This window comes from Cervus canadensis, chromosome 4 (assembly GCF_019320065.1).
Source record: "Cervus canadensis isolate Bull #8, Minnesota chromosome 4, ASM1932006v1, whole genome shotgun sequence".
NCBI classification, from domain to species: domain Eukaryota; kingdom Metazoa; phylum Chordata; class Mammalia; order Artiodactyla; family Cervidae; genus Cervus; species Cervus canadensis.
This window is the reverse complement of record NC_057389.1, coordinates 64,517,275-64,639,170: the sequence shown is the minus strand read 5'-3', so window position 1 is coordinate 64,639,170 and position 121,896 is coordinate 64,517,275. Positions and strand designations below refer to the sequence as shown.

General features: G+C 55.6%; 4 protein-coding genes, 1 non-coding gene and 1 pseudogene across 14 annotated transcripts; 2 read left to right on the top strand and 4 right to left on the bottom strand.

Moving 5' to 3' along the window:
• Window positions 1–3,306: 3,306 nt before the first annotated feature.
• Window positions 3,307–11,972, bottom strand: MEX3D (mex-3 RNA binding family member D). The gene is made up of 2 exons (XM_043465573.1): window positions 11,128–11,972; window positions 3,307–5,573 (listed from the first exon to the last, which is right to left on the bottom strand). Exons 1-2 carry the CDS (start codon window positions 11,726–11,728, stop codon window positions 4,048–4,050), a joined length of 2,127 nt encoding a protein of 708 aa, XP_043321508.1. The 5' UTR covers window positions 11,729–11,972; the 3' UTR covers window positions 3,307–4,047.
• Window positions 11,973–15,076: 3,104 nt separating this feature from the next.
• LOC122441050 lies at window positions 15,077–15,183 on the top strand. The gene has a single exon (XR_006269195.1). It is a non-coding gene; the product is annotated as a U6 spliceosomal RNA (small nuclear RNA).
• Window positions 15,184–17,024: 1,841 nt separating this feature from the next.
• MBD3 (methyl-CpG binding domain protein 3) lies at window positions 17,025–25,836 on the bottom strand. 3 transcript variants are annotated; one of them, XM_043465571.1, is made up of 7 exons: window positions 25,496–25,835; window positions 21,180–21,339; window positions 20,509–20,646; window positions 19,580–19,670; window positions 19,137–19,314; window positions 18,316–18,513; window positions 17,025–18,230 (listed from the first exon to the last, which is right to left on the bottom strand). In XM_043465571.1, the coding sequence occupies exons 1-6, from the start codon at window positions 25,603–25,605 to the stop codon at window positions 18,321–18,323; spliced, it is 870 nt and encodes a 289-aa protein (XP_043321506.1). In that variant the 5' UTR covers window positions 25,606–25,835; the 3' UTR covers window positions 17,025–18,230; window positions 18,316–18,320. The 3 variants fall into 3 exon arrangements, with proteins under 3 accessions (XP_043321506.1, XP_043321507.1, XP_043321505.1); XM_043465572.1 differs by having other exon boundaries at window positions 25,592–25,834; XM_043465570.1 differs by having other exon boundaries at window positions 17,025–18,513; window positions 25,496–25,836.
• A 6,991-nt stretch (window positions 25,837–32,827) lies between these two features.
• Window positions 32,828–35,981, bottom strand: LOC122439947 (cytochrome b-c1 complex subunit 10). The gene is made up of 3 exons (XM_043465569.1): window positions 35,825–35,981; window positions 33,417–33,560; window positions 32,828–32,983 (listed from the first exon to the last, which is right to left on the bottom strand). Exons 1-2 carry the CDS (start codon window positions 35,872–35,874, stop codon window positions 33,440–33,442), a joined length of 171 nt encoding a protein of 56 aa, XP_043321504.1. The 5' UTR covers window positions 35,875–35,981; the 3' UTR covers window positions 32,828–32,983; window positions 33,417–33,439.
• Window positions 35,982–38,644: 2,663 nt separating this feature from the next.
• TCF3 (transcription factor 3) lies at window positions 38,645–71,287 on the bottom strand. 8 transcript variants are annotated; one of them, XM_043465561.1, is made up of 19 exons: window positions 71,156–71,287; window positions 69,185–69,308; window positions 66,004–66,076; window positions 53,927–54,000; window positions 53,631–53,709; window positions 51,239–51,306; window positions 49,989–50,118; window positions 49,682–49,731; window positions 48,365–48,467; window positions 48,122–48,285; window positions 47,911–48,040; window positions 47,520–47,578; window positions 47,343–47,421; window positions 46,651–46,724; window positions 46,134–46,295; window positions 45,939–46,041; window positions 43,570–43,699; window positions 43,179–43,414; window positions 38,645–40,923 (listed from the first exon to the last, which is right to left on the bottom strand). In XM_043465561.1, exons 2-19 carry the CDS (start codon window positions 69,254–69,256, stop codon window positions 40,781–40,783), a joined length of 1,929 nt encoding a protein of 642 aa, XP_043321496.1. In that variant the 5' UTR covers window positions 69,257–69,308; window positions 71,156–71,287; the 3' UTR covers window positions 38,645–40,780. The 8 variants fall into 8 exon arrangements, with proteins under 8 accessions (XP_043321496.1, XP_043321502.1, XP_043321498.1 ...); XM_043465567.1 differs by having other exon boundaries at window positions 43,186–43,414; XM_043465563.1 differs by lacking the exon at window positions 43,179–43,414 and adding an exon at window positions 41,130–41,356.
• A 38,005-nt stretch (window positions 71,288–109,292) lies between these two features.
• LOC122440841 lies at window positions 109,293–109,817 on the top strand (annotated as a pseudogene).
• The last annotated feature ends 12,079 nt before the right edge of the window (window positions 109,818–121,896 follow it).

The window sequence follows — 121,896 nt, the reverse complement described above, 5'->3', positions numbered from 1 at the left end:
GTCCACATCCTGTTAGGCTGCTCTGCATCTTTAAAGTCAGGGTGGAATTCAGGAATCACAGGAGGGAACTCTCCAGCATATATGTATCTCCCTGCAAATCAGTGGGTTCTCATTCCCCTCCATACCTCATAGAGTTACCACATGAAGCAAATAAAAACATAGTACATTCTGTCAAATCTGAATTTCAGGTAAATAACTGAATGATCATCAGGTCAAGGGGTGTCCCAGGCAATATTAGAGACAGATTTTGACTAAAAGCATGATCCACTGTGTATTAGAAATTCAAGTTCACTAGGCGTCCTCCATCTTCTAGGATGCATTATTTCAGCTCTGGCATCTGGCTTCGGTGTCCCTTGGATGTGCCCTCATTCTCATGGGGTGTTTTGAGGATGTCCTTACTTTCTGGCACTGCAAGATGTCTAGGCTCATTTCGTAGTTTCCCTGCACAGAGCATAGAATCAGCCATTTCTCCAAGGTGCTGGGGCAGCTTTTAACACAGCTGTGTGAGTTTCCTATATTGAAACAAAGCACCACACATGTGGAGGCTTAAAGCAACACAAATTTATTCTCCCTAACAGTCTTGGAGGGCAAAAGTCCTCAGATTCACACGTGGGCAGGGCTGTCCCCTCCGGAGGCTCCCGGGGAGCACTGGTTCCCCCCTTTTCCAGCTTCTAGAGGCGCTGCATCCCTGGTTTGTGGCCCCTCCCTCCATCCTCACAGCCAACAGTGCAAATCTTCCGTATCTCTGCCTCAGACCCTCCCCCTCCCTCTTATAAGGACCCTGTGATGACACTGGGCTCCCCCTGGGGAATCCAGGGTTGTCCGCATCTCAGGGGCCTTAATCCCACCTGCAGAGTCCCCTCTGCTGCATGAGGTGACACGTCCACAGGCCCTGGGATCAGGATGTGATGTCTTTGGGATTATTATGCTGCCGACCGCATCAGCCCACAGGTTTTCCCTCCCCTGTGGCTTTGTCACCTTGGGGCCACTCTGATCAGGACCTCCACTCCCTGTTACTCTCACCACAATCTCTGGGCACACTGGCCGTCCTGTTTCTCTGCTTTAAAAGAGTCTATATAGTAAACAGCTTCCCTTGATGCTATCTCAATTTAAATTAAAGCCAAACAACATTTAAGATTCAATCTCTTGGTTGCACAAGTCACATTTCAGATGCTGGATCACCCATGTGGCTGATGGGTTCTGTACTGGTCGGTATAGGTCTACAACAGTGCCATCATAACAAGATGCCCTATGGGACAATCCTGGACTGGAACGTTCCAGAGAGATGTGGCCCACAGAGGAACCTCTGGCCACCTGGGGCTATTTACATTTGAATTCTCTTGGCCAAAGTCCAGTATGGGATGGTGTGTCTTTCTCCTTGTAAAGGGGAAGGTCCAAGGGTGAGGAAGACTGTGGCAAAAAGGGGGACCCAATAAAAGTCCTGACACAGGTGGGAGAGATTAAAGGAGGAATTCCAAGGCCTGGCTCCAATTCACCTTTTCAACTCGTCTCCCATTATTCTCACCTGTCCCTCTGATCAACCACTCTATGTCCCCTGGATGTGTCCTGGGATCTCATCACCTCTAAATCTTTGCCATGCTATCTGCACCTGACTGTGCCATCCAGTCAAGCCCTCAATCTAGCCTACCTACCATATCAGTTTCCCAGGGTGGCTTTAAAAAATTACCTTAAAGTGGGCGGGTTAAGACAATAGGTATATGTTCTTCCTGTTCTGGGAGGCCAGAAGTCAGGGATCAAGGTGTGGCAGGACCGTGATTCCTCTGAAGACTCCAGGGCGGGTGGTGGGCAGTCCTTCCTGCCTCTTCCAGCTTCTGGGGACTCCAGGCGTCCTGGGCTTGTGATTGCATCAACCCCCGTCTCACCTCCAGTGTCACACAGTTTCTCTCCCCATGTCTGTGATCCTGCTGTGTCTCTTACAAAGACATTAGATTTAGGGCCCCCCTAATGCAGGATGAAGGTTTTTCTGATAGCTCAGAGAGTAAAGAATCGATCTGTGATACAGGAGACACGGGTTTGATCCCTGGGTTGGGAAGATCCCCTGGAGGAGGAAATGGCAACCCACTCCAGTATTCTTGTCTGGAGAATCCCATGGACAGAGAAGCCTCCAGAGTCACACAGCTTCTCCGCCTGTCTGTGACTCCTGCTCTCTTATAAGGACACTCTCTTACAGGGCCACCCTGATGCAGTATGATCTCAAGATTCTTGACTATAGCTGCAAAGACCAGTCTGTAAGCTCTTACACATAGGTTCCAGGGCTGTATCTTTTGGGGGCCATGTACCAATGCACTCCAAGACTGGAGCCTCACCAGTGCCAGGAGTGTGGACCTAGGTGTTTCCTTATTTACAGATGGGGACATTCCAGCAGGACTGGACTGGAACCCTGGGTGCACAGGGTCTGTCCTGAGACCCACCTGGGTTCCACAGCCTGGGGTGACTAATCCCAACCAGAGGGTCTGAGGTGGCCACCACTTGCTCTTGGGGGTGCCCTGTCCATCTCTGGCTGTTTCCTCTCTGTCCCTGTTGCCCCTTCAGATGCTCCTGTCATCCCAAACTCTCGGCCTTCTCCTGAAAGCCCTCCAGGCTGCTCTGTTCTCCAGGTTCCTCAGCGCCTGTTCCCCGAGCCAGCAGCCTGTGGTCGCCTGGCCTCTGGGCTTGTCCCTGGAGCAGTCCTGGGCCCCTCCCTGTCAGCACATCCCATCCTCAACTCACTCCACAGCTTCCTCCCACCTCTGGAGCTCTGGTGGCCCCTGCCAGCTGCCTGTGGTCCCTCAGTCCTCGCCTCTGGGCCAGTCCCAGTCCTCAGGAACCATGTCTGGCAGCCCTACACCCCATAGTCCTCTGCTCCCAACTAGATGCCTGGGGGACAACACCTGAGGCTTATTACTCAGATGTTCCTTGGGCCCAGGAGACCTCAGGACCCCTCCTGGGAGGAAGACCTGCCCCTCCTTTTTACAATGTCATCCTGCTGGGCATGGGAGTGCCACGGCAGCAGGTAGGTACCCCAGGAAGCAACCAATATCACCACTCCCCCACATGGCTCACAGCTGTCCCCATGGTTGGTTGTCCCCTAGGATGTGGGGTCCTGAGGATAAGAGGACCTGGCTGGACCACCTCTCTGTAGAGCCCCGATAAGATGCCAACAGCACCTGGATTGTGGAAAAGCCTAGACGTGGAATACCCTGAGCCCTAACGCTTTGACCTGGAAAACTAGGTGGGTGGGGCTGGATCTGAGCCCCCACCCCCATCCCTCCCCCATGCCCACCCACTCCACACCAGGCCAAGGTCTCACGTGTAGTAAAAAGACTTTATTAAGAAGGCTTTGAAGTCAAAAAATAAAACTCTTGATACAATTTTCTGAACCCTTAGGTCAGCTCAGCAAATATATAATCAGTAATTTAGCTGTGTAAGATTAAAGGTCCGTTACTTTATTTAAAATAAAATATATTTTAGTCTTAAAATTTATTCCATAAAGTACATATTTCCCTATAAATTCCCTACATATACACAAGAGGTAAAAAGTAAAAGTTTTTCTTTTTTAAAAACAACAAAAATTAAAAACTGTGAACAGAAACCACAGCAGAAAGGGATTAATAATTAAAAAAAAGTTAGAAAGTTCCGGACGCCCCTCGCCCCTCCCCCCCCACCCCCCTCCGGCCTGCGCGCGGCATACATACTACAGGGTAACCATATGATCCCCCCAAAGGGAGCCATCCTCCTCCTGGAAGTTTCTGCAGAGGTTGAGACCGTGGGAAAACAAACACTGTCAAATTGATATCCGCTACATACAAAAGAAGTACACCCCAGAGTTGTAAAAATCGTGTTTTGTTTTTTCTTCTTAAAAAGATCACCTTGGGCTGGGGGCGGGGGGTGGGGGTAGGGGGTAGGGAGTGTCTTAAATAAAAAGTGCAAGCAGGCAAGCAGGCCTTTTCTCTCTGGTTTATTTTAACCTGTCGACTCAATACTGTCATTTGTTAAGAACTGAGGTGCCGCTTGGCCGCGTCGTCTCCACGCCTGGGACCGGAAGAGTTAAAGCTCATCTGTAAACACTGGCCGCGCAGCCCGCTGCCCCGCCCCCTTCCTCCCCTCCAGGCCCTGCGCACCCACCCTGCGCCCACTGAAGGCCCCGGGGGGGGGGGGGGGCGGGGGGAACGGACCGCGGCGCGCGCGAGGGGCCCAGCTAGGAAAGATATGAGGCCTGGGTGGCGGGTGTGCCGGGCCGGACACTCCGGCTCGCTCTTTGGCCGCAAATACGGACGGCGCAGTCCATGGCAGAAGAGGTTGTGGCGCAGGCACCAGCGCGCCATCACTCACCTCGGCGCACCACCACGCACTTTCCCGCGCCAGGGCCGCAGCGCTGGGGCGCTGGGGGCTTAAACGGCGCTTCTCTGGGGCGCTGGAATCCAGCGCCGAAGCAGGAGGAGGCCGACGACCTTGCTGGCAGCGAGGTGGGCTTGTGGAGAAGCTGGCGCGCTTGAGAGGACGTCCAGGGAGCCCTGTGGGGGCCGCCCAAGGCAGGAGCGCCCACAGGAACTGGGGGTGGGTCGGTGTAGGCCGGCGGGCCATCAGCGGGAGCTCCAGGCCCAGGCCACCGGGCTCTGGCAGCGTGGGCGAGTGGCGTGGTGTGCCGGTCCCGCTGCTGCGTCGGGCACCTGGGGCTGGTGGCGCGGGGGCCCCATTGACCGCCGAGCAGCCGCCGAAGGCCGGCAGCGGGGTGGCCCGCTCGAAAGGCGCCCAGATGGTGGTCGCGGTGGGCACAGTCAGGTCCAGCGCCAGGAAGTCGAAGCCAAAGTCGCAGTCCTCGGGGGCGGGGGGCCCCGTGGGGGCCCCGGGACCGTCCCCGCCGAAGGTGAAGCCCCCGTTGCCAGAAGCGCTGTAGGGGCTGGCCGGGCCAGCGTCTGGCACCGGCACAGGCACCGGAGGTCCCCCGCGGCTGCCCGCGTAGAAGGACTCAGGGCCTCCCGGGGCACCTAGCGCAGTGTCCCCACGGAGGCTGGCTGGGGGCCGTCGGCCTGGGTTGGGGGCTTTGGCCCAGAGGCCCGCGGCCGCCCCGAGCAGGTCCAAGCAGACATCTGTGCCGTTGGAGTGGAAGTCGCTGTCGGGGCTAGCGTCGGTGAAGGCCCCCGTGCGCAGTGTGATATGGGCCTCGATCTCCTCGCGCGCCCGGTCCACGTTCTCGGGCATGCCCGTCACGGCAAACACCGGCTCCTTGTCGCGCCCGGGCGTCACGATGTATGTATGCGTCCGTTGCTGGATGCGCTTGATGGTGGCGCCCTTAGGCCCCACCACCAGCCCCACCACGCGGTAGGGTACGCGCACCTGGATCGTGGTCTGTCCGGGCAGGTTGGGTGGGCCCTGCGCGGTACCCGGCAAACCGCCCGCCTTGCTCCGCGTGGCCCGGATCACGGAGAAGTGCTCGGCGGCCGACAGGATCTCACGCTTGGCCATCTCCACGTCCTCCTTGCGGCCAGTCACGATAAAGACTGGCTCCTCCCCTCGCACTGGAGTCTTGATGTAGGTATTCGTCTTGGCTCGCAGAGCCTTGATCTTGCACCCTGGGGGTGGAGGAGGGGGAGACATGGTAAGGGCGTGGACCCCTCCCCTGGACAGCCCCTTCAGGGCTGCAGCTGCATGAGACAGCCGGTGACCTGGGTGGGAGCCCCCACCTTCCAGCTGTAACATCAGACTGCCACTCTACATGTCCTTCGTCCTCTATAGAGACACTGGTCACTGGATTCAGGGCCACCCCAACCCATCATGACCGCACTCTTAACTACATCTGCCAAGACTCTTGCCCAGTAAGGTCACATTCTGACATTCCAGGTGGACATGGATTTGGGGGGACACCTTTCAACCTACAACAGGGCCTCTCTTTGCCTTTTTGACAATCCCCCTGCTATGGGGCAGGGATTTGTAGGACCAGAGGGGACACTGAGGCCCAAGGATGGAGGGAGGGACACAGAGTGTCCCTGAGATTACAGCCATGTAAAGACAGAGCCCAGGGCTGGAGGGAGGTGGCCACAAGCCCCAGGACGCCAAAGCTCATGAATACCACTAGATGTCAGGAGGCCAGAGAAGACCCTCTCCTGGAACCTCTGGAAGGAGCATGCCCCCCGCCGACACCCCGATTTCAGATTCCCACCCTGCAGAACTGTGAGCATTCTAGTTTTAAGCCATTTGGTCACTGTACTGGACAGAGGATACTAACACAGACTCTCTGACACCAAATCCCAGACTGCCTGGAGGGGAACCCGAGGCCTGGGTGGTGGGAACTTCTGATCACATGACCCTCCCCCAACAGCAGATCCTGTGCCTCAGGTCAAAACACCTCCACAGGCCTCCAGTGGTCCCAGCCACTGAGGGGAAGCTGGGGACATGCCCTGGGGGTTCATCACTGCTGCCCAGGTGGGCTGAGGGTTGACCCTGCAAAAAAGGGCCGGGATATCTGTTGAGGAGGGTCAGTCATGCAGGGTCCTTGACTTGGCACCTCACCCAGCATCTAAGCAGCCCTCCCAGGGCTAAGGGGAAGCCACCCACGAGAAATCTAAATGCCAGGTGTGGTTTCACCAGGCCCCTGACACCCCACCCCGACTCCAGGGCCTTCTGAGACATTTTGAACTGGGGCCCAGGAGACTGGGAGACCCCCCACCCTCTAAGCACTGGGAAGCCAGAAGGATACAGGAATATTGTTTCCATGCACACAGAGGGTAGCTCTGAGTGGAGTTAACAGTGTGGCTAAGTTCTCAACAAGAAAAGATACAAAGTTAGCCGGCAAGCCTTCTGTGCTGATGAAGTCAGACTGATGGAGCCTGGGTCCCGGGCAGGCGCCCCTCACCCACAGCTGAATAAAAGCAGGGCAGGGGAGCAGGCATCTGCCATCTCTCAGCCTCGCCTCCTGGTCCCTGGCCATCCCCTTCATGCCCTCCTGGGGTCCTCCCCTTGGTGGCTGCCTGGCCTTTCTGGCAACTCCAAAGGCACCCTGACCCATGGCTGCCTCCATGCCTGCCCTGATGTCTCCTCCCTACTTGGCAGCTGGGAAGGCCCTGTCCTACAGTCCCCTTGCACCTGACCTTTCCCATCCGCAATGTTACTCTCATATCCTCTTCCTTCTCTGCATCACATCACAGCCTGGCATGCCCTCCTCCGGGGAAGCCCATCCTGACTATACTGGGCCAGGCCCCAGTACACACTTCTCAGATCTTATGTCTAATTTTCAGAACTCTCTGAGGCTGGAGGACTGTGATATAAGGCTGATGCGCTGGGGATACCCTGGGCATCTGAGAGACCATTTCATGCCTCAATTTCCTCATCTGTCAAAAGAGAGCAGAAACAGACCCAGCCTCACAGGTTTGGGGCAGGATCTGATGGGCCAGGGACTGGAGCCTGCCCTTGTGGGGGAGCCTCAAGGGGGGTGGAACCCTGCAGTTTCCTGTTCATGGGACCCCATCCTGCCCTGACCTGAGAGCAGCCTTGGGTGGAGCCCTCAGTGGCCAAACAGAGCCCAGCTCACCACCCCCACTTCAACTGTGACAGCCACTGGCCCCCCAACCCCACCTACACTAAGACCCCTAGAGATGGCAGAGCTTGGGGGCGTGGGACCGGGGCTCCAGGAGTGACCCTGGGGGCCACTGCCAATTGGTGGGCACAGCAGAAATGCAGCTTCCTGGGCCCTGCCCCAACCAGGATTCCAAATCAGAGAACCACAGAGGGCAGGTGACTTCCCCCGGCCCCAGCAAGCCCCATAGCTGCCGGACCGGCCCTCAGAGAGGCAGGGCCTCGGGTCCCCACAGGCAACCTAGTTGCAGGCAATCCTGCTTCCTGCTGCTCACATGAGCCTGGACCAGGATCCAGGCCACCCCCGCACTGAGTGCAGTAGGCATTCAAGGGAGCAGGCCCCAAGAGAGCCCATGCAGGTGACCACAGACCACACTCATCCAGGGAACCTCAAGGCCATGTGGGGGAGCCAAGGGGACCACCCTGGGAAGGAGGCTGTGCGCTGGGGGAGCACTCCTGGCTAAGGGGACAGTGGGTACAGCATTCCACAAGCAGGCGGGTGCTGGGACAACCCAGCGGGGTGCTGTCCCAGAGCAAGGCTGAGTCACAGTTGGATGTCTGGGCTCCTGTGTGAAAGAGGGACCCATTGTGCAAGCAGGGAAGGCTGTGACCCCCAACCTGGGCCTGGGGATGGCTCTCTTCCTATGCTCCCCACTCTGGGTGGGTAGATAAGAACATCAAGGAATGGCCCCCCATCACCCTAGGACCATCCCACAAGAATGGGGCCACACACAGGCAGAGAATAGCAAGCAGAGGCCCTTCTCACCAAGGGACAATGGAGGGGACCCTAGGTGGCTGGCAGGTCACTTGTTCCTGATTGTGACCTGTTGTGCTGCAGGCCAGGCCTGGTGCTGAAGACCCAGCCCCAATACCCCAGTCATGGCCACACTGCAGACTCTGGCAAAGGGAACCAGGCAGGAGGGCACTGGGGTGGATGGGGGCGGGTCTCGGAAGGAACTAGGCCAAGGTCAATGGCAGCAGATGTGTGCCATCCCTGCCCACTTCTGATGACGGGCTGGGGTGACACCCCCCCAACTGGTCCTTCTGAGTTCCCACTTTCTTGTTTGTGGAAAGGGGTCAGCTCCTGATACACCCAACCCTGGAACTAGTTCTCTCCCAGCTCACCTTTTCTCCCCACAGTGCAAGAAGAGCCCCGAGAGACTAGAGTGCAAATTCCGGCCCTACCAGCTGGCTCTGGCTGCACTTCCACTTCTGCCACTTTACCCTCCTGGCCTGGAGGTGGCAGGTCCTCAATAGGGGATACCATGGGGCAGGCTGAGGCCCCCACTCCGTGGGTCCTCTCAGTCCCTCAGGCCTCTCAGCCTCAGAGACCAGGGAGCACCCAGGGGTCACGGTTCCCTACCCCTTGCCGAAAAGGTGCACAGACCTAGGGGGGAAAAGACTGAGGCTTCCAGAGCAGCATGGGGTTGTCCAGGAAAGGGAGAGCCTAGGTCTGTGGCTCTGGTTGCCAGAGGAGGCTGGACAGATGCACACCCCCTCCATGAACTCCAGGGAAGGGGCGGCCTTGCACCATCGGCCAGACAAAAGAGTAAGTTCAGGGCAGGCCACGACCCCTGCACTCGAGCCAGCAGAGCAGGAAAAAGGGACAGGCTCCATGTTCAGGGACCCACAGGGTAGACGGGGCAGGGTGGGGGATTGTGACCGGAGAAAGGGCATAGTGTGTCTTCGAGGCTGTGCTTGAGAACTGGTGAGAGAAGATGGGGGTCACAGATACTTCAAGAGTGGGGAGCAAGGGCTGCTGAAGCTGCTGACCTGTCCTGGCATGCGTGCTCCACCCCCTGAGGCCCTACACCTGACTTATTACGGGGCGGCGACTGTGTGCTGGCAGGGACTGGGTGAACCAGCATCTTGCTTGAGAATTTTCACAAAAACCTCCAAAAACCTCTCCCCCCACCCCCCATCACAGAGAGGAGCCACCCTAGATGTGGGGAGAGTTCTGGGGGTCCCTGCCTTGCTGCCTGCCGTCAGTGGGAACCCAGGGGACACCTAGTAAACGGGTATCAGAGGCACAAGAGACAGGGCGGAGCCTGACGACTCAGCCACCAGACCGCTCAGGTGAGACCAGGGCTCAGGGCCTTCTGCCTGCTGCCCACACCCCCAGGTGCTGCTGCGCACATCCACGGGGACTTGCCCTCATGCTCCACCATCCACGGATCAGCCTAGTGACCTTGGGCGGCATCCCTTGCCTCAGTCTCCACATCTGCCCCCAACGGGCTTCCGGACACTTGGTGTGGGGTGGCTGTCTTCCTCCAGGTCCCAGTGCAGTTACAGGGGGCAGGGAGGGGACAGCACAGGGAGGGGAAGTGTCCAGTTGGGGTCTCTTGGCACCTGCCCATAGCCAAGGACCCCCTGATGGCAGTCCTCTGACCTAGCACCACACCTGGCCGTTCTTGTGTCCACATGTAGGGTGGACAAATGAATGACTGAATGTACCTGCAGCTGAAGCAGCAGGCTTGCTGGCCCCAAGGCCCCACCCACCCGGAACTAGTAGAGGGTGGTGTCCAGGCATCCCTGTGGTCCTCTGCCCATGGCAGTTAGGGTGACAGGTCATCTCGCAACTCAAGCCCCCCACACCATTCTCTAGCTCCCGTGACTGAGGTCCCAGAGGCAAGGTCCCCCAACCCCATCTCAAGCCCCGCCCAGGCCCCACCCCAAGTTCTAGAACCTGGCTGACCAACAGCGAGGCCGAAGCCCAGAGGTGCCGGAAAGAGAAAGTTGAGGCTGGTGGGCAAGCAGCTAACAGGGTGGGTGGGTGTGTGCTGGGCCAGGCACTGCCCACCACCCTCCCGCCCGCCCGCCCCGCAGCTCCAGGGCCAATGAGCGGCCGCCGGCCTGATGTCACCCAGCCTGGCTCTCTAACAAAGAGAACAATGGGGAGGCTGCAAAGACCTCCGACAATGCTGCTTTGGGACCCCCACACCCTGGCCAGAGGAGAGCTGTGGGGCTGGATCCCCCCAAGTGGCTTTCACAGGGGGTCCTTGTGCACACCCCGGATCCTTGACTGGGGGCTGACAGCCGGGAGGGATACTCGCTCACCCTGTCCTGTTCCCCACCCCCAGCAGGGTGCCCAGGCTGGCAAGTCCTGAGGTGTACCCTCTTTGTGCCACCAAATCTCTCTTCTGACCCTGCCAGAATGCCCTCGCCCCTAGTCCCCCTCACACCAGAGCGAACCACCCAGGGCCATTTCTGGGTGTGGAGAGGGCACTGCCCCGACCAACCCCCTTAACCCTGGGATGGAACCTCCGGGGGCCCAGGCCCCAGGCAGTGAGCTGCACGCAGGGCGCTCTCCAGGCTGGAGGCACCCAGACAAAGGCGGCAGCGGGGCCGGAGCGCCGAGGGGAGGAGCGCGGGCCGCGCCCAACTTTCTCCCGCGGCCAGCGGCAGGACAAAGGCGCACAGGCGGCCACCGAGGCCCGAGCCCACGCGGGGCGTGGCCGGGGTCTGGTGTCCAGCCGTGGGCTGGGCTGGGCGGCCCCTGTGGGGGCGAGTCGCGCGGGAACCCCTGGGGCGGCGCCCCCGACGGCGGCCACTCACCCTGGCGACCCACGATCTCGGCGACGTGCTCGGAGCTGGGCACGGGCACACACTCGGTCATGTTCACGCTCTTCTTGCGGCTGCCGATCACGCTCATCTGCTCGGCCAGCAGCGTCGGGGGGCCCAGCGCCGCGGGGTGGGGCGCGAAGCCAGCGAACACGTCGGGCGGCGACGGCCGAGGCGGCGGCGGGGGGCTCACGTCCGGCTCCAGCAGCGGCAGCGGACCGGGGGCCACGGCCACCCCGGGCGCCCCCGTCTCAGGCCCGTCGGGGGGCGCCGGCTCCGCCGCGGCCCCGCCGTCTGCGCCCCCAGTCGCTGCACCCGCTCCGTCTCCGCCGCCTGCGGTCGCCCCCTCCTCGTCCTGGTCGCCCGCGCCCCCCAGCCCCAGCCCCGAGAGCTGGTCCAAGGCCAGGCGCAGCGCCGCAGCCGCGTCGTCGGGCTCGGGCGGCGGCCGGGGCGCGGGCGCGGCCTCATCGGCGCCCTCGGGCGGGGGCGGCGGCGGCGGCGGGGGACCCGGGCTGGGGTCCCCGCAGACCGGCGTCCCGGGTCCGCCGCCGCGCGCGCCCCCGCCGCCGTCGGGCTGTCCGGTGGAGCTAGGCATGGCGGCGCTAGCTCTCGGGCCCGCGCTCCCGCCTCCCAGCCGCCGGCCGCCCCCGCCGCCGCCGCCGCCCGCGCCGCCGCCCTCCGCCTCTGGGAGCTCGGCCGCCGGCCGCCGGCATCCAGCGGCGGGGCGGGGCGGCGGCGGGGCTGCTCGGGCGCGGGCGGCGGCGGCGCGGCGCGGCTCTGCTTGCTTCTCGGCGGCGGCGGCTAGTCGGCGGCGGCGGCGGCGGCGCGGACGCTCCTTCCCTCCGCCCTCCCGCCGCCTCCCTCGGGCCGCCGGCCGCCCCGCCCCGGCCCCGCCCCCGTGACGCGGCCTCCGCCAACAATGGGGCGCCGGGCAGGGCGCACGCGCGGGGCGGGCGGGGCGGTCACGTGGCGCGGACACCCCTGCCGCGGGCGCTCGGGCGGGCCGGGCGCGCTGGCACGTGCGGGCGCGGCCGCAGGTAGGTGCCCGCGGCAGCCTGGGCCCAGGGTGCGCGAGGGCGTCCGGCCTCATCCTCGCCTCTGCGCCGGGGTCCCGGGCTCCCCACTCCGAGACCCCCAGCGTCTCTGCCGGACTGTGTACTCCAGCCCCCTTCCTTCCCGTGCACACCTGGCCTCTGGGCACCCCCGGGAGGTCACGGGCACCCACATCCCCTAAGTGGTGGTGTTTCCGGGCTTGGGCTAGTTTCCACAGGCCAGAGCCCTCGGACGTGTGCGCCGCTGGGTAAGAGAGCGGCCCCGCGTGCTCACGCCTAAAGCCATCCGGTCCTAGTGGCCTCCAGCGGTCCTTCACGGCCTTCTTTTTGCCTTTGGGGCGAAAGAGCCTACCGGTTTCCCTTTACAGGTAAATAGATGGGCTGGGAGGAGGATTGGCCCGCCGAGTCGCCAAGGGGACCTTGGCCCCAGTCCCTGGCTGGACGGAACCTCAGGACAGTTGCATGGGCTCTTTGGGTGGGAGAGGGGACGGCCTGCTCCTTTGCCCAACACTGGTCTCTCCCTTGGGTCTGCTGCCATCCTCACCGGACTTGGGTTCCTGCCCCGAATTCCATGGAGTCCCTCAGCCATAGCTGCTCCCATGACTAGATGGTCCTTCACCTGGTCTCTTCTCTTCATGGACTCTTGTCTCTCCTGGCAGGTGCCCCTGCCTCTTGAAGCCCTCAGCTCCCTGCCTTCTCCTCATGCCTTTCCCGACCCCAGGCTGCATTCCACCCAGTTTCTCTCTTGGGGTCTGAGAGGAACTTTTTTCTTTTCTGTGTTTGAATGCTCTCAGGTATTGATTACTTCATCCTGACTTATGTCTGTCCCTTCCCTCCTAGTACTGGGCTCCTGGAGGCAGGCACTGGAGCTACAGAACTGCTGGGATCCCAGGAAGCACTCAGTGTGACCCCGGCGCTCCCTCCCATGCCTCCCTCTGTTCCAGCCACAGGCTTTGTCCTGTTTCCTCACCCAAAGTTCTGCTGGCTGTAGCTGGTGTTCAGGGCACAGGGGGACCTGCCCTGGCCCTCCTGGCCAGCCTCAAGTCCCCCTGGGGGCAGGGCTTGGTGCCTGCTCATCCTTCCCCCTTCCTGGGATCCCACCCAGGGTGGCATGCTGGATGCTGAGAAGGGGGCTCAGGTGGGGTGAGGAGAGGTCAGGAATGGAGGAGACAGTGTTGGAGCTGGGGCAAAGTGGTATCCAGCCCTTACTGGTGACAGATGGGGAACAGGCCAGAGTGGCTTGTCCTGGGTGCACCCCTGTGGGTGGTCGTGCATGCACATACGTGTTCTTCAGACAAGCTCAGACTGGTGAGAGTTAACAGCACAGTAGCAGGAGTTCACCATCAGCAGGAACTCTCCCAGAAAGTCAAGCAGAGACAAAAGGTGGGGGAAGAGAAAATAGAGGAAAGGAAAAGTGGACGAAGTTGTCCAGGAAATAATGGAAGGGATAGTGGAGCCAGAGCCTCCAAACAGCTAGGACCTCACAACTTGTTCTGGGGACTCAGGTGTCCTGGGACCACTAAGGGCTTTCAGGTCACATTCCAAAGGATCAGGAAGAAAGCCAAGGTTCCTAGGGAAAGTGATGACTGACCCCAAGGTCCCTATCAAGAGGGAGAAGGAATCAGGATGTTTCAGGCTGGCAGGTCATCACAGATTAGCTTAGTATACTGCAGGATGCACTCCAGCAAAACAAATAAGTAAATGAAGAAACAGGTGCTGCCCCAGGAAGGTGAGTAATGTGGGGCTGGATGATCATCTGAGGGGTTTGACTGAGGCCACTGAGGGTGTGAGGGGAACCGATCATCAGAAGCAAAGACTATGGTTTTAAAAGAAGGCTGTCAGGCAAGAAATGGACAAGAATGAAGAGAGAAAAGGGGGAATGGGGACTCTGGGGCCTTGATTTCAACGTGTAGTTGGAGACACCTGAACAATGACCTGTTGTACGTACATGTGGATTTGTTCATGATGGCCCTGTGGTGATGTGCTTTAAAAGTCCTTTTAATAAAATAAAAATTAAAGAGATCTACAGTAAAAATAAATAAAAGTCTTTGTAGAATTGCAAACCACCAATCTCTTAAGTTATTTTCATGCCGAAGTATTTAGGGGCAGGGGGTGGTCTCTCCTTCAAAATGTATCAGAAATAAGATGAAGGGAGGGATGGACAGAAAGGTGGATGGGGGTTGGGGGAAGCTACAAATTAAATGGCAGTCCTGGACCCCTGGGCAGGGTACTCCCCTTGGCACTGTGGACATTTGTGGCTGGGTCTTTCTTGATGACTCAGAGGTAAAGAATCCACCTGCCAATGCAGATGTGGGTTTGATCTGTGGGTGGGGAAGATCTCCTGGAGGAGATAGCAACCCACCCCAGTATTTTTGCCTGGGAAATTGCATGGACAGAGAATCATGGAGGGCTATAGTCCATGGGGTCGCAAAGAGTTGAACATGACTGAGCAACTAACCAACAACATCCTCAGGGCATGGGGGGTGCTGTGGGGTATGGAGCAGCCTTCCTGGCCCTACCCACTTTATGTCTGGAGTCACCTCTACTCCCTGGAGTAGTTTTCTGTGGTGCCATCTCTCCAGCCTCCACCCGTGAATCACGGTGTTCATCTCCCTGTGTGGCTGTGTCCTCACTTTTTATGAGGGCACCAGGCATTGGCTCAGGGTCACTCTACTCTGTGTGACCTCATCTTAATAGTGACATCTGCAAAGATCCTGTTCACACAAGGTGCTGCTCACAGATTTAGGGGCTGGGATCCGGATCTTTTGGGGGGACAATGTGATGCACCAGACCTCCCTGGGTGCAGAATCACCAAGCAGAGAACCGCTAACCCCCCACACCCACACATCTGGCATGGAGGGCCTGGATGGTCACTTAAAATGCTCTCAACCGTGCTCGCTTCGGCAGCACATATACTAAAATTGGAACGATACAGAGAAGATTAGCATGGCCCCTGCGCAAGGATGACACGCAAATTCGTGAAGCGTTCCATATTTAAAAAAAAAAAAAAAATGCTCTCAACCCTGCTCTTAAAGTCTAGTAAAACATCAGAATGATACTGTTGCAAAGGGTCCCTGATGGGTGGCTGACACCCAAATTGGTGAGGATGAATTTTTCTACTCAGTCTACTGAATCAAATGCACATCTTTTCCAGAAACATCTGTGTAGACACACCCAGAAATGTTTTACCAGTTATCTGGGTGCCCCTCAGCCTGGTCAAGTTGACCCCTAAAATTAACATCATGGTGTGGTTATATCTGGCTTCTCACTGACCATCGTGTTCTCAGGGCCCATCCACACCCATGGTAGCAAGTGTCAGGGCTTCTCTGCTTTTTGTGGCCAAGTGACGCTCCTGTGTCTGGAGGAGCTGGATTTTTGTATTCACCAGTGGATAGACACTTTGGCCATCATTAAAAAAAAAAAAATTATTTATCATGCTGGCTCTTCATTGCTGCAAAGGCTTTTCTCTAGTTGCAGAGCAGTGGCTACTCTTTAGTTGTGATTCAGGGTTTCTCATTGTGGTGGCTTCTCTTGTGGAGTGTGGGCTCCAGAACACGCCAGATTCAATTCTGGTGCAGGGGCTTAGTTGCTGAGGCATGTGGCATCATCCTGGATCAGGGATCAAACCCATGTCTTGCGCATTGGCAGAGGCATTCTTTACCACTGAGTGATCAGGAAAGCCCTGGCAGTCACTTTTTGAAAGGCCTCACCTGATCTTAGGGGTGTCACCCCCCTGACTCCCCCAACCCGAGGATCAGCACCCCGATTTTGGACAGTGTGAATATGTTCTCTGTTACTCTGTCCAGTCATGGCCCCCAGTCCCATGTGGCCAGGGCAGCTGAGGTGCCTAAGTTGTCACCGATTTCTATATCCATGGCCACATGTGACTGGTGGGGGTCCCACTGCTTCCTCTGACCAGAAAGTCCCAAACTGTTGCGAGGCATCACTGTCCCAAGTCATCCCCGGCCCATGAACCTGGGGGATCCTGAGGTGATGAGTTTCCAGGGCTTCTGTAACAACTGTTTATCCCCTGAAGAGACAGCAGCGACAAGGCCCAAGAGGCTACAGTGAGCTGGGGGAAGCTGAGGTTGCAGGGGCCTGGCCACATGGCCAGGCAGAAACTGCCTCCACTGAACAGGAAACTTATCTTCAGGTCCCCCAAAGTCACCCTGGGGCCTGTGGACACATTACCTCACAGGGCAGAGAAAACTTTGCAGGAGGGATTAAGCTAAGGCCCCTGAGATGGGGATGACCCTGGATTCCCTGGGGGTCCCAGTGTCATCACAGGGTCCTTCTAAGAAGGGGGCAGGAGATGCTGCACTACTGTGAGGATGGAGGGAGGGAGGGGCTGCAAGCCAGGGATGCAGTACCTCTAAGAGCTGGAAAAGGCAGGAGCAGGTGCTCCCCTGGAGTCTCTGGTGGGACTAGCCTTGCCCACGCCTACAAGAGCCACAGAGTGGGACGGAGGAGGGCTCAGGCCACCAAAGCCCTGACAAGTTGTGGATGCGGACAGAAGCTCTGAGGGTCCAGGCTAGGTGGCTGGGCAGCAGAGGAGGCAGGGTTCTCCCAGCTCCTGAGCCTGGCTTTGGCTCGGGAGAAAAGCCAGCCATGACCACTCCACCAGGGGTGGAGGGGCTGCTGGAGTTGGGTGGGTGGGACCAGCTCTCTCGCTCGTACTGCTGGGGCCTGATCATCAGGAGACCCTGCCTAGGGCCATGGGGAAGCCACCCACCATCCTTCCCACTCTCTGGCCCGGGGAGATGATGAATTTGAGGGAGGCTCCCGGCACATGGACACAAAACCCCTGGATTTGGACTGACACAAAGCCCTAGGCCATACTCGCCTGCCACGCTTTATTCGACGCCACCCACAGAAGCCTCCCGCAGCCTCCTGGCTCCCCTCAGGGCTGCAGCGGAGGGGCCTTCCTGGGGCCTGCGGCTTCCTGGGCAGTGGTGCTGCAGCCTCCACGGGGCAGTGCCAGTCCTCAAGGCTGTGTGCTTTGAATGAACTTGGGAGGACCGGGTCAGCCAGCCTCCCGGGCTGGTGTCCTCAGAGGGAGCCGGCAGTGTGACCCGGCCCCCGGAGGTTCCCAAGGCCGCCACCACCCCGCCAGCAGGCCACCACAGCCCAGGGAGTCCGGACAAGAGGCAGTGACCCGGGCCTCTCTGGACAGTCATGACCACAGGTGCGGCAGGCACGGGACAGGTCTGGTGTTCACAGGCCGCACTGGCCGTGGCTCAAGCCTCCAGGCTGATGGATGGGCTGTGGCGAGGGTGCTGGCCAGGTTCAACTCAAGCAGCAGGGTCTCCCTTCGCCCAGGCCCTCCGGCTGTTGGGAGTGGGGCAACACGACTCTGCTCGCCTTGCTCTGTGGAGGCTGCCACGCAGGCTGGCAGGAAACGCACCTGGTGAGACCCAGGCTCGAGGATGGCGCTATCCTGGAGCCTGGCCCGAGTCTAGCTGTGAGCAGTTAGTTCTCCGTCCATGGTGCTGACCACTGGGCTAGGCCGGGTGGGAGACAGCGAGGTCTTCAGGTGCTGAGGCCCGAGTTCCCGTCTGTGTGCAGCCAACAGAAGGTTCGCAGCAATGGAGACGTCTGGCCCCCACGGGACCGTGAGTTTATTGCGGGTGCGCTGCGCCCGGCCGGTGGGCCTGGGGAGCCATCCTGCGCTGCCTCTGGGAGCGCTGACACGGAGCCCGGGACATCACCCCTCACGGGCACAAGTCGGAGGCGAGACTGTTCCACACAGGTTTCTCCAGTCCTGGGGAGCCTTGCAGGCAGCCTGGTGGCAGTTGTCCTGTGTGCGGAGCTCAGGGCACTGGCCGTGGGGACCAGGCTGGCCTGAGTGCGGCGTGGAGCCACCACCTGAGCGGGGGCCTCCCTGCGGACGGGCTAGGCCCTTCAGAGAAGCAGATGTGGGGGGTCCGTCAGGCGAGGGGCTGTCCTTCAGCCGAGCTCCTGTGGCCCAGGGGAGGGGGCACGCCAGGGCAGGGTGAGGGCCGAGTCTGAGGTGGCCCCATGCGGGCGGGCTGGCAGGCGGGGCCCCTGCAGAGACAGATTGGGTGGCATGAGTGCCTGGCTAGCCCAGCGCTGCCGCCACAGGCACAAAAGGCCCCAGGCCTGGTGGCACCTGCTCTAGACATGCTCCATCTCCGGGTCCTGGTCAGGCTCCTCCTCCTCCTCCTCTTCGTCGTCCTCCTCATCAGCGCCCGCCCTGTCCAACGGTGCCTCACCGTCCCGGGCCAGCTCCTCCACGTGGGCCAGCATGTCAGCCATCAGTGCCTCCTCCAGCCGCTTGCGGACTTGCTGCACCAGCTCTTCCTGCTTCCTGGGGACACAGGGACCCAGTGGCCAGGGTTTCCTGGTCTCAGACAGACCCCAGCCCCACGCTGTCCCACCTACAACTGCTGTTGCCCCTCCCCAGACTAGCTTTGCCGAGTGGGCCGCAGTCAACCTGGGCCCTCCCTGCCTCCTCCATGCCTGCCCCCTCTCTACGCGGACAAGACTTTCTACCATCACCAGCCCATCCTCGGTGCCCCCACACTGATGGCCAAGAGCGCCCCCTCCAGGCAGGACCAAGGCCACAGTCCCACCTGGGCCCTGTGGTCCCCACCTTGCTGACTCTATTTCTCCAAGTGGTGCTTTAAACGTCACCCAGACTCTCACACAGTTGCGTCTTGACCTATCACTTCTGTCACCTCCTGCCCACTCCCTCCATGTGACGCCTGTGTGTGTGTGGTCTAAGCGGGGTCCTCACCTATCATGGGGCTCCCCTCTCGCCAACCCCCAGCACTCCAGGTGCGGCTGCTCTGCCGTGCAGTCTCCTGCCCACCCCCCACCCAGGGCCCCTTGAGGGGCTCACAGCCCAGCAGAGAAGCTACTGCATGGCCAAGAGACCTGGCCTCTCTGGAGCACACAGCCTGTGGGGAAGGAGGAAGAAGGGGCAACTACCTGATGTCCTCATCAGTCACCATAAAGGCCTTGCAGAGCGGCTGGGCTGTGTTGAGCCACACCCCCGGGTTCTTCTCCACAGCAGCTGAGAGCTGCCCGGTGATGGGCGTGGTGCTGGTGTGCAGGGCACTGGCGATGGCCGACAGCAGTGTCTCATCTGTGCAGCCGGGACCCACTCCTGCTGGGCATGGGGGACAGTCACTAGCCTTGCCCTCTCAGCCCTTCTACAGGTTCGTCCCGAACCTCTCTCTGCGGGTGGGCAGCCCGCGGTGACACAGGAGCACAAGCTGCCCTTGCAGTGACAGCAGGGAAACCAGACCCCCAAGGCTTCTCAGGACCAGTGACTGTCCCGTCCCCAGGGTCAAGTGCACCCTGGCTGGCCCCAGGCTGGGGGAGCCAGAGCCTTGTCCCTCCTGTCCCCTGCTCCCCCTGTGGCAGGTCACCTTGCAGACCCTTGGGGAGGTCCATGGTCTTCACCAGCTCCTCTGCGATGTCAAAGGCATTCAGGCCGCTCAGCTTCTTCTCCCAGAAGAGCTGCCACCAGACACATATCAGGCGAGGGGATTCCCAGGCCACCCGCCCCCACAGCAGGCAACACAGGGGCTGGGCTGGGGTCTCAGTGTGACCTCTGACCCCACACTTGCTGGGGCTGTTTGCACCCCAGGGCAGAGAAACCCCAACTCCGTTTCTAGCAGGATGAACACCCCAGACATCGGACTTGCTGCTGGTTGGTCTGTGGTCCCTTCACCCCGGGGTTGGAGGTCAGGAGGCCAGGTCTCCACCGGGGCTGAGCCACGGGCCTGAGGCCCTGGGCATGCAGTGAGCATGCACCCTCAGGCTTTACCTTGAGACCTGGGAAGGCTGTCTAAGGGGTGAAGACCTAAATGGCGGGGGGGGCGCACACAGAGGTTTCTGACCTGTTACCCGGAGGGCTGCAGCCCACAGGGCACCGAGGGCACTGCCCACAGTGGGACCCCTGCCCTGCGGGTCTCCCGAGCGTCTCCCCTGTGCCAGCCATGGCCTCCCGACCTGGGCCAGCACCCCCACACCCCGCTATCTACCAGACGTTTGTAAACACAGGTGAAAATGTGATAAGTCTTGGTTTTTGGAAAACAGTTCACAACACTGCATATGTGACACATCATTGACCTGCTTGTGACAGTGGCGGCTCAGGAGGCCCCTTGTGTGTGGGGGGGAAGGTGGGGAGACTGCTTCCTGTGGGACTGCACTCCAGGACGATGGCTCCCGATCACAGTGCTGGGGGCCCCAGGCCCACCAACTGGGCTCTGAAGAGTGGCTCGGGCTCCAGAGCCCACCTGGCCCAGAGCCAGGCCTGCTGCCGCGAGCAATCAAGGTGTGTGCGCGGGCTCACCTGCCGGGGCTGCTCCACAGCCTTCTGGGGGTCACTCTTCACCTTGTTGCTGGGATGGTTGGTGATCTTGGTCACTGGCTGCTTGAAGATGGATGCTGTTTGCCTGACTGGGAGGGCCGTGTTCAGGTCAGGCTTTCCCTGTGGAGATGGGATGGGGCAGGTCCTCAGAGGGCCTTCTTGTCAGTGAGGAAGCTGTGCTCCAGGGCTTCAGGGTCCCCAGTGGACCGCCCAGCACCCCTGAACCAGAGGCAATGCTATGCCCAGGCCTGGGCTGATGTACTGCCCTTGGTGAGCTTGGTTGGGGGCTGTGGACACACACCTGCCCCCTCCTGCCTCATGGTCCCGTTCTCTGCAGAGCACGGGCCTGGCGCCCTTAGCCACCTCTGTCCTGCAATCAGGGCAGGGGCCAAAGTCCCTGAACACTTGTTTACTGGAGACTTGTAGACATTCCAGGTGCCAGGTGCCTGGTGCCCAAGCACAGACCACAGCTGGGCCTCCCCTGGGCAGGTGGCGGGCGGGTCCCGATCTTCCTTCTGCTTTTCCATAGCCACCAAGTCTCCCCCAAGGAGCAGCCACGCATCTAACTCCAGGATGAGGGGGGGGAGGGTGGTGGTGGTGGCGTGAGCTCCCCGCCCCCCAACTGCCCCCAGCAGCAGCTCCCACGGGCTCACCTTGACCTGGCTTGGGGAGTCGTAGCGCACCCGCTGCCGGCCCTTGTTCACCTTGCTCATTAGCATCTTGCCTGTGCGGAAGTCAAAGGTGCTCAAGTCCATGGAGCCGCCCAGGTAGCGCGCCAGCTGAGGCTTGCTTCGGAACTTCTTCCCGCTTGGGCTGCGGACACAGAGGGGTCAGCGGAGGCCAGGCACCCACTCCCCCAGCACAGCAAATGCCAAGACCAAGAACAGGGACAGACGCCCCCGCCTATGGCAGGATGGGGCCAGCCCTGGGAGCCTGGCTGACATTTCTGGAACATTCTGGAAGCAGACCATGTTGTTGGGAAGCCTGAGCCCTGGCTGTGAGGCTCTGCAGCTCTGCAACCTGCACAGCCCGTGGACCAGGCCAGGCCTCGCCTCGCCTCTCAGAGCTCACACCGCAGGTGACCAGCATGGGACCCTGCACCAGTAGTAAGGACTGGTCACTGGGGACAAGGACAGGTGCAGCCACTTTGAGAGACAGTCCAGCAGTTCCTCTAATGGTTACAGAGCAAGTCCACCTCTAAGTATCCAAGAGGAACCATGACACACGTCTACAAAAACACTGATGCCTTGTCACTCACAGAAGCTGACTTACACTGGCCAAGGGAAATGGCCTGGATGTCCCCTGACCAGGGAACCTCACTCAGCCACGAAAATCCCAAGAACTAGTGAGTTGTACACGTGAAGCCTCCAGCAGGCCTGGCACCCATCCAGAACATCCTTGCTGCTCTCTGTCCCTGCCACTCTCCATCTGAGGCTGATGAGGGCTGCATTTTGTAGACCTCCCCTGAAGGCCTTTAGTCTGAGTTCATGCCAGCGCACACCTGCCCCCTCCAGGTGTCCCTGAGTACTGCAGACCAGCGACAAAAGCGGGCAGCATGGAACCCATGCTGAGTATCAGCTGGGCAATGCCAGCTCTGCCCTCCACACCTCCCACCCCAGGGTTCCAAGGCCGCCGGGGACTCTTCTGGAAGATCTGCTTTTCCCTTACTCCCTGTGCTGGCTGACGTGAACAGAGTTCACGTCCTGACTCCAGCTTCATGGGCAGAGGCAGGACCTCGACAAGCCCTCGCCCTCACCCACTGCTGTCCTGCTCACACAAGGCCAGGGAAACAGAAACCCAGGCTGCAGATCTAGGGCTGGGGAGCAGGGGTATGGGGCAGAGGTAGTTGAGGTCTAGGGCTGTTTCTGGTAGAGCAGAAGGGTCTAACTCTGACCATGGTGATAGCTGCACTATGTGTGATCTGTATGCTTTACCGCGTGACAGTACACATGTCTCCCACCTCAGTAAAGCTGTCACAATAGTGAAAGTGAGGCCAAGTAGGTGGGGGCTGCCAGCAGTTGGAGAGAGCTAATGGATCAGGTCTCTTCTGGGTGACAAGAACGTTCCAGAACTATAGTAGTGATGGCTGCACCATGTGTGTGAATGTCCTAAAAACTGCTGATCTGGACACTTTTAAAAACTGAATTGTGCAAAACATGAACTATATATCCTTTTTAAAAATAGTTTTTGCAGGCTGGTATTGGGACATAAAGATGTCTGAGGTATTTTATCCAATGAAACAAAAAAAATCTAGATTTGTTAAAACCTGACATACAGAACAAGAGTGGCCTTTCTACGGAACAAGGCCAGAACGGTCTGCTACCCCGGGGAGCAGATGGACAACCAGAAGCCAGATGGAGGGACCCCTGGAGGAAGCACTGGGGTGTTGTGGGGGTGGGAGCCAGTGCCCAGCGTGGACACAGGGCTGTGGGAGGGGTGAGGAGTGGGCAGCAACCCCAGGCCTATAAGGGGGCTTGTGACCCAAGATGCCTGGTGAGGCCTTAAGAGCAAGACACAGCTGGTTCCAGCCAAGCCGAGGTTGCTGTTCAGGGAAGGGGGCTGACTTGCTGAGCACCACCTGCTTTCCTAAGTGTATTCCCACCTTTAAAATGAGCTCTGAAAGTCCTCTCTGTTCCACTCACCCCAAAGAGTGATGCTAACTGCCAAGTCCTCAACTTCCTGCCTGGACTGTAAATGACAGCCACAGCTGTAGCCAGCTGCTTCATCCTCATCTCCCAGTCCTCAGGGCCCGGTTGCCAAGCTGGAGGCGGGTGTGTGTGTATAAGCCCTCCCCAAGTATGTGAGGTGACACCACCTCTCCTGCAAAGAACACACTGTCTCCCCACCACTCTGTGGACCAGGACACCGAGGGTCCATGTGCCTAGGGGCCAGGCTAGGATCCAAGGGCACCTATGTCTGCTATGTCCTGAGAGCTGCCTTCCCTCTGCGAGAAGAGTACCAGGGAAATCCACGTGCTCCTGCCAAAGCACTTGGCTCCACATCGGGGGCTGAGAAGGCCAAGGACCCATATCCCAGAGAACACTGAGGGTTTCCTATCACAGCCCCCAGACTTCCCACTTCCTGGGCCCAGGCAGATCACCCAGACCAGAGGCCTGGGAGAGGCACTGGACCCCACACTCCGATCCTGTCTCAGGCCCTCACCTCTCATGGGAGCTGCCTAGTCCCACTCTGGAGGCTTTCCCTACCACCAGATCTCAGTGCTCAGGACCAGGGCCTTGGAGTGGGGTGCCACTGTCGGAGGCCCTGAGAGGCTCCCAGGTAGGGAGCAGGTGGGGACGAGACCTAAGATGATGGCAGTACGGGGCCCTTCAGCCACTCTGGCCATGGTTCAGCTCCTGAGCCTCCTTACAGGCTCCTCCCACCGCCTGGACACTCCTCCTGGCTCCAAGGCCCGGCTCAGCTCTGGACCACCAATCCAGACAAGCCCTCACTGACCCACCCCCAGCTTGGCTAGGCACCCCGTCATTCACCCCTCACAGACCCCTGCATCTCTGCGTATGTCATCACCTGTAACTATGAAAGCAAGGGGACACTTGATGACTGGGGCACCAGCTGTCACCCAAGAGAGGAGACCCAGGTCTCGTTCCCAGCTGAATGGCCAGCAGTTGTTACAGAGGCGTCTACCAAATTAACAATGGATTAAAGGCACAGAGACCTGACTCAGTCTTTGGATCTAAAAGGAAGAAGCAAGCACACAAGTGTGCTTGGAATTACATGAGGGCACATGGTTCCTAGCCAGAGGCCACTTCAGGCACCTGGGAGGACAGAACCAGGATTCAAGTTTTCTAAAGAGCCAGCCATGCAGTCGGATACAGTGAAGGGGAATATACATACAGGTCCCTAAGAGATGCTTATCATAACCCCACTATCTCCTGCTTGACCTTTCAAGACGACAGCCAATCACGGTGTACACTGGAGGGCCACCAGCGCTTTTCCGACGCGAGATCCTGAGCTTGTCCCGGGCGAACTGCCATCCCTTTCCTGCTCACTTCCCTCACTCCTCCCAAAAGGCGACTAGCAAAGGCCCAGGACCTGCTGCACACTCCTCACCACCTGGCAGGCATTCAACACGTGGCAGGTGTCCTGCCTGCCTGCCTCCCTTTTGCCAGGGTCCTGAAGCAAAGGGGAGGGAGCCATCAAGGCCGGCTCAGAAACAAAGCATCTTCACCAATCAGAAAAAAAAAGGAACAGAAAAGCAAACCGCAGGTGGTTGACGGTCTGGGGCTGGGCTTCCAGCCTCTTAAGGATTGTTTCACAGAGGTGTCGGTCCGTTCTACCTAACCCGGGCCAAGGGCAGGTCTCCCTCCAGTTTGGGTATGGAGGGTTCACAAAGGCTGCGTTCCCGGTCTGGCGACCGCAAGGGCCACTACCCACGGTGCCCAAGGACAGAAGGGCGGATCTTAAAAGACACGCAGTTTGGAGCCCAGTATCCCTGGTAAGGGGCCAGGAACCTGCATCCCTAGGCAGCCCTCCCTGGTCCCCCAGAACCAATGCTGCTTCCGGAAACCCTGGCTCCCCACCCGCCCAGGCTGCGCCCGGCCCGGGAGAGCCCCACGCGGACCAAAGGGACAGCCCAGCCCCCACCCCCGCCTCCCAGCGGCATCTGGCTCGAGCCGGGGTGCCCCTTGCCCAGCCGGCCGCTTCGCTGCGGCCGCCGAACAAAGGCCTCCGCGCGCCCGGGACCGGTTCCAGGGCCATGCGGCCGCGTGGGAAGCGCAAGCGCACTGAGACAGGGCCTCGCCGGGCACGCACGCGCACCGGGATCGGCCCAGCCGGGCACGCACGCGCAATGGGCAAAGCGCCCGCCGCGCGCCGGCACGCACGCACGCATGCACACACAACGCACGCGCGGGGCCCAGGCCGCGGCCCGGGTCCGGGCGCCCAGGCCGCCGCAGAGGCCGCTGGGAGGCGCCCGTTGGGGCCCTGCCCGGCCGGCACGTTCATTCACCTATAGTAAAAGACATCCCTGTGGCCGGCCGACAGCCCCGACCTTCTGGGCACTTCTTCCCTCTCCCAGCCCTGCGGGAGCGCCGGGCACTCCCACCTCTTCCGTTCCATCGCGCCCGGGTCCTCGGCCCGCTGCCGCCGCCGCCGCTGCCCGGACCCCCGCTCGCCGCCGCCGCCTTAGCTGCCTCCGCCGCTGCCGCCGCCACTTGCCGCGGCTGTTCCGGCCCTCAGGCCCCCACCCTCCGCCCCCAGCCGGGCGCGCGCCGGCTTTGCCGCCCTCTCGGCCCCCTCCCCGCGCTCGCCAGCCCCCGCTCGGGGGGCCCGCTCCGCCCACCCGCCCGCGCGCGGGGCCCCGTGCTGCGCAGGCGCCGCGCAGGCCCCGCCCGGACCGCGGCCTCTGGCCCCGCCCCCTAGCGGCGGCTCCAATCAGCGTGCGTCATGGAGGCGGGGCCTGCGGCGGCGCGCGGCTTGTCTGCTATGCGCGTGCGCTTTGGGAGGTCCACGCGTTCCTCTTAGGGCCAGCTCCCCACTCCTCTGCTTGAGTGGTCTTTTCCCCGAACCTCCTCCGCGGTCCCTCTGGTGTTTCGGGATGCCAGTCCAGTGCTGGATTGCCATCCTGCTGCTCCCCTAGTCTCGTCATTGGCATCCACGTCTAGGCGCATTGTAGGTGACCACCCACCCCCACAACCCAAGGCCCACCGGAGGCTTTAATGACACCTCAGAACCGAGGCGCCAGCCCCTTCTTCCGTCTCCTCCTTGGTCCACCGCTTTCTGTTTCCGTGGGCTCTAGGACCTTCCTCGGAAATCTCCCGTCCTTCTTATGTCCCCTCACATTCCTCCTCATTGTCCTCCTCTGCTCCCCCAGGGCTGAGCCTGGGCGGTCCAGGTCAGGTATTTCAGAAAAGACTTCAAAGTGAGTGGCCGAAGCTGTGGTCAGTGCCAGGAGTGAGCTGGGCCTCCCGTCAGGCTTTTCCGGGCTTCCGGCCCCTGGGGGATGGGAGGATGCGGGTGGGAAGGGTATGGGCTCCCCCGAGGGCAACCAGCTGGGTCCTCACGCCCTCAACTCCGTGCAGGTGCAGCCCTGGGTCCCCCGGTCCCTACTCTGGTTGGAGGCGGGGCCTGGGCGGAACCCCAAAGATCGCGGCGGACAGGTGCCACTTGTTTATTTAAAGTCCCCGGGTAAAAAAAAATAATAATAATAAAAAAAATAAAGTCCCCGGGTAAGTGCAACTTACCATCCCTTTCTCTTCTGGGTTCCCCAAGGCGGGTAACTGGGCTGTTCTCCCACAAAAAAAGGGCAAGGTGGCCGGGCAGGCACCCTGATGGGCGAGCGGTCATCCCGTTACAAAGCTGGTTTCCAGCATTGGATGCTCGTGTGCAGTTCAGGCCCAAACCCAGGCCTCGAGGATCCTGGACTTCCAGGGAGGGCAGTGCTGGTCACTGTTGTATTTTCTCCCAGCGTGTGTGACTTCATTTTTCTTTTTAAAAGCGTAGTTGCAAATATAGACACGTGCATTGTAATCCGTGGAAGCACGGGTGAAGACACTTAAAGGAAAAAGTTGTTATCCTACCTGCCGCTGGAGCCCCCAGCCCTGCTTTTACTTCTCTTGGGTGCACATCAGCTGGAATTACTAGGTCACCTGGTGATCCTGTGTTCTTAATTTTTTGAGAAGGGCAAAACATTGTTTTAAGCTTTTTATTTGTATACGATTTTCAAAGGTTACTTTGCTTTTGAAGTTATTACCAAATATCAGCTGTATTCCCCTTGTTGTGCAGTACATCTTTGAGCCTGTCTATACCCAACAGTTTGTACCTCCCACTCCCCCGCCGGTATATTGCTCCTGCCCCCACTGGCAACCACTAATTTGTTCTCTCTTTATATATGTGAGTCTGCTGCTTTTTAGTTATATTCACTAGTTTGCTGTATTTTTAGATTCCTCCAATGTGAGATAGCATACAGTAACTTTCTTCATCTGACTTAATTTTGTTATTTTTTATGGCTGAGTAATATTCCATTGTATTGATATACACACAGAGACATCCATATATACCACATCTTCATTATCCATTCATCTGTCAATGGACATTTAGGTTGCTTACATGCCTAGGCTATTGTAAATAGCCAGAGCAGTAAATAGTGCTGCTCTGAACACTACGGTGCTTGTATATTTTTGAATTACTATTTTTATTTTTGTTTTGTTTTTTGATATATACTCAGGAGTGAAATTGCTGGATCTTATGGTAGTACTATCTTTAGTTTTCAGAGGAACCTCCCTGCTGTTCTCCACAGTGGCCGCACCAATTTACATCCCTACCAACAAGGCAGTAGAATTCCCTTTTCTCTACATCCTCACCAGCATCTGTTATTATTGGTAGACTTTTTGATGATAGCCATTGTGACAGTTGTGAGGTGATACCTCATTGTGGTTTTGATTGGTGTTTCTCTGATGATTGATCATGCTGAGCGATTTTTTCATGTGCCTACTGGCCCTTTGTTTAATTTTTGGAGGAGCAGCCAGGCTCTTGTCGACTGTGGCTGTGCCTTTTCTGTTTCCCACCAGGAGTGAACAAAGGCTTTGATCTTTCTACACCTTCCAGTGTTAGTCTTCGGTCTTTGACAGTCACACCGACTGGTGTGTGGTGTCAGATCACAGCGTCTGACATCAAGAACCAGCCCCGCCAGCCTCTTGCCTCTCAGGGAAGCTGACCCCAGAGCATTGATAGTGGGCCTGTGGGTGCTACTTGGCCCAAGCCAGGCCCCTGGGATTGTCTTTGAGGGACTGTCCCAGAGGCCTGACCAGGAGGGTGGCTGACCCAGGGTGCTCGTGGCAGATACAGAGGGGAAAGGCCAGGAACACTGCATGAGAGGGACAGGAGCTGGCCAACTCTTCTTTTGTTGGGTGGGTGCTGGCTCTTTGAAATGAACTCTGTTTGCCTTGGCCTACTGGCCCAGCCCCTAAGCAGATACCCTCTCCTGCCCATCTCCACAAGGTGAACGGTAGAAATCAAACCAGGAGACTTAAACCACATGAGGGCCTGAAAAGCCCCTACTATGGAGGGGCTGTCCCAGGCGCTGTGGGGTATGGAGCAGCATCCCTGCCCCCCCTGTCCTGACTCATGCCAGGAGCACCCTCCAATCATGACAACTACAGACATCCCCAGCCAAGGGTTCCTACAAGCTGATACAAGGTATGCGTGGCACTCACCTGAGGGAGAAAAGTTAGTGAGCACCAAAAACATCAAGATTAATGGTGCTTAATGTACTATTTTAACATTTCAAAGTGAAAAAAATCCATGATGAACAAAATGTCAATATTTTTTCCTGAAGTATAGTTGATTTATAGTGTTGTGTTTATGCTGCACGGCACAGTTACATGTAGTTATACTGCACACTCAGTTATACGTAGATATATTCTTTTTCATATTCTTTTCCATGATGGTTTATCACAGGATGTTGAATAGAGTTCTCTCTGCTATACAGTAGAATCTTGTTGTTTATACATCCTATATATATAATAGTTTGCATCTGCTTGTCCCCAGCACTCCCAGTCCTTCCCTCCCCACTCCCTCTCCCCTTCAGCAACCACAAGTCTGTTTTCTATGTTTGGGAGTCTGTTTCAAAGATATGTTCATTTGTCTCATATTTTATATTCCACATATTAAGTGACATCATATGGTATTTGTCTTTCTTTGTTTATTATGCTCATCTCTGGTTGCATCCATGTAGCTGTGAGTGGTATTACTTCATTCTTTTTGATGGCTAATGTTCCGTTGTGTGTGTGTGTGTGTGTGTATCATGTCTTCTTTATCCATTCCTCTGTTGATGGACATCTAGGTTGCTTCCATGTCTTGGCTGTTGTAAATAGTGCTGCTGTGAACTTGGGATGCATGTATCTTTTCAAATTATAGTTTTTGGTATATGCCCAGGAGTGGGATTACTGGATCATATGGCAACTCTTTTTTTTTTGGCCACACTATGGGCTTGTGGGATTTTAGATCCCCAACCAGGGATCAGATCTGGGCCCTTGGTAGTGAAAACACAGAGTCCTAACCACTGGACTACTAGGGAAGTCCCTATTTTTAGTTTTATAAGGAACCTCCATACTGTTTTCCATAGTGGCTACACCAATTTACAATCCCACTGACGGTGTAGGAGGGTTCTTGTTTCTTCACATCCTCTCCAGCATTTATTACCTGTAGATTTTTCTAGTGATGGCCATTCTGACTGGTGTGAGGTGGTACCTCACTGTGGTTGTGATTTTCATTTCTCTAATAACTAGTGATGTTGAACATCTTTTCATGTGCTTATTGGCCATCTTTGGAGGAATATCCATTTAGGACTTTGCCTATTTTTCAATTGGATTTTTTCTTTTGTTACTGAATTGTAGGAAATGTTTATATACAAAATGTCAAAACTTTAAATACAGATTGAACAGTGCTATTTTAAAGTCTGAGACAAAATGAAGAAGATATGCCCTTTATATGTGTTTTTATATAGTTTTTGATGGTTTATTTTCCTCTCCCAGAATATTAAAGTGGTTGAAAAAGTTAGCCTAAGTATTGTACTTAATCCAAACCTGCATTTATTAGAATTTTACTTTTTTGGCTTTCACAGGAGCAAACTCTGATATTTTCATTAAAACTATTAACCATGATGAAAATACATAAAAATTCATGTGTGGTGGGTTCACATTTCCTTTTGTCTCAGGCTTTGATGGGGGCCTATGGGACTGTCCACACCTGCAAGTTAGGAATTGTTAAAAAAAAAATTAAAAAAAAATTAAGTGTAACTTGTCTCACATTCCATCACTTATAGGTACTTAAGTGACGTCTATTAAACACAGAGATTTAGGTGAGGTCTGAAATCACATCACTCCACAGATAGTTATAATGGCAAATGACAGGAACAGAATGTCTCTCATTCTTCTCTCACAGCTCAGTTGGTAAAGAATCCGCCTGCAATGCCGGAGATCCTGGATTGATTTCCTGGGTTGGGAAGATCCTCTGGAGAAGGGATAGGCTACCCACTCCAGTATTCTTGGGCTTCTCTTGTGGCTCAGCTGGTAAAGAATCTGCCTGCAATGTGGGAGACCTGGGTTTGATTCCTGGGTTGGAAAGATCCCCTGGAGAAGGGAAAGGCTACCCACTCCAGTATTCTGGCCTAGAGAATTCCATGGACTGTATAGTACATGGACACACCGAGCGACTTTCACTTTTCACTTCAGTAGACTGGTTGAGCTTCCCAGGTGGCACTAGTGGTAAAGAACCCACCTGCCAATGCAGGAGACATAAGAGATGCAGGTTTGATCCCTGGGTTGGGAAGATCTCCTGGAGGAGTGCATGGCAACCCACTCCAGTATTCTTGCCTGGAAAATCCTCACGGACAAGGAGCCTGGTGGGCTACAGCCCCTGGGATCACAGAGTGGGACACCACACAAGCAACTGAGTGTGCATGCAGTAGACTCGTTAATAAATGTTGGTACCAGGCAGCTATTTAAAAACTGAGGATGCGGTGTGGGTTTTAATTGAAGTATAGTTGATTTATAATGTGGTAGTTTCAGGTATATAGCAAAGTGATTGAGTTATACACATGCACGTATATATTCTTTTTCATTATGGTTTATTATAAAGTGTTGAATATAGTTCCCTGTGCTATACAGTAGGTCCTTGTTTATTTCATATATATTAGTGTGTGTATGTTAATCCCAAACTCTTAATGTATTCCTCTCTCCCGCCCTTTCTCTTTTAGTAACCATAAAGTTTGTTTTCGATGTCTGTGGGCCTATTTCTTAATAAGTTTGTATCATTTTTTAAAGATTCCACATATAAGCAATATTATAGATTTGTATTTCTCTGTCTTGTTTATTTTACTTAGTATGAAAATCTCTAGGCCCATCCATGTTGCTGCAATACTTCATCCTTTTATGGCTGAGTAATATTCCATTGTATATACAGACCACACTACCCATTCATCTGTTGACGGACGTGTAGGTTGCTTCCACGTCTTGGCTATTGTGAATACTACTGGTATGAACACTGGGATCCATGCATCTTTTCAAATGAGTGTTTTCATCTTTTCCAGATATATGCCCAGGAGTGGGACTGCAGGATCACATGGTAGTTCCACTTTTAGTTTCTTAAGGGACCTCCATAACCGTTCTCCACTGTGGCTGAGCCAGTTCACATTCCCACCGTCAGTGTGGGAGGGTTTTCTCCACACCTCTCCAGCAGCTATTATCTGTAGACTTTTTGATGATGAAGCTGGGTTCCTTCTGAAGTGCCCTGGCCTCCAGGAAATAAACAGTAGGTGAAAAAGGCTGGTGCAGAAAAGTATGTAACACACGCCACTCCTTGTGTTAAAATGTATGAAGTTGCTGTGGACTGAAAGTATGTGTCAGTATGTCTCCATGAAATGTGTGTGTATATTGACACCCCAACCCCCCAGTGTGGCTGCATCTGCAGATGGGCCCCCAAGAATGCCATCAAGGTTAAATGAGGTCAAAAGGGTTCAGCCCTGATCCCCTAGAAGCAGCGTGTCTGAAGAGTCCCCAGAGAGCTCCCCTGCTCTCAGATCAAGGAAAGGCCACATGAGGACGTGGTGAGGAGGCGGCCGAACCAGGAACAAGGCCTCCAGAAGCGAGCTCAGGCTGCAGCCTCCAGAACCAGGAGAGGTTCACTGCAGCCTCGGCAGCTGGGCCTCTGTTCTATGGTGGCAGAGTCATGAGATGGCTGTTTTCACAGAGAGGATGTTTCTAGCTTCCTCCGGGACTTGGCAGGTGTTACGCAGTCCATCCTCCTACACCTGCTCATGTTTGTATCTGTGCCTATACAGATGGGTTCTCAGGTGCCTCCCTTCAAGACACAGTCTCCCCCTGAACGAGATGTGGAGGAGATGGCCTGAGACTTCTGAGTGGCTTGTAAAAGGCAACTCCCCCAACCTCGCTCACCATGTAGTAAGGAGGCTCAAGTCACACCTGAGAGGCCCACATGGGGAGGAGCCATGTGAGGGGGCCTCATGGAAGCCCCAATACCTGCCCACCCCCACCCATGAAGCTGATGCCTCTGCTGCAACTTCGTGAGGGACCCTCAGCCAGCACCCCTCAGACAGATCACTCTCAAACCCTCACTGTGAGGTAATGTTTGTCCTCAGCCACCCAGTCGAAGTAACGTGTTTAGGCAGCAAGAGATAAAAACACCATGCAAGTATCACCCACCACACATCTGAAATGATCAAACCATGTCTGCCAGCCCCTGGGAACCCCAGATCTGTGCAGTTCTGGTGCTGAAGGGATCCCCAGGTCACCGCACCCCAGCATGAGCACGTGCAGGCGGGCAGGTTTCAGAGTGAGGTTTAATGCCGTGTGTGTCCACACACGAAAGCTATTTCCACCAAAAGAGGAAATGAACTCGTGCCAGGGACTACCTAGAGTCCATCCAGAGAGCCTGGGCAGTTCCAGATGCAGATGGCAGGAGGCAGTACAGCAGACACCTGGAGGGGGTATAGAGCAGGGTGAGCAGACGCCGCTGCCAGGCTCTAGCCCCAGACCTGGCCTTGCCACCTAGGAGTCTGAAACAGGGATGTACGCACACTCTGGACTATCCGGTGTGCAGCACGGTGAAGGGGTTGTCAGCGCTCGCGGTAGCACTCCCAGGGAGGCCAGTCTCCGCTTTCCCATCTGTGAGATGGGCATCCCTCCACCCCGACTAGGCCCAGGCAGGCTGAGGCTCCAGGATGGAGCCCCAAGGGGCCATGCCCACTCCATAGACCCAGGCTGCCATCCTGTAGCTCTGTACTACCGGGCAGGGGGCTTGTGCAGGGCCCTGCCCTCAGGTAGGGTTGTCCACGTGAGCTCCCCACACCTGCCGCCCCGCTGCCGCTCAGGGATCCCAGGCTACCCCCACTGACTGCTGCTGAAACTCACCAGAGGGGCCTGAGGTCGTGAGTTTAGTCATCCTTCTTGAACTTGCCGTTGATGTAGGGCACCCAGTCCAGAATCAGCCGCCAGTCAGTGGCCCATACCAGCCCCACGGCACCTACGGCGCCCCATATGCTTGCTGTGGGGACCCTGCAAGGACAGCAGGGGTCAGGCCTCAGCGCCCCTCCCTCGCAGCTGTTCATCAGGTGTCCGCCTTGCAGGGACGTGTGGCCCTGCCCCATGTGTAGGCGGGACACATCCTGCTGATGACCCGGAGGCAAGGCCATTCCCATCTGCTTTCATATCAAGATCTGCTAAAGGTTTTATTTGAGGAATTCTGCTAAGAAAAGAAAAGCCCAATTCCAAGCTTGTAACTATAAGGATAGTAAAAACTTGCAGGCAGGCACATTAACGAATGCAGTTTACCGCAGCCCCATCCCCGAGACAGCCAATGGACTGAGGTGAGAGTTGTCAGGGACCCGTCTTACTGATGAGACCATGGCACAGAGAGGGCAAGCCATGTCCCTGAGACACACAGCCCGCTGGGTGCAGAGCCAAAGCAGGGGCTTCAAGACCACCACATCCCACGTTTACATCCAGCAATGGGCATGGTCAAGGACGTCCCCAACAGTCCCACCTCCTGGCTTGCATACCCCTCCCTTTGAGTGTCAGCAGGACCCAGTCACACCCCTAATGAATATAATATGGAGGGGGGGATTTTATTTTCTTAGGTTCCAAAATCACTGTGGATGGTGACTGCAGGCATGAAATTAAGACACTTGATCCTTGGAAGGAAAGCTATGACAAACCTAGACAGCATATTAAAAAGCAGAGCCCTCACTTTGCTGACAAAGGTCCATATAGTCAAACCTATGGTTTTTCCAGTAGTCATGTATGGATGTGAGGTTAGACCAGAAAGAAGGCTGAGTGCCGAAGAATTGATGCTTTTGAACTGTGGTGCTAGAGAAGACTCTTGAGAGTCCCCTGGAATGCAAGGAGATCAAACCAGTCAATTCTAAAGGACATCAACCCTGAACATTCATTGGAAGGACTGACTCTGGCCATCTGATGTGAAGAGTTGACTCATTGGAAGAGACCCTGATGCTAGGAAAGTTTAAGGCAAAAGGAGAAGGGGGCAACCAAGTATTAGATGGTTTCATCACCACCTCAATGGACATGAGTTTGATCAAACACCAGAAGGCAGTGGAGAATAGAGGAGCCTGGGTGTCCTGCAGTCCATGGGGTTGCAAAGAGTTCACGACTTAGCGACTGAACAACAGAATCAGAGCCACCTGCCGTCGACCCCAACGTCCTGGCCACTTGCCTTGGGGCCTGTGGACGCTCAGAGGGAGGTGGCAACGAACCTGACCTCCAAAGGGCACCCAAGGTGGTGCTGCTGAGAGTCCCTCATGGGCCTTCCTTACACCCTCACCACCTCTCCTCCACTTTTTCAAAGGAAGACACCAGGGCTCTGAGAGGGGCTGAGTGCAGGATCCCCAGCTGGTGAGCATGTATGCTCCGAATCTGAGACACAACCGCACAGTGCCTCCTGGCGGTGAGTCCTGCTTCCCGGCCTCCGGAAGCCAGTGTAGAGTGCAAGGCTGCACCCATCCCCTTTAATATTTTACATCAATCTCATGTCATGGATCATACCGTTTTAGTTTTTTCTTGTCCAGGGACTACAGCGTCAGCCTGGAAGTTTCCGTTTATCGCTGTCTCTGGCACCCAATGCAGTGCTAGGTGAGAGAACACACTGGTGCTCAGTGGGTGCTGCCAACTGAATGAAACCCTGGATGAGGGTGTGGCTGCTCTGATCAAGGCAGACAGGGACAGACAGACGGTGCCCGAAGGCTCGTGCTGCCCCAGGGGAGGGGCGGTAGGGGTCTCAGGTGGTCCCACCCGACGCCAGGGACCGCCTTTCGGCCTGAGTTGCCCCAAGTGTAAAGCGCCACTGTCACTGTCCACCCGAAGGTCCCTAGCAGCGCCGCCGTCCAGGGACAGTCCCCACTTGTCACTCTCCCTGGCAGAGCTCGAGGACACGACTGCCGAGTACAGGCCCCTGTTTCTCAGCGCCCCACATTGTGGGTTCCCCAATCCCGCTGCCACGTGGGGCCACACCCATTCCATCCGTCTCCCATGGGGAGCAGGGACAGAGAGAGATGTCGGCTTCACAGCAACATCAGGCAGAAGCAAAGCCAGGAGCAGCACACAGGGTCAGTTTCCAGGCTCCAGGAGCTGAGCGGGGGCTCTGAGCGCGGACCGGGGAGGGGCACCATCGCGGCCCCCAGGTGGAGCGGGTCGGGGGCCCAACACACGAGTGTGCGCGGGGAGACCACGCAGCCGTTCCGTGCCTCAGTTTCCCCATCTGGGGCCCGGAAGGACAAGGGGCTCGGGGGCGGGGGCTACGTCCTCACCAGTTTCTGGCCAGCTGGCGGTAGCGCGGGCCCAGGAACCTGGTCAGCATGGCGGCACCTTCCCGGCTCAGGGTGACCCGGGCCCTGCCGATTTGGGCGCACTGCGCAGGCGCGCTAGCCGCAGTGCGCAGGCCCGCAGGGAGGCCCCGCCCCGTCCCCTTCAGGGAGGGCTGACAGCGGGACCTTGAGACCAACGCCGCTGCGCACGCAGATTCGCAAGATATTTACACTAACTTCCGGGAAAGGTCTGAAGAACTCAGACTGGAATGGGCGGGCCCTGGAGGCCGGGCCTTGTGATCACGTGATGCGCAAAGCAGGCTCGGCCTTTGGCTGTCAGAGCGTCCGGAAGGTGCGCAACTTGCAATCCGCGGCGTTTTGTGAGTTTGTGTCCCAGTTAGGTGCTAGAACTTTACTTTTAGTTGAAGAAACTGAGACCTGACGGGGAAGGGACTCGCCCAGAGTCACACAGAGGGGAAGGGTGGCGATTTGAACTCTCTTTTGGAGGAATTGGGCGTTGTCACTGGACTCGCTGCGTGTGACACCTTGGCCAGATGATAGTGCTTCCTCTAGCCTCGGTTTGCTGGCACTAAGTTGTGTGTTGCTGGGAGGCGGGTCCAAAATTGTTTGCACGTTTCGTTTGGGAGATATTCCTCATTCCAGCAGCAGTGGGAGGCCTGGCTCCTTGCGCTGTTTGCATTCAGAATACCACCTTTTAGCTGGTGGACCCAGGACAGGTGAGTCCTCGTCATTCTGGGGCTCCAGCGGCGAATGTATGCTTGGAAATGCGGACTGGACACCTTGGAGTTTGTCTGGCCAGCCCAACTCATCCTCCTGGGATCCGCCCTGGGCACCTCCTGAGACTCTAGCCTCAAACCTGCCCCTAGCCTCTGACCAAAGGGTTGGTTAGAGACCACGGTCTGGGCACAACGGATGCTCTTTGCTACTGAGTTGGACATAGTTTCTCTGCCTGTCCAGATGCTGTAGGATTTCTTACGTTGGGATCAGAGAGGACCTGAAATAGACTCTGTCCTTGATGGAAAACCTAAAAAGTGGGATGGAGGGGCCACCCTGAAGATTGTATAATCTGAGACAGAGATTAGAAGCCTGAAAAGATGAGCAGACGTGGGGCATAGAGGCCTTGGGGCTGCAGGTCCTGGATCCAGCAGTTTCTGAAGGTCTGCCATGTTGCTCCTTGTGCTTAATGCACTTCAGCTCAGGGGGCAGAATGCTTTTTTATTTCAAGTGATAAACAAAAATCAGATTAAGAGGAAAGAAGTAAGGCATGTTGGGTGGCTTCAGGCTCAGCTGCATCCAGGAGTCTAGTAATATCATTACATGTTTTCTCTCCATCTCTCAACTCCTACTTTCCTCTGTGTTGCCTATACTCTCTGGTGAACTGTCTCTGAGCAGAGGCACTCAGAAACTCCTGGTTGACATAGAACCTCTGGGTTGACATTCCAGCAGCCCTTGTAGGAAGATAGCATCTCTTTCCCAATAATCTCAGAAAATGCCCCAAAGCTGGTCCTTACTAGCGTGTTGTGGAAACAGAAGAGCCGGCCCCTCTCATTTGAGGATGTGGGCTAAAATTGGAGGAGGATCCCTAAAATAGAATACTAGGATTCTGTGACCAGAGAGATGGTGGATAAGCAAGAATGGTTGCCCCCCCACCCCCATCCCCAGCTGCCCCTGGGTTCCATGTAGGATCCCTGTTTGACCCTCAGGAAACCGAGCTCTTTTCTCATGTTAAATTCACATTACATACAGTTAACCATTTTAAAGTGTAGAATTCAGTGGCCTTTAATATTATGATTGTGTGCCCACCACCTCTAATTCCATAACATTATCACCCCAAAAGCAATCCCATCTCCATCAGTATCCCCCCATTCTCCTTGCCCCCAGCCCTGACAACCAGGACCCCACTCTCTGTAGATCTGTCTGTTCTGGACGTTTCCCATCAATGGAATCACATCCTGTGTGTCCTTCTGTGTCTTCTCTCACTGAGCATCGTGTTCTCAGGGTCTGTCCATGTAGTACCAAGTGTCAGGGCTTCAGCCCTTTTCAGGACTGAGTGATGCTTCCACGTGTGGAGGGACCACATTGTATCCATCATCTGTTGGATTCTTTTAAAATTTTTTTACAACTTTACTGAGGTATGTTTGGGTCATATATACACTTAAAACATACAACTTGGACCTGTGTACTTACCCATGGACCTACTGAGGTCCAGGTCAGCCTATGACTCTACTGACCTTACTCACCACCCCCGTCAAACCGGGGTTGAGGGTGGAATTGTGCTCCTGAGGACTTGCTCAAGTCTTGACACCACCCTCCTCCACCTGTGAACAGGACCTTATGTGGAAATAAGGTGTCTGCAGATGTGATTGGTTAAGATGAGGTCATGCTGGAGATTTTGTAGCCCTAATGCAATGGCAGGTAAGAGGGGTACCAGGACACAGACCCACAGGGAGAGGCCACCTGAAAATGGAGGTGGCGATCAGGGTAATGTGGCTGCAAACCAAGGCACACCCTGGGCCCCTGGAAGCTGGTAAGAGGCAGGAGGGACCCTCCTGGGAGGGCCAGGAGGGAGCATGACTGCCACACCTGAAACCCCCTGTACCCACCCGGCCCCCCCAGGCCCGCACGGAGCTGTTTCAGCTGCCCTGGGAGCCATGCACGCGCACACGGAAGTAGCGCCATCCCTGGAGCGCGCATGCCCAGTGCCATCCTTGGCGGGGTGTGCTGAGGCACCCCAGCACCCCTTCCTCAACCCCCTTTTCATCCGTAAGCACACAACAGCTGAAAGATCAAGGGAGAGCCAAGTATTGTCATAAAATGTCATTTATTGCTACAGTGCTGTTATGTACAGGACAGGTCGCCAAATCGACTCTTAGAGGATCACTATTAAAAATTCCAAAGAATCCAGCCAGCTGTGTTGAGTTGTATAAAATTATTTTACTTAAAACTTTTTCTTTTTTTTAAAAAAAGTCAGTTATCCTGAGGCACTCAGAGCACAATTTTCCTGTAACTGTGATTCTTCCCCCTCCCTCAAGGCTTTTTCCCCGGGCTGGGTTAATCTCATTTTATATATATATAACATATAAAACTTAAATTATATATGTGATACAGAGTTCAGAAATCTGTGGGCCTCAGGGAGCTGCAGAGGGAAACTGAGGCAGCTTCCCCAAAGAGATAAGACCCATAGACCAGGGGGGTCACCAAGGAGTGTGCCTCAGTCTTGGGGGAGAGCCCAGGGGAACCCCAGGAGTCCAGAGGCGACCCCCGCAAGCTGGGATATCCCACCCATCCTGGTCTTGGGGTTTCCTCAAGATTCTCATGGGATACCCAGTCACAGGGGCATTCCAGTCTTGGGGGGCCAGGCCCCCCAGTCCTTGGGGAATGAGGGTGGGAGTCTTAGGGTAGATGCCTGGGATGCTGGTGGTGTGGGGTGCCCACAGCCAGCTTGGGGGTCCATAAGGCCTCTGTGCAGGAAAGAAGGGAGGGCAGGTGAGATCCCACTAGGGCTGACTCCATGCCCAGGTGATACACAGAGTGACCATCCTGGACTTTCAGTTTAAGCCTGGGATGGTCCCAGCAGTTCAGGTCAAATAGGCCCCCTTGAACACAGGTGAGAAGGGTACCTGGGGAGGCTTGGGGACTGGCACTTAGAGCCTGAGGGCAGCCCACCCTCCAGGGTTGTAGACATGCAGACCACGGGCCTTTCTAGGCAGGGACCCTGTACAACCACCCCCCCCCACATCAGGACAACCACTTGGGGAGCGGGGGTTTCTGTGCTAGAGTTCGAAGCAGGGGCTCAGGTCCCCTGGCCAAATAGGTGAAGATGTACAGGCCCTGAGCCTGGGAATGGTGGTTCTCACAAAGTCCTATCTTGGAGAGGTCCACAGGCTCGGGGCTCAGTGTGGGGCTGTGCGGGGAGGGAGGGACAGAGCTGCTTACAGGGGAGGAACCTTGACCTTCTGATTGGGGATCATCCCTGTCTCCACTGAGATTCCCCACCAGGGTGTCGCCCTTCCTGAGGATGGGGATAGCAGATAGGGAAGGGAGGTCCCCATCAGGGTGAGGCCCACCCACCATTTCACAGAGAGCATATTTTAGAGAACAGCCCCCCCCACCACGTTAGAACCGGAACAAGATGGCAGCAACCACCCCCAGGACCAGCAGCTCCCAGAGAGGATGGGAGACCTCAGGTCTACATGAGGTCTTTATTTTTTTTGCCATGCTCCACTGCACGTGGGATCTTAGTTACCAGACCAGGGATGGAACCTATGTCCCTGAATTGGGAGCATGGAATTTTAACCACTGGACCACCAGGGAAGTCCTGGGGTCTTTTTAATACAATTTTTAATAATCTGGTTGATAATGAAATGCAATGCTCATTTCTAGAAACAGCAGCAGAAATAGCGACAAGAGACTTTTATACAAAAAAATTTGTTGCTTACAAAACATATGCAAAAAAGCTTAAAAAAAAAAGGGCATTCTAATTTCCTTCTACGTTATATATATATATAAAAAAATCTCCTAACTAAGGTTCCTTTTATTTTCCTTAAAAACAAAAACAAAAACGATTAGGCGTAGGCACGATTTGCTGCTGGCTCCGCACAGCTTCTCCCTCCCATGAGCAGCATGTTTGACCTCACGTTTAACTTAAGGCATCTTGTTTTTCTTTTCTGACAAAGTGTATATATTTCTGGCTTGCTTTCTTGCTTGGTTTCAGGTTCTATTGCCAAAAAACAAACAAAAATGCTCCTTTAGGCCCAGGCCCGGGCGGCAGGGCCTAGACGCAGTTTCAGGATCCATCCGACAGGAGACCTGGTGGCCGGGCCCAGGGCGATGCTAGCTCGAGGTTGACCTCGGGCGACGTGGGGTGGGGATCTCGCGTCTGGCGTGACCGTCTCAGGTAAGACCGAGGTGGGGTCACTTATCCGGGCGACATTCCCGTCACAGGTGCCCGGCGGGGTTGTGGGCCTCGCCCAGGCCGGGGTGGGCAGCCGACAGCACCATCTGGGGGTCTCCAACCACGCCCGATACCTTCTCCTCTTCCCGGCGCTTCAAGCAGGCCGCTTTGGGGTTCAGGTTACGCTCTGAGGGGAAGGGAGAGCACTGTGGGAGAGGGTCCCCCAGGGAGCGAGTACGAAGTGCGCCTCCGTTTCTCTGCCCGTCCGCATAAGGCCGCGGGGTCGGGGGTCCGCAGCGGGCAGAGCGCCGGTGGACAGGGCGGGGGCGGGGTCCGCAAAGTGGGCGGAGCGCCACCGGTGGGGAGGGCGGGGCGGGGCGGCTGGGCGCCTACCTCGCACCTGCTGCTCCAGGCCCAGGATGACCTGCACGGCCTGTTGCAGGATGAGCAGCTTGGTCTGCGCCTTGTCCGACTTGAGGTGCAGCTGGCACATGCGCCCCAGCTCCCGGAAGGCCTCGTTAATGTCCCGCACGCGCACCCGCTCCCGCGCGTTATTGGCCATGCGCCTCTCCCGGTCCCTCAGGTCTTTCTCCTCCAGGGATAGCACCTCCTCCGTACTGCTGAGTCACAGCACCGGGGGCCCCATTAGTCCCGGGCAGGGTCGTGGGGAGGGCACCCGTTGGCTGTGTGGGCACACGCCCTGGGCCAAGCTCCAGGGGCGCACTGTGCCTGGCTGCAGGCAGGGCCTCGACCCCCACCCCAGGGTAGACAGGGAGCTGGGGCGCAGTCTTTGCCCCCTGCCTGCTCCCCGTGCCCAGGATGGCCCAGGAAGCAGGGGAGGCCCCGTAACCCCTCCCGGGATGACGACCTTCCCCTTCAGAGCAGTTGTTTGCTGAATGATGGAGCTGGGCCTAGCTGGACCACCTCAGGCACAAGGGGCCTGGAGCCCCTGAGAAGAGGGGTTCACAGCGTTGAGACCCCTCACCCTGGGTCCCCAGAAATGTCTCTCCCCAAGTTGGACTCTGCCTGCCTGACAGCCACCCTGAGTCCTGCCCGCAGGCCCCTGGACCCTGGTACTTGCACTGTGAAAGCTGTGTGCTGGATGTGGTGTCGAGCCCCGCCCAGTCTGTAAAGGGCTCAGTCCACCACCCGGGGACCATGGAGTCCACACCCAGCCCAGGCCCCTGCCATGCAGCAGGGTGCACTGCACAAGCCATCTCTGCCTGTTTCCCAGCACAGGGCCAGTCTCACTCGACACCTGCCTTGTGGTCTGGGGGCCCTATTCTACCTGCCCACCCTGCCCCCTCAGGCCTAAGTGACCCCTGTGGGTGGCGGCGGCGGCCGGAGCCCAGGACAAGCGCGCAGACCAAACTGACAGTCAGGCCTTGGGTCCCCTTTCTTCCCTCAGGTCCTGGCGGGCAGGGGCCATGGGGGAAGAAAGGCCTGGGCCATAGCCCTGGCGTCCAGTGCTCCAGTGCTTGGGCGCAAGTGCGAGGTGAGGAGGGCGGCCAGGGGAGGGGGAGCACAGGAGGCAGAGAGCAAAGGGGCAGGCGTGGGGGGCGGGGACAGACACACACACACACAGTGTGACACCCACATCGCCAATGGAGACGTGGAAACCTCAGAGCTGAGGGGACAGAGGGCAACAGGCGAGGGCCCTAGCTCCAGTCCAAGCGACAGCACTGCAGGAAAGAAAGGGTTAACAGGGCAGCAAGGGTGGGGTGGGGGAGTTAAGAAGGCAGCTGTGGGGGACAGTCACAGGGGGTCCCTTTCTGAAATCCTCGCTCAGCCTTCGGGATGGGGGTGAACCCCCCTGCAGGTGGGGCTGATGGGCTCTCATGGCCACAGAGTGCCTACTCAGAGTGACAGAGAAGCCTGTGGGACCCAGGGGATGCTAGTTGCTGCCAGCCCAGCTCTGGGCTTCGTGAAAAGGAAGAGCTGAGCAGGTGGGGGGTTCTCTGGGGTCTGGGGACACAATTCTGCACCCAAGTGCCCAGGTCTAGAGAGCTAGGGATCTGGAGTCTGTTCTTCCCATCTCAGAGGGGACAATGAGGCCAGGCCAGGCAGAAGGCCAAGATGAGCAGCAGGGTATAGTCACTGGGGGTGTGGTCACTGCAGTGACAGTCACTTTCAGGGAGGGTGGTCACTGTCCGGGGAAGGTCACTGGGGGCGATGGTCACAGCAGGGAAGTGGTCACTGAGGGAGGGATGGTCACTGCAGGAGAAGGAAAGTCAGCGGGGGGGTGATGTCAGCAGCAGAGAAGTCTCTGCAGGGAAGTCACGGGATGACATCACTGCAGGGGGGAGCTCATAGCAAGGGATGACATCACTGCAGGGGGAGGTCATAGCATGGAAGGTCAGGGGATCAAGGCAGGGGAGGTGGGCTCCAGGAAAGGGGGGGCGAGCGAGGGCAGCGGAGGGGAGGGAGCGCGCCCCCACTGACCTCGCACCTGCTGCTCCAGGTTCAGGATGACCGACACGGCCTGGTGCAGGATGAGCAGTTTGGTCTGGGGCTTCTCACTGTTGAGGTGCAGCTGGCACATGCGCCCCAGCTCCTTAAAAGCCTCATTGATGTCTCGGACCCGCAGCCGCTCCCGTGCGTTATTGGCCACCCGGCGCTCCTTCTCCCGCTCAGCCTTCTGCTCTGGGGGGAGAAGGTCGTCCTCGTCCTCGTCTGGGCTACGGGGCCGGGGGCCAGAGGAAGACAGTGAGGCAAGGCCGGGCATGGACCCGCCGCTGCCATGGGAGCGGGCGTCCCAGGCGTGTGCGCGTGCGCCCCCAGGAGGCCCTGTGCACGTGTGTGGCGGGCCCGTGGGAGGGGGGGAGAGCGGCACCTGGTCCGGGTGCGCGGAGCCTTGAGGTCCTTTTTCTCATCCTCGGCGGTGTCAGCCGCCACGTTCTCTTCGTCCTCTTGCTCTTCCCGCTTGATGTCGGTGGTGCCTGGGGCAGTGCCGCGCCCGAGATCTGCAAGAGGCAGGGGTCAGCGGGCCATGCAGAAGCCCCCGGAGAGCCAGTCCCCAGCCCCACACGGGCATCCGTTCCCAGACCCCGAGGACCAAAAGGCCTTGGGAATAAAGTGCACGAAAAGGTTATGGCCACTCAGGGCCGGAGAAGTCTCCTAAAACACTGAAGTGCTGTCCTCGAAACAGAAATCGATGAACTTGAATATATCCAACTTGAGAACATCTCATCACCAAGAAAATAAGCAGCTGAGCCACAGAACAGAGACTCCTCACCCACAAGCAGAGAAAGGGAGCAGTTTCAGTGAGAGGAGGGCGGAGCGTCTAGGGAGCAGGCAGGGCACTTGGGCACCGCAGCTGCTCCATCACCCTGAATGGAGGAACCACTGTGGGTCTTAGCACCGGTCCTGGGTGTGACCTCTTGGGAAAACCCTCTGGCCTGACCTGGAAAAAGCGGCAACACACAGACCTGGAAATCCCAACCCACACCAGAAGACACTGCTCGGGAGATTCTGTAAAGTGCCAGCACAAGGGCCCAGGGATGGGAGGGGCCTAATGTCCTGTGAGGCCGGGGTAGTCCTTGCATGGGTGGGAAGGCCACCCAGCAGGATGGCGACATAAACCAACCTGCAGCTGAGGGTATACAGCTGCTTGAAGCCACTGTGGGTCCCAGGAAGGTCTGGGCTGTCCTGTAGGAAGGGATGACCCCCTGGGAAGAGACTGACTTGGGCCTCTCAGCACTGCTGGCACCAGGCTGGGCGTCCTGGGCCCTGTGGGGGCTGGGTAGCATCCCCGTCAGACACCACCCCTCCTCAGGGTGAGATCCTGGGTGTGGAGAGATGAAATTTAGACATCCAGGAAGCACAAATCAGAGCCAGGCTGGTTCTGGGGGTGGGGGTGTGCAGGCAGGCATGAAGGTTGTATGGTGGGGGCCTGGTCAAGTCTGCATAGCACACTATGTCACCTGACAACCTGTTTTTCACAAGGTTGCTGAGGGCGGGGTGGGTGGAGCAGCCCCCATGAGATCCAGGACCCCAAGCCCAAGTGGGCAGCCTGCCACAGTTACCCCTTTCTGCTGACAATCTGCGAAGTAGACGGCTGTCCCCTGGCTGACTGAGGGACACACAGCATGCTGCCACTCCCTCAGTCTTGAAGAAACCCTCTTGACCTCGCCCCCTCCCGCTACTGATTTCTCTGCTTCCCAGAACAATTAACACCCCAGAAATCCACTGACCTTGCCCCCGCCCTAGCGGGGTCCTCAGCTCAGCGTCTGACACAGTGCGCCCTCCTCCACAAGCCTCAGTGCCCGCCCCGATGCACAGATCCAGGATCTGCCCTGTCCACACTCCACCTGGGACCGTCAACTTCACCATGTGCCAAGGACACCTAGATGCCATCTCCAAACTGGAACCCCACCTCATCTTCCATGTCTTCACATCCTTCAGAGCCCCTGGAAGTTGCCCCTCATGGCCTCTGCCCAGGCTGGTCCTCAGCAGCCACCCACATCCTCCTTCCTGGAGGAGCAATCTCTTCTGCCCCCAGTCTGTCCTCCCAGCAGCAGTCACCAGAGGGCGCCTGTGAACACCTGAGCAAAATCCCAGGCCCTCCTCTGTCCACAGCCCTCCAGGCTCCCACCTACTCCGAGGTAAAAGCCTAACTTCTCCCAGGGCGCACAAGGCCCTGAACCACCTGCCTTCCCCTCCTCCCTCTCTCCCCCTCCTCACTTGGCTCCAGCTGTTCCTCCAACATGGCAGACACGGTCCTGCCCCAGGGCCTTTGCACGTAACTCACCCTGGCACCTGCCTGCTCACTCCTAACTTTAAAACTGCAGACGCTGCAGTGCCCCTCTCCCCACCCACCAACTTTCCCCCCAGCCTGTGTCCCAACATGCTCACTTCACCTTCCGACTTCCACACAAATCACCCCCTTTTTCTGCTCAATCTGTTTTGTTCCCCAGCTCCCGAAGCAGCAGTGCCCCCACCCCAGCTCTGTGGGACCCCAGGGCCAGGCCCAGTAGGACTTCTCTGGCGAGGCTGAAGGTGGCACTGATGTGGAGAGTGCATTCCTCTGCCCCCTCCTTAGTACCCTGGGGCCTCAGTTTCCTCAAATGGAAATGGGGGTAGACAGTCTTGAGCCCACACGGGAAGGTCTGGAGGGTGGTTCAGAGCCCCCTTTTCCCGAGCAGCAGCAAGGGGTCAGCCCACTGGTGGGCCCTCAGCACGGGCAATGTTGCTGGGACTCACCGCCATAGGAGTCAGGCGGCCGGGAGAGGTCAGGGAGGGCCACATGGTTGTGCACGAGGCCACTGCTGCCAGACAGGCCGTCCTCTGAATGGCCGCTTCCCACCTGTGGATGAGGGGGGTCATCAGCGCCAGCCTGGCCCGTGCAGCCCACCCACCACCCACCCACCTCCCAGGTCTGCCCTCACCAGCACTTACCAGGCCTGCATGCCGCCCACCCAGTGGCATGACAGGGCCAGTGAAGCCCGAGGTCAGTGCCCCATGGCCAGGTAGCATCCCGTGCGCGTCGCCTGCAGTGCCCACGGCGTGGCTGCGGAGTACGTGGATGGCCTCATCCAGGTGATCCTCCACTTTGCTCTGCTGCAAGAAGTGGGGGTGAAGGGCTAGGAACAGCCGCCAGTGACCTTGCCGACCATTCCCTTGGACCTCATCCCCAATAAGTTAGCTGAGACGTCCATTCTAGTCAAGGGGCACCCGTCCTGTCACACATTCTGCTGTTTCCACCACACCTGGGGTTCTTACAGGACATGGTTTCCACGCCCTGTGAGATGTCACGTGACCACGGCAGAAACAAAATGCTGAGCCAGCCTGCCCCCCCCATCAGTGGACCTCCTCAGGCACCCACCATCCTTGGAACAGGTGTTCCTGTCTGTCCCTGTGCACCTACCCCACACTCCCACCATGGCACACCCTCCTCAGACCCCAGGACGCTCACCAGGCCATGGAGACCCCCATCGTAGCTGGGCGATAAGGCACCAGGGGCTCCTGGTCGGGGCCACTGCGATGTCCCTGGAAGGGGTAGGAGACATGCACGTGAATGGGCACAGATTTGAAGTGTGTGCCACACAGCCTAACACAGGAAGCAGGGCTGGATCGGGAGTCCCAGGCTACAATGCTCAGACTGGCCACATGGGGGCTCCCATGCCCGCAGGTCGGTCTAAGGGCCTGAGGAAGGAGGCTCCTTCCAGTCCCGCCGCACCTAAGCCCCGAGAACACCATACAGGCCTATGGGTACTGTTAAAACTGCCCATACACTCCAGAGCCCTTGGTCCGCTGTCCTCAGACCTGAGCCCCATTCCAGGGCACAGCATGAGGCATACAGTGGGTGTCTAACTAACAACCGTGGCGGTGAATAAACGCCAACAGGCCCATGTCTGCTCTGGCTCTTAGGCACCCCAGGCCTCTGCTGGATCCCTCTGCCTCTGCAGGACTTGCAGTGCATGGAGCACTCCCTCCCAGCTTTGGCCTGTTTTGTGACCTGAGATCCCCCTCCTCCAGGCTGCCCTCCTCGACAGCCTGGGAGACAGCCATGGGAACATGAGCTGAGGCAGGTGGTCGGTCCAGCTCCCACCCAACAGGGGCTGCAGTCACCAGCCCCGGCCCCCTCCCCCAATACCCAGCACAGACCTGCCAGGCCCTGTGGGGAGCCCACGGGGGTGGAGGGGCTGGAGGAGAAGTTATTGCTTGAGTGATCCGGGGAGTAGATCTGTGATGGGACAAGAAGAAACAAAGCCACCAGGTGGCTTGTCAGGGCCAGCTTCTCGGTGTCACTGGCTCAGCCACCCACCACATCCCACGCCTCACCGAGGCCAGAGCCTTGCCAAGGGCATCTCCGGAGCTGCTGGATGTGGTCCCACGGGAGCCTGTGAGTGGAGAGATGTGAGGCCCTGGCCGACAGAGACTACCACACAGATGCTCCGGCCTGGCCCTGGGCAGCCCAGCCAGTCGGGGTCTGCTGCCGTCCAGCACCAGCCTCCGCAGGGCTCTGGGGCCAGGTGGGCTGCAGGGCTCTGAGTGAGCAGCACCCTTTGGGGGCCTCAGTTTCTCCAGTGGGGCCCCCTAATGAAAAAGCCCCTTTGAAACACCTGAGGGGGGTTGAGGAGCTGATGGTAACAATGATAACCAGGATCACAGTGATAATGATACCAACAATGCTAATCTTGAGCCCAGGGGGGTGGGGGACAAGGGGCTGTACCCAGGAGGCTGTCGGCTCCGCTCACGGGGGGCGTGTGGCTGGAGATGCTGCTGTAGGTGCCTGTGGGGCCTGAGAAGGTGGATGCGGCTGGAAGCCCACCGTTCACCTCTGCTCCATGCAGCTGGTAGCCCTGCAGGGCGGGAAGGATGGGTCAGAGGGGTCACACCAGGGCGCTGCCCCCCACCTGCCAAGGGCCACCCACATAACTTACCATGCGTTCATGCTGGTGCAGGCTGCCAAACCCGCCACTGCCCCCCACAGAGCTGCTGCCGCCTGCTGGGAGGGGCAAGGGGGACGAGCCCCCGCCCAGCATGGGCCCAAAGCCTGCCTGGCCTGGGGCACTCCAGAGCTCGGCGGAGGGGTGGAGGCTGCCATCTGTGGAGAGGAGGATGGTAAGGTGGGTGTGCACAGGGACCCCTGGCCTGCTCCAGGCAGCCTGGGTGAGCCCCCATACCTGCCATGTAGAAGGGGGCGGGGTAGGAGCTGCCAGGCGTCTTGGCGGATGGGTAGGCCGTGGGGTCCCTGCCGTAGTCGTCCCCTGAGCTGGGGGGGTACACCTGCAGGGGCCGCGGGCATGGTCAGACAGGAAGGACTGGGGCTTAACTCTGTCTCCCCTCCACACCACCCCCTTGTACACTATACAGCTCCAACCCCTCCCTCCAAAACTGGCGGCCAGTGTCTGCGGCTTGCTGGTGTCATCACCTATCTGCAGTTCCTTCTTCACCCCATCTCCTGCCCACTCTGCAGAGTCCCAGATTCAGACCTGAGGCCTTTGTAGACTAGACCCCTCACCCCTACCCAGACTACGTTTTCCCTCCTTAATCCAACAAACTCCTATTGACCCATCAAAGCCCAGCAGTGTTTTCCCCAGTGTTAGAACCTCCCTCAGACCAGCCCTGATCACAGGAGACCTGGGAGCCTCAGAGGCAGGGCCCCAGGTAAACCTTCTGCCCCAGCTGCTCCAAAGAAGTAAGATGCAAAGGCCTTCTAGGATGAGCACCAACCCTGATTAGCTGGCACTGTCTGGAGAGTGCTGGGATCGACTGGCAAGGTCTGCCCCAGCAGTGGAGCAGAAAGCAGGGAGCAAGTGATGAGTCAGGGGGGATGGAGTGGGCTCAGGGGCCTCTCACTCTGATGTTCCAGATGTGACATCATGAGATGAGGCTTAAAACAACCTCTATTTTCCTGCCCCCCACCCCTAGGCTGCAGGATTTCAACCTCGGATGGTGACCCTGAGCCTGGAGTGGGCTGGGTCAGCCTCGGGGGCTGTGCTGGTGGCCAGTGAAGGAGGCAGGCAGAGAGGGCAGTGGCCAATCCAGGGAATCCAGCAAATTGCCTCTTCTCCCAGCGTGATTAAGTCGCGGGAGCTCAGCACTGGAAGCCACTGACAGCTCGGCACCATCTGCTGGGCCTGGCTCTCTGCCAACCACAGGCAGAGGGGCAAGGATGCAGAGTGGCTCCAAGCCAGGCACAGGGAGCGGGAAACCCTGTGAACTGCCCCCACGATGCCCACCTGCTCCCGCTCCCAGGACGGACTCCTGTTCAAGCCCTTTCTGAAGAGCCTCAGCCACAGGAGACCACTTATCTTAAAACACATGGGACCCAGGCTAGACCCAAGGAAGGACTTCCTGACTCCCTCAGAGCTGGGGCCTCAGGGCAGAAGTCCCCCGAGCCCCTGGGGCTTTCACCAGAGCTCATGTGGGGCTGGCCCACCCTGGGGGGGTGTCACAGAGGCACTCAACCCATGGGGCCCATCTGTCCCACGACTCACTGAGGACGGGAGGCCAGGCGGCACCTTCCGGACCTTCTTGGGCTGCGAGTCTGTCAGGACAGGAGGAGTGAGAACCCCGGCCCGGCTCCCACCCTCACCCTGGCCCTTCCCACCAGACGTGCCTGTCACCAGGGGTGAGACACAGCCTCCTCCACCACCCACAGCTCAGAGAGGGGACCTGGGGGCTTTTCTCTACTAAAAGAACAACTCAAGCCTCTGTCCACACACAGAACCCTGGGGGCAGGCATGTGGACTTCACAGGACGCGACCGCTGGGCCTCAAGGGGACTGCGCCCTGGCCCACTCACCCAGGCTGCTGTCCGTTGCTCTCCGCCGAGAGTGCCCAGAGTAGGAGTAATACTGGGACCCGCCCTTGACGCCCGAGGGGGACAGAGGCCCTGGGCTGCTGAGGGCCAGCTCGCTGGGGAGGAAGCCCACCTGGGGGAGGGAGGGAGGGGTCACCAGTCAAGCCCCGCCCCCCAGCCAGTTCTGGTTAAACAGTAAGTGCAAAGGCTGAGGCCAGGTCCTTGGGTGATGGCGACCTGGGGAGGAGCTCCCTTCTGGCCAGCACCTGTGGAGTGTCTCTGATCAAGGCGTTAATGCAAAAGACAAAGAAACACCGTCAAACGTGAAGATGCCGCGCGGTCTGGGCGCTAACACACACACAATTGCGTCTAGGGAATCAGCTCGGTTTACTTTGTATGTATCCCTCCACTCTGCGTTTTTAAGGCAAACAGTTTAAACTCACAGACACTGGTATAAAATGGGACTCTTCCTCAGAGAGCAGGCTTGATTGGGGCTGAAGGCCCACAGCTGCAGCCTCAGCCTTCCAGTCTGTAAAATGGGCATGCCAGCCGCTACACGGCTCAGGAGTCATTGTGGGGACTGACAGGGCCAGGCAAGGTCTCCCCGGGCAGGGATCCTGGTGCCTAGCAGGCGTCCTGTGGCTGTGATAGCTGCCACGTTGGCTGCAGCCTGGTGTGCACATGGGTGGTGCTGTCTGCAGCAGGGCCTAAGACTAAAGCCCCCAAGGGATGGGGGAGAAGGCCTAGAGAGGTGACCAGGACAGGAGGCCACAGGGGACCGCTATGCTGGGCCCCTGCCCCATCAGCCTTGCAGCAGGGTGGGTAAGGGCGACAACCTTGCCCAGGAAGGAAGCTGTGGGCCGGACCACAGGGCTGGGCTGGCCTCAGGTTCCCTGTCTGCCATTGGGGCTGGATGGGCGGGTGTCTCCTGAAGCCCCCTCAGCTGTGTAGGGGGCCTGCAGGCTGGACTCAGCCTCTCCTCCACACGCACCCGGCCTGGTCCAGGGCCCTGGCCTGTTTTAGCAGCTGCTGGCGAGTGACCAGCACTCGGCTCAGCCAAAGCAGCTTCACAGATCAGGAGGAAATCGGGATGAATTTGTTTAAAATTAAAACCAAAGAATGTGAGGTGCTGACGAGAGATCAGGTGCCCCCCCCATCCCCACCCACCTGCACACCCCACCCCCCCACCCGTCTGGAGCGCGGGGTTCTCCAGGCTCTGCAGTCCCACGTCCTCCCCACAGACACTGCCTCACCTGAGTCAGGCTGCTGACCCCAGCATCTCTCCCGAAGGCAGCGTATGCGCCCCGCTCACTGCCCTTGCCTGTGGAAAGGAAGGAGGGTCACCCGGAGCTGCCTGCACACAGTAGGGACTCCACAAGTGCACAACGCTGAGAAATGTGGTGGGACACTTCTCTCCCTGCAGGGTAGTGAGGGCCCAAGGGACAAGCGGGCTCCAGCCAGATGCTGCCCCCAGATAACCTGCAGAGTATCCTGCAGACATGCCAGGCCCTCCTCGTCTCACCCCCGAGTTGGGACAGCACCAATTCGCCCCACCCCTCCAAGCTTCGGTTTCCTCTGTTCAAGGTCATGAGGTGTCAACTCCCCAGAATGCTGGGTTCCCAGGGGACAGGCTGGGGTCCCCGCTGCTGCCTTAGTTCAGCACCCAGACCCTGGGCTCCTTTACCAGCCTCCAGCCAGGGTTAGCTAATGAGTGAGCAAGTGATGTCCCTGAGGACGCTAAGTCAGGTGACTCGGTGAAGGGGCCCTCCCTCTACGTGGGTGGGGAGGCCCCCGCTGTGGGGGGACAACCTGTCAAGAGAGAACTGCTGGTGTGAACGGACTGTTGCAGCTACACAAACACCTGGATCCAGCCTCGTCTGAAGCAGGTCCCTGGATCAATCAGTAGCTGAGCCATTCAAGTCTGTTTCTGGCTTCTGCTGAGCACCAACTTTGACTGAGGGTGGACCGTACCCAGCCCTACTGTAAGTAAGGAATCAGAATGTTTGACTGACTAACATGATTTATTCTCAAATTGCGGGGGGGGAATCTCCCTTTTATTTTAAAAGGACAATTCCAAGTAGACTTCTGGAACAAACACTGTTTAGGGGGCAGGCAGAGGGACCATGCTCCTACCAGTATGCAGATACCCCACAGGCTGCACCCGGCAACCTCCCATGACCCCTCCAGGCAGGCAACAATGGGCCCAGGTAGGGATGAACAAACTAAGGCCTGGAGGCCAGAAGGACTTGCCCCACAGTCCAGAGAGTGAACTTCCTTCCTCCCAGGGCGGGTGGCTGTGGGCAGCAGAGCTGGTGAGCCCAGCCAGGACTCCAGGTGCCTGCCCCTCCACCCCCCATCGAGTATGAGGCAGGCACTAAATAGGGGGTATCCTGAAAGGAAAGATGAGACAAGGAGAGGAAGCAGAGGTTCTGGGATGTGACCTGCAGTGACCAGAGCCCTGTGGGTATACAGCAGGTGCCTAAGCCATGCACCAGGCCCCTGCATCAGGGCAGGACCACCAGGGCTCGTCGAGGAGCCTGACCAGGTTGGGGGCCACACTGGAAGACTGACCCCACTCCCAGGGCCCTGGCACTCACTGCCCACGCCCCACCACGGCCACACCAGCCCTGGTCCACAGGTGAGAAAACCAGGGCCCAGGGAGGTGAGACCTCGCCCACATCACCACTGGTTCCCTGGGCATGTCCTGGGCTCCCTGCTGCCCTCTCTGAGCCCCTTGGCCACAGGAGTGTGTGGCAGGCGCGGACACAGCTGGGCTCTGGGCCCCGCTGACCAGGCCAGGCCGTGGAAACTGCCCATGTTGGAAGAGGCTGAGGAAGGAACCCCCCGCGGCAGGCGTAGAGGTGATCCCAGGCCCCTGGGTCAGGCCCCACCTCCCAGGCTGGGAGATGCACACAGATGCCCACTGGATACAGCAGGTGCTGGATGCTGCTCTCGCCACCTCCCTTCCCACGGTTGCACCCAGGCCACATTCACCCATCTGAATACATTCTTCAGTGTATCCAGCCACACAGGGCTTGACTCCAAAGCCCGCACGCCCTGGCTGCCCCCTGGCTGGTCGGCTGGGGACCCCCAGTTCACCCACCTTCCCAGTTGCTGCCAATCCTGCCATAACTCTTGGCCTGGGAACCACCACCCACCCCTCAGCCCCTCTCAACCCCCAGAGACGCCAATGCCACCATCAGCCCCAGTGCTTCCCTCAGAACAGGGAGACTGGGGCTCATGGGGACAAGGATCCTGGGGGCCGGGTCCTTTCTTGGTGAGCAAGATGGGGGTAGGCCTTCGGGTCTGGGGAGCTGCAGAGTAATCACTGCCAGTTCTTGGAAGGCTCTGTGACAACCCCATCCAGAGGGTCAGGAAGCCAGGACTCAGGATGGGGGACCCTCATCCGGATCCTGATCCCCACAGTCAGGACGTGGGCACTCCAGGGAGGGCGGACGGGCCTCAGCCAGGTCCTGAAGTGATTAGGACTTCACTTCCCAGCTGCACTTGGAGGGTCCCCACCCATGTCCTCTCTTTCAGGATGCCCTGGAAGCCCTGGCACTCAATTACATTGACCATCTCCCGGACCAAGTGGGTGTGCGGGGAGGCGTGGGGGGCATGGGTGCCACATGTGTAGACACTCACCTCCGAGCCCAGGACCCAGGAATGTGGAAGAAGGGAGGCTGCTGTGGGACTCACCGAAGTGGGCGCCGTCACTATAAGTCTGCGGGGAGACAGCAGGGGTGAGGGAGGCACCCCCACTTCAGGGCTGGGAGACAGGCTTGGGGAGGGGCCTGGGTCAGGACACAACCCTGAAATGCAGAGCCCAGAGCCCCTGCAGATCAGGCTGGCATCCAGCTTCACTGCTCTGGGCCCATCTCCCCATGCAACACGACCCCAGGGAAGGAAACCAAGAGTCTCGGCCTCTAGTGGCCCCTCACCCGGCCGGGGTCGAAGGAGGAACTGTCTTGCTCACTGGTGCCCCATGAGCCTGAACTTGGCCGGTCGTCGAGACCTGTAGGGCAGGAAGGCAGGGTCAGGGGCCTCACCTGCCCACTCCACACCAGCCCCCACCCCTCACCAGAGATGAGGGGTGGGGTGGCCCTTACTCAACCTGGGATGCTTTCCAGGCTGTTCTGACCCACCCTGGAGCCTGTCCAGATGCACCCAACCCACTCTGCCCACAGTGACACCACCACCAGTGGCAAGCACCCTGGGTATGCGGCTACCAAGAAGACAAATTCCACCAATCCAGGACTGGCCCCCATCCTGCCAGGACAGATGGAGCCCTTGACTGGTCTCTGGGTCCCTCGGGGGGCAGGGTGGGTAACAAGGGATGGCCTCTCATCTCCCCTTTCCCGTAGCTGCCAACTCAAAAAGGTGGGGCTGTGCCTTTGTTGAAATGAGGAGCAGCAGCAGCCACCACTGACTCCCCGCCAAGCAGAGGCTGGCGCCTGGGAAGGTGGAATCCAATCTGGAAGACAGGCGCTTACCTCGCTCACCCAGTCCAAGGTGTGGCAGGGGTTAAGCATGGTTGGGACTGGGGACAAGGACCATGGATGGAGGGGTGAGCAGGGTGGGGCCCTTATCTCCCTGAACACTTGCCAGGCACGGCCCAGGACTCTCCCCACCTCATTCAGGGGCAGACAGCACGTGCTCGTGCTTTTCATGGGGGAGGGGCGGGTTGTCTCCAACACTGCCCATGGTGGGGGCGGGGGAGGGGGAGGGCCTCAGGGCCCAGAAGAGCAAAAATGAGCAGTCCTGGGACCCCTCCCACCTGTTTCTCTTCTCAGTAAGTGGGGTCATGAACACATCCCACTTTGCAGGACTGGGGGTGTCCACATCTGACACTGAGTCAAAGCTCCCCAAGCTAGGCTGGGCGAGAGATGGGGGGAGGGCCGTGCCCAGCACTGCAGGCTGTGCCAAGGGACAACCCCTCCCCCAACCCTGACCCTGCATGGTGGACATCCAGAACACCCTAGTTTCACCCAGCCCTCCTTTGCTCATCTGTACCAGAAACTTACTTCAAACTGCAGCCTCCTATTTTGGTGCCTTTGTGTTAATCATCTCCCCTGGAGAACTGGTGTTTAATTATGGCCTAATTTGCATAATTGTGCATATTAATCTCCCGATCTAATGAATATTCATACAGCTCACTTAAGATTTTGTTTTCTAATCAAAAATTTCCAGTGTGATTATGATGCAGGGCTGAGACCCACCATGGTGGGCAGGGGGTCACACAGGGAGCTCCCCTGGTCTCCATGAGTCCATCCGGCATTAGCTGTCAGGTTTGGGGTGTCTGCTCCCCAAGGTGCTGGGCCTTCACCTGGATCATGGGAACTGGAGCAGCTGGTGGTGGGGGGTGACCTCGGGCACGGGGCCAGCACTTGAGCTCCAGTTTCCCTCCACACCCGCTTACCTGTCGTCCCCTTGCCCTCTGGCACAGCCCCTCTCCTAGATGAACTCATTCTGCTCTGGGTCCCCCACTCCTATGGGCATTCACAACAGGCCCCAGGAACTTCAAGCAAGAGCAGGAGGCCAGGTCCAAGGCCACATGCAAGCCTCCCTGCACCCCAAGGCCTGGCAGGGCTGAGGGGCACTCCTGGGGCCTGACACCCAGGGACCCCGCCAACACAGGCCCCACAAGATTTAGGCAGAGGCAACCAGGCCCTGCTCTTCCCTTTCAGGTAAAAATCTCCTCCCCCAGCCCCAGCCTCCCCACTCCTAGAAACGACAAAAATAGGGATGACCCCTCCCCCACTACTCCCATTAAGTTATTACCCCCCCCCACTGGTTAATTACACATTTTAATAAACCATCATGAATATTCATAACATACCCCTTGTTCATGTTCCAGTTAATATGTACTAATAGAATAAGACTTCACAAACTGAATGTATTTTTTTTTTTAAACAATCGCACTCTTTTTTTAATAAAGCTGGAGATGAAGTGGTGGCGGGGCCGCACCCAGAAAAATCACCCCTCTGCTCACTTCTGGCCTACCACCCTGGCAAGAGGCGAGAGATGGACAGAGCAGAAGGCTGGGGGGTGAGGTGCGGCACAGAGGGATTTGCCCAGCCCACACCCCAGCTGGCTGCCCCCTTGGCCAAGTGACACGGGGTGAGGGCTCCTTTGAGGGGCCTTGGTACCAGGTGATTCCTCCACAGCAAGTCTGCAGACTGGGACCTTGGACCAAGTCCAGCCCTTGCGTCCTTTTGTCAATAAAGCTTTATTAGTACAAGGTCACGGGCATTTGTTCCCGCACTGTCTGCAATGGTGTTTGCCATTGTAGATTAGTTGCACATACTGCCTGGCTCCTTATCAGAAAGGTCAGCTGACCCGAGCATCAAGATTCCTGGAGCCAGTGCCCCTGTATAAAGCAGCCAGACCAGCGGACTTTGGTACCTGGAGTGTGGGGAAGATGGTCACGGCAGTGCCTCCACCTCAAACCTGCAGCTGTACAGCCATGGTCGCTGTCGGGGGTTCTATCCTGCAGCCCCAGGCCTCGGGTCCCAGGCTAAATCCAAGGAGCTATCCTCTCCCCACCTCACTCCAATGCTCGCTCTGCAATCCACCCCTGGCTCAGCCAGGGTGTGTCCCCTGGGTCAAGCCACCACCCTGCACCAGTGTCCCCCCAGGTTCCCTGCCCACACACCACGCAGGGCAGGCTGGCTCTCCTCCCTCCCTCCAGCCTCTGCCACGGCTCCCCACTGCCCTCAGGGTAGAGACCAGACTCCTCCCTGACCACAGTTCTCTCCCAGCTCACTCCTACCTGACCCCCAGCAGGTGAGCAGATCTTGACCCCACCCAAGCTCTGCCCGGGTGGTCCCCACACCTGCTGACCCTTTGTCCCCTGACAGGGAGGTCGCCATGCCGGCCCCCTCTGTCCCCAGCGATGCCTGCACAGGGCTAGCCCCCAAACAACCTCCAGAGACACCTGTGGCCCCCATCATTGATCTGATAGCTACTGAACCCATCAAAATGTCATCTGCCGTGCCATCCTCCTGCGGTCATATGGGCAACTACCTGACTGCAATGCGGCCTCCAGGACCAGGGAAGAGCTCCCACCGCCACCAGGGGCTAATTAACACACACTCAGATGGACATAAGTGGCTAGCGACTGCTGCACTGGACATGTGAACCACCCAAATAAAAACTAAATAATAATGATATAAACCACCACACACCATGATCACACCTGAAAAAAAATTAACAGCACCTAAAGGGCTCCCACACTGCCCCCAAACAAGGAGATTTCAGGCTAAAGAGAAAGTCAGTGGGGATAACACCCCACCCACTTCCAAACCAAGGCTTCACTTCAACCCAACCTCTCATGAACCCCTGGAGAGGAAACCCCTAACCCCAGGGGCTTCCCCAATGGAAGGAACTGGCCCTCAAGTGGAAGAGGGGGTGCCACAAACAGATGGTAATACAGAGAAATGGGGTCCCTCAGGTGCAGAAGTTGCCCCACCCCTCCTATGAATTTTGGATTCGTGACAAAGCGACAGCAGAAAGACCCCCTTCTGTTCCAGTCTCACAGACCGGGTGGGAGGGTCTTGACTCCACCCCACCACCAAACCTAAGCTCAGAATCCCAGTCAGGAACTCCCTGCAAAAACAGGCACAGGGCAAAACAAAACCAGAACATGGAAGACAGCCATGTTCACAGATTTAGGATCGATCCCAGGAAACAGAAGGGTATCTAAGACCACCACTGCCGCGCGTGTGCTCCCAAGGAAACTGCAGAGCTTGTGGGGTTCCCTGGAAAGGATGGAAGATAAGGCTTCTGGGAGAGAAGAAAACAGGAGAAACTAATAATTTTGCAGCAAATTCGCAAAAGCAGCATCAGAGGCGGGGAGGCCGAAGCGACAATGCAGAAGTGATCAAACACAAGGGTGGGCTCTGGAGATGCCCCCAAACACCAAGGAAGGGGGCATTCTGAGACCCCAGGCGTCCATAGAGAACAAGAGAAAAAACGCCCAAACTCAAAAACACCGAGTCAAAAACAACCTAGGTACTCAAAGGGAAAAGTGAGGAGCTGGAGGAACGCGCACACCTCTCGGACACCACGCGCTCGTGTCCCCACGCAATAACACAATCCATAGGATTGAAGCTCAGGGAGGTATATAGCGGCCTCCCTGGGGAGTACCAGCCCCAATCCCATCGCCAACCCACTGCCTCTCACAGGAGGCAGGTGCCCAGGTGCTGCTCACCAGAAAAGCAGGAGCAAGGTGACATCAGCTGCGGCCCCTCCCTGTAGAAGATCCAGAAGGAAGCACTCCAGGCAGGAGGGTAATCCCAGCACAGGCCACTCCAGTCAGGAGAAAGTGATGAGCGGGCACCTTTGACCCACACGTTAAACAATTTAAGACACTATCCCACCAAGAGTGGGCACCAGAGTGCACAGGTGCTGCACTCCCCGGGGGACTCCCCGTGGTTTCCTCCAAGGAACCCTTGAGCAGCTGCCATCATCCCCACTTCAAAGATGAGGAGACTGAGGTTTCCTAAGTGGCAGAATTAATATAACAAGGACACGTGTTTCCCAGCTGGATACACACACACAGGACAGGACTTGAAAAGAGAAATGACGTTTTTAAAAAGTGGCAACGTATTCAAACCAAACAGGAGGACTGGAGAAGGTCACTTTCCCGCAGGGCACGAAGATGTGATTTCACTTCTGGAGAGCAAACAGCCTGATCCAGGAGGACCCCCACCAGCAGAGTTGCAAACCAGCACAGGCTGCCAAACTCAACCCAAGTAAGTACACCAGACCCGGGTGCAAGAAGGAAAAACTACCATCAGTGTGTGCAAAGTGTGAGAGGGACGCAGACTCGACTTTTCTGAAACCTGAAAAGCGCTCTGGAACAAGTGACTCAGGAAGACGATCAGATGCACACAGACATACCAAGTAACACCAGTGAAACGGAGGGGCCAGAACATTTATACACAAGTCTGAATTCAAGGCGCAAACTCTTACTGGAATGGAAGGTGGGTTTTGCTGACAGTGGGCAGGACCCACAGAGAATATCCCACTGTCCTGTGTCCTTGACAGTGGACAAATGAAAAGCCTGACTGCGATGAGGAGGAGACGAAGATCTCACAGTTATGGGTCAAAGTGCCCCTCAAGGCCTCAGGAAGAATGACAGAGGGCCATTTCAGGAAAGCAGGAAGACCCTGCACCTCCCCAATAGTGGCAACAGGCCAAGCCTTGGTTACTCATTGAGTCACTGACCCAGAAATAAGCCAATCGAGGAACAAAACCTCCATTCCCCAACCTGGAAAACTGGAAATCTCCGAAAGAACTTGACCAGAAGGGAAATTTTTGAAAAAAATATTATCAAGAATCTACATTGAAAAAATAATGAAAATACACATTATTGAAACCAACGAGATAGGGCCAAAGTGGTCCTCAAGGAAATTTATAACTCTCAAGAGAACAGAAGTAAACAAGTGAGACTTCAATTCAAAAGTAAAAAGAAAAACTTAACAAAAAAAGAGGACTTAAACAGAAGTAGTGGGGAATTCCCTGATGGTCTGGTTAGGACTCCAAGCTTTCATTGCCAAGGACCTGGGCTCGATCCCTGGCTGGGGAACTAAGATCCCACAAGCGACGTGGCATGGCCCAAAAACGAAAGAAACTGACAAAGTAAAATAAAACAATACAGAAATAGTGCAGAGAAAAGCAGTCAACTGAGAAACATCAATTCCACGATGAAGTAGACTCCTTGGAAGAAAAGTCAATAAACAGATACAAGGAGACTTCCTTGGTGGTCCAGTGGTCAAGACTATGCCTTCCAATTTGGCAAGACTCTGCCACCAAAGGGAAGGCGGGCTTAATCCCTGGTCAGGGAACAAAGACCCTGTATGCTTCGGGGCAACTAGGCCCACGTGCCACAATTACTGAGCTCATGCACCTCAACTAGAGAGCCTATGTGCCACAACTACCGAGCCCACATGCCACAACGAAAGATCCCTTGTGCTGCAACTAAGACCTGTAATGCAGCCAAATAAATAAACATTAAAAAAAAAAAAAGCCTGAACCCCATATGACATGCAAAATGCAAACCTGCGGCTGGCAGATCTGGTCTGGCAGTTAAACAAGGATATAGACCAAACGCGAAATTCAGGATGCTTCAGGTTAAGAAAAACTATTAATTTCTGGACAGAGTCAGGAGGTGGGGAAGGAGGACAGCAGGGGCCATCCTAAGATGCCCAACACACCACGATGATGCCAATGACTCATGTGGATAGTTGTATAGGACCAGAAGGAAACACCCGGAACATGATAAACACAATCAGAGAGATCTCGAATCAACAGCCATAATCAGGCCCGGTCCTGCTGACAACAGTCAAACAGCACACCAGCACACGCCTGTGTGGTTCCAGAAACACTGGCTGATGGGAAAAGGCACATGGCATCCTCACCAGGATGGAGGAAGCTGGGTGCCTGCAGGTGCTTTACCTGGAAAACCAAGCCAAGGGAAGAACCTAATTAGGGGATGTCAGGAGGCAACCAGGTAGAAAATATGATGAAAAAGATCCCCAAACAACAGTTGTTCAGTGCAAGTCATGTTTGACTCTTTGTGACACCACGACCTAAAGCACGCCAGGCTTCCCTGTCGTTCACCATCTCCCAGAGTTTGCTCAAACTCACATCCATTGAGTCCGTGACTGCCATCCAACCATCTCATCCTCTGTCGTCCCCTTCTCCTCCTGCCCTCACTCTTTCCCAGCATCAGGGCTTTTTCCAAGTCAGCTCTCCAACCACAGTATGGAAAGTCCTAAAACATCTAGAAACAACCTTCACTGCAGAAGTATGTGACCAAATTAAGAAAAAAATGAAAACTGTAAAGTGATTAAGTGCCTTATAATTTCAGTTTTCAAAGTTTATCTTAAAAACTTAATATTAAGGGTCAAAACTTAAGGGAGAAGATACCAGGTTCTTACAATGTAAAAATGCAACACCATAAAAACAAACAGTTCTTTCTAAACTTATCTATGAATTTAACATAAAATCAAAATCCTGACAGGTTTTTTTTTGAAGGGATATGGGATGGGAGGAGACATAATTATTCTAAAGATCAAAGAAAAGAATCAGCATATCTCAAAATATGTGGGTGGGGGACCTGGAAAACAAAAATTGAGGTAAGACTATAAAAATCACCAGAAAGCTATACTAACTAACACTGGGTAGTACTGAAGTAAAATATTTATATTTTTACAGTAAAGTAAAAATATAAGGCAAAAATTCATGGCTAAATGGCAATTTAGGAAATGCTCTGAGGCATATCGAACCACCAAGAAAGATTTTCTTGAGTTTATTCTGTTCTAAAACTTCCTAAATTAAATGCTTACTCCACTTCTTTCCATTGTATCTGAAGACTGTCAAAGACTATGATTCCTCTCCAAGTACAGCTTTGGCTGCACCTGTTTGTGTGTGTTTACATTATTGCTGATTTCTGTCTAGCCTGGCTGTGTTTTACTTTCCTCTTTAACTCAAGAGGCAGACAAAAAGGAATTCTGTTATTTCCAAGTATTAGGCTTTTTGTTTATTTCTGCATTTTTGGTCTTTTATTTCTAATTTTACTGCATTGTTCTCAAAGGAATATGAGGAATTATATTTTGGTCACTTTTTCTTGTTACATCCTTTTATTATCCCTGGTATGTGATCAATTTTTATAAGAAGTGTGATCCCTATTTACAGGGCATGGCCTTTGAAGAATAAGTGCTTCTAACTGAAGGTGCCTTTCAGGCTTCATTCCAGGCTTTTCATCAGTATCTCTGGGTCCAGGGCCCAAGAGTGTGTGTTCTGAGCAGTCCCACAGGTCAGCAGGATGTGTGCCACTGGCCAGGAACAGCTCTGTAAGTTCAATTTTGATCACTCCATCATTGAGGTTCTCTACCTCCCACTTATTTTTCACTTCTTTGCTCTCACAAAAGCTGTAAAGGCATCCTTTTCTGCCCTCCAGCATCTTTTCCTGAATATTCCTCAATTTGATGGAATGAGGAACAGGCACATTCATGACCGTCACATCTGCCCTGCAGAATGGACTGTCATCTAATTCTTAAAAATTTCTCAGAAATGGCACCAAGGCTAGAACAAATGGAAAGACTTGACAACATAAAAATGAAACCTGTAAACCACTGAGAGGAATTGAAAATCTACATCAACAGTTATAAATGAAAACCTAAGAAAAAGGCTGCAACACAGATAACAAAAGACTAACATCCTTCCTATAGGAAAAGCTCTTGCAAATCAGTAAGACCAGTATAGGGCAGGGGCACAGGACACTACAAAGAGCATACAGCACTGGGTGGTTAGCTGGGATGTTACTAAACTCTCGAAGTTTCAGCTTCATCCTAAGTATAATGGGGGAGATAACTGCACCTGTCTCACCACCCCGGGAGGACTGAGGACTCAGAATGAATGATCTAGGGTTGGTTCCTGGAGTACAGCGCTTGAGAAATGCTGATATAAGTTGCTGGTAAGTGTTACTATTGCTGTTGTTTAAAAGTTCATCAGGCAGCCATAAAAAGGAACAAACTGTTGATCCAACAACTTGGATGGGTCTCCAAGGAAGTATGCTCAGTGGAAAAAGCTGACCCCAGAAGGCTCCGTGCTGTGCGGTTCCATGTACACAACACCCTCAACACAGCAAAGTTGGGAAGATGGAGAAGAGGAAATCAAGGGTTGCCAGGGTGAGGTGGGGGTGGGGGGTGAGTGGCCGCAGGTGGGAGGTCGTGGGGCGATGGAACAGTCCTGAAGAGACCATGGGGGTGGCTTCATGGTGCTACACGTGGGATACAACTGCACGGAGCTACAGACACACAAATGGGTGCACGCAGGACTCATGAATAAACTAAAATACTGAATAAACTCTGTGGCTTGTACCACGGTCAGTCTCCTGATTCCGTGTCATATGAGAGGAGGCTGGGAAGGGGTAGGCTAGGGAGGGGCTTGGGGCTGCCCTGCACATTTCTTTGCAACTTCCTGCGAATATATTGTGATTTCAAAATAAAAAGCTGACTAAATCCAAGAAAAAAGGGAGGAGGGCTCAAGACAGTGATCAGAAATTCATCAAAAAATAACCCATCTGACCAATAAGGTTTTGGAAAGATAATCACTCATTAACGAATTAACGCCCGCTGAAGAGGCGGATTTAGAACAGGTGGGGAAGAGCCGACCCTGGGATGCCAGAGGGACATCCTCACCATGGACACAGGTCCACGGCCAGTGGTTTTGGTCTGGAGCTTAGGCTGAGGCTGTAACCACACATCCGTGCTGACCTAGGGTGGACGCCGCCTTGCCTGCCTGTGAGGTTTGTACCAAGAATGTGTTACAAACATTTAGAAACACACAAACCAGGAGAGCTGCAGAGACTGACAACAGAGAAGCCCTTCCTCTGGGGTCAGCCAGCGACTTCTGATGTTTCTGGCTAGGGGGCCCTTGACCCTATAGTTGTTGGCAGAGGAGGTGCTGCCATTGAGACAGCTGTGTCTCGGGGTTTCCCAAAAGGGAGGGGGTGGAAAAACTATTCTCATTCTACAGCCTTCTGATCTAACACAAGCAAGCCTCTGCCTCAGGTTAGCGTGTCCTCAATGTCTCCAACAGCGTCTCTAGACAGACTGGCAGGGCAGCTGCTCAGCCCACACACTCAAGAGACCCCCTCGCTGGAGACCCCTCCCCACGGCCCAGGCAGCTGCTCTTCTGGCGCTCTTTCGGAGCAGGTCTAGGAAAATGCAAGTGGACTTGAGGGAATTCTAAGCAGACACTGAGCCAGGATGTACACAGCAAGAAGGGAGGACCCCCTGGAGCTCTCAGGACCACCTGGAGCTCTCATCCCCTTAAGGCGACTCTGCCCGACTAGAGGGTGGTGACCCAGGCTCAGAAAGCAGGGGGCTTCCCCAAGCCCCGTCCTGCAGTTGGACCACCAACACTCATCCCCGGCCTCTTCCTGGGGTCTCCAGCTCCACCAGGGAAAGAGCAGGGGAGAGCCCCCCAAAGGGGCCAGTCTCTGTCCCTGGGGCTCTTGTGTCTGGAGCAGGACCCCCCCTTCACTGTGAGCTCAAGGCAGACATGGAGACAGCCCCACGCCTCAGGTCTTAAAGCACTTTCACGCCCAAGGACTCATCAGATCAGCTGACAGGGAGACTTGTTTTATAGATGAGGAAACTGAGGCATGCAGGCATGTCACCTGGGTCAGGTGACACAGCCTGCCCTGTGTCTGACAGGACAGCAAGGAGGGGGCCCCTGAGCCCAGGTCTTAGGTGTCCTGGCCCCGTGTCCCCTCCCTCACTCCTGGCAGCACTAATGGCTTGAAACGAACTGGGGACCTCTGGGGCTGGTCCAGCCACACCATACCCTTGTGGGCAAGAAAACTTAGCCCTGACATGCAAGGGGTCAAGATCAGACCCCCTCCCCGCATCCAACATGGTCAGGTGGGGCTGTAAGTGAAATGGGCCCGCAGGAATCATGGAAAATCAACCTGAAAAACCCACAGGGGGCGCCCCCAGGCTGGGCCAGGTGTGGGATATCTTGGAGGACTTTCCTTGGGGTCTCCTGGCCCCAAGTGAACCCTGGAAAAGGGAAGAGAGTCAGGAAGAGGCCTGGGGGAAGGTGAGGGAGCCACCTCACCTTCCTGAGGAGGAAGGACAGCGCCACCTCCTCCAGGAAGCCTCCCAGAGCCTGGCCTTCTGCTTGAAGCAGGAAAGCAGCAGCACCCCCAGCTCCTGAGGGTTGTTTGGGGGGCAGGGTGGCCGGTGGGGATTTCCACAGTTCAGGAGGACGCCAGCCAGCCCTGAGGCCACTTCCTCCAGCGGAGAGGAAGGCCAGTGCCGGGCAGCAGCAGACAATACCACCCCCCCTTCAGGGGCTGGGGATGAGAGAGCACAAACCACCCTCGAAACCCCCTCCACCTCCAGCCAGCTCCCCTCAGCCACCCCGATGGAATCTGGAGAAGACAGAAACTTCTATCGTGACCCCAGAGACGTGAAAGGACACAGCCTCCACCCCAGGACCCCAGAAAGAGACTGAAGTCCACAGAGAGCACCAGCCTTCCCAAGGAGACGACCCCCAGCCGGAGCCCCAACATGCACTGAGCTCTCTCTCTGCCCACAGCCCTCCAGGGCTCCCACCTCCTGGGGGAAAAAGCCTGAGTCCTCCCCTGAGCCCACCAGGCCCTGCACGACTTGCCCACCCTTCCTGCCTCTGCTCCTCCAGCACCCCAGGAACTGTCCCACCCCAGGGGCTCAGCATTCACAAGCCTCAGTTCAGACATCTCTCTGGAGATGGCCCTTCTGCCCGGCTGTGGTAGCTTCCCCCCAGCACTCTGCTGCCTAACCCCTGATGTAAGCTTCTTGCGGCCTGTCTGTCCTCCCTGTCTACCCTCTGTACTCGGTGCCACAGGGGTGACCAGCTCATCCAAGAGTGCCAGGGACAATCCTGTGTGAACACTCAAACCCCCGGATCTAGAGCACACAGGCCAGTCGCTCACCCCAGAGCCTGGTCTCGTATACAGAAAAGTGCCAAATACACACTTGACCAAGAACAGCCAGGAGCTGGGCAGGATGGGGACAGCTGGGGTTCCACATCACACCCCTTCTGGCCTCAGGTTCCCCCCCTGGGGAGGGACTGGAGACCCAGAACCCACTGGGGCCAGGGAGACCTCGAAGGCCCAAGTGCCCACCTTAGCCCGGACAGCAACTCTGCGCTAACCATTGGACTCCTTCCCCTGGCCCCATGGCAGATCACAAGACCATGACAACGGCTGGTTTTCCAGCTTCCCTCAGGCTCACTGTCTCCCCATCCCACGTCTAGCCGGGAGCCTGGAAACATTGCCCCAGGCCCCTCATCCCCACACCACCTGGTGGGCCTGAGCACTGCCCCCAAACACTTCCTCCCTTGGTGCCTGGTTCACCAGCCCTACCCCACAGTGGCAGTCCTGGGCTGCCTGGCCCACCCTCCAAGCAGCAATCTCCTCCCTCAAACACAAAGCTGGGAGGCAGTGGGGTCCTCCTACCTGAGCTTCCGAACTGGGTCCCGGCCAGGGAGGCGGGCCGGCTCTTCCCGTTGGTCACAGGCAGCGGGAACATCTGCAGGGAGGGAGGCAGGGCGGTAAGTGGGGATCACAACTCTGCCGGGGTCCTGTCCCACTGGGACCCCCACCCCCAGGGAGCACCTCCCAGATCACAGTCACCAGTGGGATTTGAAAACTCCTGTTTACCGCTTTCCAGAGATGAATTAACCTATGGAACACTTAATATAATCCCTACTCTTAGAAGGGATACACTTTTAAGTTCCAGTTTTAAATAAATGAGATCATTTATACCTCAGGTGGATCCCCAGGCATTGGTACTCCAGTCTCCAACCCTGACCTTCCCTGACGAGCCTGGCTCCTACCTCTCCTTTTGTCCCTGACCCTGCAACTGGCAGGGTGAGGGAAGAACACCCAGGCTCCACCGCTGGGACAGGGAGCAGCCCCACGTGCTGGGCTCTGCTTCGAGGCTGTACCCCTCCCTGCCAGTAACTGGGCAGTTCTCCTGAGGGTGGGGGCACCCAGTGTGGGAACATCACCCCCCAACCCCCACCAGCCTTCCCACTCACTCACCCAAACCCACAGTGTTAAGTCCCTCAAGATTAAACAGCTTAGCAGCATTAACTGGGAAAACCCAACATCAACAAACCCTTGTGCCATAGAAAAAACAAAACACAGTCCTGCCCTGCCCCAAGGGTCTGAGTTCAGAGGTTCTTTTTGGGCCCCAAGTGACTCACACTGGCCTGAATCAGGGCTTAGGACTTAACTGGGGAGTGGCTGATGGCCCCCCAAACCCTCCCTGGCCAACCAGGAGGTGAGGGTGTGGGGTCTGTGGGTGTGACTGTTGGGGGTAGCACCACAAGCCTGGGGAGAGACCAGGAAGGGGCTTCTGCCTGCAAACCCCATTCTACAGAAGGGGAAACTGAGGCCACAGGCTAAGCTGGCAAGGTGAGTGCAGAGGCTCATGGCAGGTAAGCACCCAGGCTGGATGTGGGTTCTTGGGGTTTGTGTCCCCTCTGGGAGTGGTGCGGTGCTCACTGGACCCAGGGCCCTGTCCTCAAGGTGGGCCCCTTTCCCGCTGGGGACCCTAGGCCTGCGCTGGGGGAGGGGCAGGCCTGGGGGTCATCAGTCAAGCCCCCCCGGAGGAGCAGGGGATCAATTCCGTTTCTGTTTCATCCTCCAGGGTGCTGGGGGCCGCTGACGTGGCACTTGCCACAGGGGGCACTGGGCCGTGTCCTGTAGGCGCTTCAAGTCTTGTGATCAGCCCAGACAGGCCCCCACACTGCTCAGAGCCTCAGTGTTTCCTTCTGTGAAACGGGACTCAGGGTTCAGGACGCGTGGGCTATTGTGAAACCCAAGCACACGTGGGCATGCACAGGGCTCAGAGGAGTACAGTCGGAGCACTGTGCCAGCGCCTGCCCATAGCACCCTCCCTGGCCCCCAGTCGTTCCAGGCCATCATCAGGCTGGGGATCACCTCAGGCCCACCTGGGAGACAGCGCTCAGAGCCTACATGCGCTCAGGACCACCCATCTAAGAGGAAGCCCCAGACCAGGAGACCATGGATCGTAACAGCTGGGGGCAGCTTTCTTCTCTGGTGTTTAAGTGACAGTTACCTCATTTCCTTCACATGGACCTGCCCCAAAGATACGCTTCCCTTTGAAACCTTTTGTTTTAGTCGAAATTAGGTTGTTTTAAGAAAACAAATTAAGTCAACTTCTATGGGGCAGGTGGGAGGCAGAGCTGTGAGCCGCAACCGGGGCTGTCTCTGGGCCTCTCTCCCCATAATGACAAGGAGGGTGAAAAAGATCCAGTTCTGGGTTTCCCCGGAGGATAGACACTGGGCACCTTTCCCACTCCACCTCAGTCTCCTTATCCATGAAGTGGGTTGCTGGCTCTGAGCTGGTAGGGGACGGGGCGGTCTGGACCCTCCAGACAGAAAGGGGAGGTGGGCAAGTGGTTGGGGCTTTTGGGTGGCAGGGGGAAGGGGCCACCTCCTCCCCTGACCCCTAAGCTGGTCTGTTCCAGCCCAATAGTCTGTGACTTGTCAGTTTAACAAAAAAACAACTGAGTAGCACCCCTGGTTACTCACCCGGGGAGGAAAAAATAAAACGGGGCTTAAAAATACCAGCCTGGCCCTTCCGGAGCCGCGGCCGCTCCGTCCCGGGGGCTGTTTTTCCGCAGAGTGGCTTCAGCTTGGGGACTTTTATTTTTGACAGACCTCAGTGGCCTAGGCCTCATACCAGCAGATGATCAAATTCAGACCGAAAGAATCAAACCAAAATGGTGCTCAGTGGGGCAGGGAGAGGGGCAGGATTTAGGAAGTCCACATACAGTTCCCAGGTTTACTTCTGTCACAGGCAGCCCACCTTACAGATGGGCAAACCAAGGCCCCCACTCCTCCAAGGGAAGCTCTAACTTCCAGCCCCCACCCCCAGGCCTGTCTGAACTATATGACCTCTGGAAGCCAGCACCCTCTCTGAACCTCCATCCACCTGGCCAGGGAATGGGCTTGGCTGGTGGAGCACACCACCTGGGAAGTGTGGAGACATCCTCTGCCACACCCCACACTCCCATCCCCTCAGATTCCTATGCATTGCTCTCAAGGTCTCCGGTCACTTGTGGCCCAGCTCCTGGCGACACTGCGCACTGGCTCTCATGTGAGTAAATAAATGAACAATTACAGGTCCACTGTGTGTGTCCTCTCTCTCTCTCCACTCACAGAAGACCCACACACGGGGGCACTGAAGCATTGGGCACTCCCATTTTTTGCACTGACAGTGCTGTGAATAACCCTGATCACACCATCCTATAGGTCAGAAGCAAGATCACTGTCAAGATCACTGCATGCCCAAAGCAAGCTGGGGTCTTAGGGCAGCCCCGCCCTTACTCTGGGCCTTAGTTTCCCCATCTGTAAAGGAATGGGCTGGACCCACTCTGTGCCAAGGCATACAGTTGGGTGACAGGTGCCCTGAAGCTGTACCCTGCTGTAGGGGTGTCAACCCATCCATTGGCAGCTCCCCAAACCCTCCAGCCCCACCTGGGGTCCTTTGACCCAAACAAGTTTGAGGTCCAGATACTGGGGGTGTTTCTGGCAGAGGCTTCTTTCCATAGTCCTGGGGCCGTGGAGAGCTGGGCGAACAGGAAGGGTGGGTAGGGTCACTCACCATGCTAAAGTCCAGGAGATCACTGAGCTCCTTGTCCGTGCCTACAGGCGCCATCCTTTGTGACTGGTTCATTCTCCAGCAGCAACGAGGGGCCGGGGTCAGCTCCTTAGGCCTAGAGACAGCCCTGCGTGGTGGCCACCACGGGTGCAGGCAGAGGGGAGGAGGAAGGAGAGAAGAGGCATGAGTGAGGATGGCCGAGGTGGACAGATGAGGAGGCTGTTTAAGACCCCCTCTAAATGCTCCCAGGGTCTGAGTCCTTCGCAGCCAGGATTCCGGGATTAGGGCCCCTAGAGACCCCTCCCCAGGGCCATGGGGGAGTTTGAACAACGGGGTTCGGGCATCACAGAGCAGATCCCTTGAACTCCCTCAGCAACCACCAGGGAATCAAGTTGCAAATGTTACGGGGGATGCGGGGCGGAGTGGTCCCTTCCCAGATGGGTCAGAACCCGCCCCTTTCCCCGCCACCTCTCCTATTTCCTCCCACCCGCACGCTTCCCACCGGCCCTGGCCCCGCCCCCGCGAAGAGGGAGGGGCGACCCGGCCCCGCCTCAAAGGAAACTTGGTGACCCCCCCCCAACAGCTGTCAGAGCACGTTGAAGGCCTGGTCACCCCCAAATTCAAAGCAAAATAAATCCACAAGTAAGACTGCGAAGCCCCCTTCCTGTCCCACGACTACACTGGCAGGGGGGGTGCCCCGCGCAGGGACCGACCCACAAAGCTTCCCACCACGAAAAACAACCGAACTCTGAAAAGAGAAACACCACCCTAGGTTGTTTTATTGTCACGACGTATCCGGCAATTATTTTTAAGCAACTTTGAAAATATCTCTTGCCCTGGGGGAAAGGGGTCCCAAGACCCGAGTCTCCCCCACCCTACAAGGTCCCTAGGGGCTCCATTCTAGAATGAGGGAGAATCCACCTGCCAGGCACCATCCCACACCCAGAAGAGAGAGGAGAGCACGTCCCCGTCCCATAGTCAGGCAGCGAAGCCCCTCCAGGGTCTCCTCCAGGGTCTCCTCCCGGGCCCCCAGGGGGGCGGGGGCGGCAAGCAGAAACCGTGGGGGCCACGAGGGAAGCTAGGGTTCCGAGGTCGAGGGAGACCCGACTTCAGAAGCGGAGAAACCCCCGCTTTGTTTGCCAACTGGAGACGGGTGTGAAACGGATGCCCCGGCGCACCCCCTCCCCCGCGAAGCTTTTTCTTTTTTGGAGGGCGTGTGAAACTGACTTTTTTTTGAGGAGTACGAAACCGCACTTCTTCGTAGGGTGGCTGAAACCGATTTTAAAGCAGACCTGAGAGGGGGGCTGAAACATGCTTCTCTGGGGGAGCTGAAATACTTCCAGGGTGTCACGAGGACTTTTAGGGGTTCGAAGCCACTTTGCGAGGAAAGGGGCAGGACCGTCGACCTCGGGGGGGGGGGGAGGGGGCCCGGGAAACCAATCCCCACCCCACCCCCCGCAGCCGGTGCGGGCGGCGCGGCGCGGCCCGGGAGCCCTTTGAAGCTCGGGGCGCACCCGCCGCCCGCGCCCGCGGAGCGCATAGCAGATGTGTCCCCCGGCCCGGCCTCGACCCGAGCCCGCAGGCGCGCGGCGCACCTTCCCCGCAGACAAAAGGACGCTCCCTCTCCCTCGCTCGCTCCCCTCCAAACTCCGCCGCCGGCCGGGCCCCCGGGGAAGGGGGCGCCCGCGGCCCCCGCGCCACTGCCCCGCCGCAAAGTTGGGCGGCTCCGCGTCACCCCCGCCCAGCTCCGCAAACTTTCCCGAAGTGCCGGTCGGCGGGGGCGCGCGAGCCCGAGCGCGCTCTCCACGTCGTCGGCCCCCTCCGGCGCGCAAAGTTGGAGAACAATGACTCCGGCCGCGCCGCCCCCAGCCCAGCCCGCCCCCGCCCGGCGTCCCCGGGTCCCGGCGTCCCGGCGCCGCGCGAAGAGGCCGGGTCCGCCAGGCGCCAAACGGTGGAAGGTCCCAGCGCGCTCACCTGCTCGGTGCGGCCCGGCCCGCAAAGCGCGGGGGGCGGTGGCATGAACGGCCCCCCCGGACAAAGAAGCGTCGCGGCCCCGAGGGGTGCGCGTGGGCGGCGGCGCGTGGCCCGGCTCCTCGCGCGTCCGCCCCACGGGCCCTGCGCGCGGCCCTGGAGTTGGCGGAGACGGCGTGCGAGGAGCCCGCGATGCCCTCCTGCCGCGTCGCTGGGCTCGGTCCGGCCCGCTACGCCCGCGGCCGCTGCCTCATCTTCCTGCGGCGGGAGACATGTTCCGCCCCCTGCCCCGCGCCCGCCCCGCCCCCTCCAGGCCCCGCCCCGAGCGCCCCGCCCCGTCGCTTCTCGCGGATCCCTCCGCCACCGCCCGCTCGCCCGACCGCCGCCGCCCGCCCATACGCGCACGCTAGACGCGGCTGCGGACCCGCGGAGCCCGGCGCCTGGAGCGGGAGCGCCGGGGATCTGTTGGCCAACGGCGGGGGCTCAGGGGCAGGAACTATCTTTCAGCGCGGAAGCGCACGAGAGCTGGGCGTATTCTTGTGACGCAAGCGGGAAGGGCCGTGAGATGGAAAGATAAGGCGGAGAGACTGGGGCCAATCGAAGGTAGCGGAAGCATGATTGGCAAGGCTGCCTGCCGTTCGTGGCTAGGCCCCGCCCTCGCCCCGCCCACTTCGCTCGGCCTAGCGAAGAGGCGGGACTCTCCGAGCTGAAGGCCGCGAGAAGCTGTGGGGGGCGGGGGACAGCTGGTGTTTTATTCTCGGGTTTGCGTGGCCGCCCGCACAGTCTCTTTGGCTTGGTTGTATCTGAGTTTCTAGGTCTGGCCCCTAGTTCTGGGTGTTGCGAGCGGGCATCCTATGCCCGGAGTGAATGAATCTGACCCATTTTACCCTTGCGGCCACGGCTGCTAGCTTCGTTTCAGGGTCTGAGAGCTCCGCGTGGAACCCGCTCTATGCTTCTGACTTGCTGGTTGCCTTTGGCTGCCTGAGACTCAATTTACTCATCTGTTAAATGCGATTTGGGCCTGAGTTTGAGCTGGACTGAGACCTCACAGTCTCAGCTGCGGTTCTGGGGTCGCAAAGAGTCGGATACGACTGAGCGACTGAACTGAACTAAATTGAGACCTCACAAAGCTTTCTGACTCTGTGAGTTCACTTGGCTCCCAAGTTCACCCCACAGCCAGGAGATCTTCAGCTTTTGGGAACCGTAGACCCTACAGAATGGAAATAATAATTATTATAAAGGAAAATTAACACACTTTAACACGATTTGTGGCCCCCCCCCCCCCCGTGTCCGCAGAGATAAAATCACAGTCCCTTCCAGGCTGGGAAGAAGACAATGTTCCCCCGTCCCAAGAAGCTCCAGCCACCATGGCCCCCAGAACCTTCCAGGCTCACTCTCACCTCCAGGCTATTGCCTTGGCTGTGGCCTCTGCCTGGAAGGCTCTTCTACCCCATCTGGAGCCCCAAGTCCCCACAGCTCAGGGCGGTCAGGGAGGCCCTAGATCCAGGGAGCAGGACTGAAAGCAAGGGAGAAAAGCGGGAGCCCTGGGGGAAGGGGAAGGGGAGACGACTCCAAGGCAGGCGGGAAGTTCAGGCAGCTCCTAATAAAGCCTCTGCCTGCCACATGGGGACCGGGCTGACCCTCACCGCCAAAGTGTTGCCATGTGCCACAGGTCTCAGGAGGGGACTGAGGGTTTGGGGTTCTGGGTTCAAATCCTTCATCCCTCCTGGCATCACTTGGGCAAGCTCTTGCCGCTCTCTGGGCCTCAGTTTCCCCATCGGGAAAATGGGAGAGTGTAATGATGGTCGCTGTGTAGGTGCCAAGAGCATGTGCCTCCATCCTGTGGCCTCTTGCCACTGGAATACCCAAGTCTCTGGAGTGAGGGCTCCCAGACCACAGCCTTTCCCCAGACCAACCTTGATCCCACAAGTCCGGGGTCTGCTCTGGCTTGCCCCTAGCCTGGGGGGCTTTCTTGAGGACCAGGCTGGGGCTGCAGTCTCTCTGGACCCCCAGCCGACTCAGGGTGGGCCAGTACCCTTTTACCTGACAGTGCTAAGGGTCTAACCTGTACAGACAGAGCTGGGGCCAGTATTCCTGGAGTTGACACACCCCATGAAGGGGGTAAATGATCCCTTCATAGGCCATGCAATTATTGAGCACCAACAGTATGCCAGGCTTGGTGTTGGATCACAGTGGTGACTATGACCTGTCTAGTCCCTTTCCTCCAAGGCAAGATGAACTGTCAGAGGCCCCTGTTTTAGTGCCAAATGTGCTTCTTCTGTCCATATGTTCAGCTGTCAGGTCCTCATGCCTGAGTGATTAAACCCATAAACCCATTGTACAGATGAGGAAACCGAGGTTCAGAGAGCTCCTCCCCAGTCCACCCTGGGTCTCACACCTGCCAGGAGGCTTTCCCAGCACCCACAGGCCACCATTGTCTTCCCTGGGGAGGCACAGCCTGGGGCTGAGTCACTGGGTGGAGCAGCCCATGGGGGACCACCACCCCTCCTTGGCTGCTGCCTCTGCCCAGCCCTGAGGCCCGGGTGTGACCTACAGAGCACTGGCACAGGGACAGGCAGCCAGCAGCTGGTGCCAGGGGCCCCTCGAGGGCAGCCCACAGCCCGCCCACCCCCGCCTGTCTGACTATGGCCTTTGTTCTTCTCTGGTGCCCGCCAGGGGCCTGGGGCCAGGCAGGAGCAAGGGACCTGCCTCCCCCAGTGGGAGCTTCCTCCCTCCACCCAAGTCACACCTACTGTGTGCTGACCCAGGCTGTCCCAGGTTCCCGAGGAACCTCAGGAGGAAGACGACCCCATCTCTGGCTGGGAAAACTTAATGCCGAGGACAATCCCACTAGTGAGTGGGTTGCTTGGGGACAGAACACAGGAATGGTGATGTAAACTTCCAGAAGATAGTAGATGGGCACGCCTCAGTTAACCATGGATTTAGGACTTGGGGGCCACTCATCTGACATCATTTTCATTTGTCTCCAGAGTAGGCACCTTCTCCTGGGTGTGAACGGACCCCCCAAACACACTCTCCCACTCCCACCCCACCCAGCCCCGCCCTACTGTTTCTTAGCCCAGGAGGAAGGGAGAGGCCCTTATCAGTCAAGCCAGACCCCGCACACAAACCTCGGTTCATGGTCCCTAATTGAGGGGGGGCATCAGGGTGGGGAACAACTGCCTAGAGCTGGAGTCTTGGTGGGCCATTGGACCCCCTGGAGGGGCCTGGCCCTGGCTTGTCCATGCTCTCCGTGACTCCTCCCACACAGATCTGACTGGGGTTCCCTCACTCACTCATTCATTCTCCCTTGGCTTCTGGGAGGGAGGTCTCTGCAGGGTGTGCTGCTTGGGCCTGGGACCAGGGGCTCTCCCTGGATATGGGGTGAGGGGCTTCTTACCCTTTGCAGAGGAGGGAGGATGTGCTGGCCATGGAGGGCACAAAGTGGATGATGGACAAAGCAGCAGCTCTGCTGGCCATGCTCCCACCCGCCAGCCTGCCTTCCCTGGTGCTCAGAGCCATGGACATAAGGAGGGGAGGGGACCCAGTGATTGGACCCGGTTTGTCCTGGGGAGTCAGTGGGCCAGGAGCCCCAGCCTCACGCTTTCCATTGTCGGGTTATCAGAAGAGGTGAGTTTTGGGGTGAGTTCCCTTCTCTGGTGTGGGTTCCCTGGGGCAACGACACTTGGCTGTGACCAGAAGGATGAATGGTCAGTGGGCAAAGAACAAGGAGCCTGGGGGGCAGGGGATTGTGCGGTGTACTTTAGGACTCCATGAGGCTGGAGCCCAGAGAATTGGAGCAGAGAGGAGCCAAGGTCAGGGGCACCAGGTCTGCACGGCAGGTGCACTATGGAGTCACGGTGGGGGTCTGAGCAGGAGAGGGACGTGATCCCCATGGCTACATTTGGAGGTGGATTCAAAGGGTTGGTCCTGGGGGTAATGAGCTGGGTGGACTGTGGGTAGGTTCGAGGGGTGATGGAAGGCTTACCTGGGGGTGGGGGTGAGAAGGCTGTCATCCATGGGCGCTGGATGTGGGCTGGGGACCTGGGTTTGTGAATAGTGGTGCCCTTTTTGGAGCAGGGGTATCTTAGGGCCAGGGACCAGATGAATGGGGCACAGGAAGTCTATATTCCCTCCCTGCCCAGACCCCAGGGGACAGAGCCTTGGCTTGGCCACGAGGGACTTCATGAGTGAATGAAAGAGTGCCCACCCTAATCTAAACCCCAGCCCCAAGCTGAGCCCCAATTCTGCTCTGAGCCCCTATTCTAGACTGCACCCTGGGCCCAGGCTGAGCCCCCAACACTGGACCAAGCCTGACTGCCCTGCACCTCTCCCACCCGGGCCCCCCACTACCCCCTCTCCCCGCCCTGTACCCGTCCACCCCCAGGGCTGGTGCCACCTGTCCAGGGCAGCCCTTCCCCTTCCTGGACGGGTGCCCACAGCTCCTGACTCAGGGCCCCCGGGGGCCTGTCCCACCACATTCCAGGGCAGCTTGTGCAAACATGGGGCACCTCCCGACCAGCCCCCGGGCATTATTTGGCCCAGTTCCCCCCGGGGGTTGAAGGGGTGTGGGGGCAGGGCAGGGGACAAGAAACCTTGCCAGATTCCCACTGCCCACGCCTGTGGCCCCTCTGACCTCTGCCTTGGAGGCATGGGGGTTCCTGAGCTTCCTGCGGGAGCCAGTGGGAACCACCCATTGTTCAGACAGGGAAACTAAGGCTCCAGCTGCTGCCTGAGGCGGGCCAGCCTGCTACACCTGGCTCACATGCCCGCCCAAGCTCCTTCACCTGTTCATGTGTGTGTGTGTGTGTGTGTGTGTGAGTCACTCAGTCATGTCCAACTCTTTGCGACCCCATTGACTATAGCCTGCCAGGCTCCTCTGTCCATGGAATTCTCCAGGCAAGAATACTGGAGTGGGTTGCCATTTCCTTCTACAGAAGATCTTCCTGACCCAGGGATCAAACCCAGTTCTCCCACATTGCAGGCAGATTCTTCACCATCAGGGAAGCCCTCACCTGTTCCTTGGCGCCTTTCAGAATTGAGAGCGTCCTGGCGATTAGCACCTTGCCACACTAAGGTGTGTGGGTTTTACTCAAGGATTCTGGGGCAAGTCATGGGGGTAATGTGGTCTCCTTGGAGACCGAGGAGCTGAACCTGAAATGCTGAGGTGGTCCCAGGCTGGTGAGGGTGCTCAGGAAGAGGTCATGGAGCTGGGGCTGGGAGTGGCCTGGGGGGTCAGAGCCATTCCGTGGTGTGTGCTGGGGGCCCTGGAGAGCACTTGGCAGTGAACGGCACTCACCCCAGTCCTGGCCACCCTGTGTGGGGCCAGGACCCTACACTGGTCTCTCCTTCGCCCTTTTCCACCACAGGTTACCAGGCCTTTGCCCTGGCTGTGCCCTCCTTCTGAGTCACCCTTTCTCTCACTGTGCCTGACTCTCTCCTCATCTTTCGACCCTCAGTTTCCGTGTTGCCTCCTCCAGGAAGCCTCCTTGGCCTGCAGAGCAGGCCAGGCCCCCTTCCCCTCTTATAACTCCTGTCACCATTCATCTTTTTGCCATTTCTGTCACCCTATCAGTCGAACCAGATCAGGGGTCCCCAAGGGCGAGGCCCAGGCTTTCTTGTTCATTGTTGCCCCTTGAGGCCCAGAGCATCCTGGGGACAGCACAGGCCCGGGGAGTGGCAGAGAGACAGCTGAGGTCCAGTGGGGCTCCTGGTTCTTGGGGATAGACATGGAGCCAGGCAGGTGGATGTCTAGGGGAGCACACAGCCCATGAGCTCTGCTCCCAGCCCCTTGGCCCCAATTGCCAACAGATTCAAGTCCCACCTCCCACTCCCCACCGTGAGTCTTGGCTGTAAGACCCCAGGGTGCATGGCTGGACATGTCATCTTGGAGCGCTGCACCCCAGGACCCTCCGAGGGCTGGGTCCCTAGGTGGGTGTTTACAAGGGGCAGGTTGATGGGGTCACCCATCAACATGATGCAGTTTTTCTGCTGGGCATCTCCTGGGATCCCTACTGGTGTTGCACGGGTGCCAGAGATGTTGGGAGGAGGGGGATCTGTTAATCAACTGAGCTCCCTGTGCTCCAGGGATGGGAGGAAACTGAAAAGTTTGGCTGCCCACTTCCCTTCACCTCCTTACCTTCCTTAAGGGTGGAAAAGGCACAAAGGAAATGGCTACAAAAAGACAAAAATCTGCGAATGCGACTCTGTAGATGTGCTTCTGACATGTAACAAACCCACAGACAAGATGGGACTTCCCAGGTTGTGCAGTGGTGAAGAACCTACCTGCCAATGTGGGAGACACAAGAGATGAGGGTTCCATCCTGGGGTTGGGACGATCCCCTGGAGTAAGAAGTGACAACCTGCTCCAGTATTCTTGCCTGGAAAATTCCATGGACAGGGGAGCCAGGCAGGCTACAGTCCATAGGGTCACAAAGAATCAAACATGTCCGAGCGACTTAGTGCACACACATGCACTGATGAGATGTGACATATGTGAGATGTGAGAAACTATTTTCAACCTAGTAACAGAATAAGGATTTATGTCCTTCATATACAAAGAGTTGCTACAAATCAATTAAGAAAACCACCAAAATGGAAAACTGGACAAAGAAAGGAATAATTAGTTCATGTGTGAAGCCACACAAATGGCTGCTGGAGAGATAGAAAAAGAAGCTTAAAGTCACTCATGATGAAAGAAATGTAAACAAATATGCAAATAAGAAACCACGTTTTGTTCTGATAGTTGGCAAAATGGTAAAAGATTGGTCACATCCTGCAATAGTGAAGGTAAGTGTGGAGATCCTCTGAGGGGGTGCTTATTAATAAAGAAGCTCTGCATCCCTTTGGACTACCTCTTTAATTCCAGCCCTAACACTCAGAAATCTATTAAAAATGATAGTGCAAGCAGGGGTGTTCATTAGAGTGTGGTTTGTGGCAGCTATTACTCGGAAACAGCACATACCAACCACTAGGGATGAGAGAGAAGATCCCAGCCGTGGCTGAACAGGGAAAACGTAACTGCTTAATGGGGCAGGGGAGTGTTGCATGTGTGTTCTGAGCCAAGGACATCTGAGGTGGACTGTTCGGATTAAATACAAGTTCGAGACCCACAGCACCATTTTGGGAGCACAGTTTGTGTGAAGCAAAAATGTGTGTATCGAAAAAACACAGGAGGAGGAAATGCCCCAAGGGTTCAGCGGTTACTCTGGGTGCGGAGTTGTTGGGGGGGGGACTTTCAGTTCTTATTTTATATTTATATTCATGAGATGGGATGAACTTAGAGGTTGGATTGTGTTTTCGGTGTGAGTGTGTATGTTCTAGCATTTTTTTAATTAAAAGAAAGTTTAGTTTGTCAATCCCTGGTTGAGGTTGGGTCTCTGAAGAGCCATGGGAGAGGGTGGGGTGGGTTTCCACTGGGGAGATAGAGATTCCTTTCAGGAACTGGGTTCACTGAGTTCCCTGGAGGGGGCAGGCTTCCAGCTGCCCCTTGGGTCCTCTGGGGAAAACCCCTGGTACTCCGGGGAGGGCCCCCCTGGGTGACCTTGAGCCTGAGCCAAGTACAGGGACCACTGCAGAGAGAGTCTGGCGTGGGTACTTCCTCACTCAAAGCCTAAGTTCTCATCAGTTCAAGGGGACTGGAGATCCCACCACCCACCAGGGGCCAGGTTGGGCCGCCTGGTCTCCAGGCAGGTGCTGGGGGAGCGCTGAGGGGCAGCCCCTTCCCCAGGGGCAGGGACGGCCCCCGGGCACTGCCCAGAGGAACTGGGTCATGCGGGTCACAGAACTGCCCCTTTAAAGGTATCGGTTTTCCCCGCTTTGCGTGGAATCTGGAGAAGCGTGGAGGGCTTTCCTTGGACCCAGAACCACCAGGTTCTTGGTTTCTCATGTTTGGCCTTCCCTTGACCCTGTTGTCTGGGCGGAGCCTGGCCCCTCAGTCCTCCTAGGCTTCTTCCACCCCCTGCCAGCCTAGGTGGCTCCTAACCCCTCGGTGCATCACCTATAAGGTCTGCACACAGGCACAAAGAATAAGAAATTCACTCCCCAGCTCCTAATTCCTTCCCTGCCTGGGGGTCTGGCTGTGTCAGGCTGGCAGCAACATTTGCAGTCAGGGCTGGGGTCCAGGCAGGCCCTGGGGTGGGGATATAGGAGGAATCCAGAGCAGGAACAAACTGGAGTCACCTACAGGGTGTGCTCCAGCCAGCTCCCCCCCAGCCCCTCCAGCCATGCTGGCGTCCCCCTCCCTGCTCCTTGGACATCATGACTCATGCTGACCTCAGGGCCTTTGCATGGCTGGCCTCTTGGCCCAGAGCACCTCTCTCCCTCACTCTCTCCTCAGCCCATCCATCCCCACGACTGTCAGCTTTGCTTGCTCAATGTCCCTCTCCCAGTTCCTGCAGGGCAAACCCCCAATCCCCACCAGGCTGTCCCCAGAGTCCAGCCCACACAGTGGAGAGGCTGGGGAAGACAGTGGTCCCCATTTCATAGGTGAGAAAATTGAGACTCAGAGGGATAGGCCTGAGGTCAGACAGGGAGAGGCACTTAGAAGCGCCCTCCCAGCCCCTCTCCACCAGGGCAAAGGCATTTCCTTCTGCTCAGGGGGCTGTGGGGTCCTAGGGCAGCTGGCGGGGCCCTAACGGGTCTTGGGGCCTGTGTGTGTGGCAGCGGCAGCTGGGGCTCCTGGGGCCCAGCCCCCACTCAGAGTGCGAGTGGGAGGTGGGGGAGGGGGAGCCGCAGCTGGCGCCTGGCCCTGTGCCAGTTAGGAACCTCCGCGGGGTGGGGCTGCCCCGGGACTGTCTCTCTCTGTCTCTCTCTTTTGGCCTCTGTCTCTATATCTCCCTCTGCCTATCTTCCTCTGTCTCTTCTCGTTCTGTTTCTCTCTTTGCCTCTGTCTCTCCATCTCCCTCTGTGTGTGTCTCTCTTGCTCGGTCTCTGCCTCTCTGTTCATTAGGATCTCCCCTTTACCTCCACCTGCTGGATGTGATCACCTGAACAAAAGGACCCCCCACCTCTGCACCTCCACTATGGTCTCTATCCCTCCCAAGATGGGGAGCCTGGGACACCCCTCTTGTGGGATGGGGGACCCTGGGCAAGTTTCCCAGCTGCAAAGTCTGTGGCACCCTCTCTGGGCCAGGGGTGGAGTGGGCCACAGCCAGTCTGGGAAGAGACAGTCACTTAAGGAGTCACTTTATATAGGCATCTGAACCTGTCCTGGGCGGGGGTGGAGGGGGTCCCTTACCTTAGTGAGAGAACCGGGGACTACTTAGAGTCCCAGGGAGGGGATACAGAGGCCAGGAGTGATCCTGCACGGGGGTGGGGGGTTGGGGAGAGGACCAGCCAATGCAAAGGCCCTGATGCCTGGGGCAACCCTCAGCCAAGTTCCTGGGTCCCCAACCCCAGGTCACGAAGCAGACTGATCTGCCCATCGCCCCACGTGAAGACCCCTCCCCAATCCCGGAAGTGTGCAGGCAGCCAGGAGGGCACTGGGGGTGAGCAGGGAGTGGGGTGACTGCCTCCCCAGGGCCCTGACTGCCCAGGCTCTACATTCCCCCACGTCAGCCAGTACAGCCATCCCCTGAAACCTCCCTGACAATAGACTCCAACACCGCGGAAATATCCCCAGGGGGCTGTGGCTTGAGCACCCCTTGATTTGCATTTTTGCATATTAATGAGGGTAGAGCTGCTAATTCTGCCACGTTGTTTTAAAGGTGCAGAAACGCTGAGGAGTGAGGAGGGGCATTCCTCCCCACGAGTGAGGAGGCGGGGGCCTGGGTCCCCAGATACAGGATCCCTGTCCCTCCGTCTAAACCGTTGACCCTTGGGTCACAGGGCTGGGGTCCCCCAGTCTCTGTGTCTCTGCTCTTGAAATTGGGGCATCAGCCTTGGGGGCAGCAGGGCAATAGGGAGCCTGGAATTTTCTGTGGAAGCTCTATCCTGAGCATCCCATGGTGGGAAAGTTGAGAACTGAGGATCAGGCTCTGCCCTAAAATCTTTGGATTTCGTCATAGACTCTGGATCCAGCATCACCTCCATCTCCTGAGTTCACTCCATCTCCTGAGTTCAGGCTGGAACCGCCCCCCCCCCCGCCCCCCGCAGGCCCGGTGGCGGGGCGTTCTGACCCCACTTGTGGCCCTAGGCTCTCTCAGCCCAGCCTCAGGACTCCTTCCAGTTCCCCCTTGCCCAAGTGGGACCTTTGCACATGCTGCTCCCCCGGCCAGGTGCTCCTCCTTTCCCTACAAGTTCACCTCTTCTGTGGCCCTCCAGGCCACCCTGCCCGCGCGCCTGTTTAGCCCTGTCACCTTCAGGTCCCCATCCCGAAACCCGGAAACCGAGGCACAGGCTGGCGAGGCCGCCTGCTCGGGGGTCACACAGGCTCCCCCCTCAGACTACTCCCCTCCCACTGGCCGCGGGGGTGGGGGCCGGACCCTGGGGGCTTGGGGTTCTTGCGGCAGTTCAGGCCAGAGGCGCGCACTTGGGCGCGTGCTGCCACCTGGTGGTGCCCTGAGGTGGGTCTGAGGTTTTCCTCCGGCCTCGGAGCCCCCACTCCAAGGAGCACATCGCGCGCTGGGGGACCCAGGAAGTCCCCGGATGCAGGGATACCGAGGCGGGCCAGAGTCCCTGGGCCTGGGGGCGCGGGCAGCAATGGGCAGTATGGAGAGATTTCAATGATGAGGAAGGAAATGAAGGCCCGACCCTGCTGCCCTGTCCTGACCCTCTCCAGACTCCTCCCGTCGGGCTGTGACTCCCTGTGACTGCTCCAAACCTTCCCGTTCCATTGCCACCCTAATCTGAACATTTTACGTCCACACAGACCCCTGGCCTGACCCGGTGCGGGGTGTGAGCGCGGGGCTGGGGAAACTTCCCTACGCTGCCCGGGACAAACGCACTGGGGTTGGGGGTGAAGGTGGCGGGGTAGGGGGGAAATGGGACCAGAGTCCACCAGAGGGCGCCCGCCTCCCAGAAACCCGCGGAGGCCTGCTGCGCCCGGTGGCCGTCTGCGCACGCGCGTGCCTGGTGCAGGTGGGCTCTGAGTGCTCGCTGCGCTTGCAATGTCCACGCGTGCCCGGTTGGGATGTCGCATGTGTGAGCGCACTGTGCTCGCGTGTACGCAGCTCTCAGCTGTGCTCACGCGCTCGGTCCTACCGGCACGCTGGCGTGTTCATGTGCTCAAACGTGTTTACGTTGCCCTGCAACAGCTTGGTTGGGTACCGTGTACTCAGGCCCTGGCGCGTCCGGGCACAGGCGGGCATAATTTTGTTTGCACTTGTGAGGCCTGTTTGTCCACGCGTGTGCACATGGGATTGCCATAACCACACGTCCACGCGTGTGCACAAATGCATCGATCTGTCTGCCTGCCCTCGAGCGGGGTCCTACCTGTACGTCTCCACGTACTGCCCGGCATATCTGCAGATGCGCAAGTCTTGGCAAACACGTGACCACATATTCTGGCATGTTCATTGCGTGTTTACACATGTGCACTCTCGCCTGTGCACTGTGATGGAGCACGCACACACACATGTGTGCTCGGAGGTGTTAATGTATCTCTCCATGTTAGGGCTTCCCTGGTGGCTCAGACAGTAAAAAATCTGCCCGCAATGCAGGAGACCCGGATTTGATCCCCGGGTAGGAAAAATCCCCTGGAGAATCCCCATGGAGAATCTCATGGACAGAGGAGCCTAGCGGGCTACAGTCCATGGGGTCACAGAGTCGGACACGACTGAGCGAGTAACACACACATGCATGCACCAGTGCTTACGGCCACAGTCCACACTCAAGTTCCTCCTCAGAGACATTGCTCCCAGCAGGACCCCTTCCCACCAGTCAGCTGTCAGAACGCCTCTCACAGGTCCTCCCCGAGGTCCTGACATGCGTTTTGCCCCCTCCCTGCTCTCCCGCTCTTGCCTCTCTGGCCTCCACCCAATCTCCTCCCGCTGGTGGTCACAGGCTCTGTGTCACCTGCAGGTGTCATGTGTCACCTACAAGGAGACAGCGAGCTTCTGGTTGTGTTGATATCTGGGCCTTTGCTGTGGCCGTTCTTTCTGGACCCTGATGACATGTCCACAGCTCAGTGTCACCTCCAGCCAGTGCTGCCCTCCACAGGTACCCCAACTTGTTTCTTTCCTTTGTTGTCCTAATCTGGCTCTTGGCTATTGCCTGTCCCCCATGAGGAGTCATGCTCTGTGATGTCACCCCTGATTTCTGGCATTCTGAGAAACTGGCAGAAGGACACGACCCACGGTCCCCTTGATTATGGGAATCTGTGCCGTGCTCTGACAACCCAGCCACTGTCAGCCAGCCCTGGAGAAGCTCCATCATGGTGGAGCCTGCCTGATATCCAGCCTCCCCCTCTTCCTCTCCACTCTACATCACTCTCCCTTATGGTTTCCTCTTCACTCATCAAACTTCTGTTCATCCTGTAGGGCCCTATTCCATTGGTCCCTCTTCTAGGATGCCTCACCTGGTCTCCTGGGGGTGAATGGACGAGAGGCTGCCATGGAGGTAGGGTGATCGCGGGTGGTCCAGGCCAAGTGTACGGACAAAAGCCCATCAGTGGTGCATCAAAAGTGGACCCCAGGGAGGGGTGAATGCCAGTTCCTGGGTGCTCTGCAGCAGTTGGCAGAGCTGACAAGCTGCCCAGGAGGTTCTGATATGAGCAGTGTGTCCCTCTACTGAGCTTCTCCCCTGTGCCTCTGTCCTTCCCTCTGCCTGTCGGTCCCCTCCCTTCTATCCCTACCTCCCTCTCCTCCCTCCCTCTGTCCCGTGGTCACCCCTGGCCTGGCCATACCCCCTGCCCCAGGGGGCCATCTCCTTGGCAACAGTGGCCATGGGGTCAGTGACTGGATCAATCTCCTCTCACCCGGGTAGCCCCGACCCTGGACCTGGAAGGTGACAAGGAAGTGGGGTCAGGCCTGGGGTCTGGGCTGGAGGGATGTTGTGGGGTTAGGACAGGGGTCCCTCAGCTGGGGCAGGGGTGGCAAGGCGTGGAGAGGGAGAGAGGGTCTCTGGTGGTGTGGTCAGCAGAGTAAGAGGTCAAGTGAGCCCTGGGCACATACTGACTTCAAGATTTGCCCAGGCCTGTTCTTCCTAGCACTAGTCACTATGTGCAAGGACTTGGAGGAAGGCTCAATCCTTGTCCCAGTTTGCAGCTAATAACAAGGACGCCTGACTGGGCCCTGGTCACTGCTGACCCTGAAAACCAGGGCTGTGTCCACAGCACACCGGGAAGGTCCACCTTCCTGAGTTGGCTGCCATCACAGCTTCTGGAAGATTCCATTACTGCTACTGAGCAGTCTGCCATCACTGTTTCTAGAATATTCCCCCCATCACCACTAGAATAGCCCACTGTCACAGGTTCTAGAATATCCCACCATTACTGTTTCTAGAATATTCTTCCATCACCACTTCTAGAATAGCCCACTGTCACAGCTTCTAGAATAGCCCACCATCAGTGCTTCTAGGATATACCCCCCTCATCACCACTTCTAGAACATTTTACCATCACTGTTCTGAAAAGTCTACCCCCAGGGGCCTTTAGGTTTTTCCCCTTTGGGCTCAGGCCATGGAAGTTTCCCAAACACTCCAGAAGGAATGGGCTCTCTCCCTTCCTCAGCAGCCGTGGGGACAGCTTAGCAGAGCAGCCACAGGGGTGAGGGCCACAGGGGGCCCTGGGCGCAGGTCGATGAACCTGGCCTGTGAGAACATTGATCACTAAATGCGTTTGTATAGATCCTGGGACAGGTAGTTCTGGCCCTGGGGGAAGCGAGGCAGGACCAAAGGAGCCATGGGGGGTGGGGGGGGGCCCTCCACAGGCTGACTGGGGACGCTAGGGGTGCAGTACAGCACAGAAGACAACCTCATTTGTGTCCTCCTCTTCTCGAGCCTCACTTTCCCCATCCAGGAGGTGAAGACGTGGAGGGGGTTTGTGGTGGGCCTCCTGGGCCCCTCTAGCCAAAGGAGGCACCTCCGGCTCAGAGAGGTCAGGCTGCTGGCCCAGAACCACACAGCCTCAGGGGTGGGGGCTCTGCGACATGCTCTGTTGATGCAGAAGACTTTCTTTACCCAGGGCCTTCCCATCTTGAGGCAGGCACTAGGGGGCAGCTGGGGACCCCCTCCCCGCCGGCCGGGGCTGCTGGCCCTTTAAGAGACTCGTTTTGGCGCGGCCTAGGGGTTATCGATTGCAGCCTTGGAAACACGATTAGATTATCCCGGCTGGGAACGGCAGCCTGGCGGGGCCGCGTTGGGGGAAGCAAGCTTCTTGTAAACGGCTCCCCGAGGGTCTCTGGGGCTGGGTCTCCGGGGCTTGATGCTGGGGGCTTCCCAGGTGCCGGCGGCCCTGTGCTCCAGATCTAGGGGTGGATAATCGATTCCTCCGTTTTGTGAGTAGGAAACTGGGGCGCACAGAGGGGTGCGCCATTGTCCAGCACATTTATTGAGTGCCTCATGTATGCAAGGAGCGTGAATTCAATAGTCACTATATAGAAAAACGTCATTAAGTAGTAGTATTATCAAAAATAATCATCCCTGCTGTCGTAGGAAGCCTTTATTTGAGTCCACTCTGATCACTGCGACAACTGGTATGGGGTGGGGGAGCCTATGATCCCATCTTGCAGATGGGGAAACTGAGGCCTGAGCTTTTGCAAGCCTGAGGGGCTGAGCCAGAACATGCAGCTTCCCCCCTCCCTTCTCCCCGCTCTGATTCCTGGAGCACCTCCCAGGTGAGTCACTTATAAAGGGAAGAGACTGGTTTGTGGGGACAAGCCCTTCCACCAACCTTACTTTGTACTGTAACCCCAAAGGCCTCTGGGAGGCATTTGAGCTTGGTGGGTTCGTCTGAAGGCAGATTTACACCCCCCTCCCCAAATGTTGGCTGAGCAGGTGGTGAGTGGGGAGGAAAGCGTGGGGAGGCCACTGAGTCTGTGGCTGGGGCACCACCTCCATCACCGAATTCTGAAGCCTGGGGAGAAAACTTCACTCATCCAAGCCTGCCCACTTGTGTGAGTAGGATTCGCGAAAGGCCCACCCCTCACACACTCCTCTGTGCATTCCAAAACCTGAGTGACTTCCTTGACCACCTACTGTGTGCAAAGGCTTTACCCCCACCTGCCCTCACCTGAGTGCACCTGCAGGACTTGCAGTAAGAGCGGATCCCTGAGTCCACCCACGTTCACCCTGCCCAGTTCCAAATGCTCCTACAGTGAAAGTTTGTCAATTGACTAAATAATAGTACTTAGTAATAATGGTAACTGTGCTTAGTCACTCAGTCATGTCCAACTGTAGCCCATCAAGCTCTTCTGTCCATGGGGATTCTCCAGGCATGAATACTGGAGTGGGTTGCCACACCCTCCTCCAGGGGATCTTCCCAACCAGGGGATCAAGCAGCAAATTAAATAACAACAGTTTAGACAGGATGTAGCTTCTTTTTAAAAATTTTTATTTAATTATTTGGCTGAGTTGGGTCTTAGTTGCAGCATGTGGGATCCAGTTCCCAGGCCCCCTGCATTGACAGGGTGGAGTCTTAGCTGCTGGACCACCAGAAAGTCCTTGGATGTCACTTCTTGATTACCCTCCCAGCCTCATCATTCCAAAAACGTCTATTATCCAATCATTCCCAGCATTTATTGAGTGCCAACTGTATGCCCCAGCTACCCCCTTCATCCCCTCAACATCCCTGTGAGGCAGGAAATATGATCAACCTGGCCCACAAAGTAGGAAATGGGGTCAGGGAGGTGGGGGTGCTTTTTCATAGAGCTGAGAAGATGAGATTCTAAACCCAGATCCATCTGTGTCTGACCCTCAGTTTATCTCTGAGGAAACGGGTTGATCATCTTGTCCTGAGGTTCTGAATGTGGGGACATCCCACATATCTCTGAGGAAATGGGTTGATCATCTTGTCCTGAGGTTCTGAATTTGGGGACATCCCAGAGCCAGGGAGAGGCCCAGGTGTCTCCCAGAGCTTTGAGGAGGAGCCAGGAGACAGTTCAGGCAAAAGTGGGACGAGCCAGGTATGGGCTACAACCAGATAGTGTGACCTTGGGACCACTCACAGGGAAGGGGCCTGATCCTTGTGGGAGGGGTCTCAGGAGAAGGAGGTCCAGGGAAGGGAGCATGCCCCTGCCCTCCCACAGGGGAGGGGACCCCAGACCAGCCAACCAGAAGGGCCCTACACACACACACACACACATGCACACACTCACACACACAACACACATAGAGCAGGCACTTAATAGATGCAGGTGGGGGACTTCCCTGGTGGTCCCGTGGCTGAGACTCCAAGCTCCCAAGGCAGGGGCCCAGTTCCATCCCTGGTGAGGGAACTAGATCCCTAACTAAGACCCAGTGCAGCCAAATAAATAAATAAATATTTTAAAATTATTATTTTTTTAATAAATTAGAAATGTAGGGTCAAGGCCCAGGGGTGACCATGGGAAGGACTGCCTGGGGGCTGGGCCACAGGAGGGGTGAGGGGCCCACTTGTCCTCCTGGAATCACCCCTGCAAAGCGCAGCATGGGCCTCTCCCAGCTGCCTTTCCTGTGCCCTTTCGTAAACCTGTGTCTCTCTGCCTCTCTGTCTCTCCCTGTCCCTCGGCCTCTCTGCCCCTCTCTCTGCTTCCCTGTCTCTGGGCTTGGCTGCAGTCACATCTCCCTACCTCTCAGCTCCGGCTCACCCCCTCCCCAGGCCCTCCCAGGTGCCCGTGGCCGTGGCCTTTCCGGGTGCCCAGCCCCCGGCCATGAAGAGCCTCTGGGGGCAGGAGAGGACAGCCCACAACCTCCCGGCCACGACTTGAGAAGCTCCGCAGACACCCCCTGCCCCTCCCAGAGTGGGGTCTGAGGCTGCTGGGCCTTGTGGCCTTGGCCCAGCCCCTGCCCTCTCTGGACAGTGTTACCCGGCTGTAAACTCCCAAAGGGTTGAGTTTCCGGGAAGCCAGAGACTGGCTCAGCCCTTGCTCGAATGCAGGCTGGGAGAGTCTGTTGTCTGGCTGTGTCCTTCAGCCCGGGGTCCCAGGCAACCATGGTGAGCAGACACCAGATGGGGGGAGAGGAGGGAATGAATGAATCCACCAGTCCCTCAGGTATGATGCCTACCTCGCGCCCTCCACTCACATCCTGCTGGGGCAGTGGCAGTCAGGGGTGCTGGACCAGAGGAGGGCCAGCACCCTGGGGCTGGGTGACCCCTAGCTGCCTCTGGGCCTGGGCTTGGGGCGTTTCCACCCCACAGATCCATCAAGCTGCATCCCAGGTGCTGCAGGCTGAGGTGATCATGGTGGCCTGGGTCCGGAGCGGGCAGCAGTGGGGCAGGAGGTGGGACAAGGAGGGAGACTGTGACACCATCTGAGCTGGGCTGTGGGGACCCTGTGGGCCGTGGGGAGGTCTGCGGTCTTTTTGTTGAGTTCACTGGGGAACCCCAGGAGGCATTAGAGTGATGGAAGGGTGAGGCTGTCTGGGCACCTTACCAGACAGGGGCGCCCAGTTGGGGAGGGAAGGAACCCTGGGAATAGGAGGAGGCCAGGAGGCTGGGATGAAGCTGTTCTGAGGCCATGTGAATATCTGAACTGCGTAAGGATGGAGAGATAGCATGATCTGCCTTCCTGCCCAGTCCCTGACACCCAGAGGAACGGGGTGCCAGGAAGGAGCCCAGGGCCAGGAAGGGGTGCAGGGCAGTGGCCATGGCCCTGCTGGCCCCTCAGAAGCAGTAATTAAGGGCTCCCGGCGTCCCCGCGGCGTGATGTATGTGCGCCTTAACTAATCATTTATTAGGTCACTGATGGTTCGTCAATATTAATTCATTTATTTAAACAACTCGGCTCCGTAATGAAGATGTTGTCTGAGAGGGGACGCCGGTGGGTGGTGGGGCTGGGGTTGCAGGCAAGGGGCTCGGGCCTAGGTCTAGGGGTCTCTGGGAGCTGATGTACAGGTGACATGTCCCAGTAGCTCAGGGTTACACCAACATGCCTGTGCCCAAGAGGAGACCAAGGCTGGAGCAGGAAGGGAGCTGCCTGGAGGCCTTGTAGCGATCGGGGAGGGTGGGGAGAACTCAGGCTGACCCCTCGGGACGTGCTGACCCCTCAGGACATGCCACTGCTCTCCAGCCCTCCTTCTGCAGCCCCACCAGCCAGCCATGGGCTAAAATGCTCAAGGCTGGCTTGCTCCCTGTGTGTACTCTGCCCTCTGCCTGGTGCATCCTTTCCTTACTCCTGGCCTGCCTGCAGACTTGGACTTGTTGGGGGAACATTCAAGAACAAAAATCAGATCACACTCCTCTTCTCTCTGCTCAAGAGCAGTCTATGGCTCTCCAGTGCCCTGCAGAGGAAATTCAGATGCACCTGTCTCCGCTGACCCCTACCGACCCTCCCCACCCAAAGGAGTCCCCGTCACATTTCTAGCACCCATGATCCTGTCCTGGTCTATCTGTTTGTCCTCTCTTTTCCCTGCCAGCCTCACCTCATTGAAGGAAGGTACCTTGTCTGTCCCAGAGTGTGGGTGACAGGCAGCAAATGCCACCACCCCCCAACAGCAGACACTTTGGGGGCTCAGGTCGTGGCTTTGGGGCCCCTGTCACTTGAACACAGCTGCAGCTATCTGTCCCCAGTGAGCCTGGGGGCCCCTCTGTGCTCTGGAGGGACCAGAGATGAGGGGCGATGTCCCTCCACACCCTGATGGATAAATCCTGTCATTTGTCCTTGGCAGTGACCACTCTGGGACGTGTCCCTCCAGCTCCCTCCCAGGAGGCCTCCTGCATAACCTGCCCTCACTCAGCTGGTCTTGGGCTCAGCTTCTGGGGCCCCCCACTCTGAGACACTGTGATTGGAGTCTCTGAAACAGGTCCAGGGACAGGAAGTCCACATCACAAAGCTCTCCAATCCCCTTGCTCCAGACTGCCATTGTTAAAAAAAAAAAAAAAGAAAAATAAGGTAATTATTGAAATCTGCATGGAGATGGCAAAGACACAAGAATGAGGGTGTAGAAGGTGTACAGACTCCAGGGTACCCATCTTATTACTCATCCCATTCTCTGGCATTCTGGGATCTCAGAATTCTGGGATGCAGGGATTTGGGGATATCAGGATCTTGGGATTCTGTGACTTTCAGGGTTTGCAGCTTTATTCTCTTCCAGGGGGGTGTGGCAGCTGCGGAGGGAGGCAGGCAACTCGCCCCTGAGGAATTTCTAGGTCCCTGCTGGCCTGGGGCAGATTTTAGTCCCTCCCCTTCCACCAAGAGCCTGGTGGTGTGTGTGTGTGCTTAGTCGTGTCAGACTCTTTAGTGACCCCATGGACTGCAGCCCACCAGACTCCTCTGTCCATGGGATTTGCCTGGCAAGAATACTGGAGTGGGTTGCTATTTCCTCTTACAGGGGATCTTCCCTATTGGGGATCGAATTTGGGTCTCCTGCATTGCAGGCAGATTCTTTACCACTGAGCCATCTGGGAAGCTCACCAAACTCACCTGGCTGACCTATTTGGCCAGAGGGACCTGAGTGTGTCATGGACATTGTCTCCTTTCTCCAGAAGGGGACACTGAGGCGCCGTGTGACTAGGTTACACAGCAGGTGAGAGTCAAAGCCAGGATTCGAAATCCTGGTCTCCATTTCTCTCACCCAAGATACTTCTTTTTCTTAAAAGATTTATATTTATTTATTTGACTGCACTGGGTCTTAGTTGCAGCATGTGGGCTCTTTTGCTGCAGCATGCAGGATCTAGTTCCCTAACCAGGGATCAAACCCAGGCCCCCTGCATTGGGAGCATGGAGTTCTTAGCCACTGGACCACCAAGGAAGCCTCCCACTCAAGACTTTTCTAACAGTCATTCATCCAGGGCCTGCTCCTGCTCTACAACCTCCCTGCTGCCCACAGGGCCATGTCTTGTGGCCTACACCCTCCCTGTCTTGGCACCCACAGACCCCTTCTGTCTGTTGCTAACTCTGAAGGCTGAGTTCCAGCCCAGCAACCCCTCCACCCCCCGACTGCCGAGCCCAGGACTGTGTGAGATTTCAGCTGGTCCCCTCAGTGGGCCTGTCCAAGGGGCCCTGGGGAGGCCAGCCCGCAGCTCCCTGCACCCTCCCAGCTGTGGCCTCTATCTTGGTTCTGGTCTGGCCTCTGATGGCTGCAGTGCCCATTATACAGATGGGGAAACTGAGGTTCAGCCAATGCAGCAGGCCTCCCTGGCAGGCACACATGACAACAATAACAATGAGAATATCTCACTGCGGGGGTGTGGTAAGAACTGGTCAGTTTATTCATTCATTCACATCCCCCAGGGTGCAACTCTCTGATCGCTGGGTGACCTGGGGCCCCAGCTGGTGAGTCTAGATGGGGTGGAGAGAGAGCAGGACACAGTCATTCCCAGCCCCGTGGAGGTCAGGGTGGGGCAGAGAGATCTGGGGGTAGGGCAGGGGGCCAGGGAGGGGCTGAGAACCAGACCTGGGGGAGGGCTTGAAGGATGAGGAAGTGAAGAGGAAAGGAATTCCTGATAGGAAGACCAGCACTTGCAAAGGTGCAGAGGTCTGGAAAGCCCTCCTTTGCTTAGAAATCTTGCCCGGCTGTGGCAAAATGTGTGCTTGTTCTGTCTCTTCAATCATATCTGACTCTTTGTGACCCCATGGACTGTAGCCTGCCAGACTCCTCTGTCCATGGGATTCTCCAGGCAAGAACACTGGAGTGGGTTGCCATGCCCTTCTCCAGGGCATCTTCCCAACAGCGAGGCTCAGATTGCAGCCGAGGTTCCAGGACCCACTGAGAGCTCTGCTCTCTTGCAGGAGGAGGGCTTTTGGTGGGGTGGGGGGCTCTCAAGCTGGGGAGGGCACAGCCCCTGATTTGCCTCCCAGATTTATAACTCCACTTGGTGCACGTGGGAGCTAGAAGCTCCATTGAGGATCAGCGACATTGTGAGCATTAATTGAGCACCTACTGTGTACCAGCCTTTGGCCTCATGCTCAGAGGTGACAGCACAGGGCTGGAGCAGGCATGTGGTGGTTCCACCCACATCACATCCAGACGGCTGGGCCCGCCTCCCAGGCCAGCGGAGTCTCCTATGGTGCACCCAGGAGGGCCTTCACTGCCTTGGTGAACAGCTGGAACAGCTGGGGCTTGCAGGGCCAGGAGCGGACCGGTCGTGTGTGGCAGACCAGCGCGGGTCCACGTCTGGGGTCTCCACGGCACCTGAGGAAACTCCTGGCCACTCGGACAGTGCGCAAGGTGGGCGGTCAGGGCATTAAAGTTAACTTCCTTTTAAACAGACTTAATTAGTGTTCTCCAGTCCCACATAAATTAATCGTGGCCGGCCACGGAGGCTGGAGCGCCCGATCGATGGGCCGCTGGACGGCAGTGAGGAATCCTTTGGCTCATCCGTCAAGTCGCTCTGGCTGATAACGGCTCACGGCTTTATCTTCTCCAACCAGGCCGAGGCAGCCAGGGGAGTCTGGGCGGGGGCGGCCCCTCTCTGGGTCTCCGTTTCCACATCTGTGAAGTGGGGCGAGGCTCAGATGAGGGGAGGCAGGCAAGGAGCCTGCAAAGGAAGGAGTAAGGTAATAGCAACGCCCCAGTGGGCCATGGGACCATCCTGGCCCCAGTGGGCCATGGGACCATCCTGGGACTAAGCATTACTTAATTTAATCCTGGTGAAGGGCTACAAGACTCCAGTTTTTGAATGTGTCAGCTGAGGGCAGAAGAGGCCATGTAAACTGGGCATCAAGCTCCAGGATGTAGTTTACCCATGTCTCGAGGTGTCTCCTGCTCCAAGGGCTGGGACTTTGGGGGTGGTCACCTGAGGCATTGATTATGCACCGGTTGTATTGGGAGAGGGGCAGGGAGGGTTGGAGAATCCCCCAGGAGACCCTGTATCCCAAACTCAGATGAGGAAAGAGGGCACCCCAAGTCTTCTGGAGTCAGTGCTCTTGAATAGGGTGGAGGGATCCTAGGACATGAAGGTGCTGGCAGCTCCTTTGCCCTGCCAAGGCCAAACGGCCAGGCAAAGGTCCCCAGGAGCCCTACATTCCTTCATGTCTACACAAAGGTATCATGAAAACCTCCTGGGCACCAACCCGCCCCCCCACCCCCTGCACCCTGGGTCTGGGCGGTGGGAACATTATGGTGAGGATGTGGGAAGTGGCCTCTTTCCGAGATAAAGACAAACAAATGAATGTCTACTTAGAATACCATGGAGGGTTCAAGGAGGGCTTCCTGGAAATGGGGGCATTGGGCTGAGACCCGGTGGAAGGGCTGAGAAGGAGGGGTGGCTGAGGGCAAGTCGCAAATCGCAGGTGGAGACTGTGAGAGGTGTGAAGAGGTTCCAGAAAAACCCTAAACCTGGAGCCATTATGGAGTTGGGAGGAAGACAGTGAGGTGGGGCATTTGGTGAGGGCCTGGCGTTGCAGCTGGAAACTTCCCTGGGGGCTCAGACGGTAAAGTGGTAAAGCGTCTGCCTTCAATGCGGGAGACCCAGGTTAGCGGGAGATTCCGGTTCGGTCCTTGGGTCGGGAAGATTCCCCTGGAGAAGGAAATAGCAACCCACTCCAGTACTCTTGCCTGGAAAATTCCATGGACGGAGGATCCTGGTAGGCTACAGTCCATGGGGTCGCAAAGAGTCGGACACGACTGAGACTTCACTTTTCACTTGGCTTTGCAGCACACCGAATTTACGCGGGGCGTGGCCTCTGTGGGCGTGACCGCTATGGGGCATGGCCTGGCAGGGTCACCCCTGAGCGCAGAGCTTCGGTAGCAGTATTTCCTGACAGGGGAAGGATTTGGACTAAACTGAGACCCCAGAGACTTGTCTAGAAGTCGGGGAGGCTCATGGTAGACAGTTGGACACGGGCTGCTAGGCCTGTGGGGTAGAGTGGGGCCCGAGGGAGGAACAGGGTGGGGAGGGGATGGAGCCTAAGGGGTATTGGAGGCTCTGCCTGGGGCCAGGGAGGGCTCCCCAAGGAGAGGAGTTATTTTTTTGGTGGTGAGGCCAGCGCTTATGGAATCCAGGGATCGAACCCATGCGCCCTGTAATGGACGCGCAGACTCCTAACCACTGGACCACTAGGGAAGTACCGCAAGGGGAGGACTTTGAGGAAAGAGAAGGGACTGGCTGGATGACAAGAAGCCTCGGTTCTGCATGTGTGTATAAGGCCCCGAGCGGGGTACAGCAAAGAAGCTTGCTGTGTGGAGGCAGAGTCGGCGGGGAGCTGAAGACCCCTAAAACCCGGGTGGAAAAGTGGTCAGGGCAGTCAAGGATGTGGGTTTTACTGAGAAGGGAGGAAACCAGGAGGAGCTCGGGGGCAGGAAGTGGGGGGGGCTTTCATCAGGTGAGGGGCTACAATACACTTGTCGTTTTGGAAATCCTTCTAGTTCCCCGTGGAGGTTGTCCCAGGAAGGAGGAAAGAAGGGTGGAGGTAGGGGACTGAGTCCAGGCAGGAAACAGGGGTACCATGGCCTGTAGGGGTACAAAGGTGGAGAGAGGTGGCCAGATTAGGGTTCGTTCTAAGAGGGGGTTGGAGAATCCCCGAGAAACGCTCCCCGCCCCAGGAGAGGCATGACTTGGGGGGGGGGGGGACTCCCTCTCCCTACCCCTCACAGCCGCCAGAGCCCAGACAGAAGGCTTCGATCTCAGTGACTGGGGGCTGCCTGGAATTATTATTCATAAACATATTTCAGGCCCAGCCACTGAGCTGGGATCCCAGCCCTGTGTGTCTGCCGGCCACGTCTGCTGTGCTGTGAGCTTGGCCAGGTCTGGAAGCAAGCTGCTTCTCCTGGCCCAGCATCAAACAGTCACCCAGGCAGGCAGGTCCTCCACCTGGCTGGCCTCAATCCATCCTTCTGTGCAGTGGGGCTTCACATGGACTGGCCTGGAAAAGAGGTTGTTAATGGGGGCTCTGCCGGCAGGGGAGGGAGGCTGGGAGTGACCCCCCCTGACCCCCTCATGAGCTCCACCCTGGGGAGACTGCAGACAAAGTCCCAGCCAGGGGAAGGATCAGCATAGGGAGCCCCCTTCAAGCTTCAGATTCCCCATCTGGATCTGGTTTTTGTTCAGTCACTCAGTCATGTCTGACTCTTTGTGACCCCATGGACTGCAACACGCCAGGCTTCCCTGTCCTTCACCAACTCCTGGAGTTTGCTCAAACTCATGTCCATTGAGCTGGTGATGCCATTCAACCATCTCATCCTCTGTTGCCCCCCTTCTCCTGCCTTCAACCTTTCCCAGTGTTAGTCTTTTCCAATGAGCTGGCTCTTTGCATCAGGTGGCCAAAGTCACCAAGCGAACAATACTAATAATAATAATACATGTCTAGTGCAGCTGAGAGGGGCTTCCCAGCAAACCCTGTTGCTTGGGTCAACTGCCCTTCCTCTCTGGGCCTGGTGGATAGAGAAAAACAACGCCTTTGGAAAATGATGGTCAAGGTGCAGCTGGTTGAGTGGGGTCCTGGGCAGACACACCCAGTGACAGCCAGCCCTACATCAATGTCCCACCCGACTGGTCTGCTAGGGGCCTGAGGCCAGCCACTGGGCTCTCTGAACCTCAGTTTCTCCCCCTGTGAAATGGGCATGGTTTGTGGCAAGAGGCTGGTTTCTGAAGGTTGGAGCCATGGACTGGGTGTGAGGGAAGAGAAGACCCTTGTAAAATGAGCTCCACCTCCATTAGAACCTCACCTCCTGGAGGGGAGGTCAGATTCCCTCTCCTGGGTGTGTCCCCAGAACCATTAGGCAGGCAGGCAGGAAGGGGCTGCTCCTTCCCTTTAGGGGACCAGCGTCTCTCTAAACTCCCTGAATGTACAGTAGCTCTGTGTACCTGTGAGCCTCAGTCTTCCCAGCTCTGAAATGGTCATGCTGACTGGCCTGCCCCGTTTGAGCTGAGCCCCTGGCTCTGTGCTGCACCCCTAGAAGGGCAGGGAGCTCACCTCCTCCCCAGAGCCTGCAGTGGAAGTTTGATGTGCGTCAGGCTGGGGCCTGGGGACAGGTCTGGGGGAGGCAATTCTGAGAAAAGGTGGAGACAGTTCTGAGAAACCCCAAGACCCTGAGGGACTCCTTCCCCTTCTCAGAAATGCTTCCCCCACCACGTTGGAAGATGCCTGAGCAGGAGATGCTGGCAGCCAGACGCGGGCAGGGGGCTTGGGCCACTGTGGACGCCGGCCCCTGACAGTCCCCCCTCTCCCCCTGCCACTCCCCATCTTCCCCATCTCCAGTCATAACCCCCCACCCAGGCCAGGGTCTCCCACCTCCTGCCTGTCCCCAGGGGGCTGCCATCCTTCCCCTCCAGGCCCTGGACCCACCTCCCCTTGGCCCAGTCCTTCAAGGTTCTGAGCTGATAGCCCTCTGCCCTGCCCTCAGCCCCTTCCTCCCTGGGTCCACTCACTGCTTTGGGCTGACAACCCCGTGAGCCCAGAATTCACATCCACTCAGCACAAATCTGGGACTGCTTCCGCCCTGCCTGCCCTGCCCACTGTCTCCTCCCCATCCTGCAGAGGGGGTGGCACACTGACCTATAGCCCCTCCTCCCCAATGTTCCCCGGCTGCCCTGGCCCGGGGTCATGCTAGACACAGGTGACCCTCCAAAGTTCAACCTCTCTGGGTGCCACCCCCAGGAAGCAGACTCAATCCTGGGCCACCCCTCCACCTTGGTGTCTCGTTGGCAGCCCTAGGGTGGCCGGGCCACCCTGATGTCAGGCTGGGAGTGAACGCCACAGGCTCCAGGCTGACCAGCTTGTTTATTGTGCACAGCTGGGGTCCCTCCCAGGGCCCCCTGGGAGGCGAGATGCTGATCCTTGCCCAAGTACTCACACCTGGGTCCTTACATCTCCCAGGTGGCCCAGAAGGAAGGTGGGCCTCTGGTGGGCAGTAGTGGTGAGCTGAGATACAAGGGGGGCCTTGCCCTGGTGTTGGGAGAAACTGCTCAGAAAAGGAGGAAGATTCCTTGGTCGGAGAGCCCTCCCCCCCATCCTCCCATCCCCATCCCCACCTGAAAACCAGTTCTCCCAGGATTCAGAGCATGTGGGTGGAGGGTGGGAGAGGGATTAGACTCAGGCCCACAGCCTGCCACTTAGGTGTTCCTGAGCCCCACTGGAGGGGTTTCTGTGGGGCAACCCTCTCCATTAAGGCTCTGCCCCCTCTGCCCTCAGGATGTTGTGTCCCTAACTTCTGGGCATGCCAGCACCCCCTTGGAAATTACTGATAGGTCCCTTTAGCTTTTGAAATCCCCAGCCCCCAATTTCTGCCACAGATATCAAAGGTTTCACATAGATCAGAATGGTTCCAAGAAGCAGACAGGGAAAAAAAAAAAAGAGAAATAAGTTTTGGAGGCAGAGGAACCGGCGTCCTCAGGCACGGTGGGAGAGGAGGGGAGACAGGGCAGTTGAGGTGGGATCTTCCCTGGATCCCTGGGAAGTTACAAAGTCGTCGCCCCTGGCTTTGCGGTCCCACCCCCAGGGCAGCCACAGCCTCAGGTTGCCTGGATTTTTAAAAATTGAGGTAAAATTGACTTCAGGTAAAGCTAACTATTTTATAGTGAACAATTCACTAGTTTTCAGTACATTCACAGTGGTGAGCAAACATCACCTCTGGTTCCAGAATATTGCACAACCCCAAAAGATGGCCGTTCCCATCAGCAGCCACCCCTACCTGCTGCCATCCTAGCCCCTGACGACCACTACTCCTCTGTGTCTGTGGATCGGCCTGTTCTGGACATTTCCTGTCAGTGGAATCATACCCTGTGTGTCTTTCTGTGTCTGCTTCTTTCGCTGAGCATCGTGTTCTGAGGCTCTGTCGACGCGGTAGTGAGTATCAGGGCTTCTCTCCTTTTGACAGCTGAGGGACCCTCCTGTATATGGAGGGACCACAATTGTTTATCTGTTATCTGCTGATGGTCACTTCTGTTGCTTTCACCTTTGGGTGCTATGAACAAAAGTCCCCAAATTTCTGTTTGAGTCCCTACCTTCAGTTCTTCTGGGTGTACCCCGGGCAGTTGGACTGCTGGATCTCATGGTAATTCTGTTTCTTTTCAGGAACCACCAAGTTGTTTTCTACAGGGGCTGCCCCATCGCAGCTCTTGAATTTCACCTTCATCTTCTGGGAAGAAATGGCCACCTGAGAAAGTGGGGCTGTGAAACCAAGAGGGTTGAGGAGGTAGATGCCCAGCTCAGCTCAGCCAGACCATCGTTCAGACCCTCTCACTCCCCCTTTGACCTCAGCTTCCCCATCTGACAAGTGGGGTCAGACTGGGGCTTCAAATCTTTACATGCAGCAGCAGAACAATGTTTTTTCAGACAATCACTTTGCAGAAGGCTACCTGGTGACTCAGAGGGTATAGCATCTGCCTCCAATGCAGAAGACCTGAGTTTGATCCCCTGGAGAAGGAAATGGCAACCCACTTCAGTATTCTTGCCTGGAGAATCGCATGGACAGAGGAGCCTGGTGAGCTATAGTCCATGAGGTCACAAAGAATCGGACACGATTGCGAGACTAAGACTTTCACAGTTTCATTGGTTTGGATGGATGAAAGTGGGGTCATCTACTCCAGGTGGGGCTGCTGCTTGAGGATGTATGAGTTTCCTGTCGTTGCTGTCATAAACACTACAAACTTAGCACTTTAAGCCACATGCATTGATTCAGTCCTGGAGGTCAGAACTCTGACATGGGTCTCACAGGCATGGGCAGGGCTGCTCCCTCTGGAGACTCCAAGGGAGCACCGGCTCTGGCCTTTTCCAGCTTCTAGAGGCGCCACATCCCTGGCTCATGGCCCCTCCCTCCATTCTCACAGCCAGCAGCCCAGCATCTCTCTCTACCTCTGACCCTCCCCCATTCCTCTTATAAGGACCTTGTGATGACACTGGGTCCGCCGGAATCCGGGGTCATCCACATCTCAGGGGCCTTAATTTAATCTCTCATTCAAAGTCCCCTCTGCCCCATGAGGTGACTTGTCCTTAGGGCCTGGTGGTTAGGGGTGGATGTCTTTGTGGGCCACTATTCAGGCCATCACAGAGGACACCCCCTGCCCGGCATTCAACCTCCCTCATCCTGTGCCTACCTTGCTACCAGGACACCCTCTGAGACTGCAGGAACATTTTGTGCCCCCAGGATTAGATGATCTCCAACTTCCTCCCATCACTCACGTACTCAGCAAGCTGTGTACCAGGGCTCTCCAGCAGGGCCAGCTTTGCAGGCAGGAGACCCATGCAGTCTCCCAGGCCTCTATGCTTGGTTTAACGCTCTGCTGCCACCATCTTGAGATTCCTGATCATTTGATCTCTGACCTTATGTTTGGTAACTGACATCTCTGGGGACCATGGAGCAGGGCATGAGCTCAGGATGCACATACAGACCACTAGCCCCCCAGTTCCTGCCGCCCCGCTTGTACCACCAGCCTCTGCAGCATTGGCAGAATATTTCCATGTCCAGAAGAAAACACCCAGTGTGAGGTGAAAACACCAAGGTTTGGGGCTGTTTCATCTGTTCTGATGAGAACAAAACATTCATGCACAGTCTGTGAAATCCAGTGTGTCTTTGGTGTGATTCTGGTGTGAAATCCAATGTGTCTTTGATGTCTTCAGTGTGGTATCTGTAGGTGTGATTCTGCACCTACAGGACACACAATCTGGTATCTATGTGTATGACCCGTGTTGCACACAATATATGGTCATGTTCCTGTTGACCATTCAAACTTGTAATTTTTCTTTACTTAAAAGACACCGACAAGCCACCAAGATTTACTGTATAATACAGGGAACTATAGTCAATATCTTGTAATAACCTATAATGGAAAATAATTTCAAAAACAATATACATATATGTATAGCTGAATTACCTTGCTGCACACCTGAAACACTATAAGTCAATTATACTTGAATAAAACATCTATGTTAAGAAAAAATAAAAATTAAGTAATTATGGATATATTTTTTAAAAAGACACTGAATCGCAAGTGGAAAAAACCATGACAAGTAGAGATAGACAGAGAGAGAGACCGAGGGAGAAAAGAGAAAGCTACACGTTTTAGCACCTTGAACAATACTTGATTTCTTGCTTTCAGAACGGTGGTCCTGCATTTTCATTTTGCAGCAAAGCCCCACCCGTTATGTTTTGGGTCCTGCATTCTGGGCCCTGGAGACGGCTGTGAACAGACAGGCATCTAATGGGAGGGACACTCAAGGAATAAGTGAACATTTCCAGTGTAAGTTAGACAAGATAGTGATAGGAGTTGGGGAGGAGAATGGGGAGGAAAGGGAACTGTGGTTATGTATTCGTTACATCTGTGAAATGCCTACTGTGTATTAGTGCTGACGGTAATTTGATTTCAAGTTGTCTGATTAAAAGAGGGTCCCACTTCATTCTCCCAGCCCAGCTGACCTGCAAGTGTGTCCATGGTGCCAAGCACATAGCCTTCTATTTTCTCAGCAACAGAGGAAAGGATTCCTCCTTACTACCTCTAACTGAAAAATCCCAGCGAAGAACTTTTACTGGCCAGTTTGGGTCACATGCCCATTTCTGGACCAACCAGCACAGTCATGAGGAGGAGACACTACACAATTGGCTGGTTCCAGTGAAGTACTCCCACTAGCCAAGTCATGGTTTTAGAAGGTTCCCTGAGATTGGGAGGAAACAAGCCTGGACACAGATATTTTTAGGCCCAGGTGGTAAGGGCTGGGGTGAGGGAGGCCAGAAGAGAAGGTATGATCAAAAGCTATACTGGGGACCCAGATGAGGATTACAAAGGACGGAGCACTGGAGCTGGGGCTTTGAGGAAAGAGTCAGAATTTGCCTGGCGATGAAAGTGGAGGGCAGAGGAAATACCATCAGTGAGAAAGAAAGCATGGCTATAAAAGGTGGCAGTGATGGAGGCGGGCTGAAGAGTCTTCCAAGCCAAGTCAGCAGAGTGGGACCTTTGCCCCACCAATGACGAGGCAAAGAAAATGCTTAGATCCAGGGTCTAAACTGGATTTGAGAGTGAGAAAGAGCCCCCCGAGGTCAGTGTTGGGGTGGTCTAGACCAAAAACCAGCAAACTATGGCCCGAGTGCCAAATGTGGCCCTTGGCCTGTTTCAGTAAAGTTTTGTTGGCACACAGCTGTGCCCACTCATTTCTACATCACCTATGGTGCTTTCACTACCAGAGTACAGCTGAGCTGTCCTGACAGAGACCGGCTGACCCGAAAGCTGAACTTATTTACTCTTGGCCCTTTGCAGCCTGCTGCAGAGGCGAGAGAGCAGCGTTGGGGGCCCAGGAAGAGGTGAGGCTGTGGGGAAACTGAAGAGGGGGCCCTTCCCAGGGAGATCAGGAGGCAGGACGGAGGACGTGGGAAGGCCTGAACGTGGAGGCGGAGGAGGCTGAGTGGACAGTGTCTTTAGCTGGGAGGTGGGTGGCCTGCTGGGCCCTCGGTGATGGGGACACAGGAAGGACCCTGAGGCTAGTGAAGCTGGCTGAATTGGGGGCCTGGGGCAGTGGAGTTGGCTCTCAGGGGAGGAATGCAGTGGCCCATGGGCCTAGAACCTTCCATGGGGCCCAGAAGGCTTGGGCCAAGTTCCCCGGTGGGCCCCGTGGCCCTGCGGGCTGTCTTCAAAGTGGCCCCTGTGTTGCCAGAGGTCACCTGGTGACTGAAGAACAGAAGAAGGCCCCCCAGCCGGAAGTCCGGAGGGTCCGGAGCTGCGCTGCCCACAGGCAGTCATCCATCACGTGTGGAAGTCCTCCTGGTGGCTGCCTGGCTGGTCTAGAGGGAACTGCAGTCAGGAAAGTTTTCCCTGAGAGGAAGCCCCGGAGCCCCTGTCCAGGGCATTTCTGGGGTGTGTGGAGACACTGTAAGTGACCAGGGGAGAGCTGTCCACAGTGTGAGGGGAAAGGGTGGCCTGGAGACTTGAGTCGAGCTCAGACAGAGCTGCAGAGGACAACCAGAGGCCTGAGGGCTTCATCCCACACAGAATGGGGCCCTCGAGCCTGCACGAAAGGCCCGTTGGCCAGGAGAGCACCCTGAGCAGGCCTATGACTGGCGCTGGGCTGGGCCCCTGTGGCCTCCGGTGCTCCCCGGGCCCCCGCCTGGCACAGACCCCAGTGTTGTGAGGATGTCCGGAAGGATGGGCCGTGGGGAAGGCCAGGCGATCAATAGCTCCATCAACGGCGGGGGCGGGAGGAAGCCAGGCCCCGGGCGGCTGCCTGCTGTCCCCCACCCCACCCTCCAGGAAGGCGGATAAAACTCAGGGACCCTCTTGAGCGAAGCCGGGCACCAGCCTGCCACCCGGCACCCCTATCTGCCGCGGAAGGACCCAGTTCCTGAATTGCTTGGATGGGCCGCATCGCAGGCCTCCACCGAAGCCTTTAATAGCCTGGGCCTAATGTTTTATTGTTGGTTTTAAAAGTGTAATTAGTTCAAGTGTAAACAGAAAAAACCTGCTTAATTAAGAATTTTTAAACAGGGGCATAAAAGCACTGGCGGAAACACTGTGAACCCCTAACTGCTTTCATAAAATTGATCGAGAAGAGGCTCCGAGCGCACGGGCCGGGGGGGGGCGGGGGCGCGGGGGACTGTGGGCGAGCCTCCGGACTGATGCCTTTCACCCGACCAGGCGCAGGCCCCAGGGACCTGCTGGTTTACGATCGGGGTCTGGGGACCCGTACCTAATGATTTTTACGCATTAGTGGAGATGAGAGTTGGCTAAGACCAGAGTGTTTAAGAAGCCTTTATGGGTGTCTTAGAGCCGAGTCCCGTGACCCCAGGGCCGCCTGGGTGGTGAGAACCCCCACCTCCACCATGGAGGCCCTCCTCCTGACCCCTGCTTGGGCTGGTGGCCGGTCATCCTCTCCTCGTGGACCATACACACAGTACGGTGGATGGGGGAGCTCGGTGGTCACTGGCTCACCTCTCTGCCTATCGGGCCAGTCCCCTGCAGGTATGGACACCTGCCCTCTGCGTCAAGTGCATGGGCTTACCGCAGGATGCTGGCGTGCCTGCCTTCCACAGGGGCGGGAGGTGTCCACAGAGGTGCTTTGGGCTTGAAAGGAGCCAGGGTTCAAGGCGAGATCATCTGGACCTGGCTGCTGGGAAGGGGCTGGGTGGGACTGTCACCCTTCACCCAGAGGCTATACGGGCCCCAGGCTGGGCCCGGCACCTCGCCCAGTCCCAGAGTTTGTCTGCTTGAGCATCACATTTGAGAAGCAGGGGGAAATTCCAGAGAGCCAAGTGGTTGATGGCACCATGCAGGGGTATAGACTGGAGCCTGTGGGCAGGGATCCTGAAGGTCCCGTGACCAGCCTGGCAGGGCATGGAGTGCAGGCTGTGGTCCAGCCCCAGTGCTCTCTCTGTGAAGGGGTCCCCTCCTCCCTCACCCTCTCCCTGACAGCGACTTTCTGAGAATAAGAACATGCAGTGATTGCAAAGTGGTTGGCAGGTCTAGGTTGGGATCTGGGACCCACTTCCAGTCTCAGAGCCTTGGATGTGGAGTGGGGTTGGTGGTCTTCGTCACCTTTGTGCCCTGAGACCCTCCTCTGCCTGCCCAGTCTTGCTCCCCAGAGATGGAGATGGGGGGCCAGAGCCGAAGGCCTCGCTCGGCAGGAGGTGCTCGGATTCTGCTGCTACTGTGGCTCCAACCCATGTGGCCAGAATGCTGCCCCACTGGACTGGCCTGGAGACCCAGGCTGACCCAGTCCCATGTGACCCAGGAGTCAGATCCAGTGATTCCTGGCCTCGATGCCTGAGCTTGGATCTGCTGAGCCACATGGAGATGGCCTGGGAGGGCTCAGAAGGAGAACCTCCCTTTCCAGAACAGAGAGGCCACCTGCAGGAGGCCTGGGCTCCATGTCTCTGGAATCTGGGCAGGAAGGGGCCCTACGGACACCCCTCAGGTGATCAGAGAGGCTGAGATGGTCGCCTAAAGCAGCCCAGGGGCTTGGGGTTAGGGGACTGAGAATCTTGGGGCCTGTCTTCCTGAAGGACAGGGACCAGGTGGGTCCCCTTTGACCCCCTGCCCGCCTGCTCAGTAGTATTGGGGGTGTCTGGGCTGAGCCTATCAGTCTAGGGGGTGCACCGTGTGCATCATAACGATATTGATATACGGAGGGAGGCCGGGGCCTAGCACGGAGGCTGCCGCCCGGGGCCTGCCTGCTCGCAGCCGCGGCCACAAAGGCAGATCAATAACTGGCGAGGCAGCCAGACTGGGGATTTCTCTCCTCTAATTGGGAGGTGTCAGCGGGGGGAGAGGGGGCAGTGCCCAGATGTGCAGGCGTGGCTGGCCCCACTGTGGCCAGCGCTCAGGATCTCAGCCCCGCTCAGCAGCTCTCTCATTCATGAGTCTATCTCTGTCTCTCTCCCCGTGTCTCTGCGTTTCTTTGTCTTCTATGTCTTCGCATCTCTTTATCTCTCCTTTCCTGTTGGTCTCTGCTTCTCTAGGTAAGTCTTTGTGGGTCTCTTGTCTCTCTTTTATTTTTAAATATTTATGCATTTATTTTTATTTGTTGGCCATATAGCATGTGGAACCTTAGTTCCCTGACCAGGGATTGAACCTGCACCCCCTGAATTGAAAATGCAGAGTCTTAGCCACCTGACCACCAGGGAGGTCCTTCTTGTCTCTCTTAATCTTCATTTCTCCGTCTGTCTCTGTCCCTCTCAGTGTCTGTCTCTCCTTGTCCCTCTCTGTCTCTCAATCTCTGTCCTTTGTATCTCTCTCTCTTTCTCCCTCTCAGCATCTAAACTGGAATCTGAAATCTCTCCCAGAAAGCACACTCAGGAGCCCTAGTCCAGGTTGGGGTGAGTCAGGCTCACCTCCCCATGGATCCGGGCCCCCCACTCTGGCCCTGGTTGAATGTCTCCCTCGTCTGCAGAGAGTTTGTTCAAGTTTGAACAAGTTCCCCTCCTGTAAAAGCCATGAGATCTTCATGGGAAAATCCCATTCTGGCCGTGATCTGCACTCCTGGCAATCATCATGGGGCCTGGTACATCATGCCCTATCTGTTTGGACCCTTGTTCTTTACAAGGTGGGGGTCTGTGCTACAGATGAGCAGACTCATCAGCTCCCCATCCTTTCCCCACCTTGTGCATGTTTGAATCTTCCTCTTAGTGGGGCCCTGACTGAGTTCTCAACCCTTTGGAACCTCAGGGCTCTGTCTGCAAAGTGGAGGTGAATTTCCGAAAATGACTCCCATTTCCTGTGATGAGCAGGGCTCCCTCAGCAGGCAGATGCTTGTGGCTGTGAGGAACAGGAAGCTGGATTCCAGGGGCACCAATAATAGAACTGTGGAGTGAATCTACAGGCTGAAAGTCAAAGAGGGAAGTTGCAGGTAAGGCTTGATCCAGCAGTACAGCTTGGTTACCAAAATCCCAAAGATGATGGCCAGAAGCTTCTTCCCTCCTTCAAGCTCAGTGGGAGAGAGACAGAGAAAAAGGAAAGGAGAGAGGGAGAGGGAGGGAGGCACATCCCTCATGGTCCCTGAAGCATTTCAAGGCTTGGATTGAATCATTTAAGTCACAAGACCACCCAGCCTTAATCCCCGAGGATGGAAATAGGGGCTACTGAAAAGGGAGAAGGACGATATAGATGTGAGTAGCCAATACTGGTGCATAGAACTTCTCCTTCCTCTGGGAGAGGGTGGGGGAGTCGAGGAAGGTGCAGCAGATGCTTGTGCAGCTGGAGTTAACCCGGCCCACAGGTCCAACCCACCAGTGGTCATCTCCAACTTCTTTCCACCTCCAGCTCCAGTGCCCCCACCTCCAGGCAGCCTTCCTTGACTGCCCCTCCCTGAATTTCCCCACATTGAAACCCTGCTTCTGGCCTGGCCCTGAGCTGTGCTTGTCCAGCTCTGTCCTTGCCCCTTATGGCCATGGGTCTCATGGCCTCTCTGCCCCTCTGCCCATATTGTCTACATGTCATTCTAATAAATCCCGCCTCCCTCTGCTGCCCCTACCCAAACTCAGTTTCCCCTCCTGTAGGAGTATCTTGGGGCTTTTCAGGTGGTACTACTGGTAAAGAACCCGCCTGTCAATGCAGGAGACATAAGAGATATGGGTCTGATCCCTGGGTCGGGAAGATCCCCTGGAGGAGGGTATGGCAACCCACTCCAGTATTCTTGCCTGGAGAATCCCATGGACAGAGGACCTGATGGGCTACAGTCCATGGGGTCGCAAAGAGTCGGACTTGACTGAAGCAACTTATCGCAGCACAGAGGAGTATCTTGATCAGGGGAGGGTCTGGGAAGTGGAACAGGAGTGCTGTCAGCCAGCGTCTCAGCTAAGGAGGGAAAAAAACACAAATCTCTGGTGAGATTTGAATTTCGGAGAAGCAGCAAACACATTTTTGTGCACGTTTTAATACACACTCTTGCCTGCAGGCATGTCCTGGCTGCAGGGGACCACAGGGGCTGTGCCTTCCAGCTCCCCACACGCTGGGGTGGGTGCGGGGAGGCCTCCCCCAGGGCATCTGAGGATGGGGGCCTGGATCCCTGCAGTCGTCATCAGCACTCTGCACCCAAGACCCGCTTATACTAAATAGTCACTGTTCAGCAGAACTCACGTGTGACTGGGTCTCCTGATTTTATCTGGGGACCCTGGTTCAGGGGACAGGCTCTGCAGGGCCTGGCTGACCTCCAGAGCATTTATTAAGCACCTACTGTGGGGCTTAGACACCCCCCTCAGAGGTGGGGGCTGGGCTGAGAGACCCGAGGAACCAGTTCCTTGGGGATAGTGTGACCAGGCCTCTGGAAGCCCCCAACCCAGCCAGGCCTGGCCACTGCATCCCTCCCAAGGCTCGATCGCGCAGATCGATGCCTTCCCTCACGGTGTGGTGTTCGCAGGAGCTGCAGCCCTGATCGAAGCGGGCAGGGAAGGGGACGGGGAGGGCAGGGAGCAGTGGAGTGGGATGGGGGATGGACCAAGCGCGTGCACATGTGTGTGTGTGCCCGTTACCTGTGCGCAGCTGAGGGTGCACTTGTGCCCACATAGAGCATCAGTGTGTCTGCTGGCCAGTGGCTGGTGTAGACATCCAGCCAGCCTGTGCCCCGGTGTGGATGCTGGTGTGGTCTGTGTAGACACGTGTGAACACTTGCATGCGTGTGGTGGACCCTCTGACCTTGTCTTCTGTGCTGGTAGCCTGGCCGTGTTGAAGAGGTCCCCCAGGGCCACGGGTGGTGAGGGTCAGCAGGGACCCTCAGGAAGCCAGTCAGGGGTGTCAAGTGTCCTGGGTTGACGGCTCTCCCAGGGCTTCCTGCCTTGGCTGCCCATGTGTGGACACCAGGATGGTGGTTCCAGGTGTCCACCTCCTCTTTCCAGCTGGACAGGAGAGGATGAGACCACCAGGTCCTCTGGGCAGACACTTGGCCACCATCCCTCTAAAGCCATGTCATAAATTCCCAGTGTGGGAGGGCTGGGGGTCTGGGGGGATCCAGAGACAGAGACAGAAGCAGAGAGAAGGGGCAGGGGTGGGGGACAGAAAGACACTGAGAGACACACAGAGAGTGGCAGTTCACACACTCTCTCTCTCTGTGTCAACTTGACTCCCCCAGGCCCGCAGGATAACAGATCCTTACACAGAAACAGGACTAAATGAAGAAGCCCCCTGGGGCACTCGCTCCTGGGGTGATCTGAAGGGTAGAGCTTTCTCCTTCCCTCAGAGGCCCCGGGGGGTCAACATCCCCGTAGCTGGTGGATGGACTCCACCATGGGTGGTCTGCCCAGAAGTTTCCCTTCTGCTCACAGCAGCTGGAGGGACTGACATGCCAACTAGCTTGTGCCTCTCTCCTGCTAAGACCCTCACTGACTCCCTATTGCTCTTATCAGATGTAGACTCCTCAAGGCGGCCATGCCAGAGGTGGGTCCTGTTGTCCATCCCCATTTCAGAGAGATAAATGCTGAGGCTTGGAATGGAAAAGGGACTCAGCCAAACTTCTGAGTTCTGGCTCAGCTGGGAGAGGAACAGAAGCAGTGGCTGGACCTGAAATGGTACGAGAGGGAGGTTGTACATGTGACAGGAGCCCGAAATGGGGAAGGACCTGCTCAGTCTCCAGAACACAAACGCAGTACCCATAATATCCCAACATGAACACACAGGCATGTTTGTCCAAAAGAGACTCACTCAGGTCCTAGTGACTCTTAGTCACCAACAATTATGACAAAATTCCAGTTCTTGTTTCCAGGCTGCGAGTTCAAGGGGAGATGTATCTGCATGTGCTGAGAAGTAACAGTAAGGGAAGAGGCAAACAGTGTAGACCCAAAGTCAACAAGTGAGGTTCCATACTTAGGGGCTATTAAGTGCAGAAATCAAAAGTACTACAAAGACCAGCCATCACCCCAGAAAAGCAACCTTCATCTGGAACCCCATTTGCCCAGAAGCCACAATCCATTCCTCAGCTCTGTTTCAACAGAACATCAAATCTGTGATATAGTTTTTTTTTTCTTTCCTTTTTTTTATTGGCCACACTGCATGGCTTGCAGGATTTCAGTTCACTGACCAGAGCTGGAACCTGGGCCCTGGCAGTGAAAGCTCTGAATCCTAACCACTGGCCACCAGGGAACTCCCTGAGATATTGTTTCATATATTAAAATAACGTAGGCTTTATTTTCATTTGTTGTTCAATCATTCAGTCCTGTTCAACTCTTTGTGACCCCATGGACTGCAGCACGCCAGGCTTCTCTGTCCTTCACTGTCTCCTGGAGTTTGCTCAAGTTCATGTCCATTGAGTCGGTGATGCCATCCAACCAGCTCATCCTCTGTTGTCCCTTTCTCCTGCCTTCAATGTTTCCCAGCATCAGGGTGTTTTCCAGTGAGTCAGCTCTTTGCATCAGGTGGCCAAAGTATTGGAGCTTCAGCTTCAGCATCAGTCCTTCCAGTGAATATTCAGGATTGATTTCCTTTAGGATTGACTGGTTTGATCTCCTTGCAGTCCAAGGGACTCTCAAGAGTCTTCTCCAGCACCACAGTTCAAAGGCATCCATTTTTCGGTGCTCAGTCATTTAAGACAATCCTGATAAAAGGGAGAGAAAATGAAAGAAAAGTTGCCTTGTCCATCTGTCACAGGTTGAATATAGCATTGCCACCCCCCACCCAAATTCATGTTCACCACAACCTCAGAATGGGACCTTCTTTGGAAATAGGGTCTTTGTGGATATAATAGATATCTATCTAAGATATCTAAAATATCTAAGACTCTATCTAAGATAGAGTCTTGAGATGCTTTCCAGACCTGACTGAGGAAGTGCCGTCATGGGGGTTGACATCCACCATAACAAGGACCACAAGGTTTGTTGCAAGGAGCCCAAGAGCTAGGATGCCTATCAAAGGCTGTTGGTCAAGCTGAACAGGTTTCTGGCCAGACCAAGCACCTCCATTCTCAGTCAAGTTGTACCGAAGAGATAGTTTGTGAGCTGCACCAGCCGTCCACCTTGGTCCCTTTTCCAGATGATAGAGAAGATGAAGCTTCCGGCCTGGACAGGCAAAACAGCTGTGGTCGTGGGGGCTGTAACCGATGGTGAGTGTGTCTAGGAGGTGCCCAAACTGAAGGTGTGAGCTCTGTGCCCAGAGTTGCATCCTCAAAGCCGGGGCAAGATCCTCACCTTTGGCCAGCTAGCCGTGGACTCCCCCAGGGGCTGTGGCCCTGTCTTCCTCTCTGGTCCTCCCCAGGGCTGAGAGGTGTACAGGCATTTCAGCAAGGCCCCAGGAACACCGCATAGACACACCAAACCCTCTATACACTCCAAGGGCCAGAAACTCGAGCACTCCGGAGGCTGATGATCCAGTCTCGGCTACACAAGCTAACCCCAGATTCTACCTTGTTATTGAACAGATTTGTGATGCTAAAAAAAAGAAAGAATCTTGAGATGACATCATTCTGGATTTAGGGTGTGGCAGAAAAAGACAGAGAAACATACAAGGAATAAGGTGATGTGAAGAGGAGAAGCAGAGACTGGAGTTATGCGGCCACAAGACAAGGGCTGCCAGCAACACCAGGAGCTGGGGAAAGAGGCTGGGTTTTTCCTGCAGAACTTCCAAAAGGCATCAGCCCTCTGACACCAGGATCTCGGAGTCAGGCCTCCAGAACCAGGAGAGAATCAATAGTGTTGTTTTAAGCCACCCAGTTTGTGCGACTTTTGTTACATGGACCCGAGAACACTCACACCTCTTCCTACTGTTGTAGCATCTGCCCTGAAACATTTGTGTGTGACCTTTCACCCTTTTTCCTGTTAATGGGAATCTTTTCTTTCTGCGTGTAGTTCATCCAAGACACTCCTCTCTTGTCAGTTTACAAGAGTATGTGAACGTTTTCCTAAGTAAATACTCAGTAGTTGTCACCTTAAATACTGGGACACAGATATATCATCATAAATTTATTCATTAAAGATTTATTTATTTTTGGCTGTGTTGGGTCTTTGTTGCTGCAGGTGAGTTTTCTCTAGTTTAAGCAACTTGGGGCTACTCTCTGGTTGCACTGATTGGGCTTGTCATTGCAGTGGCTTCTCCTGTTGTGAAGCATGGGGTCAGTAGTTGTGGAGCATGGGTTTAATTGCTCCTCTGCATATGGAATCTTCCTGCAGCAGGGATCAAACCTGTGTCCCCTGCATTGGCAGGTGGATTCTTAACCACTGGACCACCAGGGAAGCCCTATCATTATTTGTTGAGCAAATTGTCTTGTTTTGAACACTTAGGTGGTTTCCAATTTTTTTCTGTTGGACACAGGACAGCTGTGAGCATCCTTGAATTTAGACACTTGAACACACCGTGGAGTTTTCCTTTAGGACACTCTCAGTGTAAAGGAGTTGCTTGTCAGAGACCATGAGACAAATATTAAGGCCCTGATGATACATTTTTTCAAATCATCTTCAAAGCACCATTACCAAATGCACATCCTTTAGTTTTATCCCAGCAGGTACATTTGCCATCATCCACGCCAGCCATGGGAGTTGTTATTTTTTAACCCTTGAAATGTTGAGGTATACATTTCAGTTATTTGTATACTGATCAGCAATTCCACTTCTAGATATACACCCAAAAGAATTGGAAAGAGCTATTGAAACAAGTGCACACTTATTCACAGCAGCAGGATTAACAGGAGCCATAGGTGGGAACAATGTAAATGTCCACTGATGGATGATGGATAAACACAATATGGTCCATCTATGGAGTGGAATATTACTTAGTCTTAGAAAAGATAGAGATTCTGACACCTGCTACAACCTGGATGAATCTTGAGGACGTGATGCTCAGTGAGAGAAGCAGACACAGAAAGCTGATTCCACTCACAGGAGGTCCCTGGAGAGTCAGATCCACAGAGACCGAAGTAGATGGTGGGGCCAGGGGCTGGGGGAACATAGGAGGAGTCAGTGTTTCATGGGAACAGAGCTTTAGTTTGGGACGATGATGGTGGGGATGGTTGCATGACAATGTGAATGTGCTTAATGCCACTGAGCTGTGCACTCAAAAATGGTTAAGATGGTGAGTTTTATGTCATGTAGATTTTACTACAATACAAAAACATTTTTAATGGGGAAAAAATGAGGTAAATGTATTTGCTGTGAAATGCTCAGATCTTGGTCTGTAGTTTGATGCATTTTAACAAATGACCACTTGTTATGTGAACAGAATCCTACCACATCGGAACGCTGTGGTTCTAATTCGTGAATTCTGGTTTTTCACATTATTGGTTATTTGCATTTCCTCTTATGGGAATTTCTTCATTGTGGTTTTTGCCCATTGCATCAGGGTGGGCTGCTGCCAAGAACCAAAATAAACCTGAATAGCCCGAGAAAGGAGACTGCTCAGTCTAGACACTGCACATCTCTAAGTGCCCGTGTGAAGCAGGGGTCCAGGGAAAATTGTGAAGTTAGAGCATCAACCGAGACATGTGTGGGTGACACACACACTTGCACAATCCCAGCCTGTGTCTGCAAGGAGACCCCTGACCCCAGTAATGCATATCCCTTGGGAGGGAGACTGAGATGGTGGTCTTTTTGCTCTGTTCTATCTGCTGTGGCTGAAATATCATTTGCCACTGCATATAATAAACATGCTCAGAATTTAAAATGTACTGGGACTTCCCTGTCTGTCCAGTGGTTATCCATGCTTTCACTGCAAGGGGCATGGGTTCCATCCCTGGTCAGGAAGCTAAGTCCAACAAGCCACATACAAAAAAAGAAAAGGAGAAAAAAGAAATAAAATGTACTGCTGGTGTGCTATTGTTCCCAAGAGCAGAGCATCTTCCTGAGCCCAGATCTGAAGACTCTTTTCTGGTTGAGACATCCACCTCGTCTCCCCTGCCTCATGCCCACCACTCAGATTCCATCTCCAGGTCTTTGCATCTCATCCTTCCCTGGGCAGAGGACTGAGGGTCCCTTCCCAGCTCTGAGTCACCCCTGCACTGAAGGGCCAGCTAAATGTTGATGGGAAGATGGGGAGGCAGACATATTGATGGGGACACAGGTGAGTGGATAGACGGCTCAAAGCATAGAAGGGTGGTGGAGGCTAGATGAGAGAAAACACAGGAAGGTCTTAGAATAGGGCCTGGCATATAGGCAGTCAATTAAGTGTGACATTGTGACAGGATAGGGAAGGGAATTCACAGGTAGACAGTGGAATGGATGAATATCTAGGTGGTAGGAGGATGAATGGATGAAGGAATGAATGAAGCCATGATGGGCAAGTGAATATGTAGGCAGACTAGGTATGTGAAGAAGTGCTGACATCAATATGGCAACAAATGGTTGGGTAGATGGAGGAATGGACAGATGGAAGGATAGGAGGACGATGGATGATGGATGACAGATAAATCTGTGGGCCTAAGGATGGATGATGGGTGATGTATTAATAGATGAATGGATAAATGGACAGATGGCTGGCTGGCTGGATACAAGAGCATATTATAGAGGGTGAAGGTAAGCCTGACTGGCTGGCTGGGTAGATGAATGAATGGATTGATGAGTCTATAGATGGATGAATGAGTGGATGGGCCTATGGATGGATAATGGGTGATGTATTAGTAGATGAATGGATGGATGGATAGAAAAGCATATTATAGATGGTACATATAAAGATGACTGGATGGATGGATGAGTCTATGGATAGATGGAAGAATGGATGGGCCTATGGATGGATGATGGATGATATATTAATAGATGAGTGGATGGATGGGCAGATGGATGGATGGATAGAAGAACATATTATAGATGGTGGATGAATGGATGGATAGATAAATGAATGGGTGGATGAGTCTGTGGGTGGATGATGGATATTTGGGAGGATGAATGAATTAATGAATGATGGATGGATAACTAGGTGATTGAGTGGATGGATGAAGGAATGAATAAGTCTATGGTTGGGTGGATGGATGAAAGAATGGATAGAGGGATGATTAATGTATGAGCAGTGGATGGATGGATGGATGGATGGTGGATGGATGGTGGATGGAGGGATGGATGGATGAGGTAGATGGATGGATGAATAGTGAATGGATGGATGGATGGATGGTGGATAGATGGATGGGTGGGGGATGGATGGATGGATGGGTGGATGGATGGCAGATGGATGGATGGGTGGGGGATGAATGGATGGATGATCATACACATGGATGGATGACCAGATGGACAGATGGATATGTGGACACTGTCCCCATTGAGTCCCACATCCAACAGGGCTTCAGGCCACTGCTTCCAGGCCTGGTTGGTTCTCAGGGGCTTCACTTTCTGCCTTGGATGTAGCCTTCTGCTACCCTCTGGGCCTCAGTCTCTCCCCACATTTGGGGAAGGGACACGGGGAGCCCAGAGTCCACTATGCTGTTCCCTCTTCCACCACCCCCATTCCTCCTCCCCAGGAAGGACCGGTCCAGGATCAACGAATGAGGAACAAGATGCAAAAAGGTAATTAATCTATGGAGAGGGGAGGAGTGTTAATACCTTGAAGACACAGGGGACACACTGTCAGCTCCCACCAATTAGTGGCCTAAACCTGTGTGGCTGCTCTCCATGCTGCGGCCAAGTTGATTACTCTAATTAATTTTGCATCGACCCGCATGGATCTGCTGGGGAGCGCTGATTGGCCTGGGAGATGGATGCTGCCGGCTGGCCCACGGCCCCCATGGTCCCCAGCTCCCCCCACTCCCCGCCACTTGGCTGGTCCCTCAACGTCCAGTCTGCAAGGTCAAATGCTGCCCTGCCCCCGCACCAGCCTCTAGCATCCAGCCCACTGCCCAGGACACACCCGGATCTGCAGAATAGGGCGGGGGCACAGCCGGGAGCCTGTTGCCCTGTAACAGTGGTTGTGGGGAGCTGGAGGTAACTTCCAGGGCCGAAGAGAGACCCCTCAGCTGGCCTGGCCTCTGAGGGCCGCCCAATGGGAGAGTGTATTCGGGGGGTGAGGGAGCTATTTGCAGCTAAGGAAGCTTCTCCCTGCCTCGGCTTAGGGCAAGAGCCAGACTCACCTTTCCCCAAGCATGGGGGCACTTCCTGCAATCCAGGGCTTTAGTTTCTTGTTCCAATGCACTCAGACGGTAAAGCCTCTGCCTACAATGCGGGAGACCCAGGTTCATTCCCTGGGTCGGGAAGATCTGAAGAAAGAAATGACAACCCGCTCCAGTATTCTTGCCTGGAAAATCCCATGGACGGAGGAGCCTGGTAGGCTACAGTCCATGGGATCGCAGAGTTGGACACAACTGAGTGACTTCACTTTCACTTTTTTTTTTCCAATGTTTAGAAGGACGCAGCCCTGGAGGTCAGAGGCCTCACAGGACTAAATCCAGGTGTGGGCAGGGCTGGTCCCTCCAGAGGCTCCTGGGAAGCACCAGCTACCCCCGTTTCCAGCTTCTAGAGATGACCACATCCTTGGCTCACGGCCCCTCCCTTCATCACAACCAGCAGCCCAGCATCTCCCATCTCTCTCTGCCTCTGACCCTCCCACCTCCCTCTTAAAAGGACCCTGTGATGACACTGGGCCCCCAGGAAACCCAGGGTTGTCCCCATCTCAGGGACCTTAACTTAATCCTCCCTGCCAAGGCCCCTCTTCTGTGTGTGGTGACATGTGTACAGATCCTGGGACCAGACAGGAACATCTTTGGGGCCATTATTCTGCAGACCACGGGGAGGTGTCCCAAAGCAGTCCTTGAGCTCTAGTCAGAAGCTGGATACAGCCATACCTGAAGGGGCTGTTTCGTTTTTTTAATATATGTAATTTTATTTATTTACTTTCAGCTGTGCTAGGTCTTTGTTGTTGTGTGCGGGCTTTCTCTAGTTGTGGAGAGTGGGTGCTGCTCTCTAGTTGTGGTGCACAGACTTCTCATTGCAGTGGCTTCTCTTGTGGAACACAGGTTCTAGAGTAAAGGCCCAATAGTTGTGATGCATGGGCTTAGTTGCTCTGAAGCACGTGGGATCTTCCCAGACCAGGGACTAAACCCATGTCTCCTGCATTGGCAGGTGGATTTTTAACCACTGAGCCACCAGGGAAGCCCTGAAGGGGCTGTTTAAGTTTTTGGGATGAACAGAAAGCCAAGACAGGGACATATGTGGCCCAGAGATCTACTCCACAAAACAGAAGACAAACTTCCTGTATAATCTCAAAGAAAAGAAAGAAGTCAGCGATTTTATAGAAAAATGATGAAAGATGAAATGCTAAGTAAGATGAGAGACTCAGATCAAAAGGTTGGCAGAGCAAAGCCTGTCAGCTAATGACAGCACAAAACTATCATCACATGTGGTACAGATCAGAATCAACATTACAGCGATTCAAACTCATGTGGCCACTAGTTTGATCACTTTTGCCAGGAGGCAGAGGGGTAAAAATAGATAAGACAGAACACTGGTGTTCCTAAACAGAACCATATTCCACAATGTAACAGAAGAAAATTTTCCTCAGGTGAAGAAAGGTCTGAATCTACAGCCCCCCAAAAGGGCTTCCATTTTTGAGGCAAAATTAAAGTAAAACAATCAACCCCAACAATTCTCCAGGGGATATCTGTGCATGTCGAGGCTTAAAGGGAACACAGAAAGATAACTGTCAGGAACTTAAAAGTGCCAAGGATATTAAAGACACCAAGCTGTCACATAAAGGAAATAGTGTTAGAAAGACAAGGAAATAATGGATAGATATTATGAATATCTAGATATTATGAAGCCTCATAACAGGCTTCAATCCATCTCTCCTAGTACTTGTTGAAAAGAATACACAGAAAAATAAGGCAGAGAAGGATCAGCGTGGTTTAAATGATGAGATCAAGCTAATAGACATATCAGACTCTCCTGGGACAGAGGACAGAATTCTTTTAAAGGCACTGGATCAAATGCCAGCCACCTACTGGAGGGTGGGGTGGACTGCGAGATTGGGATTGACAGATATACACTGTTGATACTATGTATATAATAGATAACTAATGAGAACCTTATATATAGCACAGGAAATTCTACTCAATGCTCTGCGGTGACCAAAAATGGGAAGGAAATCCAATAAAGAGGGGATATATGTCTATATACAGCTGACTTTACTTTGCTATACAGTGAAAGAAGAGAGTGAAAAAGTTGGCTTCAAGCTCAACATTCAGAAAACTAAGATCATGGCATCCGGTCCCATCACTTGATGGAAAATAGATGGGGAAACAGTGGAAACAGTGGCAGATTTTATTTTTTTGGGTTCCAAAATCACTGCAGATGGTGACTGCAGCCATGAAATTAAAAGACGCTTACTCCTTGGAAGGAAAGTTATGACCAACATAGACAGCATATTAAAAAAAGCAGAGACAGTACTTTGCTAACAATCTAGTCAAGGCTATGGTTTTTCCAGTAGTCATGTATGGATGTGAGAGTTGGACTATAAAGAAGTGAGCACTGAAGAATTGATGCTTTTGAACTGTAGCATTGGAGAAGACTCTTGAGAGTCCCTTGGACTGCAAGGAGATCAAACCAGTCCATCCTAAAGGAGATCAGTCCTGAGTGTTCATTGGAAGGACTGATGCTGAAGCTGAAATACCATTACTTTGGTCACCTGATGCAAAGAACTGACTCATTTGAAAAGACCCTGATGCTGGGAAAGATTGAAGGCGGGAGGAGAAGGGGACGACAGAGAATGAGATGGTTGGATGGCATCACTGACTCAATGGACATGAGTTTGAGTAAACTCCGGGAGTTGGTGATGGACAGGGAGGCCTGGAGTGCTGCAGTCCGTGGGGTCGCAAAGAGTCGGACACGACTGAGCGACTGAACTGAACTGAAGAGTAGGAACTAGGCTTCTCTGGTGACTCAGACAGTAAGGGGTCTGCCCTACAATGTGAGAGACCTGGATTCAGTCCCTGGGTTGGGAAGAATCCCTGGAGGAGGAAATGGCAACACACTCCAGTGCTCATGCCTGGAAAATACTATGGGCGGAGGAGCCTGGCAGGCTACAGTCCATGGGGTCGCCAAAAGTCGGACACGACCGAGTAACTAACACACAGATGAAATTAAGACATTATGAAGCGACTGTACTCTGACAAAAATTAATTTAAAAAAACAGTAAGGATGTTGGGCTTCCCTGATGGTCCATTGGTGAGGAATCTGCTTGTCAACGCAGGCGTCATGGGTTCTATTCCTGGTCCGGGAAGATACCGCATGCCGTGAGGCAATTAAACCCATGCTTGGCAACAAGAGAAGCCATTGCCACAATGAGAAGCCTGCACACTGCAACTAGAGAAAAGTTGCATGTAGCATCAAAGACTCAGAGCAGCCAAAAATAAATATAAGGAAATGCATTTAAAAAACTATATTAAGGATGTAGATCTTGTCAAGAAGAGGAAGACAGAGATAACATTCTAGACTAGTGTTTATTTTTGAGTTTATTGAAACTCTTAGAAGCTGACATGAAATTATCACCTGATAACCTTCTACAGCAAATATAAAGTTTAAATTTTCACAAACTTGAATTTAGAAGGAATGCAAGGCTCATCTGAAATTCTATAAAGCAAGATACCTACATATGTGTATGTAGGTGTATAAAATATTAAATATATTCATGTATTTTTTTTAAAAAGCCAGGAACCAAAAAAATTTTAAAAAATAAATAAAAAGCCAGAAACCTAGTGAGCCCTGAAGAAATCCTGATCCATTGCTTGCAGTGGAAAGGATGCTGCCATATTTGTCAACCACAATAACTATCAGCCACTCAGCTGTGTCCAACTCTGTGACCCCATGAACTGTAGCCCACCAGGCTCCTCTGTCTGTAGGATTCTCCAGGCAAGAAAACTGAAGTGGGTTGCCATGTCCTTCTCCAGGGGATCTTCCCGACCCAGGGATTGAACTTGATTCTCCTGTATCGCAGGCAGATTCTTTACAGCCCAAGCCACCAGTACCAAAGCATGAAAAAGTACTAATTTTTTGATCAAAACAATTCAAGTCCTTGAGAAACAATGCTAACAAAACTTTCCTCACCAAAAATCTATGGGTGGTGGCCAGGTACAAATCTACTGCCTTAAATGCTTTCGTAGCTAAAGGAAAAGACAGTGAATGTAAATAAAGCCAGCATCTCAAGAAGGCAACAACCCTAAAACAGAGCTAATGAAAACAGAGGAACAAATTAATAAAGATAAAAGCTGAAATTAACGAGTTAGAAAAGGGAACACAGCAGAATTAATAAATAAACCCCATAGCTGCTTCCCTGAAAATAAAAAAGAAAAGAAAATGCTCTAAAATAGACAAACCAGCTGGTGGAATCAAGAAAGTCAGAAGAAACACAAATGAGAACTAGGAATGAGAGAAAGGCTATGAAACCATAAATACTGAGGTTATTTGGATGCACAAAGATAAAACAGTGCGGATTCTATGCTAATGAACTTGAAAACTGGGATAAAATGGATAATTTTCTGAAAAAGCATAAATTATATAAATTGACCCCCAAAACAGCAGAACGTTTAAGAAAAAACACGAGAGAGTTTTGCCTCAAGGTGATGCCATGGGTCTCTACCCAAAATAGTTGAAAAGGAGATGTTCAAACAAATACTCATTCGTGAATGTTTATAGCAGCACAGTTCACACCAAGTGTCCATCCACAGATGATGGATAAATGCCACATGGTCCCTCCACACATGGGAGCATCCCTTAGCCCTGAAAAGGGGAGAAGCCCTGACACTTGCTACCATGTAGACGGACCCTGAGAACATGATGCTCAGTGAGAGAAGCAGACACAGAAGGACACACAGGGTGTGATTCCACTGATGGGAAACGTCCAGAACAGGATGATTCACAGACACAGACAGTGGGTTCCTGGTTGTCAAGGGCTGGGAGAGGGGATGGGGTGACTACTGACGGGGACAGAGTTTTTGACTGAGGTATGGTGATATTGAAATTAGTAATAATAAATATGTATTTGGTCTTTGTCTCTGTTACTGGCACAGAGCTCATCAAATGCTGGAATTTCCTAAGTGACAAGAGATATAAAGGGGTCTTTAGTTATTCACAATATGTCCCTTCAAGCACAGTGACAGACTTTATTTTCTTGGGCTCCAAAATCACTGTGAATGGTGACTGCAGCCATGAAATTAAAAGATGCTTGCTCCTTGGAAGAAAACCTATGAGAAACCTAGACACTGAATCAAAAAGCAGAGACATCAGTTTGCAACCAAATGTCCATATAGTCAAAGCTATGGTTTTTCCAGTAGTCATGTATGGATGTCAGAGCTGGACCATAAAGAAGGCTGAATACCAAAGAACTGATGCCTTCAAACTGTGGTACTGGGAAGACAACTGAGAGTCCCTTGGACAGCAAGGAGATCAAACCAGTCAATCCTAAAGGAAATCAACCCTAAATATTCATTGGAAGGACTGATACTGAAGCTCCAATACTATGGCCACTTGATGGAAAAAAAAAGACCCTGATGCTGGGAAAGACTGAAGGCAGGACGAGAAGGGCATGACAGAGGATGAGATGGTTGGATGGCATCACTGACTCAATGGATGTGAGTCTGAGCCAACTCTGGAAGATAGTGAAGGACAGCATGCATGCAGTCCATGGGGTTGCAAAGAATCAGACATGACTGTGACTGAACAACAACCAGCAGACCCCAATATTAAACCTGCCAAAGATAAAATGAAAAAGGAATCCACAGACTGTCCCCCATCTCCATGAAAGCAGAAAGAACAAAATCGTCTTATCCAGGTAAATCTAGAGATACTGAAATAAAACAATCCCACCATCATCAATTAAGGCAGTTCCAGGATGGCAGAAGCTAGTCAGTGTTGGAAAATCTATTCAGATAAAAATAGACTTTGCTGTCCTAATAGATTGGAGCAGATGAACCAAAGGCTCATCAGGAGGTGCCACTAATATTCGCCAAAGATTCTAGGTAAAACAGGAAAATAACACTGTATCTTTTTTTTGTTTTGCTTTAATGGAAGTTAGGTATTTATTTTACTTTTAAATTTTTATTGGAGTATAGTTGCTTTACAATGTGTTGATTTCTGTTGTACAGCAAAGTGAATCAGCTATATGTATACATATATGCCCTATTTTTTTATTTCCTTCCCATTTAGTTCACCAGAGCACTGAGTAGAGTTCCTGGTGCCATACAGAAGGTTCTCATAACGTCAAGGGTGTGTACTTGTCAACTCCAATCTCCCAATCCAACCAAGCCCCTCTTTCCCCTTGGTGTCCATGTGTTTGTTCTCCGTGTCTGTGTCTCTATTTCTGCTTTGCAAATAAGTTCATCTATGTCATTTTTCTAGATTCCACATTTATGGGTTAGCATATGATATTTGTTTTTCTCTTTCTGACTTAACTTCACTCTATATGACAGTTTCTAGGTCATCTTAGGAAATTCCAACATTTTATGAGCTCTGAATCAGAAACAGAGATGAAGGTCAAGTAACACAATCAACGTATCTCTACAAGTGACCCAGTTTTGTTCCTTTTATGGCTGAGTAATAGTCCATTATTATATATGTACCACGTCTTCTTTAACCATTCACCTGCTGATGGACATTTAGGTTGTTCCCATGTCTTAGCTACTGTAAACAGTGCTGCTATGAACATAAAGGTGCATGTGTCTTTTTGATTTATAGTTTGATCCCTGAGTTGGGAAGATCCCGTGGAGAAGGGAAAGGCCACCCACTCCAGTATTCTGGCCTGGAGAATTCCGTGGACTGTATGGTCCATGGGATCGCAAAGAGTCAGACACGACTGTGTGACTTTCACTCACTCATTCACTTTCTCTGGATATAGGTTCAGGAGTGGGATTGCTGGATCATATGGTAACTCTATTTTTAGTTTTAAGGTGACTCTATCTTTAATGTGAATGAATAAATGGATAGGACTTCTGGTGTCATTGTTAAAGACATGAAACCTTCAGAGAAGTCTCCAAGAAACAGTGTCCCAGTAGCATCTTCTACCTTTTTCATTGGGGACCCACATGTGCCTTGACCAGGGGCAGGGGTTCACAGAGGTACAGGGAGATGGGCAAGAGGTCCTTACTAAACCCTGGAACCTGTACCAGATCTCCCCACATTCCTAAAACCTGCGCCTCAAGAGGGCTGAATAGAATGGTGAGGACCTTCAGATGGCTCATGCCCCCTTATCTTTTCCATGAAGCCTTCTAGTAAATCCCTTCTATGGGCAGTAATTCATCATCACCAGGGCAGGTTGACCACCCTGTGGAGGTGCTGGCAAGCTCCATAAGGCAGGATAACAAAATAGCCTGAGTTTCATAATGGTAGGACAGGTAGTACTTGAATCAATGCCCACTCTGAAACCTGCTCCAGGTAGAAGTGTTATTCATTCAGTCCTGTCCGACTCTTGGTGACCTATGGACTGTAGCTTGCCAGGCTTCTCTGTCCATGGGATTCTCGAGGCAAGAATACTGGAGTGGGTTGCC

Bases quoted from the DNA above. Each gene is read 5' to 3' on its own strand.
- TCF3 (XM_043465561.1), bottom strand. From the start codon at position 69,256: ATGAACCAGTCACAAAGGATGGCGCCTGTAGGCACGGACAAGGAGCTC. The intron at 54,001-66,003 runs GTAGGAGGACCC...CCTGCCCTACAG, and splicing joins GACCCAGTTCGGAAGCTCAG to GTCTCGACGACCGGCCAAGT. The intron at 46,725-47,342 runs GTCTGTGCTGGG...TACCCCTTCCAG, and splicing joins CTCCCCACAGGGCCTGGCAG to GGACATCGCAGTGGCCCCGA.
- MEX3D (XM_043465573.1), bottom strand. From the start codon at position 11,728: ATGCCTAGCTCCACCGGACAGCCCGACGGCGGCGGGGGCGCGCGCGGC. The intron at 5,574-11,127 runs GTGAGTGGCCGC...CTCCACCCCCAG, and splicing joins CGAGATCGTGGGTCGCCAGG to GGTGCAAGATCAAGGCTCTG.
- LOC122439947 (XM_043465569.1), bottom strand. From the start codon at position 35,874: ATGCTGACCAGGTTCCTGGGCCCGCGCTACCGCCAGCTGGCCAGAAAC. The intron at 33,561-35,824 runs GTGAGGACGTAG...CTGTCCTTGCAG, and splicing joins CGCCAGCTGGCCAGAAACTG to GGTCCCCACAGCAAGCATAT.
- MBD3 (XM_043465570.1), bottom strand. From the start codon at position 25,605: ATGGAACGGAAGAGGTGGGAGTGCCCGGCGCTCCCGCAGGGCTGGGAG. The intron at 21,340-25,495 runs GTGAATGAACGT...CTGTGTCCGCAG, and splicing joins AGGGATGTCTTTTACTATAG to CCCAAGCGGGAAGAAGTTCC. The intron at 19,315-19,579 runs GTGACCTGCCAC...CATGCCCAGCAG, and splicing joins CCTCCCCAAGGGTCTGCAAG to GAGTGGGTCCCGGCTGCACA.